The following is a 121,896-nucleotide window of genomic DNA, read 5'->3' as shown; positions in this document are numbered from 1 at the left end:
CTATTGCCCCACCCTCAAGCGTAGTATACTATTAACCTTAATGTATGCCGATATAGTATAATGCCCGTTTCCAACACCCCTATAGACCCATATAATACCCCCTCTTCATTTGATCCCCCCTTTTTACGGTCCCAAGCACTTATATTGCCCTAGCTCCTGTACTACTACCCCCTCCCCTTCATATTGTGGCCTCCTGTCCTCCATTCCCTCATATTGTAGCCCCCTATACTCCACCCTATCATATTGTAGAACCCTGACCTCCATCCTCCTCATATTGTGGCCTCTTTCCTCCATCCCCCTCATATTGTGGGCTCCTGTCCTCCACCCCCCTCATATTGTGGCCTCCTGTCCGCCATGCCCCTCTAGTGTGGCCTCCTGTCCTCCATCCCCTTCATATTGTGACCTCCTGTCCTCCATCTTCCTCATATTGTGGCCTCCTCTCCTCTACCAGCCTCATATTGTGGCCTTTGGCCTACATTTTCCTCACATTGTGGCATCATATCCTTAATTTCCCTCATATTGTGGCCTCCTTTCCTATATCCCCCTCATATAGTGGCCTCCTATCCTCAATTCCCCTAATATTGTGGCTTCTTTCCTGCGTTGCTCTCATTTAGTGTCCCCTTGTCCTCCATGCCCTTCATATTGTAGCCTTCTTTCCTCCATCCACCTCATATTGAGACCTTCTTTCCTTAATCCCCTTAATGTTGTGACCTCTTGTCCTCTATTCCTCTGATATTTTGACCCCCTGCCCACTACCCCCTTCATATGTCCTCCATTCCCATCACATTGTGGCTTTCAGTCCTCTATCTCTCATATTGTGGCCTCCTAACCTCCATTCACCTTATATTGTGGCCTCCTGACCTCCATCCCTCTCATATTGTGGTCACTTTCCAAACACAACCTGAAAACCCATCTATATAGAATTGGCTACAACACGAAATAATCCCACAAGCTCCACTAGAAGGGTTGTATATTCTTCTTTAAATGTAATGTATTTGAACCTATTGCATTGATCCCCAACCTTTTCTTGACCAATGTATGTTCGCAACTCCGTGTGCCCACCGAATATTGCCCCCTTTCCTGTAGCATGCTTCCCCTGCTTCCAATGCCCCCTTTGCTCTAGTTGCCCCACCCCTGCATCCAATTATTGAATGTACAGCAACGTGGAATAAATGGTGCTCTATAAATAAATAATTATATTGCTTTGAAATTATTTTTTGTTTTGGAGAGTTCCCCCCAACCATGGAGAGTATTTTTACTTGGTATAGATGGAAACCATGATGGACAGGTTAGAACAGCTTGTATTTTTTGCAATCATTGTCTGTACTTGGGCCTTTTCAGATAAAAAAAATCACCCAATTATACTTTTCCTTGTCACACTACAATGAGAATGTTATTGCCCTGAAACAAAATGTCTTCCCCCGGCATCACGTGGGAGCGATGTCAACTGGAGCGCTCTCTGTACTCGATGGTGCAGACCGACGCTCTATCTCGGTCCTCCACGCCGCCTCGTTGGTTGTTCTCCTTTCTGGCTGGTCCTGCGTTCTGAGAGCTGCAGCGGCTGAAGTGAGGAGGAGGAGAGGGCGGGGCTTGGGCTGCTCGCTCATCTGATTGTACGCTAGTCATTTCTTCTTTATCCACTTCACGCATCCTCCTCTCCTCAGCCTGAAAGAGCCCGGGCCGGCCATGGACACGCAGAAAGTAAGCTACATATTATTTATAGCGGCCACGCGTTTATAGGTCCCTTATAAATAGCAGCAGCCTGTTCATTCATTGCCTCAGTGGCGGGAGGTGTAAGAGCTGGAGATCGGGCTGTGCTGCTGCAGGGACAATAGATGCAATGGGCTGCATTGTGCTAGGTAGTGCATGCTGATGCATCATGGGCGTGGGTCCTCAGGTTAGAGCATCATGTCTTATCCTTGTTCCTGTATCCTCCCAGATCAGGTGCCTCTCCCTCAGGGCAGTGAGCACAGCGCCCCCTGTACAGGAGGCATCAGCTGGGCAGGTGTCTCTCCAGCATGGGTGGATGAGTTAGCGGTTATTGTTTATGCAGGGAGTGATGGTGGCAGATGTGGCCTGTGTCATTATTATGCAGTCCTGTGATTGCCAAGCTCGTACAATGGAGTCGTGCACTTGTGCTAGTTGGTTGTTGCTGCTCGATACTTATAGGTTTGGGTGTATCCCATCAAACGAGAGTGAAGACATTGTAGATACCTGCATTATATTCCTTAGATGAAACTCCATGAAACTGATCACTGGCATGGGCATGGTAGGGGTGTGGCATGGGCATGGCGTATTGATCAGAGCTAGGCAGAATTTGTAGCACATGTCTGAGAGGTCAGAGCCACGCTAGAGGTGGTTTAGAAATGTAGGCATGCAAGCGGGTCATACAGCCTGTACTATCTGGTCATGTAGGCGACCGGTACCATACACACAGGATCAGACGTGATACATGTTTAGTAATGCCTGCTTCATCAGTAACGTAATTAAGACTCCATCTGATACTACAGAATTGGCAGTACCAGCAGCTGCCCACCACACAGCAGGGCCATATTTTAGTAATATGTCACTATATACAAGTGAATACATAATAGTGCGACTCCCAAGGCCTCATGTACATGAATGTGTAATAGAGCTTTGTGCTAGCTGTTTTGCAGCTAGGCCCCATTACTTTTTTTGTGCTCATGCCGACTCCCCACACCACAAATTATAGAGCAGGTACTATTCCTGCCCGTCTTTGTGGCCCAAATAGTCATTGACATCTATTTCTATTGACATTGTCATCAATGTCAAACGGGCCGCAAACAAGGGATCACATTCCCCCGTTGCATACTTTCAATCTATTCATTGTGTTGGCCCACTCACTGAAATGAATTGCGATAGCTCCAATACATCAGGCTAATGATGTATAAATCCATATGATGACAGTTGCCATGGGTTGTTACGCAGCACAGGAGGACTTCATAAGTTTTCTTCAGTTTCTATGAGTCACATTTCTACGGTAGAATATTGTTCTATACAGAGAGAGACCTTATTTATCTATGGATTTTAATGCTGCAACATCTCCCTATGCAAAGCTCTTTGTTTTGCTGGCAATAGCCATCTACTCTGTGGATTCCCAGCTCCTTATATCATAAATGTGGACATAAAAATGGATTTATGCATCCATACAATTACTCCCTTATGCCTCTGGTTGCCCAAGAGTTTTTCATGGGTCTGTAAGAGACATTGGACTGCATTAGAATATAAATAAATAATATAAAAATAAAAACAGAAACTGAAGAATATGTCTGCCACATGGGAACATGCTGTCAGATATCCATGCCAAAATCTTCCCAAACCTGTAGCTGGTGTAATGGAGATCCATGTAAAATCTGACATCTGGTGTGAACAGGGCCTTGCTGTACTAGACCGGCACTCCATGACAGGTGTTAGATCGCTGTATTTAGAACAATATGACTACATTAGTGAACTGGAGAATGGTGAAGAAGGGTACTGGTTGTGGGTACTTGTAACTAAAGATAAGAAATGCCCTCAGTAAGGTATAGATTACATTATTACTATTGCAGTGGATGAGAACATTATGAGGTATAAACTATTTTCTATACGCCCAGAGCCAAGAGACATCACATGACAATCATCTGCAGCCCTGGCTCCATAGCAGCAGTAAGTGTCCTTAGGGTGTGTCTCTGTCCACTGAATTAGGGGATCTTCAGAGGGGGACAGCTCTGAGAGTGTCCTTTCATAGTAGCTTCATTCCAGAGGTGCAGAAGACACAACACAATTCCAACACCTTATGAGTTATTAATCATACGTACAGAGGGAAATCTATATGTTATGTTATGATCAAGAACTCAGTGTTGGAAATGCATAAACATGTACCTGTCGTGTCGTGTGTTCTACTGTGCTGATATAAAGTTACTACACATGTGCCTGTAGCAATTGTAAAAGTGGACTTCACCTTCATTCAAGATTGCAGCATCAAAGGCACAGGCTGCGTTGGTAACTCTTCCTGTCACACTTGCTCAGAATAGAGTTTCATGTTCTTGGCTATATATATCCATATATCCATGTTACTTGTGTATTTTGCTACTTTGACCCTGTAGTCCCCCCTACTATACATATACATCAGGTTGTTAGAACACTTTTCTGCTGAGGCAAAGGTCCTGAGATATAAAAAGCCACTTAATTTCATCATAAAGTAGAATATTATAAGTGACTTTAAAAAATAAAAAAGTTAACATATTTTCAGTTTTTCTGTTTTAACGTTTCGTACATGTAGTGGTAGAGCTTCAATTCTAATTCTGTTTATATAGTAAACTATTAAAAGTTATTTAGGAAATTGTAAATATTCTTATTTTATTGCTGAACTAAAGAAGAGTGGATGTAATAAGAGCACCAATTTAAAGTATTTTCCTACTCAAGTTTTCCATGGGATACTGTCAGAACTTGCTGAATTACTCTGAATGCAATCAGATTTAAGGCTTCTGTGCTTGAAAACTACACCCAGAACTGCCTTTCATGGACAGCTGCCTTTCAGGATCTTTTCTTTAGGGAAAGCTGTATTTTTTGTGCAGCTGTGGTTTGAGTGTTGGACGGCTGAGCCAGTGAGCTTCTGGGGGCGTTGTTCATTACTCCCTTTATATTCTGCCAAGTTCCATTCATCCATGCTGGTTATTGCAGTCTTTTTCTATATCTTGTGCTATTGCTATTACTTTGCTAATCTGTGAATCAGACTTCTGATACTTTTTTGACTATCTCTTGCTATATGATTCTGTGCCTTTCCACCATCTTGGATTTGACCCAGTTCTATCTGACGTTGCTTGTCTGTCAGTGTCTTGTCTTTCCTTGTGTTAACACTGGCCTATCTGATTTCCCTTTACCTATGCACTCCACCATACAACAGCTGCCAGACTTAGTTTTCCCTCTCACCATGCAAGGTCTCTCAGGGTCCGTTTGCTGGTTCCTAATATTGGGTTTGCTCATTTCTGCCGTGGGCTGGGTTTTTGCAGGGTCAATTTGCCACCACTTACCCAGTGTGACAGCTTACAATAAGTCTGGTTGTGGTAGTCCGTTTCATATACCTGTTCCTGTTATACTCGCTCTCTGTGACTTTCTACAATATTCTACCATTACTTTTGCCTGTACCTCGACCACTCTTTTGACTCACGATTTTGTACCATGCAATAGTGTAGATTTAGACCTGGTTCATTTGACTTTGCTTGTTGACTGCCTTGTGTTTATTTGTCTTATCTGCGTTGTGTACGTGTTCACAATAGTGATCATCACTCTGCAAATCTGGCAAGAGGGAAAGGACAGAGTTTGCAGAAAGAAACCCAAATAAAATGTGCTTATGCCATATATGTGTAAAGTGTGAAAAGCTAAAACTAGATTCCAGCAGGAAGAATTGGAAATATGTTCTTGAAGTGTGTAGTAAAACTATGCATATACCGTAGTACCTGATATTTTAAAGAAAATCTAACATCAAAAGCGAGCATGATAAACCAGGGACACTCACTCATAAATCCAGACACATTGGGACACATTTACTTACCCGGTCCTGTCACATTCCCCGATCCGGACTGTCCGACGAGGACGAAGTCCAGCGCAATTCACCAAGATCGTGCGCCCTGCATGTGTCGCTTCCCCGCTGGGGTCCGCTGGAGTTCACCATCTTCTTCCCAGTGTATGTGAGAGCATTGTCTTGCAACACAATTTGAATTATAAATCCCGCACTTAGTCCGAATCAGTCGGGTTGTCCGACGGCCACGCCCCCTGATTTGTGTTGCATGAAAGTCGGAGCGATTGCACCAAAATCTGAACGCGTGCGCCAAAAGCCCCAGTTAAATGCGCCGCAAATTGGAAATTGTCAGGAAACCCAACGGAAATGCGGTCCGTGGACCCTTAGTAAATGTGCCCCTATGACTCCATATTTTCCTTTCTTCTAATATAAACATTTAAAATTATGCTAATGATCATAATGGCTATGGGGGTGTTGTTAGAGCCTTTTAGTGCTGCAGATACACAGGCTGTTACATTTTAAAGAAGCACTTTTCCTCCCACTACTGCTGAGATTACAGGAAGTGCAGGTGGGAGGGTGAGACTCAGAAGTTCCGCTGCAGTGTAAAAGCTTGTGAAGTCAGAGCACAGAGGGCTTCTGTATATATATCATGCTTTGAGTTTGATGGTAGATTTCTTTTAAATGATTTGCTTGTACATAGTGTCCAATTAATAGAAAACATGAGAATATTGTGAGTCTCTGCAGAGACCGGTGTTGGTGTTATACAGGCAGAGATGTCGTAGTCTTTGTCAAGGTAAACAGATGGACGGCACGTCCGGGAATATGCGGTGCTCCGGGTACGGACCAAGCCAAGTAAATATAAATGAAGAGATCCCGGCACTCGCAGATTCTGATGCTTAAATTTTAATGTTGAGGAAAGACATACATCAATGCAGGAACGTCAGTGGAGAACGCGTTTTCGGCTCCTAATATGAGCCTTTATCAACCATAAAGGCTCATTGGTTGATAAAGGCTCATATTAGGAGCCGAAAACGCGTTCTCCACTGACGTTCCTGCATTGATGTATGTCTTTCCTCAACATTAAAATTTAAGCATCAGAATCTGCGAGTGTCGTAGTCTTTGTGTCCAAATGAATTATCGCTTTTTATCGAGCAGCTCAGGCTGAGTACACTTCACAGATGTTATTTCTATAAGTATCCTCTGTTATTGGGGCATGACTTCAGAAGGTGTAGAGGGGGTGGTCACACTGAGGGGGTCTGACGGGTTCCATCATAAAGTGTTTGTTACTTTACCTGTCAGAATTGTACAGCAGCATGTCCCACTTGTTCACAGTTTGTGTTTGGTATTTCAGCTTTCCAGTTGCAGTACCTGTCACAATCCATGAATAGGTGTTGCAGCCATATTTTCTAATCCTAGACAAACTTTCTGTACAAAATAGTCACCGTTATTTACAGTAATTATCTAGGATGAAATAAGACTGTTATTTATCATCCTTTCCTAATATTCCCTGGGCAATGTTGGCTCATTTGGCTTATGGAGGCGGGGGGAAGGGAATATACCAACTTGAGCCTTCACATGTGATCTTATGAATTCCCTGGATCCCAGTATTTCCGGACTACTCCATTATGGATAGCATTGCTCGTAATGAAAGCCACCAGTTCACTTTAAAGTATAAACCTCTCTCATTGATTTTGTCATTACTACCTAATGTGTAAGGGCTTGACCTTCCGTCTTTTATGGATGGTAGGATTGTCTCTTCTATATGTCCAACTAATGAACAGTTAATTTCTAAGAACTAAGCAATAGAGACATACCGGTATTTAGAATAAGATCTGCACATGTTAATTTTATCACATCTAATGGTTGTGCGTAGGGTATACCTATATGATCTATACCGGGAGTCCAACTGCTTCCACCCCTATTGATTAGGAGAACAAGGAACTGAAAATCTCCTGAAGTTGCCCATACTGAACAGAGGACCGGTTAAGAATGTGTTCACTTTTATGGCACATCCTTTATGGCTTTCTAGGAAGGTATGAAAAGACTATTTTATTTTCATTTTGAGACCTTCCTATGTTAAATGAGACTATTGTTTGTGGTGTCATGACGACAACCCCTGTCTAGATGATCTATATCGACATTGGCTCTGCTTCTGTAAGACTTAACAATGAACCGCTAACATTGAGCATCACCTGTTTTATACCATCCATATATACGTGGATGACCTTTTATATGGCCTAATGTATAAACAACCACCACTTCATCTGGTATTGGAAATGCTTGCCTGCAGTAGGGGGTTTGAACAAAAGTTTAGATAAAATTAGAATTACCCTTCAGATGTATCTGCTGAACTCACCAATGAATTCACTTTCTTCTCTTGTGTCTTCTTAATCTACTGAACAGATCAGTTTACCAGCTGTCACCGGAAGCATTGCAGGTTCATAGGGTCTAGGATGTCAGGGTTTCTCAAAGTGTGATTCAAGCTATAGAAACTACAATATGTAGGGCATGTAGAGTTACACAGATATTTTATCCTGTATATTGTCAGTTGTAACATATGCTAAACCTGGGAGATCGGGTAATTGCAGACATATAATACTAGGGTTGAACTGATCTCACTGCTGGGTAGCCAAGTCACTAAAACCTGCTTCTGCTACCTGCATTTTCTGTTGTAATCTGTTGAGCTTTATACCTGTCTTTTGAAGCATTTTTTGGTAAACAGGGTTTGCTGGCGCCCTATTCTACTACTGAATAGGTAGTTTGTAGTTGATCATGGGTGTGCAACACTCAGGACTTCTGCCGATTAGCTGCTATACATAGCTATAGTTCTATTCCAGGGTCCACGGAAAATCCCTTTAACGTTAAATAATAATTGAAAACAAGAGCACAGGAATTCCACTATAAGATTTTGGGCACCTGCTACCATCTCCAAATTGAGCCTTATTTTTGATAATTTAGCAACTTTATTTTAACCCCTGGTCAGCGGTGCCTGAATATCCAGGTACATGTTTTCATATCTGCTCTTCTTTAAATGCTAATATGTTTGGAACAGCTTTACATATCTTAACCATTTTTCCTTGGAGACATGGGAGACTTTATCTTAATAGAATAGTTTTATTAATAATATTTTTTATATAATTAGCAGTCAAATAACTAAAAATTTTATAAAAATCCTCTGCTGGGGGGCGGCATCCATCACTCCCTTTATATTCTGGCCTGTTCCATCAGAGTATGCTGGTTATTACAGTATCTTTCTTGTGCTATTGCTATTACTTTGATAATCTGTGTATCTGACGTCTGCTACGTTTTTTCGACCATTTTCTCGCTATTTAATTCTATGCCTCGCCACCACCTTGGGTTTGACACAGTTCTGACTGTCGTTGTTTGTCTGTCTATTATCTGTTGTTTGTTCTTCAGTGTCTTGTCTTTCCTTGTGTGAACACTGGCCTGTCTGACTTCCCGTTACCTGTCCGCTCCAACATCCAGCAGCTGCCAGACAAAGTAAGTTTTGCCTCTCACCTTGCACGGTCTCTCAGGGTTTTTTAATAGCAGGCGTGAACACCGTAACGGAAATAGTGTCCAAGCGTCAACACTTTTTCATCCATAAATATTTGAATAAAAATGATCAAATTGTCATACAAGTCCCAACATGATATAAATAAAATTAATAAAATAATTTGTATAAAATTATTTATACAAAAGATAAAAATTTTTAAATCCACTAAAACACAATAAAACCTTCATACATTTGTTATCTCTATCATCATATTGACCCAAAGAATAAAGTAGAGCTGTCATTTGGATGCACAGTGAAAGCTGTAGAAACAAAGCCCACAAGAAAATTCTGCATATATGTTTTTTTATGTGTCATTTTCATCGCACTTAAAAGTACAATTTGTTCGGCAGATAACAAGCCCTCACTCATCTCTGTAAGTGAAACATTTTTTAAAAAGTTATTGCCGGAAAACAAAAAAAAAACTTCCAGCTTCCTTGAAACAACTTGATTTCTGCATGATACTATCAGAAGAGCCTGTGGGTTAACAAGATAAGAAATTATACTAGATTTGCATAGTGGACCAGATTAGCCATTGTGATGGGAGATGTAAGGGAAGCTTGGAGTAATTCAATTACCACACTCGTCTGCCGTGAGGAGCAAATCCATTTTAATCTCACATTCATTAGTAAGAAGTACAGTATTAGTCATTTGCTGTACTTCATTTGTCTGTCTTCTGTAATATGCTAAGGGGATGTACGAAAAAGGAGGTTTTATTTGTACAGTTTACTAATACAGACTTCATTCCTCCGTGATTGTTTCTATTACCATATATACTCGAGTATAAGCCGGGTGCTGAAAAACCCTAACTCGGCTTATACTCGAGTCAAGGAAAAATCCCAAAAAGTGTACTCACCTTCTGACGCCCCTCCCCCCCCACCAGGTCCGCTTCTACCCATCGATGCTCCGGCATTGGTTCCGTGTCCCTGCGCGGTTCGTCCCAGGCATCATGAGGTCAGCCACACGCTGACATTCTAGTGTGCGTCCCGGCATCGGCACACACTATGATGTCGCACTGATGGCACACACTGATGGTAGATGATTAGTACTCACCTCCCCACCCTGTCCCCTTTTGCTGGAATCTTATTTTTTTTTAATTAGCTGGAATGGCAGCATATTTCAGAAAAAACACTTTTCAAATTAGCTGGACGTTCTCTGCAGAGCACCTCTCTGGATGCCAGGATTTCATTTATTCCCTCTCCCAGCCTAGGGTTGTCCTGTCTACAGAGCTTGCAGAGTGTCGGCAACTACATTGGCCCTCTGCAAATCTTGTGCATGTGAGTTGCTACAGCTGGTTCCGGCGGAGACTATGCCGGAAATAAAAGTGTTGATGCCCGGGTTCACCCTTCGCCCACCACTCTTCCCGTCTGCTCTGCGCCCGACACCTAAAGCGGTTTGCAAGCTGGAGAAAGGCAAAAACTGTGCGTGCGTGTGCACATTGCCTAAGGTATACACTGTATAGATTTTTACAATACAAATATACATTGTAAAATATAAAAGGTGTTCCATTAATATTTTACGCGATTAAGAAGTGAATTCTTAGCATAAAGCAGTTAGTAACATTGTATGAACATGGCTTTACAGTATACGTGTCACCTATAGGTAAGAGTTGACCTGACAGCGCTGCTTGTAGAAGCCATGTCACACTGACAGACAGACTTCTGTGCACTTTCTCGTCCTCATCTGCTTGGTTATTTATAGATGCACTGCTGAAACGTCATCTGAGCCAAGTGGTTTATTTCTGATGCACGGAAACCAGAAACTGGTGTTCACTCTGCAGGGTACTGTGCATCTACTTATCCTAGAGAGCAAGAGGATTATGGAGGAATCCGTTTACATATTGCACAGAGAGGTCAAACCCACTTACCTCCACAGTGAAGTCCTCTTCTTTTTTTATTAGTGGTGCCTAAATATTAGGAAAACACTATGGGGCACATTTACTAAGATCCTTGCGCCAGTTTTCTGGCGTACTTTGCACAATTCTTTTATGTGGAAACTGCTTGCACATGTATTTAAGAAGTGTCCGTGCCAAATATGTGTTGGACACTAGCCTTTTGCGTTTCTGCTATTCTTCACACGGGAAATTGTTTTGTGCATCATTTCTCCAGGCAAGACATTAACAGTGTTTCACATAATAAACAACATAGATAACATTACAATCACTACCTTAATTCAAAATTTTTTTGGGGGGGAAAGGGCTGAGGGTGTGACTTAGTCCTTCACTTTCGCTACCATATGGTTAAATAGTTGCATTGCCTTAAGGATGAAGGAGTTGTGGAACTTCGTGGTACGGCAACTCACCTGGTGGTAGCCATGACGCTCCATTGCTGCAGTAGTGTGTCCTGTAGTGGGTGGGTGCCGTTTATCGCAATGATATCAAATTTCCTAAGTCATCTGCTTTGCCAGACTTGCTCTAGTGGACGCCGCTTCTCTCCAATAGGGCTCTGGGCTCTTCGGTAACCTTGTTGAGATGGTTCTTTTCTCCTACTGTTTAAGCCTCCTCCCCAACAGAAAAATGCGTAAAACAATAGGCTTGTCATCATCGTTTCGTTAAATTATTTTTATTGTTAGGGTGGAGATTTGGAATGACCTCAACTTCCTCAACAAGTTCAACCTGGTCATCGCCTTGCTGCATAACAAGTCGAATGGATGTAGGTGTTGACCTGATCAATTTCTTGCCTGTTGATTCTAATTGGTAATGTGTTTTGTTCCTCTTTAGGTCAATGACCATTTCCTTTGTTTTTTTCGATACTGATCACTAGATTGTTGCTTTCACTCTACTTTACAAAGTTGCTAATGGTATTTCTGTACTGCTCGTCGTTGCCCTTGTTGATGCAACCGACAATAACCGAGTTGTCCGAAAATTCTTGCAGGTGGCAGGATATAGAGCTATATCTGAAGTCCGAAGTGTAGAGGGTTAGGAGATAGGGGGACAGTGCGGTCCTTTGTGGTGCTCCACCGTTGCTGATGACTGTATTGGAGCAGGTATTTCCTTTTTAGACGTACTGCGGTCAGTTCCTCAGGTATCCATAGGTCCAGATGGTTAGGTTGATACCATTCCCTATCCAGCCGACCTGCCTACCTTGCTCATCCCCCTCTACTAGGCACTACATTTTTTAATCCTTGGGTACTGTATGAGCAGGTTGTGGGCTCTTTTAGGCCATAGACCAAAAACCGTTTTGCACAGGTCACTTTATTCAATAAATAATTAAATAATTGTCTACACTATGTGATCCTATGTACGCATCCAACTTTTCTCCATACTTCGGTTGCGCCTGCTCTCTCTTTGTTTAGTTGGTACCATTCTCAGTGCTCTCATCTTTTCTCTCAGGCCATCTGGTTCTATTGTATTGAAGGCACTGGAAGTGCATAATTCTGACTGAGGTTCCCCTGCGCTTTAGGTGAGAGTATGTCCCAAGCAGCAGAAACCGCACCACATAGCCCGCGCCTATCCCGTCATTGTAGGTGAACTGGAGCAGGTCGAGACGCCCCTTGACCTCCCGTTTTGGGTGCTTAATCAGGACTTTTTCAAATGACTTCATTATATGTGATGTCAGAGCAATCGGCCTATAGTTTTTTGGGCTAGTTGTTTTGTGGATTTTTTTCACTGGTCTGATGCAGAAGGTTTTCCAGGCCACTGGTACCCGTGCCTGGCTTAAGCGAACATTGAATAGATCCGCCAGCACATTACACAGCTCCATGACACACATTTTGAGTAGGGGTGGACATATCTTATCCGGTCCGCTAGCTTTGTTAACTTTGAGGGCCCTCAGTATGTCTAGTACCTCCCTCGTGCTCACTGTTGGTACCATGCCTTTGGGTTTACTTGACGTCAATTCGGTGCTGCAGGCTCTTGTTCCAGTGCTTGCTTTGTAGGGGGCATTCTTGTGCACAGTTGGGCAGTGCACCACACTGTAAAGGGCTACAGAAGTGTGACGCACACCCCATCTTAAAGGTTCACCAAAAAAACTTTGTGCACAATGTCAAAGATATGCAGTGGGCGCCAGATTCATGAAGAACTGGCACCAATGCAGTTTGCACAGTTTTTAGTAAATGTTCCCCAATGTGTGTATTATGCATAGGCTCTCAGAGGTTGACACAAGTATACATGTCTGGTCTATAGTTATATAAACTAATGAGCAATCAATAGTTGATACAGGACAGAGAGTCGCTTCTACAGTTCCCTCATCTATAATGGTAATAACGCCACAATTATTGCACAATGAATTGACATCTGGCTAAAGCGAGAAGAAATTACCCTAGTCCAAGAAAAACCTTAATACTCAACCTTATACTCAAGTATATGCAGTATATAGCCCATGAACAGGCAGCCCCCGGGTTACGTAGTGAAGAACGTCTGGGCACCTCCAGGTATGTTGATTATGTCTGTGGCAGTAGGGTACAGAGCGAGTCTCGATAGCCGTGAAGGGAGTAGTTGGTACGCCTACCAATAACCACTATTAGCACCAATATACGGATTAAATTCATCCAGACAGTTCCTATGTTTGAATATTAAAGATTTAAAGGAAAGCATCTGATTCATGGTGGATTTCCACATTCTCAGTGTGGGAGTATTGATATCATCGCAAATTCTTGTTTTGAACAAATTGTTGTAGTTGCTCTTTGTAATCAATCAGCTTTTATTTTCCCACAGCAGTTTATAAAATGAAAGCTGAGTTCTGATCGGTCGCAAAAGTAACTAGAACAGTTACCGTATATACTCGAGTATAAGCCGAGACCCCTAATTTACCACCAAAAACTGGGAAAAACTATTGTCTCGAGTATAAGCCGAGGGTGGGAAATGCATTGGTCACAACCCCCCCCCCCAAGTATATAGCCAGCAAGCCCCCAGTAGTATACAGCCAGCCAGCCCCTAGTAGTATATAGCCAGCTAGCCCCTAGTAGTATACAGCCAGCCAGCCCCCAGTAGTATACAGCTATCCCCCAGTAGTATACAGCCAGCCCCTAGTAGTATACAGCCAGCCCCTAGTAGTATACAGCCAGCAAGCCCCCAGTAGTATACAGCCAGCCCTTAGTAGTATACAGCCAGCCATCCCCTAGTAGTATACAGCCAACCAGCCCCCAGTAGTATACAGCCAGCCCCTAGTAGTATACAGCCAGCCAGCCCCCAGTAGTATACAGCCAGCCCCCAGTAGTATACTCTCCCCAATTGTGTAGCGAGTAGGAACAAGAGACCTGGGGCTAGTTATTAGATGAAGGTCTCAGCTGCTCCCAGTGATCAAACATCTAATCATTACCCATTGTGAGACAACTTTTTTTTTATTTAAAAACCCCACATATTATTTACTTCCATGTCAAGTTAATCTATGCCAAACCACAGGCAGAAAATTAACACACACTGATAATGGTTGGAGATGCAGCTAAATTCACACTACCGTTCCTTCCCTCCGTTAAAAAAGTGAAGAATGGAAGTTTGTCGGAGGTTGAACGGATCAGTTAAAAATCACATAGACATCAATGTAAATTTTATGTTATCCGTTATGATCATTTTGTCATGGATCCTTAATCCATGCATTTTTTTCTGAACGGAGGGAAATTACTGCTGCCTCCATAATTTTTTTCCATCCAAAAAACGCATTGGATAATGGATTTCTGCTTAAATGGAACATAATGGATGAAAATTTATGTTGATGTCAATTAGATTTTTGAAGTGATACATTAAAAATCCGTTAAACTTACTTTTGCAGGGAAAGAACTTAAAGAAGGAACGGTAGTGTTAAATAAGCCATACTGTCACGGCCACGGGTGCCCCTGCGACCTATATCCCCTGTCGCAGGCGCACCTGTGTGTGCCTTACTCTGCCCCGGAGCCTGCTTGTCTGCCAACTTACCTCTCCCTGCTCCAAGGACGTGTGCACCGGCTCTTTAAGATTTGAAGGGCCAGTGTACCGATAATTGGCGATAATTGGCATTCCTGCCCCTTTCTGTGTTCCCTGCAGGATCTTTGTGCTCATGCCTAAGAGAAAGCTGTTCCCTGCAAGTTATTAACGTGAATTGACCTCCCGTTGTGACCTCGGATCTGTTCCTGATTACACTCCTTCGCTGCCTGCCCTGACCTCTTGCTCCGTCTCTGACCTTGAACCTCTGCCTCCTGCATTGACCTATTGCCTGTCCCCAAACACGAGATTGCCTGCCGACTTTGTACCTCGACCTCGGCTGCCACCGTGGTTGCGCCTGTGGAGCGACCTGGTGGTACAACGCCGCAGCAAGACCAACCTGCTTTGCGGCGGGCTCCGGTGAAGACCAGGTGCCACTTAGATTCCGGTCCCAAATGTCGGCTTGTGTCATCCTCCGCGGTGGTCCAGATGGTTCACTGACCCCGCGCCTTGACACATACTTTCCCAGGTGTTTGGTTAGGTTGGTTTCTGATATCACAAGAAAGCAGTGGGTACCTGTATTTATATGTCAATTTTTCATGTAATCTAGGTACACGTGCCTTGGAAGGGTTTTAAATCAAGGGAGTGTACAAGATCTAGGTGTCAGAAACTAGTTACCGTAATTTCATAGGCTTTTTTTTAATGATAATACTGAATCCTGTTATCAAACCTACTGACTTCAGACTTTCTTTTAAAGTGTAAATGAAGATCACATTTTAATGCCATCTGCTGTTATACATATCCACCAAACCAAACAATTGCCTTATGAAAACATTTGTTTAGAGGGAAGACTCCAGCTAATACATAGAACCGCCTTGCATGTGCTAGCAATATCATCATCTCTCTATTTTATTTAACTACTTATATACTGGAATAGACAATACTGCTAATGGCTTCTAATAGCTAACAAAATGCTCATTAAGTCCTTAGCTGACCTGAAGCCTCACAATAAGGATTCTTCTCCTGGCACTAGCACTATTTGTAGATTAAACTGTCCTGGGAGGGATTATTGCTTTTATGGCATAATAATAAGATTTGCCCTGTAATCTGTGATTTCACGCCATCCACAGAACCTCAGACTGTTATATTCTTTATCATGTTGACTTAGACTGCAGCTATTAGATATTGGTCTCTTCCACATTTTATACTGCATGAACATGTTGTAACTAGATGATTATGATTATTGAATTGAACATTCTATAATGTATATTTGTTTTGCTTTTAGGAAGCTTTGCAGAGAATAATCACAACACTTGCTAATAAAAATGACGAAATTCAGAATTTTATTGACACGTTAAGTCATGTACTGAAAGGTGTGCAGGTAAGTGTTAAAATTGTAATATGCTTACAAAAGCAATCACCAGTAAATATATTGTGTCTTGTGAATTGAACCCCTCCACGACCAACCTGTCTTGGGCCAAGATGTCAAAGCACTTTTGTGGCCATTATAGCCTCATCAGGGCTTCGTTTTTGTGGTGTGACTCAAAATTTTTAATGGCATAATTTTAGGGTATATAGGGTATTAATCCGTAATTAGGGAGGAATTGGTAAAAAAATAGAAAAATTATTTTTTTTTGGTGGTTTTAATTAATAGTGTTCACCATCTGGTATAAACAACTCGACAATTGTATTCTCTGGGTCAGCACATATTGGTCCACATTACTAAGTTCCTTGCACCAGTTTTCTTTCGGACTTGCACATGTATTTAAGAAGTTCCTGCGCCACATATGTGTCCCACATGACCCTTTTGTTTCGTGGCTGAACTATTCTTCAGGCAACACCAATTTCGTCATAGAAATGGGCGTTCTGGGACCGTGCGCCACATTTATCATGCAAAGTCCCATAGGAGTGTGTTGCACGGCCCATGTAAAAGGTGCACCAAAAACACTTGGTACACTCTGCCATGGCAATGCAGGGGGCACCAGATTCGTGCAGAAGACGCGTCACAAATCCTGGCTCCCTCTGTACATTACACAAGCAAACTTCACATAGTCTGTTTTTTTGTTTTGTTGTTGTTTTGTTTTTTAATTTAATTTTTATTATACACAGTCAGTATTAATGACATGCAATCTATTAGACTATAAAATGCCACCATAAAACTGTAAAAGTGTAATCGTCAGATAGCTTGTAATTGAGCAGGAGAGTAGAGTAGAGCAGATTATTATATCATTTTGTGAGAAAAGCTTTAGTTTAAAAAATGCTTAAACTTTTCCCACATTTTCTGTTTCCTCAGCACCTCCTTCTCAATAACAGAATACTTGCAGAATATTCATGTGACATGTCCTCTTTTGTAACAGGGCCCATTAAATGTTAAAGGAGTTTCCCACCACTGAAATATTGATGACTTATTCTTAGGATAAATGATCATTATTAGTTTGTGGGGGCCCAACACTTGACGCCCCAACCCATCAGCTGTTTGAAGCAGCAGTTGCTTCCATCTCACAGGCCTGTGGCGTCACATATGACACTTACATTGCGTGTTTGCAACACATTCCCAAGCTCAGAGGTTGTACAATGTATGGTACAATGTTTGGTAATGGATTAACAAGTTCTTGTCCTTACGCTGTTAGAAGAAAGCTACATCCATCTATGTAACAATTTGAAAGGCTATTTTTTGACATACCTTATATACTCGAGTATAAGCCTAGTTTTTTAGCACAAAAGAATGTGCTGAAAACCCAAACTCGGCTTATACTCGAGTAAAAAATATATAGGTTTTACCAGGTTTTTGTGGTAAAATTAGGGGCCTCGGCTTATACTTGGGTCGGCTTATACTCGAGTATATACGGTATCTATGCAGTTTTTAGGTCTTGATAGATACAGTCGGCCCCCAAGTTACATACTAGATAGGTTCTGTAGGTTTGTTCTTAAGTTGAATTTGTATGTAAGTCGGAACAGTATATTTTATAATTGTAATCCCAGCCAATTTTTTTTTTGTCTATGTGACAATTGGATTTTAAAAATGTTGGGTTATCATAAGGACCAGGATTAACATTACAGCTTAATTGCAGACACATTTTATAACTATTACAGCTGATTATTAAAGTACTGTGAATTACCAACATCCAGAGGTTAATTTGTAACTAGGGGTCGTCTGTAAGTCAGGTGTTCGTAAGTAGGGGACTGCCTGTATAGCAGTACAAGATTGCTCTTACATTCTTCTTTATAATCTCTGCCAGTCTGCACTTTCTAGGCCCTAAATTGAGTTTAAAGAAGCAAGCAATATCTATATCAGATAGCACAATAACAACCTCTAGCCAAAGATCTAAACAAAAACACACATCGAATAGATGCGCAAAAATGTTTTTAAAATATTTCAATTGAGTAATTCAATCTGCGGAAGTGTACAGTCATTGATAATAATCGTCAACGAGGAAAATGACACCACCTTTGTCTCAGGCAGTCTTAACCTACTGTGCTTCAGACAACTTGAGGGCGTTGAGCTGGACGACCAGGGGCGTTTAGGGCTAAACTGTCCCTGTAAATACCCCTCGAACTCCCGCCCTTACAAGGTGGTGTCATTTTCCTCGTTGACGATTATTATCAATGACTGTACACTTCCGCAGATTGAATTACTCGATTGAAATATTTTTAAAAAATTTTTGCGCATCTATTCGATGCGGTTTTATGTAAATATAGTAATTAAAGGTTACGTTTTATGTCCTTTCCTACCCCTACATGCTGTTTTTGCCTAAATTGAGTTTAGTCATGTTCAAGAAAAGGAACATTGCTTCTAGTGTCCAATTTGGCTACAGGGCATCAGACAATCATTTGTGTGGAATTGACTAATGGCTGACAAGCAGATATTGCACAAGCAGCCATCTGGCACAGTTAACTAAGGAGAGAGCTGTATGCCTTCTGCTACTTGTTAATGACATCTTGTTTAGTTCCCAAAGTCTTGTTCATGAAACGGAAAATACTTAATGAGATTCTGCCTATATTATTAGTCTTAAATGGGGGTTGGTGATTTCTGTCTGCATTTTTGTTTTGAAGGCCAACTCTACCAAAGTGCTGTCAGACTTGGATGAAGAGTTTGATAGCCTTTATTCTGTGCTGGATGAGATGAAAGAGAGCATGGCTAACAATATAAAGCAAGAACAGGCCCATAAAACCCAGGAGTTACAGGTGAGAGTCTGCTTAGTTACTTTTATGTTATGAATCTCCGCATTGTGATTGATTGGTTGCTTTATAGAAAGAATATAAAGCTTCCTTAAAGGGGAAGCTCCAGCTGAATACATATGTGACCTCATGTACCCAATCTTTTAAAACAAAGTTATCCTTATATGTCCAGCCAGACTACACCATTTTTACAGAAAATACAGTCAAAATGTATACTGTGTGGTATGAATTTTATTAAAGCGGCAGTCATACACTACTGTATAGCAGTCACTGCTTTCTATACATTGGGGAATACGTTCCACATATCTCTGCAAACAAAAGAGAACATATATGCAGCATATATATGTATTATATAATAAATGCATATGTATGTGTTACATTTATTGGGTATCTGCTTTTGCATGCCAGAAACATATTGATGAGTAAACTGGCTTCATATCAAAGGGATCTACAGTATTTTAGTGTTAGATACATAATATAGACTTTCTATGTATAAATATGGTATGAGATTACTTTAGATTCAAGCAAAACAGCTTGAAAATATTGTTTTCTTTCAATAAGGAGCATTGCAATTTTTAGTGTTGCTGTCTTGGTCTTTCGTCCCCTTAATATTAGTCAAAGCCACTGGACTTTCCTCTCTCCTTCTATTCTAGAATCAGCTGTCCCAATGTACGAATGCCCTGGAGAGCTCAGAGGAGCTATTAGAATTTTCTTCACGGACTATGGACATAAAGGACCCTGAGGAGTTTTCCAAGGTACAGAAATGTGACTTTGAGGAGAAACCATATAGACATTTCATTCATCTACTATTTCAATATACACTTGGCACTCGTGGCAGCATGAACCATATGTGCTTGAGCACAAATATACTGGAGGGCAGTCGTCACTATTTCTCTATGACAACGTGGTCATAAGTGTCGCTGAGCTTTGTACTACATTTAAGTGCAAAAACACACTAAATTTGAATCTTATTCCTTCTGAAGATGATTCCCTGGCAGTATAGTCACTATTAGGATTAGGTACCCAAACTAAACAACCATCATCCTCAAAATCATCTTTTGTCATGCCAGTATCTGAAAAATATTGCTGTTATTTCCAGAGATTTTAAGCAGGTCAAGGGTGCAAAAGACTGTCATATGACACATCTCCTCTTTGCTGAGAGAAAAGGGACCTATATTGTCTGCTGCATTCAAACTTACTGGCAACATTTTAGTGTCACGGCTTCCAGCAGTACGAGTATATCTTACAGATCTCCTGGTGACAGATTCCTTTAGATCTGAATAATGTACAGTGTCACCTTATACAGTGACATGATACACACCATGCTGCTTTAAAGGACATCTACCACCAGGGTGAAGGATTGTAAACCAAGCACTTACATGCTGGTGTGTGCCCCACTATAAGGATCTGCTGTTCTTTTTTCTCCTTATACCCTTGTTTTTACAAAAAAAAGGGGTTTTCGAAATTATTTAAATGAGCCTGAGGAGCAATGGAAAGGAGCTTGGAGCCCCTCAGGCTCATTTACATAATTTTCCCATAAAAAACAAGGGCTTAAGAAGCTAAAAAAAAGAGCAGCGTCTGGCAGCATGAAATTGTGCGAATTGTGCTTGGTTTACAATCTTTCACGCTGGTGGTAGATTTCCTATAAACAAAAGTCTTCTCTAACCGCCAGACATGCAACATCACAGGAAGTCCCAAAACTTCAGCAAAAAGGTCTTTTAAATAAAAGAAAGCTACAGAGAAGGATAAACAGTGTGAATCTAAAATGCAGATACTTCTTTGGCTTAGGTGTACAAATTGGTCCACATCTGTAATTCCGAGCTACCTTTTCAAAAATTTGAACTTTTGGAGCAAAATTCTGGTGCAAAGTATGCCAACGTAAAGGTGGTTTAATTGTCTCTGACATAAATCTATTGCATTTTAAGACTGTTTAGACCACACACATCAAACACATGACCTGCTGTCGCTTTCAACCAGTTACCTAATTTTATGTGGCCATTGAGGTTTCCTACATCTAAAAACCTGTTTCAGCTTTTAGATGTGCCGTCAAAACCAGCCATGGCCAAATCTTCATTAGAGATCCTGCTTCAGGCCCCTTAATGACCCCAGCACATAAAGGTGACTTACATTTAGGTTGTTTGGGTGAAAGTCATTGGGGAAGAGGAGTACAGTTTTACAGTTTGACATTTGACATCTATGGTTTAGATGAGATTAACACAAGACAATATTTGTAAATATATTCCATAGTTTCTTTAACTCCTTAGTGACGCGGCCTGAAAAGGCTCTAGTGACCAGGCATTTTTAGCAAATTTTTGTATGCGCCGGTTTAAGGGCCGTAACTGCATGCTACCTTACATTTTTTTGGCGGTATTTTTTTTTTTTTTCTTCTTAATTTTTATTTGGGGTTAAAAGTGGAAAAAGGGCTTTTCTTGTAATTTATACTATTTTTTTTAATTTTCAAATTAACTTAAAATGAACATTATTTATGAAAATTTTGTTTCGGTCATTTTGATATATAATATGTACAGTCTTTGGCAAATGGGGAGACTATGGCGATGCTTTTTGTATTATAGCCGGGGATTTTTTTTTTATTATATTATTTTAGATATTACATTAAATGTCAATGTATTTTTATGAATATTTATAAATTTTTGTGTGTGCTTTTACTTTATATGTCCCCCAAAAGGTCATAAAAGACCCCTGGGGGACATTTTCACTTTTTTTTTTTATTTTACTTTATTTTCTCTTTGTAAGAGCCCCAGTTATGGGGGAAATGACCAGCTGTGACTAGGGATTCTGATTAGAGCTGTACTGGGTCTAACTAGACCGCATCTCCCTTCTCCCTAGACCGCATCTCCCTTCTCCCTAGACTACATCTCCCTTCTCCCTAGGGAGAAGTAGAAAACTGCAGCAACATCTAAAGCAATTTTATTATTGCTAGTAGCAGTTATTTACTAAACTTTACAACTTTGGGAACTACAGCTAGTTTCATAATATAAATGGATGAATCTTTGCCCACATAACTCTATATCAATCTACTGAGCTCCCCCTGCTGCATAGCATGCTGCTTGGAAATCACTATGGTATTTTCCCGGTGATCACAAAACATTCACTATGTGACAATTATGCAATTCTGTGCTTTGTATAAGAAACTTTGGTAACACATACAAATTCAGGCAAGTTATTACTTTAGTCTCTGTGTTCTTTGAAACAATTCTGCCTGTTAAAATTCCTACAATCGGACAATGACATGCAGAATGAATAGCTTAGTGGGCAGCATTGGGAAGCAGTGGAGCGTAGGGATGACATCACTTATCAAACACAAGAGACGTGAGAAGAATTATTTACAGCGCTTGTTACATTACCCAGAGCCATTAATAATAGGTTCACATAAAAAAACATGCCTTGTCCTTATGCTCCGATACTTCAATTCACTTTTAAAATTACTGCAGATCATTATTAAAACGATAATGGGTACTTCAAATTTCAAAACTGGACTATGCGCTATGTAACATAAAGGAATTATTATTAAATCATTAAATTCTGAGTCTTTAAACATGAATGATCTAGGTGATAAATTTCCTATTGACCCGTGTCTGAGACTCGGAACCCTGTCAACTTACCTCCAGTGAGCACCACTTCTGCTTCGCAGAGTAATGAGGACACATTAACTTGTATTTATGTACATTAATATGTTACATCAATATTGTTGAACTTGTGCTTTCACCTTCTTTTCATATTTCTGTTTTTTGATAAAAAAAATCAAGCATTGATATAATATTCCCTTTGATGCCTAATAATTAACCACTTCTAACAACATTGCTGTTTCTTGCATCATTTCCACTTACTTGTGCACAGGAAGTGGTGTTTGATGGGGTATTTCATAGACTTTGCTGTCTTCCTTCACTTGCATGGATACACTAACTTTGCTTTCTCTCTCCTTCTTGCACCAAGGCTGCCAGACAGATCAAGGATAGGTACTGTACCTTTATCCTCGTTTTACCCTTTTTTAACAATATATGTGTTTGTTTATGGCAATTATAGCATATTCTCTGATGTGTTCATGATACATTAGTAAATCTTTTTTACTTTCCTGGGTTCTCCAGGAATATTGTTAAACCCCAGGGAGCTGGAGTGGAAAAAATGAACACGTATTTACCCCGCTCTGGCTCCTAGTTCCCACATCAATCCAGTTCTTCCGGGTTTCGTACCTACAATTAGATGGAGGTTCTTGGTAGGTCACAGGACTTGACTGCAGGTGTCCACCTTGGACCACGGATGTTATGCAAGGTATGGGAATTGACGTGTGAAACAGACAAATGCGGTGGGCCCTGAAATTAAACCACCTTTCCGGCTGTCCCTGCCTAAAAGCCCTTCTTAGTGCAAAACAGAGAAAAGGATAAGACAATGCAAACAGAAAAATATCAGAACCAAGAGGACAATGTAGTACAACATCAGTAGGCAAGTGGATAGTCAGAGTCGTGCAATGGTCAAAGTGCTTAAAAGCTGTTATGAGATGCTAGAGCCTTGGTCCAGAAGATTGGATCAGTTTTCTTACATCAGACAGGGCTACAATGAAAGATGGGAGATATTCTGTCCATCGGAGCTGGTTAACGGATAGTAAACCAGTGTAGAATTCACAGATAACAGATTGATATTGTGTAAATCAATCAAGGCTGTTAGGAAAGTAGTAACTAGTGTTCAGACGACAGCCAGGCATCCTAAGCCATTCTTTTCGGACAGAGAATGACAAATGCACAACGGAAATCCCAATTTAAAGGGGACTTCACTTCCTGTAATGCCTCCTGGTTTCAAAGAGGGCAGTCATTGGCTGAAACAGGTCCTGTGACCTCTTAGAAACCTCTGCCGAAAAGTGTAAATATCAGAACTACACGGGAACTGGGAGCCAGAACGCAGTAAGTATCTGTTCTTTTTTCCCACTCAGGCCCTTGGGGGTGTATTCAAATGCCTGGAAAACCCTTTAAGATAATTATATTTTCACATATAGCTTCAGACACAATGGGGCACATTTACTTACCCGGTCCAGTCGCGATCCAGCGGCGCGTTCTCTGCTCTGCATTCGGGTCCGGCCGGGATTTATGAATGTAGTTCTTCCGCCGTCCACCAGGTGGCGCTGCTGCGCTGAAAGTCATCTCATCGCGCCGGAATTCACCACCTCGGACCAAGTGAAGGTAAGCGCTCCCCAAGCGACACTTTTTCGGTTTTTAAATGCGGCGGTTTTTCCGAATACGTCGGGTTTTCGTTCGGCCACGCCCCCCGATTTCCGTCGCGCGCATGCCGGCGCCGATGCGCCACAATCCGATCGCGTGCGCCACAATCCCGGGGCAATTCAGGTACAATCGGCGCAAATCGGAAATATTCGCGTAACACGTCGGGAAAACGCGAATCGGGCCTTTAGTAAATGACCCCCAATATCTCAGAACCCACAGGGCATCTACTTTAATTCAGAATTAGTGTAATTTTTGTCTATGGGCTATGCCTTTAGTTTCCAGCCCAGGCTGCCCTGTATATCAAGGAGAAGTGTTACTTAGTTTATTAACTCTTTATGGCTTATTCTGAAGATGCACTTTCTCTGGGAGTAAAGTTGGCTACTGCAAATTGGACTCACTTGACTCTCAAGCAGCCCTTTAAGGGGGCTATTCGTAGTCCTAAATAAACGCTATTGGAAATTAATTACATTGTTGCTCCTATTGCTATCTTAGTAGATGTAGGTGCAGTTTACTACTTCCAATTGGCAATATGGTGGGTGATATGCTGCGTACACTAAGTACTAGTTGTTTAATGAGGGTATACATTCTGTAACCATTAATTGACATATAAAGATTTTAGTATTTACAAATACACTTCTTAAAATAACAATATTTTTCCTTTCTCACGTTCTGAAATCATGCAGGGTCACAATGGCTGCAGCTTTCCGTCTCTCACTGAAACCAAAGCTCAGTGACAACATGACACATTTGATGGTGGATTTCTCCCAAGAAAGGCAAATGCTTCAGTCATTAAAATTCTTACCAGGTAATTGAATGAGTAGAATTGTTTTCAGGGAGCCTGTCACTGTGTTATAAAGCAGGAGAGGCTAAGAATACTTCATATATGTTTTAGCACAACAATTCATTATAATTTGTAACATGCACAGTGAAAATCATGTTCTTTCCATACTAATAGGAGTCATGTGGGTGACATTTTTTGCTAAATGACAGCCTCCCAGTATAAACATACCTACAGAAATGGTTGTCGATCTATGGTTAGGACCATCCATTGGACTCCTTTAAGCATAGAAGAGATGTTTGATGTTGGAACAATCATCAAGAAGCGAGGAAGCCTCAGATATCTGAGCAGAAAGGTGATTTCATGGAGGAGAGAAGTGTAATGAAGGAGCAGTGTAGTGAATGTGTGAGGCAAAGAGGACTGAATATCCAGGGAAATGGACAAGGGCGATGTCATTAATTGGGGCTGGGGAACAAGAGGGATGCATTTACATGGGACTTCATGTTAAATGTCTTGGGGAACAGGAGGAATGTATTTTTTTATTTTTAACTGTATTTATTAAATTTTCATTTTTATGAAACAAAGGAAGCCCCAACATAGGGTCATCAATACAAACTTTGGGTCTAGGACCCATAAGAAAGAGGGGGAAGGAAAGAAAAAAAAAGGGGGGAGGAGGAGTTCAGTAGGTCATTGGGATTTATTTAGTTCCAGCTAGCAGCTTTAGTCCTCTCTTGCCAGTAGTAGAGTCTTCATTCAGCTTGGAGGTCCAGAACCGTAAGGTATAGGCTGGCAGATTAACGTCTTTACAAGATAGTTCTATCTTGTTCTGGGAGAAACGTTCTGGGGGTATATTATATATATCACTCACAGCACAACTGACCACACTTTGCCATTATGATGTCTGCTATGTGGCCTCTTTAAGAGGCAGTAGCACAGCAATGTCATTGTGCTTCTGTGCCATAAGTAGATTGTGCAGTAAAGGTATGTATACCCCACTGCCTGCGTTGGCTGCAGAATCACTTGCATGTCTATCTCATTGATGCATGTAGAAGTGATTATTTACTGAAACCCCGGGGGACAGATCATCATTGGAGCTGCTGGAGCTCCCAGCCATAGCCTCCCGGAATCAATTGTGGGACCCAGAGCTTGTGCTCCAAGAGCACCAATGATAATATGGCCCTTTTTTTGCATGGGACTGTATGTTACAGGGGAGAGATGGATTTTACTTTCAGGGGGCTGAATGATGATGTACATGGAGGCAATCAGTACATGGCAGGTAATACTAATATAGGTCTACTTTACAGTAGTAATAGAGTAAAGCAGTCTGTTAGATCATCACCTCAGAGATCACTAGGAACAGAGCATGAGAGGGAGGAGCCATTCCTGAGAAATGAGGGCGCATGGGAGTTTTAGTATCCTGTGTCGGCCATTTTGGAGATAACTCCGCCTACTTTAGAAAGTCCATAACATTTTTTGTCATAAGAGCAAATTATTTAATCTCAATTTTGTGATTGCTGACATTTATGTTTTGTTGTATTCATTTATTTATAACATTATGGGTTTTTGTATCAGATTCACAGAAAATACTTTAAGCTAAATTTGACACGATTTGGCTTCCTTTTTTTTATACATGCTGTCACTAGCTTTTACACCACTAAACTGCTAGCCCCCTCCGCTGCTAATACCCCCCAGAGCCCTTCAGGCTAATTTAAATAAAGATGAATGACATTCAGACGACTATTATCTTTGATATTAGTATACTGGTGTGTACCGTATTTTCCGGGCCATTAGGCGCACCGGAATATAAGGCGCATTAGTCCGATGCGCCTTATATATGTAATAATTCCATATATAAGGCGCATCGGACTATAAGGCGCGGGGTCCGGGGGCGGAGCAGAGACGGGACGCGACGCGGAGAAGAGACGCGACGCGACCCGAAGACGAGACGCGGCGACGCGGGGAAGGTGAGTGGGGAAGGTGAGGGGGAGGTGGAGGAGTGCAGCGGACCATACTTACATAGGTCCCCGCTACCGGAGACAGCAGATCTCCAGCGGGAACTGCAGACCACGCGGCAGAAGTTGTTCGTGCCGCGTGGTCTGCAGTTCCCGCTGGAGATCTGCTGTCTCCGGTAGCGGGGACCTATGTAAGTATGGTCCGCTGCCCAGCGCCATACATAGGGCGCACCGGACTATAAGGCGCACTTTGGATTTCCAAGGAAATCCAAGGCTTTTAAGTGCGCCTTATAGTCCGGAAAATACGGTACCTATTTAACTGCTGGTACTTTGTAGGGGTTAAATCATGTGGCAGATGTCCTTTAATTGCCTGGATTTCCATGTCTCACAAATCTGTTTGAGCATACAGAACCACAGATATAACCAGTTAAAGAAATTGTTGGGAATAAAGATCCAATTCACACATTTTTGGGGGCATCTGAAGAGACAATTACCCTTCAACCTCTTAGCCTGACTCATCTCAAGCTCTCTTCAGCTTTTTTTAAGCTCCCATGCATATGCCATAGGACATATGTTGGTAAATGGGTGAGAATTAATATAAAAGAGGGAATTCTAGAAGGGATATTTCATACCTTACCTGAGGGGAGCCTACCACATGGATGCAGTATTTCACACAAAGCACATTTACATGCTGGTGTGTGCCCCCAGGTTCTTCCGTTATCTTCTAATGGCTCCGTTTTTGAGAAAAATGAGCTGTTGACGTCATAATAAGCAGACGACAGAGCCAGAATAGGCTTTTGTGAAGTAGAAAGGAGACCCTGATCCTCATTCACATAATAAAAAAAAAATAAAAAAAGATTTTCTCTAAAACAAGACCATGTGCAGATAAAGGGAAAGCGGATCCTGTTTCAGTGGACATACACCAGTGTGTAAGTGTGCTTCGTGTACAATACAGAATCATTGTGGTAGATTTCCCTTAAAGGACAGTTTGACTGATGGTAGATGTTCAGCATTACGTGCCCACTATTTTTAGTGCATAAAGAAAGAGCACTTTTCCACCTAGTGCAATGATGGCGAACCTTTTGGAAACAGAGTGCCCAAACTACAACCAATACTCATTTACATGTCGCAAAGTGCCAACATGACAATTTAAGTAGTAATTTATTGATCCCTGCTGTATCACAGGTTTCAATCGTATTGGTGTCCTGAGTTCACCAATACAATAGAAAGATGATGGAGAAATTTGGATTGTAGCTTCCCTCCAGGGGACCAAGAGCAGGAGCTCCAACGATAACCCATATCTATCCACACCTTCTTTCTCCTACTGTAGTGCTGGCAGCCAAGGATATTGCTTTAAAATGGCGCTGAGCATGGCACATCCTGGGCTGTCTTGGACCACAGGAGGAAGCTTTGAGTCCTGTCTGGCAAACTCTCTGTTGGCATGAAGGCCTGGGTGCCCACAGAAAGGGCTCTGAGTGGCACCTCTGGCACCAGTGCCATAGGTTCGCCACCATTGACCTAGTGCATAAAGAAAGGGACATGTAATGCTGGACATCTACCATCAGTCAAACTTTAATGGTATAACTTGCTATTATATTCCATACCGTAAGCTACTTTTTGTTTTAAGAAGGTTTCAGTGTTTCCTTCTTATTCACTTTATTATTGTATAAAGGGACAGTTTTTTGGTTCCACTCCATGTTACTGCTTGCTGATGTCCAGCAATTGTTCTTACCTGGCTTTCGCCTCTTTATGTGACACTATATTACCAAGAAATGTGTCTTGTGTCAATCTCTTGGTGCAGAGTAAACACGTCTGAGACATGGTAACTCTTATTTTGTGTGCATCACTTTTGCTTTTCGCAGCCATTCCTTTAAACAGATACTTCTCCGCTTTTAAATAATTCATTGTGCTGTTCTCCTTGGATCAGATGATCTCATACTCCTGTTCTTCAGAGTGGAGTGTGCTAATTTTGTACACGTATGCTAAATTTGTCCTTCATTCTTTAACGTCAATCTCATGAACATGAAGTATATAGGCATTAGAAACCTTATCAAACCTCTGTTAAATTAAATACACAGTTGGAATAAGGTTTAATAATTTTAATTGGTCTTTTAGCAAATTCTCATAGTTGTTGTAAAGCGCTTGCATATTCTGCCACTATTTCAATGTGATTCGGTTTGTAAAGAGAATGTGCTACGAGAAAAGACCTATATTTTCTAAAACTTTTAAGTTTTTATGTTATACAAATTTTAAAGAATTTTTTGTAAATTATTTTTGATGATGCATTACAACATTTTTTTATCACTATGTTTTAAAAAAAACACTAAAATCCTGCCGTTTTTACTCTGGCCACTTGGTCACTTTGGCCACTAGGCTTTATAAAAAATAAACACACCTAACCGAAATGGTTTATATGAGGTATTACTGCATCATTTTTATTGGTCTTTTCTTAAAGGGATTGTCCCAAGATTCAGTGTTATCATCAGGAGATGGGTGATAAGAAAGTCTGACTCTTGGTACCCCTACTAATTGAGAGAATTTATTGCCCATTTATCCTGCCAGACACATTTTAGAACTGTACTCTGCGATTTCCACTGATATCCTTGAGGATAGGGGATAACATGGAATTCTAGGATAACCTCTTTAACTATTTAGAGGATTTTCCATAAATGTCTTATAGATATGTGTTCCACTTCTTGGACCCTAAGCTACCCTTGGTAAAAGAATCTGACACAATGCTCCCTATCCCCTGTTGACAGCAAAGTCCAGAACTACGCTGTTTCATTAACTCCCTTAGTTCCCTGTAGTTACCGTTACACAGTTCCGTTCACTTAGAAGGGTGCTACAGATACAACATAGCTCAGTGTTTGCTGTTTCTGACTTGCTGACCACTGCTAAGAGTCTGGAATGGACTTGGGATAGAGAGCGTCAGAACCCAGTCTTGTGGGTTCATTTTCAAGATGGTGGTGTAAACCCACACCTGTGAGAGAAGGCTGGAGTAAGCTGATCAGTATTGATACTTGGGGCGGTTACAAAAATGAAATGAAAAATGACTTATGTTTCTTTTTTTCAGTGCCTAAAGCACCAGAGATAGATCCTGCAGATTGTATGGTAGCTGATAATTGTGTGACAGTAGCATGGAGAATGCCTGAAGAAGACAACAAAATCGACCATTATGTTCTGGAATATAGGAAAACAAACTATGATGGACTTCCAAGGGTTAAAGATGAGAGGTGTTGGGAGATGGTTGATAATATAAAGGGAACAGAGTACACACTTTCTGGTAAGTTTTATATTATCCTACTTTAAAGTTATAGGGGTGTTTGCCCAGGAAAGAAAGTTCTTAAATTCCATTCCCCTAGTAAAGATAATTTTTAACCCCTTACTTTGCAATCTCAATTTATTGCTGTATTTGCTCTTATAAGTCTTTATGCTGGTCAGTGTAAGATTCTAGAAAGTGGACGGCTCTAGCTCAGCAGACACTTCATGATTCCTCTGTGCTATGAGATGCTGTGTGCTGATAATGTGCTTAGATTATCATGGTACTGGGTTTATCTCTGTCTGTAGTGCTCTCTTACTCCTGCCTCTCTGCAGTACAATAGAAAATATTAATGCCTGAGGAATCTGTCTGACCATAGTTAGAAGTTTATGGTCGTATCCAAATTGTAAACACCAGGCAAAGCTTAATTTGAACATGCCAATTTCCAGTGCTGTATTTACAATCTCTAGTGTTGATGTCTGCTGAGGCAGAAAAATGGCATATTGTCAATTTCCATATGGTAGGGAATAGAAACAGTGGGCACTGGATATACAACAATGTAACAGAACACATTTAAAACGTAAGTAAAGTAAACATATTAATCTTATCAGATCAGCTATAAGTGAAAGCTGGCATCTGCACTGTGAAATTGTGCTGTGGTCATGTCACTATCAACAAAGTACCTTACATTGTACAGCAACTGCGACCTGCCAATCTTATATCAGCCATCTATTCTAAGAATAGGTGATCATTTTTTAAGATCCAGTATCTCTTTAAAGGGGTTGGCCACTTTTCAATGAATCTCTTCCATTAGACATGCCTGCATATATATGTGTCTTTGACTCCTGTGAGAGCATCAGCTTTATCCCCATGCTGCACTTTGCATCTCAACACAACTTCCTGTTTCTCACTCCTTCAGTACGTCTGTAATGGTAGCCTCCAGTGTGTTTTTTTTCTCTCTCCGTCTGTCTCACTGACATACAGAGGGATGTGGGAGGGGGAGCAGCAGGACAAGTTATAATCTCCTGCTGCAGCTCCCTCCTACTTATCAGTGTTCAGACATGTAAACAAAGATCCTACAGAGTGCACAGAGAGTCTGCACACAGCAATAAAGGAAGCATAAGGGATGATGAATCATTGGTGAACATTCAGGCAGTGAATATTTTAAAGGCAGTGAAGGCACATAGGCAATTTATGTTAAAGAGTGGCCAACCCCTTTTAGTGTATTTGTGTATTAGTGATTAGTATACTTCCACTCCTCAATAATAATTACGGTATATCATTTGTGTCATACAGTCCAGCACCGACCAGTACTAATGTAATAAGTCAATGTGGAATTAGTAAATTATGTGCACTTTAGACATAGCTCTATGCCTGTCTGATTGATTATGCATTTTCTGCAGGTTACTTTGTGTTTGTTTTCTCAGGAACTATTGTATTTCATGTTGGTTGAAAAATTTTTGTAATAAGTTTTTTGTGTTTTGTTCGACAAAATATTGAAATCTGGCAAAAATTCTGAGAAATTCTCCATTTTCAAAGTTTGAAATGTTCTGCTTTGCAGGCAGATAGTCATACCACTATAGAAACTACACCACTTTAACGTATGTTAAACAACTTTTACGAAGTCTGTTAACCATGTAACCATTTTACAGGGGTTAAAACAATATGAAAATGTACTATAGAAACTCATTTTTTGGGAAAATACATTCATTTAGGCCAAAAATTACACAGTCACCATGGATTAAATTATGGAATGCTCTGCAAAGTGTGATAACCAATTTCTTCCAAGTATGCCAATACTCCATATGAGTTGGTAAACTGCTGTATGGGCACACAGCCGTGCATTGAATGAAAGCAGTGCCGTTCAGTTTTATTGAGCAAAACCAATATTGGAGAAAATAGCATTTGTGTTGGTATCAACAACTTTTTTGTATCATTCTTCTTTATTGTAATCCAAAAAGAAACAGAATTAACAGAGTATAGGACACGCAGGTCCATCAGATAATATGTAGAGTTCAAATTATATTTCTGAACATGAATAATTACATCATTATACATATACAAGAACATCAAATTTGTTGTCATTAGATCGTCTGGCAGATGTAATATAGGAGATTGCTCTTAAAGCAGGTTATCTTTTGAACGTGTCTATTTGTACCCATGCAACAGTGCTGGGTAAATAACAGATTTAAAACACATTTACTTCAAAGTTCTAACACATGGTGAAAATGTGGACTGGTCAGTGTAAAATAAATGCAAACCTATAGGTCTGTGCGTAGGAGGGTAAGGGAAAGCAGAGGGGATATAGAATAAAAGGAGAGGATGGTGAAGGAATAGGTCAGGAGCGAGTCACGAATAGGTCAAAAACTCGGAGGAGTGTTTGAACGTCAGCCATGGGGCCCATATTAATGAGTGGTCCGTGGCTTTATTATGAGATACCGCTGTGGCCTCTTCCAGACTATGCAGTAGGGAAATTTCCCCAAACCAGTCAGATATAAGAGGGGTACTTGTAGATTTCCATAATCTTGGGATAAGAGCACGTGCTGCTATTAGCATGTATCCCATCAGTGATCTCTTAGCCTTAGTCGCCGAGATAGGGAGTATTGACAGTAAGAGAACTGCCGGCTCATTTTCTAGACCTGTCAGGTCTAAGATCAGCTTGCGCACTAGCTGCCAGAAAGGTTGCAATTTCGGGCACCCCCACCAGATATGGGTCATAGTACCTGGGGCTGAAAGACAGCGCCAGCATCTATCTGGACAGGATGGGTATATCTTGTGCAATCTACTGGGGACCCAATACCATCTTGAAAGCACCTTGTAGTTGGTTTCTTGTGCCTTACTTGAAATAGAGAGTTTGTGGCACAGCTCATACGCCTTGAGCCACTCATCTGTAGTGTATGTCCTGCTGCATTCGTTCTCCCAATTCGCAATAAAGGGTGGGTTGGAAGAACCCCACTTGTCTAATAGGAGGTTATATATAATAGATATGGCATGTGGAGTCTCTGTGTTGGATGTGCATAGGGTCTCAAAAGGTGTCATGTTTCGGTGCAAGTTTGTCCTGTTTTTGATACTACGGTAGAAGTGATCTACTTGTTTGTATTCCCATTGTAATCTTGGAGTGAGATCTAACTGTGGTGATATAGCTTCTAGAGATTTAAGTGACTCAGAGTCCAGGGGATTTTGAAAGCGAAGTGTGGCTGATGTTCTTAGAGGGCGTAAGAAATCTTTGGAAATTCCAGGGGGAAATTCCGGGTTCCCTGTCACTGGGGTAAGAGGGCCGTCAGGTGTAAATAGTGTCGTCTGATCCGTGAATCTTTTCAACGTCTTCAACACTTGGGACGCTATATAAGGAAGGGCTTGTAAAGAATGGTTGTGTGTGTTAAATGCGGTTAGCCAAGGTATGGCAGTTAAGGGGACAGGTGAAAGATGTTCCTCTAAGCTCACCCAGAGTTTGTTTTTACCATGATGGAACCAGTCCAGAATTCTGGCCGCTGTAGCTGCTAAGAAGTAACCCTTGTAATCGGGCAGACCCAAGCCACCTTGTAGTTTTCTGCGTATCAGAGTCTGTCTGGCAACTCTGGGTCTAGATTGTGCCCACAAGAATCGGCTTAAGAGGCTGTTGAGTTTATTGAAGAATACTTTCGGGATGGGGAGGGGGATGGTTTGGAATAGGTAGAGTAGTTTGGGTAATATTGTCATTTTTATGCATCCTACCCTTCCAAACCATGATATCTTTTTGCTGGTCCATTTGGTAAGGTCTACTTTAGGTATCGACAACTTTTAAGAGGAAAAACTTCTGTATTTTTCTATCAGTTAAAAATCCCATTGACATCAATGTTAATTTTATGTCATCTGTTGTTTTTAGTTAGCCAGCCAGCCGTTATACTTGCGTTTTTATGATGGAAAAAACTAAAGGGGCTGCAGTGCTTGCATAACGGATAAACACATGCATAATGGGTATTATCATTTTTGCATTGGAGTCCATGGGAAATGGATAGTCAGAAGCAGTGTAAATTTTTATACATACAGCTAGACATAATACATAGATAGTTAATCTATAAATAGATAGATGTGAGATGTTCTGACAGTAGTGTGAACTTAGCCATTCCCAGAATCATTATTACTATTACTTTCAAAGATTCAGATTGCATGTTATGGGATTCATTCTCTTTATTTCACTTCCATACAGGTTTAAAGTTCGACTCCAAATTTATGAATTTCAGAGTACGAGCATGTAACAAAGCTGTAGCTGGGGAATACTCCGATCCTGTCACACTGGAAACCAAAGGTAATAAATTATGCAGTCTTAGTCATTAAATGGCGCACTATCCATTAAAGTAACTTACATCATCCTCCTCCTCCTAGCTAACTATAACTGTCATAGTCTGCTAAAGCACAACTACTGGGAAAAGCCTAATAGTAATCCCATCCTAATAGTAATCAGAGAAATAATTTACCGCCCAGTTTTATTGGTTTTTTAAAAGCAGTTTAACTCCTTCACGACTGTCATACAGCTATATATGTCCTATTTGTGCATGTCCTCTGCATATAGTACATATATGCACGTGAAGACAATGTACCACTTCAAACGGTTATATCTCCTGAATTTTGGCACCTAAAACACAATTCTGGTGTCCTTTTAAAGAGGAGAATTTCCCCTTTGATGTCATATCAGGTGAAACAGAACTGGGGATATCCACTGTTATATTTACAATCAGGAATTGAGATCTGTATTTGTAAATCCCATTTTTTTGCTACAACTTCTCCACTATCTCCACTGTTTTCTTTCATCTAGAAAATAAATCCTCCTCTTTAATAGGATTCCAATACAGGGGCTTATTTACTAAGGGTCTGCGGCCACATTGTCGTCGGTTTTTCCGGCGTTTCCTGGATTTCCGCCGCTGGGACAGGTATTTAACTGGGGATTGTGTCGCACGCTGATTCGGACTGAGCACGGGATTTAACTTTCAAATTGTGTTGCAAGATCAAGCACTTACATGCACCGGGAAGAAGAAGGTTAACTCCGGCGGACCTGAGTGGGGAAGCGACACACGCAGGATATCGAGCACACGATCTTAGTGATTTGTGGCACAGTGCATGATCGTCGGATCAATCCACTTTCGTGAACTCCGTAGGACCGGGTAAGTAAGTGTGCCCCATTGTGTTTGTAGGTGAAATGGTTCAGGAGATTTGACTATTTAAAGTGATGCTGTCTTTATGTGTATATATGTGCTATGTGCCTGTGGTATGCGCAAATAGGACCTATATAGCCATATGACATGAAGGGGTTAAAAATAATTTGGGAGAATAAAAAATAATTAATTTGGGAGGAACAACATATACTAGGATTGAGGTGTTGTATCTTTTTATTTCCTTATTAAACCCCATGCACTGTGATGTAGGAGAAGGAGAATTTTTCTAGTAGAAACTAATTTACCCCGAGGAGCTATTTCTAAACTACGGTAATAAAGTCAAGATAGAGAAGGAACTGAAGTGGCTGAAGACATGTCAACTTGTTCAAAGCCTTTCACGCCAAAGAGTCACTTCACATTAGTAGGAGCCTGCCTGCACCTTTAACTGGCTGCTGGTGAACACTATAAATGCTGAGAGCTTTTCTGCCTGACATTGTATGAACTACTGGGGATCTGTGAGAGAGGGGATTAACCCTTTTATGCCTGATGATGCATTTCAAAGGTCATTTTTAATGTGTTTTTTTTAGTCATCCTCATGTACTAATTATTTAATGAGGAAAAATATAAGATAAAAACAAGGGCAAACTTAAAGGGAACCTGTCAGTAGGAGTGTCATTTTAGCTGGTGACAGGTTCCAATAGCCTATACTTTGCTGATTTGAAAATATGCATTTATCAGTATTCTGAATCATTCTGTAGTTTATATAATTTTGATTCTCATTACTTGGCTCCCTGCCAGCAGCATGTAGTGAGTCCCTGGGAGGGGGCAACTGCAGCCTGGGAGTGCCTCTGGCCGGGTATTGTAGATCAAATTATTATAAACTATTGAAATGATTCAGAATGCTGACAAAGGCATTTTTCAAATCAGCATAGCATAGGCTATTGGAACATGTCACCAGCTAAAAATCACATTCCTGGTGACAGGTTTGCTTTAAAGGACATCTACCACCAGGATTAAGGACTGAAAACCAAGCACACTGACATATGGTGTGTGTCCGGTCTGGTAGGTTCTGGTTCTTTTAGCTTCTTATGTTCTGTTTTTTTTTACAAAGAAAAAAAAGATTTTAATTATGCAAATGAGCCTAACACTCCATAAGTGTTAATTGAGCCTGAAGCCCTTCAGGCTCATTTTCATAATGTTTTTCTTAAAAACAAGGGCATAGGAAGCTTAAAGAAGAGCAGATCCTGCCAGGGGAAACACACCAGTAGGTTAGTGTGCTTGGCTTACAATCCTACATCCTGGTGGTAGATTTCCTTTTAGCTCTATTTACATATCCTTAATTTTCATAGTGTCATGGTCTCCAGGAATTTTACAGTCAGCACTGAATTCTTGGAAATACTCATGGAAATATATTGTGACTGCCAGCTAGTAACTCATAGAAAGGTGTTTATTGGAAGTCCCTCTACATAAAACAAAGGCTATCTATATGTTCTATTTGTTTCGTTTCCTTCAGCCCTGACCTTTGGCCTTGACAACACATCATCCCATCTGAACCTAAAAGTTGAAGATTCTTATGTAGAATGGGATCCAATGGGAGGAAAGAGTCAAGAGAGTAAAGTAAAAGGAAAAGAGAACAAAGGCAGGTAAGAAGAAATTGATTTGGATGGTTCCCTATCTATATTTACTCTGCCACTTTTTCTGATGTGTCTATTTTAGTAGATGCTTGGATTCCCATTCTTCTTATCCAAGGGCGTGCCGTTAAATAAGACCTGTCACCAGATTTTGACCATCCTGACTAACAATGCCTGCTGATAAAGGGTTACAAGTCCACCCTATATCACCTAAAATTGGCTGCCAGTGAAGCACTGTACCTTAAAGGGGTTATCCAAGTTTACTAATAATTTAGGACCGGACTGGGACGGGCTGTTTAAAAATAATAAAAGTGTACTTATCTCCTCCGGCACTGCAGATGCTGAGAGATAGGGACGAATCGGAGGAGCCGGCCAGAAGCTCCCTGTGCGCCTGGCTTTTGTGCTCCTGTAAACTAACAGGGGCACGGATTGGACGGGCCGCGGCACCGGACATCAGTGGCGCCGGAGGAGGTAAGTATACGTTTATTTTTTTTAAATAGCCCGTCCCAGCCCAGTCCTAAATTATTAGTAAACTCTGATAAACCCTTTAATTACAGATGTTTTTTCTGAAATGCAAATTAGCTTTTCTGACTCATGTCTGGTATCTGTGACATGATGTGCGGGTTAATTCCTTAGTATTTTCCTAGAGCGGTTGTGGTTTTTTTTTTGTGTTCAGTGTATGCAGGGGAGATAGATGTGTATAGCTATACGAATTGTGGCAAACATTCACCTTAAAGATATGTTTGAAGCATCACCCACAAATATCTTGGTACTTGCTTGTGTCTGACAAGGTTTTATCTTTAGCATTACTATTATTATTTCAGGATCACTATTAATTCCACAGTGCTGTGCATTTAATGGTTTTAGAAGACCTGTTCAATTCAGATGCAACAAATAGCTGAATTAATGCAGATTTTAATTTTCTGTGTGAATTGTTACTATATGAGCACGCTAAACATAGATGTAGAATTTTGCTGGATGCAGACTGACACATCTCCAGTCTTATCATCAGTCTGCTCATGTACTATGCAAACCAAATAACTCATCATTGTGCTTGTTTCTGTTGTCTGACAGTGGCCATGTTACCTTGAAGAACAATCCCAGGTGAAGAGAATGTAGATACCATATGACTAGCACTATGACCTATCTCTTGGCTTGCCTGGAATTTCTAGCACAAGACTGTTTCTAACACTAGTTCCCATGCCATTCTCCATGCAAACAATCTAGCCAGCTTTTCCTTAGATCACAGAAAGCATTAGGATTTTGGTTTTTCTTCCATCATTTAAGGTCCTGTTTACACAAGGTGTGATTTTAATGCTGTGGACACATTTGCAGAATATGATCAGAGTTTAAACAATGACCTAAAATTAATTGACAAAAAGGAGAAAAAAATGTCAGGAATTGGAACACAAAGAAGCAGATTTGCGAAATCTGGCAGAATTCTTGGAAAATGTACCACTAAACATGTCTACTGTACATGTCCAGACTACACTGTTTTGTTTTGGAAAGGGGTGGGGGTTATCATGACTGAAAAGAGACAAAAATTATGAATGTGTTCATGGGTTAAGGAAGGTGTAGGTTAAAGAAGTCGTGATTCAGTTTAAGATCTGCTATCTGCCAAAATTTATGGTGAAAGAAAAAACAATCTGTAAGTAAGATGCATGTATACAGATCCACCATACTGTTCAGTTTAGGTTTCAAGACATTTACAACTTCTGGCACATCTAAATTGTTGGTAGGTGCACAAAAACATCCCAATTATCTTTGAGTTATATGACAAATCCAGAATACTGTAGATTTCTCAGTAATCCCATCATAGTTTTAGGCTTACTTGCAGCTTTTATATAAGTAAATAAGCTTTCTGACTTACTTTGCTGATTTACAAAATCCATGCGCTTTCTTTTATCTTTGGTAGGCTGCTAGATTTCTGTTGCTGGAAATATAACTTTTTTTTTTCCTGTATGCATTCATCATTTGTGGGCAAAAACTTGTTGACTTTGTACGTTACAATATTAACATGTTAGTTATATCCAATAGTAAACAGTAGAGTGTGCATATATTGCCCATAAATGATCATTACCTTTTACAGCGTGAGGCAGGGATACCCTTGGCTCTCCAAAAACTAAAAATGATTCCAAAACGCTTGTGTTAAATTTTATTTCTTAGCCCTGCTTGTGTTTTTATTTCTTTTCCATGCTTTCCTATGCTACCCTTTTCATTTGGTAAGTAAATCCTGCCTCTACTTTATGTTCTAGTCCTCTTCTGTATTTGCGGTTGAGATGTGACTCTTCAGTTTGGTCTGTTGAATGGCTTTTTATTTAGCATTTTGCCTGATGCTGTATTTTGAATGTTGCTGCTGCTTTTTGAAGAGTGTTGTCGTCTTGAAGTAATGGTCTACACCAAAATATCAGTAGTCAATTGGAGGAAACATGTAAGTTTTTTCAATTAGGTGTTGGTCACAAATTATAATAGATGGCCAATCCACAGGATCGGTGGCCCCTACACTTATCAGCTGTTCTGACCATCATAGACAGGAGAATGAAGCCATAAGTAGTTGGCCCTGTCTTCTCTGTAGTGGCTAAATACTGTAACTACATTAATGACTCATGTAAAAGTGAATGGGAACCATGGCTGTACAGCTGTGAGACACACATAGTCAACTGCTCCATGTTCTTTCTTTATCTGCTGATCGTTGCAGGTTGTCAACTCCCCACTGATCAGATATTTCCCAACCATTCCCTTTAAAAGGAGTCCAGTAACTCCCTTACAAGTGAACTCAACCGTTTAAAAGCTTTCCACACACACAAAGACCTATGTTGTTTTCTTATCTGTCAATTTAGAGAAAATTCTTTTTTTACCTTTATGCAAATTAGCTTATTGGTGCAAAAGGTATAGGGAAATGTTTCCTATTCTGCCCATAACCAAACAGTGACACACCCTAACACAGTGGTGGCTAACCTATGGCACTGGTGCCAGAGGCGGCACTCTGAGCCCTTTCTGTGGGCACCCAGGCCATCACCCCAGAATGAAGTTCACCAGACAGAACTCAAAGAATCTGCCTGCAGAACCTTCCTACATTGATCGTCCTTTTAACTGTGTTGATGTCTTTGGGAGGCTGAAGGCTTGAAAGTTGTCAATGAACAAGGAGAAATACATTGCTGATTAAAGTGCTGCGCAGGCACTTTGCAATAAATAAGTGGCTTTTGGTTGAAGTTTGGGCACTCATGCTCTAAAAGGTTCACCATCACTGCCCTAACACATCAAGAAAACGGGCGCACAAGCAGACAAGAAGCTATTTTTCATAATAACTGATTTTTCTATAAAGTGATGTGGAAACCTGGTGCAATCTGGGAATCTTATACAGTGCACACAATCCTGGTTTTATCTGTGGAGTGATCTGGAGATGTGAGACACCCTTTAAAGGAAATCTATCATCAAAATCAAGTAGGATAAACCAGGGACACTTACTCATAGATCCAGACACTGCGGCTGTGGTAATATAGTGATACTTGTTATTTATGGCCTTCTTCCTTGTAAAATCAATATTTATAATTATGCTAATGTATCCCCCCCCTGCACTTCCTGATAGAATACACAGGGAGTGGGAGGAGGGAGAGAGCATGTTCTGCTCATTGTTACAGTCTGTGAATCTGCAACACTGGTAACACCCATCAGAGCCCTGGATCATTAGCTCATTAGCATAATTATTAACGTTTATTTTAGAAGGAAGGAGGCCATGGATAACAAATACAGGCAGTCCCTGGGTTACATACAAGTTATGTTCCATAGGTTTGTTCTTAAGTTGAGTTTGTATGTAAGTCGAAACTGTATATTTTATAATTGTAGATCCAGACAAAAAAAAAAAATTGCACCAGTGACAATTGGAGTTTCACATTTTTTTTGCTGTAATTGGACCAAGGATTATCAATAAAGTTTCATTACAGACACCTTACATCTGATCATTGTAGTCCAGAACTATAGTAAAGCACTTAGAAAGCTTCACCAGAGGTCACAGTGGTCAGAGGGGTCCGTCTGTAACTAGGGGTCATCTGTAAGTCGGGTGTCCTTAAGTAGGGGACTGCCTGTATAAGAGGATTACCACAGTCACGGTGCCTGTATCTATAAGTGTCCCCGGTTTATCATGCTGGATTTTGATGGCATATTTTCTTTAAGGGAAACCTTCCACCACGGATCTACCTATTAAGGTAGATCAGGTTGTAGGTGCCTCTATTGTATGTGAGGATAGCCCTTTTAAGGGCTAATCCTCACATCCCCTGTATCTTTTTAAAACTTTTATTGGGCTAATATGCAAATTTTCAAAAGAGGCTAGTGGGGCGTGGAGTAGCAGAGCTGAGCCTACCCTGACATCTTCAGCGTGCAGCTACCAGGAGCTATGACTCTAAGTTGGGTTCTGCACATGCACAGTCGCTCCGGCTTCGGAGGCGCGACGTGCAGCAGGCAGCCTGCGTTCTGCGCATGTGCAGAACCCAGGTTTAGAGAGGAGTCCGTGCAGCTACCAGCAGCTGCACGCTGAAGGTTTCCTTTAGGATGGCAATACATAATTAATTCTTTGCTGATCAGTGCAATACAGCGCCCTTGCTTACACAAACTTCTTGCCATATAATCGTCACAAATTTTTGTACAAACATCATTTTTGCAGGGTTTTAGTGGGAAAAAAACAGAACTCTAAAGTCACGCAATTGCGGAAAAAATACACCACAGAGTTTTTGCTCAATTTTATGTTTGAGGTATCTGAGAATTTCCTGGAAAAAATTCTTGGAAAAAAAATAATTTTGCTGATGACACAATCCATTTAACCCCTTAAGGGTTGGTCAGTGTAAAATGATGACAACTGCTAATCAAGGGACATTTGGAGAGGGTGGTCACATCAGAAGGCATTTAACACTGCACATACACTGGACTATAAATCCGACTGTTGGAAACCTGCCATACTAACACATAGACAACTGTGGAAAATCCTACCTAATGATAAATCTCTCCCCAAACCCTGAATTTGAAATATCTGTAATTACCCTACTACAGAATAATGTAGATCAGCCTCACCTATGGTTATTATGAAAAATTTTATGCCAAGCAGCTTTATATGCTCAGCTGACGCCTCTGGACTATTAACATCAGTTCCTTTAATTATCTAAAACGTAAATGTCAGCTCTTTTATGTTCAACAAGTGACTAATATTAACGCTTCAGATCAAAAGTGAAACTCTTCTCACATGTTTTGTTGACTTGATTTACCTTGTGATGTTTATGGAGTAGTTATCACAGGTCCTACTGTATATAAATTAATATTTTACCAAGTTATTGTTAGGCTACATGCACATGACTGTGTTGTGCAATATCAGGCCACGGACAACAGGCATCCGTGATCCATAGATTGCCGCACATATGTCGTTGTTGTGTGACGTCCAAAAGTCAGTTTATGGTTATTTAATAGTAATGAAGACTTAGTTTATCAATATTAAAATTGTTTTGAAGAAAAAAAGAGATTGCCTAGATTTCCTTACTTATTACATTTGTCTTGGTTTTTCCTTATAGAAGTGCAACCCCATCCCCAAAGAGAACATCTGTAACTTCTAGACCTTCAATTGGAAGGGGCGGTAGAGATCGATTCACAGGAGAATCTTATACAGTGTTGGGTAAGTACTGCCACTTTTATACACAATAGATAGTGTTATCTGTCATACCCATTGAACTTCTTAAAGAGAGTCTGTGTGCTTCTAAATCACACCACAAGTAAAGATAGAATTGTGTTAAACACTTCAAAGGAAATCTACCACTGGTATATGAGGTTTTTTATCTAAAGGCACTTACTGGTGGGCTCTGTGCTGCTGATCCTCAAACATATTGTGGTTAGACACAAAAAATGTTGCTTTTGTCAAAAAATCTACTTTAGATGAAAAATCTACTTTAAATGAACCTCAGGCACTATCTCCACGTCATAGCTAACATTCGGCGTTCCGCCAAATTATTATGCGCACCTCCTCTTTTGCTGGCCTCCTGCCCCTGCCTCCGAGAGCCAGTGACGTCACCAGGCTCTCGGCACTTCTTGTGCATGTGCATTATAATCTACACTTGTGCGGCCGGTTGTAAGGAACAGCCGGCCACACAAGTGTAGTATACAATGCGCATGCACGAGAAGTGCTGAGATAAAAACAAGTTTTTTGTGCCTAATCATGACACGTTCCAGGATCAGCAGCACGGAGCCCACCAGTAAGTGCCTTTAGCTAAAAAACTGGTAGATTTCCTTTAAAACCCCTCATGTTGCTCACTGGTTTTAAGAAAAAAACCCTTATTCAGGAGCAAATGATATTCACAGTAAACCACAGTGTATATATGTGCATGCTAGTGTACACTTCCCTCCTTGCTAAACTGCTCATCACCATCCCTTTACACAATGATTAACTTTCCCCATAGAAAGAAGAAAACTGGTGTACTAGCAGGCATATGCATGCTTTTGCACCAAGAATATAATGCAGCCATTGTATTACATTACATTCAGTTTTTTTCTTTCCTGTCTTTCAAATGGCAAATAGTTTTTTTTTAATTTTATCTAGGTTTATTTATTGCAGGATAAGTTGATTTGTAAGTTCTTTAACACAGCGGTTCCCAACCGCTTCACCGCGGCCAAGAAAACTTAAAATAAAAAACTATACTTACCTCCGACACTCCTCTTCTACCTGCAGCTACCTGCCAGATTGCCAGCGGCATGCCTATGCCCCCGCACACTATGATGCGGCCGATTACGTCATGCCGAGGAGCTGCGAGGAGAAGAGGAGCATTAGAGGCTTTTTAAAACTTTTAAGTGGGCTTATTTTTATGGGGGCTGCGCTGGGGACATTGCTAAGGGGGCTGCGCTGGGGACATTTCATTAAAGAGTAGTAGCTACCCTAGGCTTATACTCATGTCAATAAGTTTCCCAGTTTGTTTTGTAGTAAAATTAGATGCCTCTGCTTATACTCGAGTATACGCGGTATTCATATTTTTTTCCCTTGCAGTGAAAAGGCCAAAGACAAGGGGACGCTTTGTATAAGAGGCTATAGAAAAAGTAGTATTATTACAGTAATGGGAGGGGGTTACATAAAATAGAGCACTATAAAGGGGGACTATAGAAAAGGGGGCATTTTAGTTCAGGGCTGCAGGAAATTACAGATTATATGGATTGGGGTTAGATATGGGGTATTTTTGTTTTTCCAGGGACCATGGTAAACTAAAACATATAAACTAAACATATGGCCTTGTAGATGAAGTGTCCTGCATCATAAGCATGCCTTTCTTGTGAAAATAAATGGCCTGAATGTAGAGAAATCTTGATTTTTATACGTATTAGCATTTTGGTGCACCATAGGCATAGCTGCAGGATCCATTGACGCTTGCGATTTTATCTTCTAGTATAATCCCATCTGTGATTTAAATGCAGAATCTGCTGCATAGAAAACCCCCTGCAGTTTAGTGGCCATGGTGTAAATTGTTGAATATAATACTTTTTTCTTAAATATAGATCAAAAAATATATAAAATATATGTTAAACATAAATTCTTGGGGGGGGGGGGGGGGCGGGAAAGTAATTTTCTGATGACACAATCCATTTAACCATTAGGGTTGGTCAGTGTAAAATGATGTCAACTTCTCATCAAGGGACATATGGAGAGGGTTGACAAACTGATTCCTCTCCATATATGAAAGCTGTACTTGGTGTAACTGGCATAATTGGTGTTGGTACCATTGCAACCTTTTTTTTTCCAGCTTCCCACTATTCCCATTATGACACATAAAAATGTGACACTAGGAAGTACAATTTGCCCTGCACATAACCAGCCCTCATATGTCTATTGAAATAGAAAAATAAATAAAGATATGGCTTGTGAAAGGAGAGGAGATAAAAAATTAAAAACAACAGCCCAGAAAAACCTAGCCCTGGATGGTTTTAAAAAAAATGTATGAAATATTTTTTTATTTCACTATTTATAACCAGATGCTCCTACATATTCGGTTTCTAAAAAGTGTATTAGTTGTCCTTTATTTACTGTTTGTCTGGTTCTTGAAACAGGTGACACAACGATTGAAAGTGGACAATATTACTGGGAGGTGAAAGCTCAGAAGGACTGCAAATCATACAGTGTGGGAGTTACGTATAAAACAATTGGAAAGTTTGACCAGCTAGGAAAGACCAACACAAGCTGGTGCTTACACGTCAACAACTGGCTACAGGCAACGTTTGCTGCAAAGCATAACAACAAAGCTAAGGCCCTGGAAGTAGCCGTACCGGATAGAATAGGTGTCTACTGCGACTTTGATGGAGGTAATCTTTTTATTGATCTTAGGGGTTTTGTAAATTATGCCGTATTAACCTGTATAGATGTATTAATACCGCTATCAGATCACAATTATTTATGTTTTTTCTTTATGTCTGTAAATATGTATTTATTATGTATATTGCATTTTTTGTTTTTCTTTACAGGTCAACTCTCCTTTTACAATGCAGACACAAAGCAGTTACTGTATAGCTTTAAAACAAAGTTTACACAACCAGTTGTCCCAGGATTTATGGTTAGTACTAAAGCTCTCGTTATGTTCTTAACAGGTACCATGGAGAGAATGATCGTAATGTAACATTTTCTTAAATGGGTAATTCGGTTGTAAAAGAGTAACCCATTTACCCCCTTGATTAGGATACTATGAGATCAAGTGAAATGGCTAGATGTGCAATGTGCATAAACTCCTTGGCTGTCTCTAGTAGTTTTATAGAAGTAAATGGAGTGGCCAGGCATGCATGTGCACACTCCTACAAATAAGTTGTTCACCTGATTATAAATTATGTGGATGTAACAATAGCTTAGACTCATTGCACTGATATCTTGCAACACTTGGATTCTGGTTTCAGTTCTGATTGGGGCTATATCTGAATGTAGTTTGCACATTTTCCTTGTATTTGCATAGACTTTTTTTCCAGAAACAGAATACCCTGTGGTATGCTATGTGGCTCCCTATATCATTTGTTGGTTAAATAAGATTAAATAGGAATAATATAACACAAACAGATGTGAATGAGAATAGGTAGTGAATCCACTAAACTGAACTCTATTCTGTTTCTTTTCTTACAGGTGTGGTGTGGTGGGATCACTTTATGTACAGGACTACAGGTTCCAAGCGCTGTCAGGACGCTTCAGAAGACCGAAAATGGAATGAGCGGTTCATCCAGCAGCTTAACCAGCGTTGCCCAATAACATAACACTTTGAGATGATAGACTGGAAAGTTTGCTCTGGTCTGTGTTGAATGCTAGTTATAACTTATTTAATTTAGTAACATCATGGTTGCTGTTCACCAAAAACAGGAGCAAACTGATCAATATTGGGTTATTTGCCTGCTGCTGCTCGGAAGCTTGCAGTGTCCTTGGTGCCTGACTATGCTGCTCAGATCCAATGTTAGCATCTGCTGCAATTGATTTAACAAGTGGCTGAGTTAATAGAGTCGAGGCAGACAGAAAATATGCCATACTTAAAGGTTGCTTGATGTGACCATGGATGCAGCCAGCACAACTCTAGGCATAAATGACTTGATTTCCACATATACCCACCTCTGTGGGTGGGATGCAGTGTTCTGTAGAGCTAATGTCATTTTATTAAGACTGTCTCCATTTTAAATAGTTGTAGATGCGCTCAGTTCATTGACATGAAAATCTTGAAAATATTCACATTGGGAAACAAATCTCATACTTTTATTAGGTTTGGTGGAAGAAATTGCTTCTTATAGGACCAAAGTGTGCAGAAAAAGGTGTAGAAAAAGCATTTTTTGTCTTTGATGAAATTCTGTCACCACATTACACTTGGATCTTAAATAGGACAATAATAGTTTTGTGACACATTTTGTTGGGGGTTATTCATTCAAGAGCACCCACTCCCCGATAATATTAACTGATGATAATCACTGAAGTTTTCCCCCCATGTATAGTGCATATTAGTCCTAATTATTGACTTTTTTTTATAATGCATTCAATTACATAAGTTGCACTTCTTAATAAATTTTGGCATTGAGATACCTCTTCTCAAAACAGGCGCCCAGCAGCTAATATGAGGTTATAAAACCAGCCAATAATTGTCAGCATGTTGAGAAAGTAACAGAATTATATATTCTAAGAAAGCAGAACCTTAAAGAGAACTTGTCACCAGCAAACCAATTTTAGTACCCCCCAGTCCCCATAGAGCATAGTACATAAACAGCCAAAGAGTTTTTTGTATACAAAAAATAGATTTTACAGAAAAAATAGCTATGTTATATAGTAACTTTCAATGCCATGTGCTCTGTGACTAGGCACTTCTCCCCTGGAATGGCTATAAAGGAACACCACCCCCCTTCCCCGGGAAACTGCTCCTCTGTGTGTCATTTTCAAATATATAAAATGCCCACACCCAGGGGCCTAATCACAGAGCACATGACAATGAAAGGGACTATATAATTTATCTTTTTTTCTGTAAAACCTATTTTTATACAAAAACTCTTTGGCAGTGTATGTACTATGCTCTATGGCAGTGGTGGCGAACCTATGGCACGGGTGCTAGAGGCGGCACTCCGAGCCCTTTCTGTGGGCACACCAGACTGGACTCAAATGATTTTCCTGCAGTTCCAAACAACTGGGAAGCAAATATGCTGCTTTCAGTGATATTTTAAAGTGACTAACATGGCTATTTAGGAAGAGGGAGAATGTGTAGACAGGGCCTAATTATCTTTGGAAGACCTTCTGCTGGCCCCATGATTTTCTGTGTACAGAGGGACACTGGAAAGAAGCTACGATGATGCAAATTTTCCATCTTTTTTTCTACTATGATGGTGTCCTCAGGAGGCCAGTATGATTAAACGTAGTTGAAGAACAGGGAGCAATAAATTACTGCTTTAATATTTGGGTGGCACCTCGCAACCCCAAATAAGGGTTTGGGGTTGCAGTTTGGGCACTCCGTCGCTAAAAGGTTTGCCATCGCTGCTCTATGGGGACTTGGGTGCTTAAAATGGGTCTAATGGTGACAGGCTCCCTTTCAATTAATATTTTGTGGTATCCACTTTCATTTATCGTTGTGGTATCCATTTTCGTTTCAGCAGAAAACCGCAGTATGGGCAAACATTTTGGAGGAAATTGAATAAAAGGATATGCTTAACCATTTGGAGGACTACTGTGGCTCCTGCGGTGACTGCCTGCTCTCCAGTACTTCTAAGGCCATTTGCCCAGGTGTCAAGTTTGCGATGAACATGACATCATCACCGGCTGCCTGTTGGGAGCTGAATTACTAGAGAACTGACCATCACTGTGGGAGAGCCAGGAGAGGGAGAGAGCGGTGCAGAGGCTCTGCCCTCTCAGAGATCGAGTGAAACACCATGTCAGCAATTCACCCAATCTCAATTACATTGGTCAGGAGGATCTAGCAGTGTTGGGTCCTCCTGACCTCCAGACCAAGAAGCAGGCACCATTTTGTAAGGTTTTCTTCTTTCTAAAAAGTGCATTTTATAGTTCAAAAAATATGGTATATCATTTTTTATAGATTTTTCTCCCAAATGCTGCTCATACAGGTATAAATACACTGATGGAATTCACTTCACTAGATTCAATACACTGAATCCTGGTTATTTGACCATAATAAAAAATAAATATTATAATTGATATTATATCCCCTCATCCATGTTTCTGGTCTAGAACACAGAAATGTCTGTGTTCTATGCTGTTAATTCTATTCATTTACAAACTGAGTGAATTTTATATTTTAATATGATGTGAAGGAGGGAGAAACTTGAAACGGTGAAACTCTGCTTTTTGGCTAAAATTTCAGCTGAGGGAGAGAATACACGGAATTCCAGATGCATGAACAGATCATGATACACAGTAACGGAAACAACTGATATATGTCTAATAACTTACAAGCTCTATGGCTGAATGCGTTTCTTCCATACAGATTTCTTGAAGAAATTCTACAGCATAACACGGTGGCATTAAAGTGAATGTAATTTAAAAAGCATTGTAGATGAAGATTTCTGTGGAATGCAAAACAAAAATAATGATCATGTCACTTTTCTGCCACGGATTTCTACATTTTGGTGTACATTTTTTTACATGAAAGACTATGGACAAATGAAAATCCACAAACAAAATGGATTTGGATTTCATACAGATTTTTGTCTGGAAATTATTTAAGATCACAGGTGATAAAATGCAAATCCACATCAGAATAGTAATACACAACCCACTATCCACATGAAATAGGCTCATCAAAACTTTGTGTATTTTTGAGGGGGTTCCCATGTGTTTTTTCCACAAGACACTCTGAAACTAATGCAGATAACCATAGGCCTGATGCTGTCAAACTCGCTCTTTGCACATGCAGGATTTACCATACTGAACCAATTACCAATACAACCTACAACATTACAGCAGTTAAGTACAGGAGTTCCCAGTTTGGTCCGGTAAATCCCACATATACATGGAGTGAGTTTATCAGAACAAACTTGTGGGCAATGATCCACGTCAAGAGAGATGTTTGTGAGGACCACAAGGGTAAATTAGCAGGAAAGAGAAGGGTTGGGCCAAGGTGAATTAGTTATCCAGCATGTATACACAGTAAATAAACCTACATTTTATCTGCAACATGGAAGACAATGGTCAACTATTATTTTTTGTGAATTAAGAACAAGGGGGGGGGTCTGTTTTTTTTACTGAATGTACACTTAAAATGATGAGGAAATAAAGGTATTTAGATGAGAGATGCTCTTTACAAGAGAAAAGCATAGGCACAAGGTACCTAACTGTATTGCTGTATCTGTAAATGGCCCTAATGACACTGAAGTAAGTTCTTCACTTAATCCTCCACAGTGCTAAGCAAAGGGCTTTGTAATAGGCTTTGCACATATGGCAAACTATAATATAAACCCCCTTTGTGCAGGAGCTTTGATAGAACACTAAGCTAGAAGGAACGTGTCCTGGTGACAGGTTCCATTTACAGACCAGAAGCCATTCAAAATATTATTTGTGTTTTACCAACTTAACATGCTTTCAGGGTTCAAATAATGCTGTCTTGCTTCATCATTATCATGTGTTGTAACAGAGTAAAATTCATTCATACCATTCACCCTGCACTTGCACCGCGTATAGAATGTGTGGATTGGGAGGATTTCCCAGTGATTACCTATGACAGGCCCAGGATTAACAATAAAGCCTTTCATAACTGTTATAGCTGTTTATTGTAGCCTAATTCTAAAGTACAGTAAATTACCAACATCCAGAGGTCTGTTTGTAACTAGGGGGTCATCTGTAAGTCGGTTGTTCTTAAGTAGCGGACTGCCTGTATAGGAATCCAAACAGTGACATACTATAAAAACTAGATGCTAAAGTAGCAAACTGTAACTTAACACTATAAGAGGTTGACCATAAATGTCTTGACTGTCAGGGCAGAAATAGGAAGACCCCCACAGCAGTCAGCAGTTCAAGGCATCATAAATAGAGAGCATGGAGCTACGAGAAGCAGCAGGCTCCCTGCTCTGTAGTGGTGTGAAATTGCAAGTACAGCCATGGCTCCCTTGTAGTTCCATGGGAAGTTTCAAGTGTATTTGTCTTTGCTGTCTCTTTAATATTCATGATGACTCAAACTGCTGATGTTGTAGATCAGATATTGATGGTCTACCATAAGGAGAGTTTATGAATCGAAGGGCAAACCCCTTTAAGGTGTGAATTCTGTATTTCCCCAAACACAACGATGTAAACTAAAAATTTTGTTCAGGTTTTCTATTATTGTTATTTCAGGCCCCGTAGTACTTGCATTTTATTCACTGGGTGCTCTATTCTATGCAGCACAAATGAAAGAGCAAACATTAAGTTGACATTTATATGTTACACCATTTATTTCAAGTGTATGTAATATATTAAATGTCAGTGTAAAGTCTGCTATATCTGTATACACCAGGATCAGTGTGAATGCACCCCTTACAATGGCTGTATGGAATCCCAACTGTACTGTATATAAAATGTGTCCACTGTGTATGTTCGTATGTTCTATGACATCCTGTATATACAAGTATGCTAACTGTAATATGATTTCAGAAGTCCTTTCCAATTTAATCTGGTAATCCCAAAAAAGACACTTGTTGTAAATACACACATAATACAGATATTAATGTTACTTTGTCCTGCGTATTATCTCTTGTGTAGATCCCATTTTATTTTTATGGTTTTACCTTCTATTCTTTGTTTATTAGAATCTGAAATAATACACCAAACAAGAGATAGATGGTATCTACATTGTCTAATAAGGGATTGCGGATTATTTACACAGTATTTCATGTGCAACCAATGCCTTTACAATAAATGAAGTGAAAAGGTCACAGGGCACAAGTGTGTTGCAAATTGTATATTATTTCTGTGTAATTTACCAGATCATTGTATCCCCCCCCCCCCGGATTCATTCTATTACATAAAACTCACACATTTAGATATACAACAAATAAACAACCTTGTTGTATATATTTTTTCTTCTATTATAGTTTGGTTCACAGTAGCATTACAATACTGGACTGGCTGTCATAGTGATCATTTGCCACTTTGAATGGTCTCCTGGGTCTTCACTTCTGTCTGGAAACACTCCAATCACAGAATACTACTACTCCAGACATGTACACTCATGATTACCTACCTCTACTACATACAGTTGTGCATCTGTACGTAACTGGTTTATAGATAAACATTTCTGCTGTAACTAAATAGACTTATGGCATGGCAGATTATCAGGAAAACTTCAGGAAAAATATCAGGTCAAAATATTGTTGCATATAAACATTAGGGAATTCTAATGTTAATCCTAAATATTTTACCCATTTTAGAAAACTACAAAGTCACTTATCTCTTGAGAGAAAGCAACAAGCTGAATTTAGTAACGACTGTCAGAATCAGTGGTAGTGGATCCTCTGGATCGACGACGACGTAAGCCGACACCCGGGACCGGAGTCTAAGTGGTACCCAGTTTTCACTAGAGCCTGCCGCAAAGCGGACCGGCCTTGGTGTTGAACTTGAAATTGGTGTGAACTCAGATTTGCTCTTCAACCTGTTAAGGACTGCCCATAGTACATGTACATCATCAAGCAGTTAAAGCGAATCTGTCAGCAGGAATGTCATTTTTAGCCTGTGACAAGTTCCAATAGCTTGATGCAATGCTGATGTTAAAAAATTACTTTGCCAGCATTCTGAATCATGTCAATACGTTATATAAGTTTAATTACATTACCTGAGTAGCATGTGGTGTGTCCAAGGGGAGGGGCAGCTCCTGTCTTTGTCTCCTCATGCATTCTTCCTCTTCTCCACACCATCCCCCTCCCGTATCTGCTCAATGCACATGACAGGAAGTGGGGAGGGAGCTGTAGGAGTCTGGAGGAGAGGAACCAACACAGGCACACACAGGTTGCAGCTGCCCCCTCCCCTGGGACTTGCCAGACACTGCTGGCAGGGAACCAGGTAATGTGAATTAAACTTATATAAACTACTAAATGATTCAGAATGCTGACAAAGGCATTTTTAAAATCAGCGTAGCATAGGCTAGCTAAAAATTACATTCCTTGTTCCAAGTTTCCTTTAAGGCTGTACAAAGGTTCACGGGCTGAGCCCTCTTCATACAGGGCAGATATCTGCTGTACTATACAGTAGACGCATGCAGCAATCTGCGCTGATTGGTGCAGGCAACAAGCATGACAGTTAACATCAACAAGGGTTGATTATTGGTTGCCAAGACATCAAGGATTCTCTGGAAGGCTCCTATGGCTGTTACTTAACACCCTTTGTCATAGCCTCTCAGAGGCAGGCTGTAATATAAGAGCTGTATTATCACAATATACTGTGACACAGTTGTGATGCAGTAGATTACATGAGCGATCAGACCAGAGGTAAAAGTTCAATTCACACTTTTTTTCTAGAATGCATATAAAAATAAAGCAAATCATAAACATGTCAGGTATCAGCACATCCTAAAAGTCCTAATCTGTTAAACCATATAAATGGTTACTCATGGAACCCCTGAAACAGAAAATACCAATCAAATGTCTGAGATGCCACTTTTTCACTATTTTACAACACTCAAAATTTAAAAGCTGTACAGTCCCCAAAATGGAAGGCAGTCCACTCGTCCTGAAGAAAATTACACCGTACACAGCTCTGTACATCAAAGTATGAAGCCTCAGAATACAGCTAAATAAAAAGAAAAATGTATACAAAAGATTGAGAGAAAAGCTATTTAAATCTAATAAAACCTATACAAATTTGGAACCTCTGTGATTGTACCGACCCAATGAATACATGGGATGTGTCATTTGGGGCGCTCAGTGTCCACAATAAAATGGTGCAAATGCATGTTTTCTCCATTTTCATGGCATTTGGAATTTTTTCCCGATTCCCAGTTAGTGGCATGGAATATTAAATACCATCACTAGAAAGGACAATTTTTTATGCATAAAACAAGCCCTCATGCAGCTCTGTACAAAAAAAAGTTGTGGATTTTAAAATGATGTATTTTTAAAGAAAAAAATGAAAATGACCTGTTGTGTTAATGTGATTCTGTATATCCTGATGGGCAGTGTGGGGAATTCAGTCAGTGAATAACTTTACTGGCGTAGCAGCCCTGAAATAATCTCAATGCCTTCTGAACCGCCATGCTCCAGCTTTAAAGGGAACCTGTCAGCAGAAAGTGGAGCTGGCACACTTATTGCAGCTAAGCAAACTTTTACCTGCCGTAGAAATATACGGCCACCTACCAGCTACATCAGCAGGTCAAAGCCTGTAGATTTATAAGGCATCAGTTGCCTGCACATGATAAATCTCCCCCATAGTATACTGTATGGTGAGTAGTACTTCCAGTTAGCGTCACTGGGTGTCGCTGTTGCACTGTAACTAATTCCCAGACGGGATTATCTATTTGCATTGAATGCTATTTGGTGCATTCATTACTGTAGATACTTAATTCTCTCTGGGGTTGGTCACTGTTAGCCAACAGCGTGAGCTACAAATGTACTACTAGTAGTAACACTATATGCACAAGGACAACTACCTTGGACAGTATGAACAGAGATAGATTCTACAATGAAGTATCTAAGCCTATCTACAGTCAACTCACAGCATCACCCGTCTCTCTGCTCACATACTGCAGAGGCTGACTCCTCCCACACATGTGACTGATCACATGACCGTGACATCAGCAAAGGTCCTTTGCTTTTTGGGATTCTCTTAAAGTGACAGTGACGTTGATGTTTATCCTTACGTCTCTCTGCTTTACGGCAGCGGCTTCATAGATTTCATTGCGACAGACACTGACTGGACGGTTGCAGGTAATATGCCAAGGAGGATGAGGTTGTGATTATGTTCTCATATGTAGTCATCAATATGTCACCAAGAACATCAGCTTCAGCACATTATAAATTGTATGGGTTCCCTGTAATAGAATACACCTGCAAAGGAGAGAATGTATTATTTGACCGCACATGCAGTAATTACCATTAGGCTTTGTTCCCACATTCAGTTTTTTAGAGAAAAGAGGAGGAGCGGCTTGTTTCAGAGATATCTTGTTACCCATAATCCACACCTGCATATGGATAAACCTGAACATGGGGGCACCTTCGGGGCGCGTTCACACGATGTGTTGCAACACGTTTTTTAATGTGTTTTTGACGCATCCCAAAGGCTTCAGCCTTGATCACTTGCAGAGTAGCAAACGTAGTGGAAACGCAATGTAACCTCAGCATGTGATCAAGGCTGAAGCCTTTGGAATGTGTCAAAAACACATAAAAAAACGTGACGCAACGCATCGTGTGAACGTGCCCTGACACACAACAGATGTGCTGCAGTGATTCCTGCATTGAAATCTGCAGCAGATCTATTAGGAATTTACCCGCAGAAAGCATGGGTTCATCCACATGGAAAGGTCACTTGGGCGACTTGTACATTGCACTGCCCATGGTGGCTCTGGTCATAATGACAGAAGCCACAATAATATCCACTACAGGGCAAGTTGTGCATTGGGAACGATAGACACAATAGATGGCTGGGCCTAATCCACTTACAAAATAACTCAACTAGTTTTTCTGTTCTTTCACCCTTCAATCTTTTGCAGGACAAAATGTTTATCATTTATATTGTTGTTGTTTGGGCCTTCTTACAAGTTTCCCATAGGCTTTAAAAGGGTCCTCATGTTAGCATAATTTGTGACTTTTGAGACCCCGTTGAGCACAAGTATTTTTTCACAGGAATGATTGAGATCATTGTTCTGGAGGTCCCATGGAAGTGAATGGAGCTCTGAATAGACTGCTGTATCATTCCTACATCCAAGTTGTGGATTCCTGTTTAGATAGGTTGAACCCCATGTTGTGGATCAAGTTTGCAGATTGAGAAATAGTTGAAAAAAGGGAACTTTTCAGGCTTTTTGACACACAACCCTCAGTGGCTAATATTTATTCAAGGACAGTGCATAGGTTAAGACAAGTCCAGTACACTGCACTAGCTTGCAGTCACATCCTTTCTCTTTGACTTATCAGTGGGAACCTGCATGCTACATGTACTGTAAAGTACATTTGTAAGTAAATGCATGATGATGATCATAATTATAGAACAGAAACTACCACTGTCCCAAACGGTTGGGAGAACGTCCCAGCTTCTCCCGCTGTGTCCCACACTTCTCCTCTGCATGCGGGTCCCGACAAGAATCTTTCATCGGGATCAGGAGGCGGAACAGAGAGGAGATGTGAGTGACACAGCTACTCCCTCACACCTTCTGGAGGTGGAACACGACTGCTGCCAGCTCCTCCCTCATAGATGGCTTAAAGGGAACCTGTCACCAGGAGACCCATTTTAGCACTCCCCCAGTCCCCACAGAGCATAGTACATGCTCTGCCAAAGTGTTTTTGTATAAAAAAATTGGTTTTACAGAAAAAAAGATATGTTATATTGTACCTTTCATTAGCATCTGCTGTGTGACTAGGCAGTTGCCAAAAGGGGGGGTCTGGAAAGGAGCAGTTCCCCCCCACCCTTGGGGAACAGCTTCTCCATGTGACCTTTTCAAATATATGAAAACACCCATCATTTGGCTTAGCAACGCCCCCTGCTCCTCTACAGCCAATCCCGAGTGTGGGGAGTTATTCATATATTTGAAAAAGTCACATGTTTCCCAAGGGTGGGGGGGGGGGGCTGCTCCTTTCCAGACCCTCCCATTTGGCAACTGCCTAGTCACACAGCAGATGCTAATGAAAGGTACAATATAACATATCTTTTTTTCTGTAAAAGCAATTTTTTATACAAAAACACTTTGACAGTGTATGTACTATGCTCTGTGAGGACTGGGGGAGTGCTAAAAATGGGTCTCCTGGTGACAGGTTCCCTTTAAGCCCTGCCTCTGCTCCCCAAGCCTGTTTCCGGAGGGGGGAGGACACATTATAAAGAGCTGCTGTTGGTGGCAGCACATTATAAAGGGGAGATGTCTACATTATGAAGGGAACTTGCCAGGGGCGCTACAATATGAGGAAGCCACAGTGTGAGCGGGAGATGGGCGGGAATGAACTGTGTGGGGGTGGCATAAGGGTGGGGGAAAAGGTGTGACTTAGCGAGGGAATTTTCAATAAGTGTGCCACAGCCTTTGTCCCTGTTTTGGAAGGTATGCATTTCTAGTCTCTCACACTGCCTTGGTGTGATTTTGGCCCACTCTTCTTCCAGTCTCTTCCACAGTTCTGTGACTGTTGTGAGTTTCTGGCGTAGAAGCACTGAAATAATTGCAATTTCTTGCGCACTGTGTTCCTGCGCACATTCTAAATATATGCAAACATTCACTGCAGAACGTTCTTAGATCTCTACTCAAAACTACAGCAGGTTGGACCCGGTGTAAACATTATGAGGTCTAAGCCTCATTATGTATCCGCCGGGTCAAGCGGGGATTTATCATACGTCGGTGCACAGAGCACTGACATGATAAATCTCCCCTGTAATGTTTTCCATCAGATCCAAATATATAAAACCTGCTTTTATAACTAAATTGATCTGTGGACCACTTCTCCCCTGTTCACACAAAATTCAGTAAAAAAAATGAAAAATGACAGAGGCTTTCCAATTTTGTTGCCTGCTTGTGTCATAAGTAGTCTGTTTGGGAGGTACTTGCCATTTTAGGGGTTTAGGTGAGTTTTTTTTGGTTATTTTTGAAAAACAGTTTAATAAAAAGTGCTTAATAAAAGAAAATTGCTATGCAGGTAGAACGTTCCTTTTCGATGTCATGATCACGCTAACAATAGTCGTACTATAACTAATCTACAGTTTGGACGCATGCTCCATGCTACCTGAGGATGATGAGCACAGTTGATATGAATTACCATCACACATCAGTGAGTCCAGGATGATGCAACGAGTCAACAAAAATGTGGTGTTGGCTGTGCTGACAGCTGCAAGCACCTTGTTTCTATTGTTTCAGCTGTACTACTACCGGTACTACATATCTGGAAAGGTGGGAACCCTTTTTCTTTTCTATGCTGCCAGTGAATTGTTATACCAGTCAGCTAGTATTTTCACTTTTATATTATGTTATTTTTCTGTTTAGAATGGCGCTGCTTTCTCCAGGTTGAAAGGAAGTTTGTCTGTACAAGATGGTACACGCTGGGTAAGTAGACACTAAACAGGAAGTTTTTCAAGTTTAGCACAGATAGTTCCCGAAAACTGAATAAATGGGCTACTTCACCAATCCTTTTTTTTATTATTATTATTTTGTCAGTCACTGCCAGAGAGGATGACGCTTTGGTTAGTCTCCTATGGAAAATACTCAGGGACAAATTAGCAGACCCTCTATTCTTTGTATTCTTATTGGACAAAGTTTTATTATGACAAGTGGGAGTCTGACTAAAGGGACCCATACCAAGCATGAGAATGCCCCGCTGATCCATTCAATGTGATGAGGAGTGTTGAATAGCTCTCCACCATTTCTGGAACGCTTAGGTGCAGGACAAACACTATAACTGGTTATTTCTAGTGCTCCTATACAGATAAGACGTTTTAGTAATATGTTATATATAGAGTACTCTGTAATGTATTATTTTATTTGTATATGTCCCCTATGATTTGTAAAGCGTTGCGCAATATGATGCCGCTATATAAATAAAAATGATTATTATTATTATTGAGACTTGCTGATGAGATGCTGTCGTAGTAGTGTGCATGTTCCACACCTTTTAAATTATACTTCAACAAGAATATACTATACCTGAATACTTGTTTTGCATGGTCTGTCACAGGACTAAAGCCATCATTAGTCCATTTAACCCCTTACGTCACATGTCAGCTGTGGGTATATGGAGAGGGCTCACGGGCTAAGCCCTCTCCATACAAGGTGGGTGTTTGCTGCATATTTCAGCAAACACCCACCCGGTGCTAGTTAACCCTTTGATTGCCACCAGCAAATCTGCCGGCTGTGGTATAAAGCTGGCTGCGCATGGGCTCCACCATATTGGTTTAGATCAACGTTCCCCGTGACATCATCTGTCTCCATGACTGTCTCTGGTCTTTGTAAGACCCAAGTCTGTACGCTTTCTGGCCATTTGTTATTATGTGCCAGTGGCACATTGTAATGAATAGTCAGTAAACTTCCCATATACTGCCAAACGGTAACATACAAAAAAATGTAATAAAACGTGATCAAAATATCGCACAGTCCTCAAAATGGTAGCAATGAAAACATCATCTCATCTTGCAAAAAATTACATGTCACACAGCAAATACCCAAGTATGAAAAAGTTACCGTCGGAACATGGTGAAATTAAGGGTTTTTTTGTAGAGAAGGTTTGATTTTTTTTAAATGTCTTAAAACACATTAAAAGTTATCCCCGTGATCATACTGACCCATAGAATAAAGTAGACATGTCATTTGGGGCACAGAGTGAAATCCGTAAAAACCAAGCCCACAAGAAAATGACACAATTGCATTTTTTCCACCAATTTCGCTGCATTTGGAATTTTTTTTCCCTCTTTCCAGTACATAGCATGGAATATTAAATACGAACACCGTGAAGTGCAATTGTTACGCAGAAAACAAGCCCCCATGCAGCTCTTTAAATGGAAAAATAAAAAAGTTATAGATTTTTGAATGTGGAGCGTAAAAAAATTACTAATGAACTAATCTGTGGGCTTCACCTTTGTTTTAATTTATATATATATATATATATTTTATATATGTATATATAAAAGTGAGGTAAATCTCTTCAAAGTTGCATACTTTCAGCTGAACAATACGGGATATTGTTAAAACTAAGTATGACATGGTATTAATCTCTACCACTTTTATATTCAGAATCAGAATATGTTGGTAGAAAGTGGCAGAATAAAGATGCCTAGCAGTGCTAAGTGATAAAATGATCCTATTTACAGTAAGTCCCTTACTTAAGAACACTTGACTTACAGACGACCCCCAGTTACAAACGGCCCTTTGGATGTTGGTAATTTACTGTACTTTAGCCTTAGGCTAAAATAAACAGTTATAACAGTTATCAAAGGTGTCTGGAATGTTTATTTTTAACAATAAAGTTTACCCTGGTTCTTATGACAACCCAACATTTTTAAAATTCAATTGTCACAGAGACCAAAAAAACTATTTGGCTGGGATTACAATTATAAAATATACAGTTCCAATTTACATACATATTCAACTTAAGAACAAACCTACATAACCTAACTTGTACGTAACCCGGGGACTGCCTGTATCAAAGTACACACTGTTACAATGTCTCTCAGGTCAGGCTTGGATCCACTTCTGTGTTACTGTCCACAGCAGAATTCCCAGTATTCTAATACTGGTATTCTATTCCCAGTATTCTAATGCGTATTTTGGAAATGCATTGATTCATAGAATATCAGTTAAGTTGTTAGAAATGTACATTACAACAATGGCTGATGGTTGCAGCTAAGAATGAAGCCCTGGATGCCAATGAAACTTACCATTATAAACAAGCACTACTTAGTATCATAGTAAGTATAAGGGCTTTCCATATAAACACCATATCTCATCCTAGCACTGTCCCCACTAATAAGAAAGTATACTGTTAGATGCTTACGAAGTTGAAATGTGCTAATTTTTCGCTTTCCTTCCAAACAGCGAGTGGTAAAGACCTTTTTAAACCTGGTTTCCAACCACAAGGTGCCAGTTTTTCTAGTAGATCCTCACATGTTGGGACTTCTAAGCAAAGACATTGAACAGCTGAGGAGCTCACCAGACAGTTTGCTACCTGGATGTCAATATTTCTGCAAGGCGAGAGACGTCACTACTTTTGGACTACTAGACAAGATATGGGAACACAAAGTGAGGATACTCTTTGTATAGATGAAGTATTGCTACATTGTGAAAACTGCATGTATCTCTGGTTCTGTAGCTCACAGAACTACATATTTTAAAAGATGAGATTATTATCTTAAATATGATACCACCTCATAGTTCTAGGTTCTATAGAGCACAATGGGCATAGGAATTGATGCACTCATTTCGTCCTCAAGATGACAATATGACTCTTCTCATTCTCACATGACTTTGGGGGAGATTTTTTATAGGTCAAGGGGCAAGATTTAACATAAAAGATCCTATTTTAAGATCCTTTTCTACCCTACCTAAGGGTGCTAGTAGTTTAAAGAGGACCTGTCAGCTTGAAAAACAGCACTCGGAGCTGCTAACTTCTTACCAGAGAAGTTTGTTGTGCTGTACTGTGCATCTCCAATAAAAGGTTAAAGCATGCTCTATCTTTTGCCATATGTGTGGCCCAGCTGCTTGGCTTCCTGTGGATCACTCACCCCTGCACCTCTCCAGTGGGCTGTATTCGACTCCCAGGTCCCGGTCCGGATAGCATACATGTGTGTGTGAAAAGGGGCCTTAGATATATTAACTTTCCCAAAGCAAAGTGGAGTTACCCCCTCCAATGAGTTTCCTGCCAGGAGAATTGTATTCTTAAATTGAAGTCTGCATTCTCTTTGTGTAGAATTTAATTTCCTACAATTGCTATACTAATAGAACTCTCAAAGTTGCATATAAGGTATGATGCCAAACATAATATTTCTATACCAGAAGTCTGTATAAATGTAATTCCTGCATGTTACTGACAACCTATCACCACTACTCCTTTAAAATGTATTATAGGGCAGTATTTTTCGAGCTGCAGAAAAATTGGGATTTCAGTGGCAGAAATACGAAGGAAGAGATCCACGACTGGAAGGGATGGATGATCTTTCAGGAACAGAAATACCTCTTCATTATTTATTCAAGATGGCTGCTCACACAATACACTTAGTAGTCTTTTATGAAAGGAGTGGTAACTACCTGTGGCATGGACCTTTACGATTAAAGAGAAATATGGATAGAAAGTTTGCACCCTTCAGAAAGCTTCAGTTTGGCCGATATGCTGGGGCTTATAGTAGGTAAGGCTGTACCTTATTTTTTTTTAGAGGCCATCATAGAACTTCCTGCTAAAGAAACATTACTCTTAAGATATTTTGGTGTTTATAAATACAAAGGCGATGTTAGAAATAACACTAATTATCTTACGATATTGCCACCTTCTATGGGGGTCTGGATTAGAAAATAATGTCATTGTTATTGGATTCGAACCAAAAAAAAAATCCACTTCATACAGTGAAATCCTTCTTAGTGATTTTATTTAAAAATAATTGTGTACAGGTAAAAGACACTTTTCTGACTCGGATGAAGTCATTCCACTCAATCCAAGTCCGAAACATTTTATTATTTTTTTTATTCGGTTCCAATACCAACTACATTGATCTGTTCTCTGGATACACACTGAGCCCTCAACCAAAGCCCAGAAGGATCCACAAAGCAGCAGATGACTAATATACAAAGCTACATCCATCTCCTGTATGGGCACAACCTGCAAATGTGAGCACCTACTTCATAAATTCATAATAATTTAACAATGCTACACTATATTTGTGCTTCTGTCCCCTTTCTCTCCTGCAAGTCGACCTTTTATGAGATGGGACATATTGGGTAACAATTGAACAGTCAGGTCTATAAGGAGTTGTACCAAAATGGACAATTGTCTCCTCTCCTGTGCCATTCCACCAATTTATCCATCCAATACAACTTATGCAATTTTTTTTTTCTTTTACAGTTCTGATCTGGTTCATATGACTGTAGATGGATTAAAGTTGAAGATACCAAGAGATCCCTTACAGTTTTTATCTGCGGTTTCACATTCAAGGTTTTTAGAATGTCGCTACAAAGAAGCTCGATCTTTTTTTAAGGTTGTTTTACTTATCCATTTCTGTCCTCCAGTCTTCAATATATATTATTACATACACCCTTTAATGACTAGACCTTAAAAGGCTATCACAACCAGGTATTTTGATTGAATTTTCGTGCATATTGGTGTAAGGGCCCTAATTCTTTTTTTTGCTCTGCTACCTTAAACATTTTAGCAGCATTTGTTTTGTGACACATAAAGCTAGTGAAAAATTAAGAAATGTTAAAGGACTTTTTAATGTTACAAAAAGTGGGGAAAATAGATTTTTTTTATGATGTAAAGTATATATATTTTGGCAATTTTCAAATGAGGGGTCTGACGGTGGTATATCGGAACTCCTTTTCTTATGATCTGTGGGAGACCCCCACCGATCAGAAAGTTAGGCTCTATCCTGTAGATAGGGCCTAACTTGTTTTGTGTTAAACCGGTTTAACACCACTTAAACATTATTACATCCACTACTTAGAAAATATGATGTCACAGCTTATTACACCTATCTGCACAGTATGTCTAGAAAAATCTTTATACTCTTTATACTATATCTCAGTGAGTTGGCTCTAGACTATTGCTGCCTATGGCCCTTAGGCTGCTGGAAAGAATATTGCTGCATGCTCCATAATAGAGTCAGGCCCCATAATCATGAACAAAAATATATGATCATAAAATAAAAACAGATTATAAAAAAATAATTCATTTTTAAAATGAAAACTGCTGAGATAGTCCCTTTACTGGTGGTTTTGTTAAAATACTATATTTCTCTCTAGCTCTATCCTGAAGACACATCATTGGAAGGAATTGAATTTAGAAAAAAAGCCAAAGCGCTTTTACACCTGGCAGCCTCAACTTTACACTCCTTAGGTGTCAGTTTCTGGATCAGCAGCGGCACATGTTTAGGTAATACAATACCACTACCTAAAGTATTATACAAAAGTGTTAGAATCATCATATCCCGCTACTTCATCTTCTCTGTTTAATAGGTTGGTATCGACAGTGCAGCATCATTCCTTACAGTAAGGATGTGGATTTAGGAATTTTTATACAGAACTACAAACCTGATCTGGTTCCAGCATTTCAGAAGGCCGGACTCCCTTTGAAGCACAAATTCGGCAAAGTTAGTCTGTTTTTTTTTGGAATGCCTACATATTTTTCAAATTTTTACTTTGTTTTATAGATTACAATTTCTGTATTGTTTGTTTAGAAAACTGATGCAGCAGTAACAAAGCTAAGTCAAAGAAAACCTAAATAGTCAAATAGTTATAAGTTTATTTAAAAGAATAAAACTTGGCAAGAAACTAGTCATCTGACAATAACCTAATTGCTATCCAAAATAATTTGAGAAAAAAAAGAATATTACTCACATTTCACCATGCATTATATTCTGTCTGACACTACTCTGCAAATGGACATCTTAACTGGGTAGCAGTAAAAATCTAAAAAAAAACTTGTGTTGAAAGATTCTAATAAAAATGGGAAGTTTTACAGGACTATGGTTATCTCTATTTTTATAAAGGGCCTATTTAAAGGACATCTACCACCAGGATGAAAGACTGTATGCAAATGACCCTGAGAAGCCTGGAGCCCCTCAGGCTCATTTTGTATACAGTCCTTCATCCTGGCGCTTAAGTTTTGAATCAGCATCAACAGTAGAGCTTCAGTTCAACCAGGGAAGAGTTATTATATTATTATCCAGCAGGTGGCAGTGTTATTTCACAGTTGTGCTGCCTGTGTAAGTACAAAGCAGGTCCCTGATAGCAAACGTAGTTTGATTGAGAAGGGTTATTTAATATGCTTTATCCATGGATAGTGTAAATAATGTATTCCCAAAATACATATAAGAGAGAGAGGCAAACGCCATGGCACAAGGCTAACACATAGAATAATTTAATTAATGAAAGGACAGACCAAGACGGGTAGGAATCGGAGCAACATCTAACATATAAAATAGGTTCACACGATAAAACTATATTCCATAATAATAATTATTTAGTTATTCTGGAAAAAAAAACACCAAATTCATTAATATAAAAGATACAAATAAATACAATAACATTCATGAATTCAATGTGAACACATGGACTGCATTCATAAGTTGCATGTACATTGCGTTTAGTAACCCATTGCAATCGCAAGTGGGTGAGGCTCGGCCCAATTGCAATCGTGCGCCCTCGATTTCCTGCATCTGTCGCTTCCCCGGTCAGGTCCGCCGGAGTTCACCATCTTCTTCCCGGTGTATCTAAGTGGATTGGTTGCGACACAACTTGAATATTAAATCCCGCGCTGAGTCTGAATCGGCCCGCCACCCCGATTTCTGTCGCATGAAACCAACGCCGCTATTCCAAAATCCGATCGCATGCAACACAATCTTCTTCTCAATAGCTGTCACAGCGGTGCAAATCCCAAAAATTTCTAAAAGCCAATGAAAGTGCGATCCTTGGACCCTTAGTAAATAAGCCCCATTGTGTACATGCAAAACATGGAGTGCTCATTACTGTTTATAAACGCAATGCAAATGCAACGTATGAATGAAGCCATAAAGTACAGGATGTCCCCGTGTTACATACATAATAGGGTCCATAGGTTTGTCCTTAAGTTAAATTTGTATGCAAGTCGAAACTGTATATTTTATAATTGTAGATCCAGACAAAAATTTTTTTTGCCCCAGTGACAATCGGCGTTTCAAAATTTTTTGCTGTAATGGGACCAAGGATTATCAATAAAGCTTCATTACAGACACCTTACAGCTGATCATTGCAGTCTGGGACTATAGTAAAGCATCCAGAGAGCTTCACCAGAGGTCATAGTGGGCAGAGGGGTCCGTCTGTAACTATGGGTCATCTGTAAGTTGGATGTCCTTAAGTAGGGGACTGCTTGTATTTCAAGTTTGTCTAGCCGTGATTTGCACTTCCGATTAGTTGATGTAGTTTATGCTAGAAAACTTCAGACGAATTTGCCACATTTGCTTGATTTTCTTTTTTTGTCATGCCCCTTTTTTCGTATTTAAAGTGTATTTGTTGGCGCAAATTACAATAGAATGCTGTCCAAAACTGCTTGATGAATCTGCCCCAAAATGTAAATCTATCTTGGCGCAGATTTTGACAAATTGCATTATAAAATGTAAGTGGATTATGTTACATGTGGTAAATACTCATATGTGCTAAAGCATAAATAAATTTTAACTTGGTAAAACATTGAAAAAATAGAATTTCTGGGTTAATTGCAAATATATCTGTCTATTTCCAAATAAAAAATTCATCAGGGTTCAACTAGATGTCATGTGACATCAGTAGGATGTAGTTGCATTAGACAAAATGGTAACATTTTCAGGCAGAACATTAAAGAGATTGTCCGGAATTGCAAGCCCCAGGTGATTTAGAAACAAGTTTTACTTCCCTCTCTCCTGTCTAGATGGGAAAGCTGAAATACATTCATACATTCAGATTCGTACAATGACTATCCCATTCTGCTGTGATTGACATTACAGGTGGTCCAGTACTTAAGAACACCCGACTTAGAGACGACCCCTAGTTACAGAACTCTGGATTTTGGTAATTTACTGTACTTTAGCCCTAGGCTACAATAAACAGCTGTAACAGTTACCAATGGTGTCAGCAATGAAGCTTTATTATGACAATCCAACATTTTTAAAACCCAATTTTCACAGAGACCAAAAAAATTTGTCTGGGGCTACAATTATAAAATATACATTTCATACACTTGCATACAAATTCAACTTAAGAACAAATCTCCAGAACCTATCTTGTACGTAACCTGGGGACTGCCTGTACTGTGTTCCAGGACATCACTAGACCTGTGGTTCTTGGATTGGAGAGCGGTCTGAGCTCTTCCCTTCCCTATCATGTATAGTTAATTTGCATATTGTTTGATTTTTCTTTTTTAGCATGAGACCACCGCACTGAAACTTGATCTGGAAGGTTTTAATATGCTGTGCAAAGAACTGTTATTGTTTTATGTTAGATGTTATTTCAGAAAAATCCATCCTAAACTTCCTGATGCATTAGGGGACTTTTTTAGAGTTATGGGTTTCGGTATTTAAATAACAAACACTGGTGTCAGACAGTCCAGAAATGATCTGATTTGCTCTCATTTTCAGGTTGAAGATAGCCTGGAACTCTCTTTTCTTGGAAAAGATGATGTGAAACTTGACATTTTTTTCTTCTATGAAGAAGACGACTATATGTGGAACGGGGGCACACAAGCCAAAAGTGGCAAAAAATTTAAGTATGAATTTTTATGTTTGTGACTTTCTGTCTTATATTCTGTAAATTTAGTTAAAGCCAAATCACCCTGGTTAAAGTAGAAGCTGTTTGTATATTTGAAAACGCTTATTGACTTTTATGTGATTGGAAAAGTAAATCAATAATCTGCAGTAAGTTTATAATGGTAATTTTGCTGGTAAAATCTATGGATAAGATTTTGCATGTGAAATAGCTAGTAATGATTAAAGGAGTTGGCCTCTCTGTTACTTAAGTTGCCTATGCGCCATTACTACATTAATAATAATCCCTAAATGGTCATCAAATGATTTACATTTGTGCTGTCCGCAGTGTCTCCGTGATTCTTTGTTTACATGTCTGAGCACTGATGAAAAGGAGGGGCCTGCATTAGGAGAGATATGACTCATCCTGCTCCCTCCCTTCGTCCTGTGTCTGTCAATAAGTTGGACTGTGAGAGATACACACAGTGGGTGACACCATGAGGACAAGCTGAAACAGTGAGAGATTCTCTGTAGAAAATGCTCCACATATATACAACTCAATCGGCTCATGTGCCATATAAAACATATGAAGCATTGGTATTCTAATGTTGCAAGTACTAGTTGCGGTCTTGAAACAAAAAGCTTGCACTTGATGCCCAGTCAATGTATTTCCCTCATCTCCGCCCTCTGGCATATAACTTTGTACATAGGGGGAAGGAAGCACTTCCTGCTCACTGAACAAGTGCTGAGGGAGCAGGGGGGAGGGTGAGACAGTGTAACAGGCTGTAAAGCCAGATCACAGAGGGGCTAAGGTAACCCCACAGGCTTATTAGCATAATTATAAAAGTGGGCTTTAGAAGGAAGGAAGCCATGGATAAAAAATATAAGAAGATTATCACAGTCAGAATGTCTGGATCTATGAGTAAGTCCCCTGTTTTATCATGCTTGATTTTGATGGTAGATTTCCTTTAATACTCAGTTAGCTCCTGTTCACACTGCCTTTTGTATCTTTAACTTTATTATTTGTTTGTTTTGTCTTGTCACTGTGTTTTGCACTTTAGCAAATGTGAACAGGGCCTTACTGTGATGTATGCAACATCATTGTTTTTGGTTGTGATTAGGGCTACATCTTAAGAATTGCTGTAACTCAATACAGGATCAATACTTTTATGACATTATTGTGAGAAATTGTAAATACTATGTTTTATTCTAATTCTTCAATTTTTAGATACCTGTTCCCAAAATTTACACTTTGCTGGACAGAATTTTTGGAGCTTAAAGTGCAAGTACCATGTGAAACTATAGATTATTTAGAAGCAAATTATGGCAAGAACTGGAATGTCCCTGTTAAAGTCTGGGACTGGAAAAACTCCCCCTCCAATGTTCAGCCTAATGGACTATGGCCTGTCGATGAATGGGATGAAGTCATTCAATTGTATTAATCAAAGATTGTTAGATTGTGTTTACCCTAAATGTTATTTTATCTGAAATTGAACTATTTTCATTGCTGGTGTAGGATGGAGGAAGAGGAATGATGAAGATTACGTTTTGAGGCTCTTCTTTCAACCATAGTACGCACTGCCACCTACCTGCGTAGAATTTTGCTAGCACAAAGTACTGACAATACTTTTATTACCGTACTGTAATATAGAAATGATGCTTATAATATTAAAACCACCTTATAATGATTGGTTTCCCACAAACGCCAAAGCAGATATGTTTTGCATCCTTGTGCAGTTCCAGACATATAAAGAATTCTGTATTATCAGACAGACACAGAAATAAATAATGAGTCATTATCAGAACACAAGTTCTTCAATACAAGCAGGGAAATAAAGATTACAATTAATTCTAAGACACAATACTCACATTTTTTTTTAAATCAAAGAGGCTTCTTCATTCTGCTTTGATCTTGCAATATCAGACTATTTTATAATAGACTCAGAAGTCAGAGGGAATGGATTCTAAAGTCTTATGCAGCCGTATATGTTTGTATGGAGTTAGGAAAGTGATTTTAATAAAAAGAAAGTTGGAGAAAGTATTCCGATCACATTAGAAAAATGTGTGGTCTTTTTGCAATAAACATCTAGAGGATATTCAGAATAACAAACACAGTGAAATTCCTTTACTCTGGCATCTGGAAAGTATGATAATGTAGAACTGTAGCTTGATGGAAATTTTTTTAAGATTGCTTTAATGTAGTTAGAGTAAAATTAAGCAGCCAAAATCTACCACCATTTTGTGTAGGCAGTTCCTCTGCAGACCTATTTTTTCCCACACATCCATGATGTAGTGTTGTCCTGAAGTCCCTTATTCCTACGAGCCTGCAAATACGCAGGCAACTATCACGTTAGATGGATGTCTTGATAGATTGCCCATTATATAGGTCTTTTTCTAATTCCTCAGAGTTGTTGGGATTAGGTTGGGTTTACTTCACATCGGGAATCCCCCCAACATTTCCTTACAACATATGGCACAGAAGTATAGTGGGGTAAGGTGACCGGTGACTACTCCTCCCCCTGAATGCATGGGGAGGAGTGAACAACAGCAGCAGATAGTGTTTGGCTGCTGCTAATGTACGGTATGTTTCCCTAGTGATGTCACTTTCCTTATATAGACAGTTACATCACCAGCGTCCTTTCTCCTGCTGACGTATCTGCTCAGAGAGGCTGGGGATGTTGAACCCGCTCCCCATAGGGTTCTGTTGCCTCCCCAGAGCTTATTAGGTTGTTTAGCAGGTGGCAACAGGAGGGCAAGACGTAGCTGAGGATACAAGCGCACACACTTTAACGTTGAATAACCCAGACAGGACTTTTGATCTAATTAAAGGACATCTACCACCAGGATGAAAGACTGTATGCAAATGAGCCTGATGGGTTCCAGGCTCCTTTAGCACCTATGCAGCCTGGTGCCCCTCAAGCTCATTTGCATACAGTCTTTCATCCTGGTGGTAGATGTCCTTTAAAATCAGCTCACACAGTTAAATTTTGTTGAATCCAAGTTCTGCTTGTGATCCAGAGTTTGGGTTAAATTACAGAGGTTACTTGGTGAACTCTTCAACCTTGCCTTTCTCAGGAGTGACACACTGCCCCAACTACTGATGTTATGAATTAGGTAACCTCTGCATTTATTATCCGATCCCCAGAGCCTCCTTTCAACTAAACCGTGTTTCCTAATAAACATAAATTTGCTCTAATATTGTAATCCCTTACAGATATTATTATAAATGCAAAATAAAGTTTCATTCAAACAGCTACTTTATGGTGTCTTTTTTGGAAATGTATTTAAAATCCTTTCTAGTATTTACACTGGTTTATGACATGTTTTAACCATTAGGATTTTTTTGTCATTATTAAATCTGATCTTGTTTGATGGGTTGTATGTACTTGGTCATGAACATATACTGTAGCATGTATAGATTGAACCAGAATACTTCCATCTGTCAGAATAGCAGCAATTGCAGTGTTGTCTCCATTCTCTTTATTGAAATGTGAACTCGTGTACCCTGTAATCACAGGACAATACACTGACCTTTCTGGCATAAGTCACACCAATAAATCCTTGATTGTCTGGACTCTACAGAAAGGGACATGGCAGGTGTGGCTTTTACTAGTGTCCATTAAATGCGTAGCAACTGGGCTTCTGGATATTGCTTTAACCTTTGGCCTGATTAAATGCTAAAAAAAAAGAATTAAAGCACAGACATAATCACCAGAATGGCTAATCCTGTGTCTACCATAGGGAAAAGTTATATATTTGTGTGTGACCAGAGTTATTGCATATATATTACAAAATCTGTTTTAGAAGTCCATGGCTCATCACATCATTTTAAATTTATCTGTTTTGCCAACAGATATTTTATGTCCCTCTCCTGTTCTTGAAATTGTGTAAAAAGCTGGGACATGGTCACCAATGTCCTTGTCTTCTGCGCATGAGCAAGACTACAGCTAGCTAAAAGGGGTTGTCCAGTCTTCCATGGTGTTCCAAAACTACTGACTTTAGGATTATGATACAAGTAATATTAACAATGCATAAGTAAAGATCTTTTTAATAATTTAGCCTTTATTTTTTGATTCAGACTTTTATAGAAAAGAACTATATGCATTTGAATCGTCATTACAATGTTAATAGTCAAATAACAATGGGGCTTATTTACCAAGGGTCGCGCTACTCACTTTTGGCAGACTTTGCACCGTTTTCGGGTTAGGGAGCCTTCCTAATGATAAACAACCCCCATTGAAGCCATGAAGAGAAATCTGTATGTGCTTATAAGCCAACACGGCTTCAGTGAAAAATCACTGATGTGAAATAAACCCAATGTGACTCCGTCCTTGTGCTAGTCAATTCCAATAAATAACAAACAGAGCTTGTGTAAAACCCAAACAGAAAATACAGTACCAAGTCAGCAAAACAAAGGAAATACTCGGCTACAAGGTTCAAAGGTACTCATTTGCACTGGAACATATTTTATCTTATTACACGACATCAAAGCTGAGTCTTTCCTCATTGTTGGTCCCACACTAAATAGCTTTCAAGTGTAGAATTCCTAAGGAGGATGAGTAAATGTATGGCAGGGGTTCCTATAGGTAGAGGACTCCTGCTCATACACACAAGGGGGGATTTATCCTGTCTTGTATGCCAGTTTTCTGTTGTAAGAAAAAGTTGGAAAGGCAAATACTGCCAACATGGACGTAGTGTATGTTTGTACAATATATAGATAGATAGTATATGTTAGCAGTGTGGACCCCTCACACAAAATGGGGAAAGGAGGTCATGGATAACAAATATAAGATTACCACAGTCCATGGTTTATCATAATTAATGGTAGATTTCCTTTAAAGGAATCTGGTCGCAGATTAATGGTGCTCTATTCACAGGCTGAGCGGTAATACAAATTGGGTCCTTATTATAACTATGTGTAGCAGTGAGATGTTGCTCTGTTTTACAGCTGGGCACATGGAGTTTGTGGGGCATGTAAGGATGAACGTAGCTGAGTGTAGTGATCTTCCATATTTAGGGGATTTGTTGTAGGCCTGCAAACCCATGACCACTCCTTGTCACATAGCCAGCACCTCCATGTCCCCTACTTTCTCACAGCCATGTTTTTCTCTTTTTAACAGCGTGCAGCTCCATGTTCTCTAGGTTCAACCTCATGTCCCTCTCTGTTACCAACCTGAACCTTCATGCCCCCATCTTTCTATATCCTGCACCATGTCCCCTTTTTCTTTCTTACAGCCTACAGTTCCATGTTCCCATTTTTCTGTAAAATTACATTTACTGATTGTCATTCCTACAACACATATATAAACAAATAAAATCATAAACGTGTTAGGAATCGCTGCATCCCAAAATGCCCAATCTGTCAAAATAAATAAAAATGATTCCTGTCATGAACGCAAGAGAAAATAATGACACTTTCTCCCCTTTTTTGTCTCCCATAAAATTTTTTATAAAAAGTGATCAAAAGAGTGTGAAGTTGTCAAAATGATATCAATAAAAGCATGTCCCACAACAAATAAACATGCTCAGTTCTGTACAGGTGTCTGGCTCTGACAATGCAAGCCTTTTTTATGCAACAATTTTGATTTTTTTTTTCATCAAACTGTATAAATTTCGTGTATCAGAGATCCTACTAACCCTAAGAATAAAGGGGATGTGTTAATTGTATCCCAAAACAAATAATCTGATTTGCAGATAAATTTAAATAAAATGAGGGAAAGAGATGACAGCCCACAATACAAGGACAGAGATGAGAGATCAAGGGGGACCACAATGTAATGCAATGCTTCAAAATGCAATTCAAGTGCGTTCACACATTGGGGCAGATTTATCAATCTGTAATGTGCACCAAAAAACTGCCTGTACCACATTTATCAAGGGTTTTAGACAGTGTTTAGGCACTTCTTTTTTGTCCCAGTTTTTTGTTTGCCAAATAACAATAGTTGCAAAGTATGACTAGACAGTCTTTTAATACAGTAGATAAAAACTTGAGACCCCCAAAGCCCACCAATGCTGAAAACCCCAATGAGCCTTCTTATAACACTAATAATACTGGAGACTCCCTAGTTAGGCCAAAGACTGTCCCCCCTCCCCCCCCCCCCCCCCCAGTGTCCACCAATAATAATGGTGCTCTTATAGCCCCCTTATAATACTGGAGATGAGCTACCCAAATGATACTGTAGACCCCCCAGGGGCTCCTTTAATAATACTGGAAACCCCCCTCCTGCTATGAGGCCTTGATAGTTACGCTGTTCAAGGAAGGTAGAGATCCTCAGCTCTTGGATTCGTACAGGCAGATATCTTTGTTGACATCGGATGTGAAAGTACTAGCGAAGGTGTTGTCTAATAGACTGACTCAGGTGATAGGAACAGTAGTGCATGCGGATCAATCAGGCTCTATGCTGTCCAAATCAACAGCACAGAACTTGAGACGTCTTATGTTAAACTTACAGATTGACCCTGATCATTTTACAAGGAGAGCTATACTATCACTAGATGCTGCCAAAGAATTTGATAGTGTTGAATGGGAATATCTTTGGGCGGTCTTCAAGAGGATGTGGTTTGGCCCCATGTTTATTAGATGGATACAGCTGTTATATCGGGTGCCAGTGGCGTGTGTTAGGGTCAATGGAGCGATTTCAGATAATTTTTATCTCGAGAGGGGTACTAGACAGGGGTGCCCGCTATCGTCGCTCTTATTTGCATTGGCGATTGAACCTTTAGTCTGCATGGTCCGTCAAAGTGAAGAGTTGTCGGGATTTCGGTATGGGACAAGGGAAGATCGTATAGCATTGTATGCGGACGACATCTTACTATTTTTTACAGAGACAGACTGCACATTGCCAGTGGTGTTGGATATGATTGTACGGTTCGGTAGGTAGTTGGGACTGACAATTAACTGGACTAAGTCTGTTCTTATGAAGATTGACCAGATGTTTCTGCCGGTCCTCTCAGTAGGAGATCTACCTATAGTGGCAGAATTTCGGTACCTAGGAATCCAGATCACCAGGAAAGTGGAGGACTACATAGAATTGAACTTACAGCCATTATTAGGTTTTTAAGGATAAGGTTTTAGTTTGGAACAAGTTGTCCATCTCGGCTCTTGGCACGACCAATCTAATCAAAATGTTACTAGTGCCGCAGTTGCTCAATATCTTACATAATGCCCCAGTGTGGATTCCTAAATACTGGTTCTGCAGTTTCCATAACTTGTTCCGGGATTTGGTATGGAAGAAGGGGGTTCCGTGTATTTAGAAACTGCAGCTACCCAAAAAACAGGGTGGTCTGGTGCTGCCAAATGCATGGGTGTATTACTTAGCAGCCCAATGTCAACATATGAGCGGTTGGGATAAGGAGGAAAGGGTGGTAGATTGCCCGAAAGCTTTGGCGGTGACAAAATTGCTCTACCAGGTCAGGAAAAGTATAGCTAGGCACTGGTTGGATGCGGAACCCGCAGGGCTGGGGGAGGTGACACCTATGACTAATAGAACCATATGGATGGAGATGAAAGTTAATCAGAAACGGGGGAGTATTAAAAAATTTGAAAAACAGTGGTCTGACTGGGTGGAGTTTTCAGGGTTGGCAACTGAACAATTGCGAAGAGGTTGGTCTATACTGACTCTGGGGAGGGGGCTAAGGCTGTGTACTCAAGGATGTATGGGATATGTGATGCTGTGGTGGATCCAGGGAACGGTGACAGATCAAGGGTTATAGGGGTGGGGGGTTCCGGGGATTTGGGGAATGTTATATGCGTTTCTACTAGTATACATTTGTAATAATATGTACTGACTGCTGTTTTTTTGTAATAGGTCTATTTGTGCTCCCAGTAAAAGAAATAAAGGTTTCTGATTAAAAAAAAAAATACTGGACACCCCCAGAGCCCCTTAATAATACTAGAGACCCCCAAAGCTTTGTAATAATCCTGGAGCCCCACAGAGTCCCCCTTATAATACTGATGACCCAATCCAGAGCCCCCTAATAATGCTTCTCCCACAGAGCATAACTAATAATGCTAGAGATTTCCCAGAGCCCCTTTGTAATACTGAAGACCCCATAACCTCCCCTAATAACACTAGAGATCCCATAATAATACTGTAGCTATACTTTTAATGCTGGAGACAACCCAGAATCCCCTAATAATATTGGTGCCACCACAGCCCCATAATAATACTGGCGACCCCCATGAGCCCTGCTGATAATACTGTATATCCTGAGAAGTCCCCTAATAATACTGGAAACCCCACATAGCCCCCTAATAATACTAGAAACCCCCCAAAGTCCTCTAATAATGCTGAATCACCCACAGTCCCATTTATAATACTGGAGACCCACCCCCAGAACCATCCTAATAATGCTGGTCCCCCAGAGCCCAACTAATAATGCTAGAAACTCTACAGAGCCCCACTAATAATTCTGGAGACCCCTAATAATGCTGGAGACACATGGAGCCCCTTAATAATACTTGATACCCTCCAATAAAACTGGTGAACCTCCAGAGCTCCCTTAGCTCCTTAATTACACTAAAGATCCCTCGGATGCCCCCTAATAATACTGAAGACTCCAAGAATCCATCTAATAATACTGGAGACCCCCACAGAACCCCCTTTGAGATTTCCCATGAATTCCCTTGATAATCCTGAAAACCCCCAGAGCCATCCTAATTATACTAAAGACCCCCCTCCCCCCAAAGTCACCTAAAAATTCTGGAGCCCCATAATAATACTGGAGACCCCCAGAGTCCCTCTTATACTACTGGAGACCCACCCCCAGAGCCCCCAAAAAATGCTGATTCCCCAGAGCCCAACTATTAATCCTAAAGGCTCCTCTGAGCCCCCTTACAATACTGAAAACTCCCATGCCCCCCCCCCCAAATAATACTGGATACCCCATTTACCCCCCCCCCCCTTAATATTGCTGGAGACATTCCTAATAAGAATTTTCTGAGCCCTATAATAATATTAGAGCCCTATTGTCCCCTAATAATACTAATAAGACCCCCATGAGCCCTCTAATAATGCTGTAGACCCCACCCCCCAGAGGCTGCCAAATAATACTTGAGCCCCCTCCAGAGCCCCCTTTTAATAACCCCCTATGAGACCCCCATGAGCCCCATTAATAATATTGGAGCCCACCATGAACCCCCCTAATAAATCTGGAAATTCCCCCAGAGTCCCCCTCCGAGCCCCACATTGTGCACCTCCAGCAGGTGACCATTTGTGGGATATTATTGCATTCTTGCGGAACTGGGTAACAAACTAGTCTCTTCTAAAAATAGAAATTTGGGGGCAAAAGCAAAGTTTTTTGGAAAAAAATGTCACTCATATTAGCCATTGCTAATATGAAACATCTGTGGTGTTAAAGTGATCATTATACTCATTGCTAAACTGTGAGTGGCTTAATCTCCAAAATATGGTAATTTATGGGGGGCTCCACTATCCTGGTTCCTCATGAATTCTTTAAAAGTGTAATGGCACCTGAAAACAAGTGGGTACATGTATCAAACTTTTGGCTTGACTTTTTCTTAAATTTTTGAGACTTTTCATGGTGCATGTGCTCATTTGCAACTTTTTTGCCTGAATCACCTGAATCCAGATGTGAAAATTGCAACTTTTTAAAAATGTTGCAAAAAAGTCAAACATTTTGGCGCAAATCTAAGGCTGTTCCTGCACAGGTGTTTTAAAAAGTCACATTTTGGGGGATATTTATCAGGACCTCTGCGCACCGCCAGTGGCGCAGAGGCCCTGAAATAATCGCAAATGCTAGCTTATTGCTAGCTTTTGCGATTATTTTCCCCAATCCGCCACCTTCACGCCAGTGGGGCGTGAAGGGGCGTGAAGGGGGGGTGCGGCCGGCCGAGCACTTGCTGCTGCCGGCTACTTTTCATACGTGAAAAGTCGCCGGTTGCGTTTTTTTCTACGCCAGGCCCTGCCTGCCTGGCAGAAGCCTCTTCATGTATCAGGCTGCGAATTTGCAGCGGCGGGGTGATCATACGCTGGCGCACGAGCGCCAGCATATGATAAATATCCCCCATTGACTAAAGACCCAACATCGTATGTATCAATAAGAAAAAGCTGCTAAGATACATCTGACAAGCAGGAACGCCAAAAAAGAAAAAACTGATGGACAAAGCCAGACTGATACGTGTGTCATTAAAATCTGCCCTCCAAAAGCTCAGTCCTGAGTCCATTTCACGAGCATTACCTGGGCGTGAAAAACGCTTTAAAATTGCATTGAAAATGCATTGAAAACGCGCGTGAAAGACACTGAGACACTGAACAAACTCTGACTGAAAACTGATTGAACTCTGATGCAAAATGTCAGTTTTTCACTGACCAAACCCTGATCGCACCCTGATCAGACTCTGACGAGATCTGCAACGCAAGTGTGGAAGGGGCCGAATTTGAAGTAAATGTGTCGTGAAAAGCACTTAATGTTAAGTCATAACCACATGTAGTGACACAAGGCAGATTTGAAAAATTCTGGCTGTGTCCTAAATGTTTAAATGAGCTGTGTGATTAAGGGGTTAAATTCTATTGCACTCATCCTCTAAGGCAGCGGTGGCGAACCTATAGCACGCGTGCCAGAGAGGGCACGCAGAGCCCTCACTGCTGGCACGCTCCCCATCCTCCCAACCACTGCCAGGTGCGGACAACCACTGTCCACACCTGATTGTCATGGCTGTTAGCAGTATCGGAGCAGAGCAGGGTGCTGACACTGCCTGCTCTGTCACTCTGATCACAGTAAAGCGTCCCAGCGCTGGCAGCGTAATGATGTAATGTGTGCGCTGCAGTGATCAGGGAGTCTGAGGTGAGTTTATTTTTTTTCTTTTTAATTCAGGGCATTTACAGTGCATAATATATCAGCAGGAAGGCTGATTTCCTGCCCGCTCCCGCCCCTCCCCTAAAACTCCGCCCGCAACCCGGTCGAAACTCACGGCACAAACTGTTAGAATACGGAGCTGAGGAGTTGTGATTTTTGTTTTGCTTAATGAGCCGTTGTTTTCATTGCTACCATTTTGAGGACTGCGTAACCTTTTGTTAACTTTTTATTACTCTTTTATGTGATGTAAAATGGTGTAAAAGTGGCATTTCAGTATGTATAGGACTGCTGTAATCCGAGCTCAGACAGTCCTGTGTAAATTGATTCTAAACTAAACCATCAGTTTTCTGGTTAAATTGCCGTACTGGCACTTTGCGATAAGTAATTAGGTTTTGGGTTGCAGTTTGGGCACTCTAAAAGGTTCGCCATCACTGCTCTAAGGCATCAGAACAATGGTCTTGTAATGGTATTGTGAGTACAGCATTCATTTTATATCAACAATAAACAGTTGTTTTTCGATTTACTGCATCATTTTAACATGGCCAAATACAGTTATGATTTTAAATATATTAGGGGCTCATAACTAATTAGTTATTGTAAACGCATATACACTCAAAAACGCATTTCTATAAGTCAGTGATGGCAAACCTTTTAGAGACCGAGTGCCCAAACTACTTCCAAGTCCCACTTATTTATCACAAAGTGCCAACACAGAAATTTAATTTGTGATTTATACTCCCTGCTCTGTCACAGCTTTCATTCATATCAGCACCCTGAGGACACCAATAAAGCAGAAAATAGAAGAAATTTGTATGATCATTGTAGCTTCCCTCCAGGGTCCCATAAACAGGAAGAATTGTCAGGGCCGGAGCAGAAGCTATATACTGTAATGATAATCCAGATCTATCCACACCTTCCCACTCCTCCAGTAGTCCTAGGTAGTCCTCTCACTTTAAAATAGCTCTGTCCACAGCAAGTCCTGGGCTGGGACTGTAGGAAGATACCTGGAGTCCTCTCTGGTGATGGCCTGGGTGCCCACAGAAAGGGCTCTGAGTGCCATCTTTGGCACCCGTGCCATAGGTTCGCCACTACAGCTTTAGGTCATACATGTCACACCAATACATTTACTTGGTGTACAGGATAGTTGTAAGTGCAGAGGAACCAGCAGCTTTTTAGTTTTGTCAAGTAGGAGGAGACCAACATTTTAAAGAAACATTAAGCTGCAGCAGGAAATCACAACTTTAACTCCTTGTATCAGTCTATGGATAACTATAGAAACAATAAAAGCTTTCTCAACTGTAATGCAGTTGCACAGGGCCCATATGGAATGGGGTCCCCAAGTAATTGCCCAATTTGCCCATCCCCTAATTCATTCCAGTCCTGCTAGTGGTCCTTGATAGAGCTAAGAAATGGGTTGATGGCCATATTTGTTAATGGCGTTTTTTTCTTTTTAATTCAGGGCATTTACAGTGCATAATATATCAGCAGGAAGGCTGATTTCCTGCCCGCTCCCGCCCCTCCCCTAAAACTCCGCCCGCAACCCGGTCGAAACTCACGGCACAAACTGTTAGAATACGGAGCTGAGGAGTTGTGATTTTTGTTTTGCTTAATGAGCCGTTGTTTTCATTGCTACCATTTTGAGGACTGCGTAACCTTTTGTTAACTTTTTATTACTCTTTTATGTGATGTAAAATGGTGTAAAAGTGGCATTTCAGTATGTATAGGACTGCTGTAATCCGAGCTCAGACAGTCCTGTGTAAATTGATTCTAAACTAAACCATCAGTTTTCTGGTTAAATTGCCGTACTGGCACTTTGCGATAAGTAATTAGGTTTTGGGTTGCAGTTTGGGCACTCTAAAAGGTTCGCCATCACTGCTCTAAGGCATCAGAACAATGGTCTTGTAATGGTATTGTGAGTACAGCATTCATTTTATATCAACAATAAACAGTTGTTTTTCGATTTACTGCATCATTTTAACATGGCCAAATACAGTTATGATTTTAAATATATTAGGGGCTCATAACTAATTAGTTATTGTAAACGCATATACACTCAAAAACGCATTTCTATAAGTCAGTGATGGCAAACCTTTTAGAGACCGAGTGCCCAAACTACTTCCAAGTCCCACTTATTTATCACAAAGTGCCAACACAGAAATTTAATTTGTGATTTATACTCCCTGCTCTGTCAAAGCTTTCATTCATATCAGCACCTGAGGACACCAATAAAGCAGAAAATAGAAGAAATTTGTATGATCATTGTAGCTTCCCTCCAGGGTCCCATAAACAGGAAGAATTGTCAGGGCCGGAGCAGAAGCTATATACTGTAATGATAATCCAGATCTATCCACACCTTCCCACTCCTCCAGTAGTCCTAGGTAGTCCTCTCACTTTAAAATAGCTCTGTCCACAGCAAGTCCTGGGCTGGGACTGTAGGAAGATACCTGGAGTCCTCTCTGGTGATGGCCTGGGTGCCCACAGAAAGGGCTCTGAGTGCCATCTTTGGCACCCGTGCCATAGGTTCGCCACTACAGCTTTAGGTCATACATGTCACACCAATACATTTACTTGGTGTACAGGATAGTTGTAAGTGCAGAGGAACCAGCAGCTTTTTAGTTTTGTCAAGTAGGAGGAGACCAACATTTTAAAGAAACATTAAGCTGCAGCAGGAAATCACAACTTTAACTCCTTGTATCAGTCTATGGATAACTATAGAAACAATAAAAGCTTTCTCAACTGTAATGCAGTTGCACAGGGCCCATATGGAATGGGGTCCCCAAGTAATTGCCCAATTTGCCCATCCCCTAATTCATTCCAGTCCTGCTAGTGGTCCTTGATAGAGCTAAGAAATGGGTTGATGGCCATATTTGTTAATGGCGTACCTGTAATCTGGTGTTTACACAACTCCTCAGTTGATGGCTGTCTGTATCTTAACTACAAGTCCACAGTATCTGGAAGGACATGAATTTGGGATCCTATACACTGTGTGCAGAATTATTAGGCAAATGAATATTTTGATCATACCATCCTTTTTAAATATGTTGCCCTGCTCCAAGCTGTATAGGCTTGAAAGCCAACTACCAATTAAGTAAAGCATGTGATGTGCATCTCTGTAATAAGAAGGGTTGTGATCTAATGACATCAACACCCTATATAAGGTGTGCTTAGTTATTAGACAACTTCCTTTCCTTTGGCAAAATGTGTCAGAAGAGAGATTTGACTCTGAAAAGTCAAAAATTGGGACATGTCTTTAAGAGGGATGCAGCAGTCTTGAAATTACCAAAATTTGGAAGCGTGATCACCGAACAATAAAACATTTCATGCCAAATGGCCAACATGGTCGCAAGAAGAGAAAAAAATGGCAAGATACCATTAACCACGAGTTTTGACACATTTCAGAACTGCAATGTTACTGGAGTATCAAAAAGCACAAGGTGTTCGATACATAGGGACATGGCCAAGGTAAGAAAGGCTGAAAATGACTACCTTAGAATAAGAAACATAAGGTAAAACGTCAAGACTGGGCCAAGAAATATCTTAAGACTGATTTTCCTAAGGTTTTATGGACTGATGAAATGAGAGTGACTCTTGATGGGCCAGATGGATAGGCCCAGTAGGATCAGTAAAGGGCAGAGTGCTCCACTCCAACTCAGACACCAGCAAGGTAAAGGTGGTACTGGTATGGGCTGGTATCAAAGTTGAGCTTGTAGGACCTTTTCAGCTTGAGGATGGAGTGAAACACAACTCTCAGACCTATTGTCAGTTTCTGGAAGACTCTTTCTTCAGCAGTGGTACAGGAAGAAGTTAGTATTGAAAAAAAAAAAAACATGACTTTCATGCAGGACAAGGCTCCACCACATGCATCCAAATACTGCACAGTGTGGCTGGCCAGCAAAAGTCTAATAAAAAGAATATAATGACATGGCCCCCTTGTTCACCTCATCTGAACCCCATAGAGAACCTGTGGTCCCTCATAAAATGTGAGATCTAGGGGGAGGGAAAACAGCACCTCTCCGAGCAATGTCTGGGTGGCTATTGTGGCAGATCAAGCCTCTGACAGAATCTATGGATGGAAGGCTTTTGAGTGTAATGGTGAAGAAATATTGGTCATTGATTTGGTTTTGGTTTTGAATGTCAGACATGTTTATTTCTATATTTTCTGTTGTTTTACCAGTTTACCTTGTGAAAACAAACAAGTGAGATGGGTATATATTTGGTTTTTATTAAGTTACCTAATAATTCTGCACAGAAATAGTTACCTGCACAAAAAGATATCTTCTTAAAAAAACACTCCAACTTTCAAAAATATTAAGTTTTGCCGGCTTTTGGTGCAGCTACGCTGGCTTCCATGCAACAGCAATGGAGGGGGCGTGTCGTCGTAGGATCCGACTGATTCGGACTGAGTGTGGGATTCAACTTTAAACATGCACTTACATACACCGGGAAGAAGAAGGTGAACTCCGGTGGACCTGAGTGGGGAAGCGACACGTCCACGATATCAGGCGCATGATCTTAATGAATCGCAACAGAGTGCATTATCATTGGATAATGCACTTTCTGTGAACTCCTGGGGCAAGTAAGTAAATGTGCCCCATAATATTGCATAGAGAAAGGGAATTGAACACAATGCTGTTGAAGTGGAACATTGGTTGACAAATATTTTATAATACATTAGGGATAACAGTATGAAAAATTTGTGCATGCAAACTGGAACCATGTTTACAATTCTATAAGCAATAAGGAAACAACATGTTCCCCCTCCTATACTTTACTCTCATATGTTTTCAGAGTATATTGTTTTATTGCTGCCAATGACATTTACTCCTATACTTTACTCTCATATGTTATCAGACTATATTGTTTATTGCTGCCAATGACTTTTACTCCTATACTTTACTCTCATATTTTATCAGACTATATTGTTTTATTGCTGCCACTGTAAAGTACATTTACTGTACCAGTAAAAAAAAACATAAGGCAGATGTACTTTTCCTTAGAAACATTACATTTAAATGTACAAGTGTGTCTATATGTGCCCAGTACAATCCCAGTATGGGTTCAGCTCTGACAGAATACTGAGCTCCAACAGTGAAAGCACATATTGTGGGCCTTTAGCCCCTTAAATGTTGCTGCAAAACCGTACATTCAGCTTCTTGGCACTGTGCTTGTGGGGCGCTGGTGGCTACCACTGAAACATTTTTGAGGTGTTGCATAAGTACTTAAAGAAGATATGTCACCAGAATTTTACCCTTCACACCAGTAATTAGAGATGGGCGAATTTGTTGAAATTTTAAAAAAAAATTTGATTTGACCCGAATCGAATCATGACGAATCACGTTAAAAAACAGGTATTTCCTGGCTGAAGAGAGCCTGTAGGGTGTTGTAGAACGTTGTGCCATGCTCAAATATGCATAGGGAGTGTGGTTTGGTCTTCAAACAATGCTGTGTTTTAGTATGACAGGCACATGACAGCCGCGGCACTTAGAATTGCTTCACTCTTCACTTCCATGTGCACTTACAGAGGGCAACTTCACCAAGTAAGCGAAGCGGGAACGCAGCCTGACAAAGTAACATCTGTGCCAGCTCGAAAGGACCTAGCTGAGGGCCAAGATCCTACTATAACATCAAAGAGTGCACTCTTTTTACACTGACATCAGATGATTCCAAAGATTAATACAGAACCTGTTCTGTTAAACGTTGATACATGTAGAAACCCCCCAAAGAGTGGAGAGGGTGTCGACAGTAATCTTGCACTGACGTCACTGATCATTTTGCCCTTCATTTCGTCCACCAGTGTCCGCCTTCAATCGGTCAATAATCCATCATCAGTATTGCTAAAGCCAAAAACAAACAGGAGTTGATCCAAAACAGAGATGAGCAGTAAATGGGATATTTGCATGTCCTCTGTGTTCTGTATCCACTCCTGCTTTTGGCTATCAATCCTGGAGCTTTTCATTCCTTCTGACAGATGAAATAAACTGAAAAACCAAACATAGTGGCAACGTCCTAGAGTGGTAGAGGGTGAAAACAGCATTATGGAAATCAAAGGGTGTTCCAGGGAGACAGGGGTCAGTTGGCAGCAGCATGAGTAGGCTGCAGAGTGGCACAATGACAACTTATGGAGGTGACAGCAACATGGTAGGCCACAGTGTGGCACAATGAAGAAGTTTGAAATGAATTTGAAGTTTACATTTTTAATTTAAATTTGAATTTGAAGATTAGAGATGCCACATGCATCATTCATTAGAATTTCCCTGAAAATTGGTGGTTACCTCCACAGAGTGTCAGCAGGAGCTCCCAGGAAGCCTAGCTGGGCTCATGGAAGTGGTCCCGGCAACACTTGGAGGTAAGTCCCGGTAAGGGACATGGCCCTGAAAGTGGCCCAGTGGCTTTTGGATCCTGGATTTTGTCCAGGACCAGAAAAACCACCCTCCCCTAGCCACCCTCGTGGAAGTGGTTCCCGGCCGCGAGGTCCCTGGAGCTTCCGGGGCTGGGAAAGTGGGAAAGAAGCAGGAAGGGGGCTTATTCGCTATACCGCTGCCGAAAAGGGCTCCACGAGCTCCACGAACCTGCATGTTTTTGGCAAAGTATCGGTCAAATCGATGGACTTACACAGTGAATTTAATGGGGTATCGAGAACCCAGGGGTGGAGACCATGGGGTGAGAACCGAGACCGGCGGATGGGTTGACATGGTTGACATGCTCCGTGCCGTGGAGGAAGACAGTGATAGAGTGTGTGTACGCGTCAGTCAATCACCCCCATCCATTCAGGCAGGCAGTGCAAGTAGAGAGCAAGGCTCAGGCATTCATGCAGTGATCCACCTGTTGACATCCCCAATATGGTTCCTGTTGGTTGCCCATAGCAACAGTACTCTAAGTACTCAAAACATCAAACAAAATCCTTGCCTGTCCGGCTCCAACTATACACTTGGCGGCCCTCACTAGCCACTGGAGGGCTTCTCCCTGCCAGCATGGAAAATACTTTCAGCAACCCTGTGTCACTCACGTTTGGCTCTCACACAGTCCAGCCTCTGTGTCTCCAGGTAGAAAGAGCCGCTTCTGACTGCTCCACACCCTTTTTTAAGGGATTGCACACCTGGTGCATTGTTAGACCTGTTGTATTGTGGAAGCTTTGGTCTGGAGTGGTGATCACACTTCTGTCTCCACTCCAGCAATTAGAGTCCTGTACCAGGTCTTCCAAGAGACCAACACATGAAAACAGCTTCCAGTGTGACCCAATCCACATTCTGGTCGCAGTAATACACATAAATGCTGTTTTTCTCTCCAATTCAATAGTGACCTTGTCACAATATATGTATATATATATATATATATATATATATATATATATATACACTAGATGTAGCTCCTGGCATTGCCTGGGATAGTAATTAACTGCTCTTAGCTATAGCAAAGTAGAATAAATATTTTATTTGTGTCCATCTCTCTCTCTGACTGTCTTTGAATGTTTCTGTCTCTGAGTGTCTCTGTCTTGACCCCCAGATGAAGGCTTGACGGCTGAAACGTACGTCGGGGTCGGTGTGTGGTCCCATTCATGGGTAAGGGTCTATATGTGCACGGGCATCGTTTACTGGATTACTCCTCTCCTTTCTTCCCATGTGTATACAGCATTTAAATGAATGTTCTCTCACTTGAAAGTCACATGTTAGAAGATTCTGATTTGTACCCACGCCGTTTCTAGCCAGGGATATTGTCCCCTGAACATATGTCCAAATGTAAAAATGGTTTGTTTTAAGATGTATTTATAATAAAATTGATTTTTAACCTTGATATGACTAAAACGAGGTGGAATTTTTGCTTTTTTGGTTCAATTGTTATTTACACATTCCACATTTGTGATATATTTTTCGGACTTCAAGCTGTTTTGGCAAAGGATTTATTTGTTTGGTGTTGTGTTTCTGAGTGTCTCTGTCTGTGTCTATCTGTCTCCGACTGTCTGACCATCTCTGATTGTCTCTCTCTGTCTGTCTCTGACTGTGTATTTTTTTGACTGTTTCTGACTGTTTTTGTCTTTGACTGTCTCTGTTTCTGTCTCTGACTCCAGGTTTCTGACATTGTCTGTCTCCAACTGTCTCTGACCTTCTTCATCTGTCTCTGTCTGTCTCTGACTGTCTTTGGCTGTCTCCGACTTTCTCTGACTGTGAATATCTTTGCGCATTTCTGTACATGTCTCTGACTGTCACTTTGTCAATGGGGGGAATTTTTCAGAAGTGTCTGAGAGCAGAACTGTTCTCAAGTTTCATTTTCAATGGGGGATTTTTCAGAAGTGTCTGAGAGCAGAACTGTTCTCAAGTTTTATTTTCCCAAAGCGGTTTATAAAATTACAGCTGTTCTCTGATCCTTTTCCATGGGCAACTGATCCGTGTTAACCGTTTATTCTGTGACACCATGGGCAACTGAAACAGTTTTACCTCAGTCAATTCTGATAAATCTCCCTCTATCTCTGTATCCCTATCCACATTAGCTCACACATTGATCTATAGCAACCAATCAAAGCTCAGAGCTCATACTAATGACCTGTGGCACAACAGCAATCAAACGCGGCTCAGCTTCTAACTGCCACAGCAACAGCAGCTGACAATGGTTCCTGTGTATGGTGGGTAATAAGTGGATTTTGGAAAGCGTGGGGTTAAAATTTCAGCTCTAAACCTAGTCTATGACTTTCCCTGAGTAACAGAGAGCAGCTGTGCAAAATCGGAACGGTACAGATTCCTTTAGCGGGCATACACACACACATACACTTAGCTTTATAAATTAGATTTATCTGATTTGGAATAGAGATACATTCAGAGTGGCAAACAGGTTATAGTGTGCAACACAAAACAATAGCAGTTTAGATATTTGACTGTGAATGGAACCAAGGAGAATCTTAACAGAATAATCATACTCTTAATATGAATTAGTATAATCATACTAATCAACTCTTATTTATATATTATTTTCAGGTTTGTATTGACTACACTGTAACACATTTTTGAATTAGGACTTTATTTAACTGTTCCTTGTGGGTCTATTCTATCTAAAGAATATTTTAGAATGACAAAATCTATGTGGTGGCCATAACAAGCTTCCCACTTAATAGAATGAGAAAAATGGATGCTTGTGTACTAAAAATGAATATTGACTTTCCACATTTTCCTAATCGTGTTTTTGAAGTTAAAGATTGGGAGCGCAGTGATTATTCCTCAAACATGTGTGCCGAAATCAGCAGAGCATTATTCATGAGGAAATTCAGTAAGAGCAGAAGGGTGCAAGGATGAAATTGAGTGATAGTGCTAAGCCCTTTGACTGTATTTTATTTAACACAGGTTCTTTACAAGTAATCTTCCAGCAAAGGGAGGTAGTCTTATCAGAAGCATGCAGCCAGCTTCAAATCCTTATCTCCGCTGAACAGTTTGCTGTAGTGATTTTTTTTCCAGGGAAAAGCTGAATCAAAAGCTACATGTAAATAAATGTTGCATCCTCATCCTTTCCTTCTGCTCTCCTCAAACAAAGAGTGCACTGAAGTTTGCAAGCAGGGAGAATCGCTTCCAAACCATACTTAATATATGTATGACAAGTCTGCAGATTGGTTTTATGCAAAAATGGATACAATATATTCACAGTGCCGCGTATACATGAAGAATGGAAGGCTGAGACAGTTATTGAAGAGCCATTACAACCATTTGTAAATCTGAAAGGACAAACATTTGCTTTGGCTTCATCATATTCCCTGGAAAATGGGTTTCCTGGGCCACTGGCAACACACTTTGCTAAACTGTCGCTGGTGAGATTTATAGTGTGAAAGTAGCTGCTGTTTGTGAAGGCTATTTTTCTCTTAAAAGTAGCAGTAAGGGGTCAGCTAAACAGTTTATGTTAGGGAAAGAAGTAAAATACATCTTTATGTACATCTTCAATTGTAGAAATTAATGTACATAAGCTGCTGGTGACTTTTGTAGCACAAAGTGATACATTTCTGTTTCCATTTCTCTTACAGATTTGGAGAGCTATCTTGGTTATAATTCCCATATAAAAATAAAATTAACATATAGTCCCAGTGCATCTGTAGCATTACTTTACTGTTCATGTAAACCAAATGAGCCTTTAGTGTTGTGCACATTTATAAATCCGTAACTTCTTAGTGACGCAGCATGAAAAAGCTCTAGTGACCGGGCATTTTAGCGAATTTTCGTTTGCTTCGGTTTAAGGGCCATAACTTTTTTTTTTGCATTCTACCTTAAATCTTTTTGCTGTGTTTTTTTTTTTGGGACACATAGAGCTAGTTAAAAAGCTAATATAAGTTTAAACATTTTTTTTTTTTTTATTTCAGGTAAAAAGTGGAAAAAAGGTTGGTTTTTTTTTTTGCAATTTATAGTATTTTTTTTTTCATTTTAAATTAACTCAAAGTAAACATTATTAACCCCTTATTTTTCAGCTCAATGACCAGACTCGATTTTTCAAATCTGACATGTCTCACGATAATTGGTTATAACTTCGAAACGCTTTAACATATCCCGGTGATTTTGAGAATGTTTTCTCGTGATACATTGTACTTCATGTTAGTTATAAAATTTAAGTGATACGTTTTGCGATTCGTTCTGAAAAAAAGTGAAAATTTGGCAAAAGTTTGTAAAAATTCTTTTTTAATTTTCCAAGTTTGAAATGTTCTGCTTTCCAGACAGGAAGTGAAACTACCCAAAACGCTTGATAAATTACATTTACAGAATATCTGCTTTATGTTGGGATGATATTTTATGCGTCCTCTCATTTTTCTAGAATGTTATGAGGCGCAGAACTTTAGGTGCGATTTTTCTCATTTTCATGAAAATTGCCAAAACTCACATTTTGAGGGAAAACTCAGCTTCCAAGTGACTTTGTAAGGCCTAAATAATAGTAAAACCCCATAAATTACCCCACTATAGAAACTTCACCCCTCAACGTATGTAAAACAACTTCTATTAAGTCCATTAACCCTTTAAGTGTTTCACATGGGTTAAAACAATATGGACCTGCGATTTAGAAACTATGGAATTTTTTTGGAAAATACATTCATTTAGGCCAAACTGACAGTTTCAGAATAAATTAAATGATGAAACGCACTGCAACGTTTGATGCCCAATTTCTTCCGAGTGTACTGATATCCCATATGTGGTGGTAAACTTCTGTACAGGCGCACGGCCAAGTATAGAATGAATGGAGGCGCCATTCACAGCAGATTTGTATTGTCACATTGTACTACCTATACATTTTTATTTTTTTTGGTAAAACAAACATATAATAGCTTATTTTTTTTACGGGATGAGATACAATGTATAGATAATTCATTTAGGGGGTCTATAGCTTATTCATGAGATTTTATTAACTATTTCAAGGGGGACACAAACAAAATCATCAATTTTAATTTTGGATTTTTAGCTTTTTTTTTTCCCGCTCACCGTAATGTAAAAATAATATTTTATCTTTATTCTCTGGTTCACTACGATTGCGGTGATACTTTATTTATATAGTTTTTCTTATCTTTGCTCAATTTTCCTGAGCAAAACCAATATTGGAGAATATTGTATTGTTTTTACTATTGACAACTTTTTAGGGCCATAACTTCTGTATTTTTCTGTTGTCAGACCTGGTTGAGGGCTTATTTTTTGCAAAAAGAGTTGTTCTTTTCAGTCGTATCATATTTGGGAACGTAGCTTTTTTTTAATCACTTTTTAGAACATTTTTTGTGATGGTGTTTGATGAAAAATTGTATATTACGGGAAGTTTTTCATAGTTTTTTTTTTCATCGTTCAATATTGATTTAGATTTATTGTAAAGATTAATACGGATGAGGTGATACCAAATATGTACATTTTTGTGTAACTGGGGAGATTATGGGACTTTTTTTTATTTATTTAATTAATATTATAAAATGATTTAATCTTTTTTTTTTTACTTTCACATATTTTCCACCTTTTGGCTTGAACAAGCGATCATCCGATCACTTATTCAAGCCTCTACACTGCAATACACTTGTATTGCAGTGTATAGTGTAAGTAACTGAGCATGCCGCATGCTCAGTTACTTACAGCCGGGTCCTGCCAGGAAGGCAGAACCCGGCGAGAAGAGGAGCCGACAGCCTCGGGTCACTCGTCGGGACCCGGGCCAGCGGCAGGAGGGATCGGATCCCCCGGTAAGCACACCAGGGGGGGTCCGATCCACGGGGGACACACTTGCACGCCGCGGTCATGCTTGACCGCGGCGTGTAAAGGGTTAAACACCCGGGATCTGAGTTTTTCCGATCCCGGGTGTTAGTGCCGGGTCTGGGCTGTGATATCACAGCCCGACACCGGCACTATACTGACCCAATGCCCCGAAATCTTCTTCTGACGCGCCGCTGTAGAAAAGCGTCGCGTCAGAAGAAGTACCCTTAATGTTCGATGTAGATTCCCGATAGGGCGGTCATTAAGGGGTTAATGAAGTCCCTATTTTGTTTTCGTTGTTTTGATATATAATATGTATAGTCTCGGGCAAACGGAGTGACTATGGCGATGCTTTTTGTAGTGTAGTGGGGAATTTTTTTATTATATGCGGAAATGTCATTGTCATTTTATGAATATTTATGAATATTTTTTGTGTGTGTGTTTTTACTTTATATGTCCACCGTGAGGTCATTTTCATTTTCCCTTTTTTTTTAAATTTTACTTAATTTTTTTCTTATAAAAGTTTTCCCCAGTAACTGAGGCATCTATGGAGTCGACAGCAACACCGGCTCATGCTCATTCAGTGCAGTACTGTGAGAAGCAGAGAAGGGAGAAGCAGTAACGGACGCATCTCTCTTTTACCTAGTGTCTCCGGGTGTCTCTGACCGGCTCCTGTTCCCGCAGCTAGCACAGGAGCAGCAGAAAGCTGCAGCGACGTCTACTCACATAGCCCTAGTTTTTGCTGCTTTGGGCACTTGCCAGACTCTAGGTGGTAGAGCTCTCAGGACTGCTTTGGCCAATTACTGGAATCAGTAGACACGTATGAGCAGTGAGGTTATCATTTTTCCATGTGTGACTGCTGACTACTATTTCACTGAAGTGATAATGGGTGACCCACCACAGTAAACAGGAGGACACCCTGCTGAAACAAAGTGATGGAGATACCACAGTGCTAGAAATGCATTGTTTTTAGAAATTTTACCTAACCAGTTCACCAAAAGCTTTTTTGGTAAGCCGTGAAAAACTCAAATTAAGAATTCAGATGCAGGAAGAATTCATTCAAAATGTCAACGTCTTTCACGTGGATTTAGCTGTGAATTTCAACCTTTCAATTCACACTGTAAATCCATCTTGTAGTAGACATGCCAAAAGTTGTTCAATATGCACCATAAAAAACATCTCTTAACATAGTTAAAGTTTGAGAAAAATATAGCATTTAACACCCTAGAATTTCCAAGTATGGAAATATATCCTCTAATGTGTTCCTAATAAGATATTCACCTGTTTCATATTTAGAGTTTAGTCATCTCACTTAGCAGGGCAATACACTCAAGGTCCATCATCCTTAAATTGTTCTAAAACATGTAAATTTAAAACTATAATGTATTTATGATACATATATACATAATGATATCTATACTTGATTTGCTCTTAAACCCAAAAATAGAGAAGAATTAAATTTCCAGTAAATATGTATATATACATATTTCATATACAAGGCTTCACTATTTTTGGATAACAAATGGAGTAAAAACTCACACAAGTTAGCCTTTTTCAGAAAGCAATGACCTTAAGTAATACAGCTAACTGGCCCAGCTTTTATTTTGAGGCCTGCTTGAGACTAATCCAGACAGATCAATTACTCGCTATGTACACATGAAGCATGATGTCTCAGGGCTCCTCCCATGGATCCGCACTGTGGAGATCCCAGAAGAGTTTCAGGCATTGGTCCTGCAGGTGCAGTTTCTCCACAGGGCTGTGAGAGCCATGAATAGTAAAGGTTTGCAGCTCAAGCACACTGAGCCTGTTTAGCGACCACTAAATAATCCCCATTTAATCAGATTATGTAAATTCCTACTTCAGTGCCCTCAGCTCCTCTCCCCCACAACCTCCCTTTTATTGAATGCAGGAAAAGCATTACAAATCTTGCTAAGAGGCTGTGAGTAAAAAAAAAAAAATTACACTTAAACACTATAACTTTATTTTCTAGCAAAGCAGATTAGGTTGAATAAAAATAGTTTTATTTTAGTAAGAAAGGTGAGAACAGAACTTAATCTATAGGTGAGTGTTATGTGAAGCTATGCAGTTTAATATCCCTATGCCAAGAAAGAACTTCCCATTGCACATAGCATGAACCTCAAACATGTATAAGGGGGCATATAAATTCTCGGATCCTTACAGACCCTTTAGACAGCAGGTGTAGTTAATATATGACAAACACATGTAAAGCTGCTAGCTTGGAAATCTATTGTTACAACCCATAAAAACATACAGATTTTGTGTGCATTTGCTCAGCTGTATACAAAGCAACATTGTTAAACAAAATGTAAAAGTAATGCCTTCACAGCCATAGATCTATATTCAATAATGAATCAGATGTCATGGCAAAATAGCATTAATGGAGCAGCATAAACAAAAATAGGTTTTTACCAAAGCTTAGTAGATTTGATTCGTAATTAATCATAAGATCCATTCCAAGCCACAAAGTTAGTTTTAAAAAACTTTAGGAAATGTTTATTTTACATCTTTAGAAGTTACAATGTAACTTTGGAAACGGCCACAATGTACATCTGCAAATAAACACACATGTAAAAATAAAGACAGTTTGCCCCCCCCCCCTTATATTATATCCCTAGTCCTCCAGTATATTCATCTTCAAAACCCGGTGTTACAAAAACAACTGTTAGGCCAGTATCTAACTATATTAGTAGAGGAAAAAGAGTTCCAGTATAGTAGGTTTCGATAAAAAGTGTTAAAGGTAAAAGTTAAAGGCAAACATCTGCACATGTTGGCACGTTTCGAACTGTTTTAGGTCCTTAATCAATACATATTATTATAAAGGTCTCAGAAAATTATGAAACGTACCATATAGACTCTCCACCAGGGGAAGCGCAGACGATTAACACGACTCCTTATAATGATTAGATAAGTTATAATACTAATGCAGATATAGAATGCATTTCAGACTGAATGTCATTATTCATATCAACGAGGACTAAATCATGTAGTTCAAAATGTGTCAACTTTATAGCCATATAGATGTGATTAAACTATTTTCACACTAGTTGTGATTAGTTAAGAGATTTGGTTCTAACAGTTTTCCATGAAACTAATTTTTCCTGGGTCTGGACCATTTTTTTTTCCTGTTTTTGTGCATGGATTTGTGAGAAACAAGGAAGTGGTGAGCTGAAACCATATCTTTTAATATATTTCTGTATACAGAGGACATCACACGTAGTTCTCACAAAGTGTTTACTCTGAGATGCTACACATTCCATCCTGCACAGAAGCAAAGGGCATTCTAACAACATAGCAATGTAGAAACAAGCATATTTACAGTAACTCATTCAATTTCTGGGTTGTTGCTATGCTGCTGTAAGGGAATGGCTTAAAGGACATCTATCACCAGGATGAAGGATTGTAAATCAAGTACACCGACATACTGGTGTGTGCTCCCTCTGGCAGGATCTGCTCTTTTTTTAGCATCTTATGCCCTGGCTCTAAAAATTGTGAAACAATTTTCACAACTATGGAGCCCTACAGACTCATTTGCATAATTTTGAAAAGCCTTTTTTGTATAAAAGCTAGAAGAAGTGCAGATCCTGTTAGAGGAGGCACAACTAGGGACAGATAGGGACAGCTAGCCTTAAGACTTTCCCTTCCTGCAGTAGGAAAAAACAAACACATACCAATAGTTATGCAAATCCAGGACAAGAGGACAATGCAATACAGAATCAAGAGACTTATCATAAGTATCTGAGAGCAAAACTGCTCTAGTTACCATGGGCAGATAGAACAGTTTTACCTCAGATACTTCTGGTAAATACCCCCCTTATCTGTCTGAAATGGACAGACCTCAGCAGGCTTTTAGATACACTGCTCACCAGATGAGAAAGAACCAGAAAAAGGTAGAAATAAACAGTTTTTCTTTATAGATGTGTTAGAAAGTTTATTATTTTCACCTACATAATTGATTGGTGCAATGAAAACATTTACTTCATAGGTTTAGTTTTGCTTTTAAGTTTTGGCTCCTTCTACATTCCAGGGACAATTAATGTGACCATTGAGGATGAGAAGATAAGATCAGTTTATAGCCACATCAGTCTTCTCTTTTGCAGACCTCCTAATGTGTATTAAATGTTATGTAGTGAATAGTGGAAGTAACAGAGCCCCCTGTTTTACTTTAAAATATTATCAAATAAAAATGCATTCGTACCTATTATAATGTCATAGCTGCAAACTTAAATCTACCAACAAAATCAAGCATGATGCCTTCACTGCCAGAGATCTATATTCAATATTGAATCAGATGTCATGACAAAATATATGATGCTGTTAGATGACCACTCACATCTTGGCTGTTGTATATAGTCACTTTGGGTCACATTTACTTAGGTGCTTGCATCTGTTTTCTTTCAGACTTTGCACGTTCTTTAAGGTGCAAACTGCTTGCACAGATATTTAAGAAATGTCCGTGCCACATTTGTGTCGTAGCTGAACTATGATTCATGCAACACTAATTTCTCCACTGAAGAGGGTGTTCCGGTGCTCAGTCGGATCGTGCGACAGATTTATCATCAACAGAAATGTGTTGCACATCCTATGTTAAAGGTGCACCAAAAAGATTGCGGTACACTCTGTCGGAGCTGTGCACAGAGCACCAGTTTCATGCAGAACGTGCGCTAGAAAACCTGAATCTGGCGCACCCTGCATTATACACAGGCAAATTGCATTTACTGCATTTTTAACCAGTCTTAGTAAATGTGCCCCTGTGGCTTTATGTTATGACTTTGGGCTTTCCACTACTTTAAATAGTATTGATGGAGCAGCATTAACAATTTCAAAATAGATTTGATTCTTAATTAAACTTATGATCCATTCCAAGCCACAAAGTTAGTTTTAAAAAAAACTTTAGGAAATGTTTATTCTACATTTTTAGAAGTTACAAATGTTTGATATTGCACACTTCACGGTCTTTGAAAATGGCCACAAGTGTGCAAATAAACACACATGTAAAAATCCCCCCTACTTTATATTATATCCCTAGTCTTCCAATATATTCATCTTCAAAACCCGTTGTTACAAAAGCTACTGTTAGGTCAGCATCTAACTATCTAACTATATTAACAGAGGAAAAAGAGTTCCAGTATAGTAGGTTTTGATAAAAAGTGTTAAAGGTAAAAGTTAAAGGCAAACATCTGCACATGTTGACACGTTTCAAACTGTTCTAGGTCCTTAATCAGAACATATTATTATAAAAGTCTCAGAAGATTATGAAACGTACCATATAGACTCTCCACCAGGGAAAGAGCAGACGATTAACACAACTCCTTATAATGATTAGATAAGTTATAATACTAATGCAGATATAGAATGCATTTCAGACTGAATGTCCTTATTCATATCAATGAGGACTAAATCATGTAGTTCAAAATGTGTCATCTTTATTTTTTAAAAGCGATTAGTTAAGAGATTTGGATTTTAACAGTTTTCCATGAATCTCGTTTTTCCTGGGTCTGGACCAGTTTTTTCCTGTTTCTTTGCACGGATTTGTGAGAAACAAGGAAGTGGTGAGCTGAAACCATTTCTTTTTAATATATTTCTGTATAGAGAGGACATCACACCTAGTTCTCACGAAGTGTTTACTCTGAGATGCTACACATTCCATCCTGTACAGAAGCAAAGGGCAACATAGCAACGTAGAAACAAGCATATTTACAGTAACTGATTCAATTTCTGGGTTGTTGCTATAGAAGAGCCTAAGACATTTATAATGCTGCTGTAAGGGAATGGCCATCTATCACCAGGATGAAGGATTGTAAACCAAGCACACTGACATGCTGGTGTGTTCACCCTCTGGCAGGATCTGCTCTTTTATAGCATCTTATGCCCTGGATCTAAAAATTGTAAAATAAGCATGAGGGGCTCCAGGCTCCATTAACAACTAATTTGCATAAGCCTTTTTTGTAAAAACCAAGGCATAAGAGCTAGAAAAAGTGCAGATCCTGCTAAAGGAGGCACAACTAGGGACAGATAGGGAAAGCTAGCCCTAAGACTTTCCCTTCCAGCACCAGGACAAAACAAACACACAACAATAGTCATACAAATCCAGTTCATAACCAAGAGAAGAATGCAATACAGAATTAAGAGACAAGCGGCTGGTAAGAAGACATGCAACAGGTCAAATAATTCACCATACAAATGCCGTGGTTGCGCTGACCGTGGCATTTAATGGGTTAAACACCCGCAATCGGATCCCCCTCCGACCGTGGGTGTTACCCAGGGATGTCAGCAGTAGATCCGAATGCTGGTTTGGCTCCGATGCAGAGCTGAACCGGCATCGGCTTAGCGCCGTACGAGTACGACGCTGAGATTTCTGGGATATTTTACTACATGACTGTCCTGTGGATAGATTATCTCACCTGCCTCGTGGATCTCTGCAGCTCCTGAGTTGTCTCGTGTGTTCCTTCATTTTCACTGTGATGTTTGTTCTCTAAGGCCTTGACATACAGATATATTATACAGTGCTATAACTATAATCCACTGGGCACTGTGGCAAATTCCAAAGGGGTCCCCACCTACCAAATTTAACCTGTGCCTCATAATTTGAGTACACCATCTGCCATCTTGGAACTTGTTAGTGTCTTGCTATCTTTTAAATTTAGCACCCATTAAATTGATCACTCTTTGAATTTAGTACCCTCATAGCCCACTTCCTTTCCCCAACTAAGGTTTATGCTCCCTTTTAAGTTATGCCTCTATTTAAATCAAGTACCCCCCTTTAGAGTGCTGTCTATTTCCTTATTGCTTCCATCTTAGTTTGTTTAAAGTCTCCTTTCTTCATAAGTTCCCCCTTTTACAGTTAGTGCCCTCATTTTACCCCTCCTCTTCTACCCTAAGTTCCTTATTCATCATATTCACTAAATCCCTCCATCAGCTCCCCATCCCCCCTCCCTGCACACACCATCAGATCCTCATCCCCTCAGTCTCCCCCACACTCAGTCAGCTCCATATCCCCTCAGTCTTCCACACACTCCAGGAACTCCCCATTGCCTCAAACTCTTGCCCCACACTCTATCACCCCCCACACACCATCAGCTCTTCATCCCCTAAGCCCTCCACACCATCAGTTCCAAATCACCTTAGCCCCCCACACACACACACCATCAGCATTCCATCCCCTAACCCCCACACACCATCATCTACCATCCCCTCACCCCCCACACACCATCAGTTCCAAATCACCAGAAGCCCCGCCATGCACCATCAGCTTCCCATCCCCTCAGCTCGCTCCACACTATCAGCTCCTCATCCCATCATCCCCCCCACACGCCATCAGTTCCAAATCACCTCAGCCTCCCACAAACCATCAGCTCCCTATCCCACACTATCAGTTTCAAATAACCTCAGTCACTCCACACACAATATCAGCCATATATCCCCTCCCCACAAACACCATCAGCTCACTATCTCCTCAGATAGTGGGAATTGGACTAACTGGAATTCAGGGGTACCAGAGTACATTGGGCTGAACACAAATGGAAGCCAAACATCATTTTCTTTACACTTCATAAATACTTGATACTTTGCTTTGTTTGTGGCTGTAATGTTTGAAAAAGTTCAAGGTTTATAAATAGGTTATAAAAATGCCACCCACACAAAATGGAAATCTTTGCTATGTCATATGTAAAACATAAAAGTATGTAAAGAATTATCCCATGAATTTCACTATGTTTTTAGTTCTCCAAGGCAATGACCCCATCTCACAAGTTGAGTACACCCTCTGCCATCCCTCTGCCATCTCACTGTCTTTTAAATTTAGCACCCATTCATTTGCTCCCTCTTTGGATTTAGTACCTTCATACCGCTATTAGTTTAACTGTCTATTTCCTTGCCCCGACTAAGGTTTAGGCTCCCTTTTAAGTTATGTCTCCATTTAAGTTAAGTTCCCCCTTTTAGAGTGATGTCCATTACCTGTTGCCTCCATCTTAGTTTGTTTTATGTCTCCTTTCTTCAAAAGTGGCACCTTTTATAGTCCGTGCCCTAATTTTTACCCTCCTCTTCTACTTTCAGTTCCCTATTCACCATATTCAGTAAATCCCTCCATCAGCTCCCAACCCCTCAGTTCTAGCCTCCACACTCCTTCAGTTCCCATCCCGATTAGTAACCCCTCCCTTCACACACTATCAGCTCCCCATCCCCTTAGTCTACCTCACAGTCCATCAGCTCCCCATCCTCTTAGTCTCCCCAACACTCAATCAGCTCCCCATCCCCTCAGTTTCCTCTACACTCCATCAGCTCCATATCCTAACAGTCTTCCCTCACTTCATCAGCTTCCCATGACCTCAGCCCCTAACCCCAAACAATCTCAGTTCTTCATCAGCTCCATATCACCTCCCCCACATACCATCAGCTCTCCATCCCTTCAGCCTCCCCACACCCTATCAGTTCCAAATCACCTCAGGCCCCAATACACCATCCGCCCCCATCCCCTCATCCCCCCAACACACACAATCATCTCCCCATCCCCTCAGCCCCCATATGCACATGATCAGCTCCCTATCCCCTCAGCCCCCACATACTATCAGTTCCAAATCCCCTCAGTCCCTCCACACACACTATCAGCCCCATATATAGACTGGAATTTAGGGGTATCAGAGTACAGTGGGCTGAACACAAATGCATGTCATACTTCATAAATACTTTGTTTTGCTTTATCACATAATATGTCAATAAAATACATTTAAGTTTGTGGATGTAACGTTTGAAAATGAGGAAAAGTTCAAGGTGTATAAATAGTTTATAAAAATGCCACCCACACAAGACAGAAATCTTTGCTATATGATATGTAGAGTATGGAAGTATGTTTTATGGGGTGTTGTTTAAAGCAGTTACAGTGCTCCACTGAATACAGTTTGAAGTTCACACGCCACTGATGTCACATCCATTTATCCCTAGGACAGTTTGCTGCACTGTCTCATTCAAGGGAATGGGGCTAAGCTGCAATATTATTACAGCCACTATACAATCCATAGTGTTGTGCTTGTTAGACTGTGAAACAGCAACAGTACTCTTCTTTTGGCTGCAATCTCTCCGTACAGCTCATCAGGGGGCTGAGAATGGTCTCTTCCCCAACATACAGATATTGATCCTCCACTAAAAAATTCAGAAATACCTCTTTAAACCTCTGGATATTCCCACGAAGGCAAGTTTCTTAAATGTACTCAAGATAACAAAATAACACATTCTCTTATTCGCTGTTATTAACAAAAATCCAGCATTTCACAGACATAATTCCAAACCTGTCTCTTTCAGTCCTGTTGTACACAATTTTAGTTGCCCCTGGTTGTCGACCCTGTATCTTCTCAGTCTGCCATTAGGGTCGGGAGCCATTTTGCTTTTTTGTCTGATGCCATGGAGCGCTCTCTCTGCTCCCTGCACTCTAGCCCCTCCCCTTGCATTCCAGGACTAAGCTCTCACTGATTAACACTCACTGACTTCCTGCCAGCATGTACAAAGCATGATGAGATCTACAAGTTACAGGCAGATAAACAGGCGGATGAGTTCTTTATCCAGGGAGTGGGAGGAAGGCACATCTGCAAGAGCTGGAGAGTGTCATTGTGTGTAATGCATCGCACTCATCATCTCCCATCTCTGATCTGTCCAATCTCTCTCTTTCTATGTCAGATACTAGTGCAATGTTCAGAAGCTAAGTAAAAATGTATATAAACCTGTACCCTGATAATCTAACCACACTGTCATCTTACAAAACTAGATGGATCAGGGGCGCACTTGCTATGAGGCGAGTTGAGAACTTCGCCCCAGGCAGCGCGCCTCCTGCTGGACGAGCGGGCGGCATCGTGCTGCAGCTGATATAGCCACCAGGCTGCACACTGCCGCTGAACCTGCAACCCGGCTGGCGCGGCTACTCAGCCGCGGGCACCTGCAGACACAGACACCCAGCCACCGGCGTGGCCACCAGGCAGACTCTGCAACCCAGCCAGCCGATGACACAGACACCCGAGTGGCCGCCTGCGCAGCCACCTGGCTGCCCACCCGCCGGCCCTGCCGCCCGCTAACTCAGCCACACGCCCACAGCCACCTGCTGTGTGTGTATATATGTTGCATGTGTGTTTGTGTATGCTGTATGAGTATATATGGTGTGTATTCTGTATGTATATGCAGTATATGTGTGTATTTGTAAAGTGCTGCCGAATTTGATAGTGCTGAATTCACACGACCGTATAGGGTATGTATGTATGGAAGTACTACATGGTGGTACGCTGTGTCTATCTTATACTACATAGCGGTATACTGTTTCTATCTTATACTACATGGCGGTATGCTGTATCTATTTTATACTACATGGCGGTATGCTGTATCTATCTTATACTACATGGCGATACACTGTATCTATCTTATAATACTTGGCGGTACAGTGTATGCATTTTATACTACATGGCAGTATGCTGTGTGCATTTTACACTACATGGTGGTATGCTGTATGCATTTTATACTACATGGCGGTACACTGTATGCATTTTATACTACATTGCACTACACTGTATGCATTTTATACTACATGGTGGTACGCTGTATGCATTTTATACTACATGGCGGCACGCTGTATGCATTTTATACTATATGGTGTCAAGCTTTATGCATTTTATACTACATGCCGATATGCTGTATGCATTTTATACTACATGGCGGTAAGCTGTAAGCATTTTATACTACCATATTTTTCGGACTATAAGGTGCACCGGATTATAAGGCACACCATCAATAAATGCCTTCTAAAGTGTCTAGGTTCACATATAAAGCGCACCGGATTATAAGGCGCACCTAATTATAAAGATGAATGACCAGCAGGTGGCAGACCTGTGCACAGTTCAAGGCAGCTGTTGTCTATAAGTAATAATAATAATAATATAATAATCTTTATTTATATAGCGCCATCAAATTACGTAGCGCTTTACAAATCATAATATATTCATATATAAGGTGCACTGGGCTATAAGGTGCACATCAAAGGATTTTTTGTGCACCTTATAGTCCGAAAAATACGGTACATAGTGGTACGCTGTATGCATTTTATACTACATGGTGGTACGCTGTATGCATTTTATACTACATGGTTGCTTTATTTTCACACCAAACCGATATGATGGATCTGATCCTGACACATCTGGCCCCTAATATATTACATATATGAGGGGGGGGGGCGCCTCTCTTTAGCTCGCCTTGGGCAGCAGAAAGGCTTGGTTCACCCCCGAGATGGATCATAATGGGGCTCATTTACTAAGGGTCCATGGACCGCACTATCGTTGGATATTCATGCGACAACGTTCATGTGAATCCCAACTGATTTGGACTAAGAGTGGGAGGTTAACATTTAAATTGTGTCGCAAGATCAGCACTTACATGCACCGGGAAGAAGAAGGTGAACTCCGGCGGACCTGATCAGGGAAGCGACAGATGCAGGATATCGGGCTCACGCTGGTAGTGAATCGTGGCAGCTGTGCATTTTTGTCGGGGAAAGCACCTCTGGGATTGCGCAGGGATGGGTAAGTGAATGTGCCCCAATGTGTCTGCTTAGAGAGTACCCGTCCACACCCTGGAATTTTACACTGACCATCACTGAGTGATAGGAGCTAAAACAGCAATAAAATTATAAAGTAAATGGTCAAAAATGATCTTTATTGTATTAACATCACTTGGTGGATTGAAATTTGATCAGCTCTAATATGACAGAAAACATGACAGGACATGTTAGAGTATGTTAACACATGTAATTCAAGGTGTTTCAAAGCTTTTCACACAAAAAAAAAAAAAAAAATTCTGCATGTGCGCATTTTCACATGGGTGTTACTGGGTATGGTGGGGCAGGGCACAGGTTCGACTGCTGAATTCACTATATCCTGCTTCAACGCCAAAGTCTAACTACATCTCCCCATACTGTTTTTTTGTGTTTTAATTTTCGTTAATAATAAAATTTATTTATATAGCGCCATCAAATTATGTAGCGCCTTACAAATCATAGGGGACATATACAAATATATTAAAATATTACATTGTACAGTCATATGGAACAATAGGAGTGGGGGGGCCCAGCATTCTATGAGGAGGAAAGGAGTGCCACAATAGGCAAAGAGCTTGGATAATGGTACAGTGATAAGGATACAGTATAAAATAATTTAATAATTAAAAATGCTGAGGCTTGAACAAGTCACCAGCCGCCATCTTATATAAAAGGTCCAAGGGGAAAGTGACTGCAGAGAAGCCTGGAGCTTGGGATATATCTGATGTTTGCTGGATAACAGGCGGAAGGAGGACATAGGATGGATTAGTAAAGAGAGAGTTGACATTTTATGCAGTTAGCCAGTGTGATAGGCTTGTCTAAAAACATGGGTATTAAGAAACTTTGGATGGGTGGGTATTAGTTTGAGAGTCCGGGGAAGGGTTTTCCAGAGAATTCCTGCAACTCGGGAGAAGTCCTGGAGACGTGCATGAGAAGTTGGAATTAAGGTAGAGATTAGTCTAATATCACTGGCAGATCGTAAAGAGCACAGGTTGGGTGATAGATTGAGATAAGAGAAGAGAGGTAGGGAGGTGCAGCATTATTCAGAGCTTTGTGGATTAGGGTTATTATTTTAAACTGAATTCAGAAGGAGACGGGCAACTAGTGCAGTGATTGACACAAACTGGAGAGCGTTTGCTCTGAAAGAGGAGCCTGGCTGCTGCATTAAGAATAGATTGGAGGGGAGAGAGTTTAGTGAGTGGAAGATTGATTAGTAGGGAGTTACAGTAGTCTAGGCGGGAGTGAGAAAAAAAACATCATTTTAGAGGTTTCAATTGTCAGAAATGGGCGGATTCTTGAGATGTTTCTTAGATGCATGCGGCAAGAGTGAGCAAGATATCTATATGAATATATGGTATTTACAGTATCATCAAAGGGGGAAATCCATGGCACCTTTTGAAGTCAATAGATTTATGTAATGGATGGAATTGATGAGTCTTTCAAAGAGAGAATGTTTGTCACTCTGTTTTTGTTAATCATTAGCGGGGTTCCCCTTTATTAGCTTAGTCAATCTTGGCTAACATAACTGGTAATGGGCTCATGACTTTATATAAACTCTAGATTAGCTTGTTAGTTCCAGCAGCCCCACAGTACCCATCACATAGGGTGATTACTCCACTAGCCAACCCTGAGCATATGATCTGAGCATATGATCTTACTCTATTCGGTATAGAATCACGAATAAGATAACAAATTATGTCATTATACAGTGATCAGTATATGTGCTTCACACTACACTACAGCCTTGGTTAAGTGTTGATGTTATTTGCAAGAGGTTTATCTGTTGCAAGTTGGATATTTTATTACAAAATGTGGCAAATAACTTTGAACCTTTGCACTATGCTGTGACATACGTGGGTTTGTTAGAAAATCATTGTTTCATATTATTATGAATACTGTTATCAGCCCTACATGATCTATAGCAGTACCTGTAACACACTGTGAAGTGATAAAACCCACCAAAATGTATAGCTAAAACATACTTATGAATATATATGAGGATTAGAGATGAGCGAGTATACTCGTCCGAGTATACTGCTCGGTCGAGTATTAGCATACTCGGACCGGCTCGTTACTCGGACGAGTATCTCGCCGGCTCGAGATCGAGCAGTAAATTAATAAAATAAATTGAATAAAAGTATTTTTATTGTAAAAAAAAAATATTACACATGTTTGCAGATGTTTTACTTGTTAGAACACATTGAAATAACACTATTCTTCACTTTGCAGGTGTTCGCGCGTGTCTCCCGCTAAGTTAGGAGATGTGCACGAACATCTGGAATGTGAAGAATAGTGTTATTTCAATGTGTTCTGCACTTAAATGGCCCTGTATTCACTGTTTTTAATGTTTTAATTCTATTCTTCACTTTGCAGCTGTGCGCGCGTATCTCCGAACCTATCGGGAGACACGCGCGCACACCTGCAATGTGAAGAATAGAATTAAAACATTAAAAACAGTGAAAACACGAACATTTAAGGGCAGAACACATTGATATAACACTATTCTTCACTTTGCAGATGTGCGGGCGTATCTCCGAACCTATCGGGAGACACGCGCGCACACCTGCAATGTGAAGAATAGAATTAAAACATTAAAAACAGTGAATACAGGACCATTTAAGTGCAGAACACATTGAAATAACACTATTCTTCACATTCCAGATGTTCGTGCACATCTCCTAACTTAGCGGGAGACATGCGCGAACACCTGCAAAGTGAAGAATAGTGTTATTTCAATGTGTTCTAACAAGTAAAACATCTGCAAACATCTGGAATTTTTTTTTTGCACTGTTCTTTTACTGTTCAGTTTTATTAAAAAAATGCTCGGGTCTCCCATTGACTTCAATGGGGCTCGTTATTCGAGACGAGCACTCGAGCATCTGGAAAAGTTCGTCTCGAATAACGAGCACCCGAGCATTTTAGTGCTCGCTCATCTCTAATGAGGATGTCTTAATACAAATACAATATACTATATTCTTAAAAGCTGTACTTTCTGTTTAGTTTTAGTACAGGTTACCCATATTTTTAGCACATTAATAAATTATCTATTAACCTACTTAGAAATTAGGCTTTTTAATTAAGTATTGGCATACAAAGGCACACAATATAGTGTACCTGTGCAGATTATGACAAATATAAAGGAGGGGCTAGTGTGAGCCAGTGATCTCCCAGGAGGAGAGAAAATATGCGAGCATCTCTGGGACCAGCAGTGACACGCGTCGGACAAAGGGGAAGGCTTCTTATAAATGAGGCTGAGGGCTCCACATTCAGTGCTTGACACTATTCAGACATTGACAGGACTGCCGAGATACAACTGCTTATTCTGTATGAGAAGATTCATGATGTTCAACTGGATGCTCTAAACATAAGAAGAAAGCTTGTCATTTTAAGAATTTAAGATTATCCTGGTGAGTGTCATTTATTGTGTACATAGACATTATATTTCTTTATTTTACATTTTATGTCTCTTCTTTTTGGTTCTGTTTTTATTCACATACATAAAATCTTGTCCTACTTACAGTAGTTTCGAAGAATTCAGATCTATTGTACATTTAGATGTAATTCTTTTGTATTCACAAATAATTAACATCATCCTATCTATTCTTCTACATATTATGTATCTAATGTTAATAAAGTGCGCTTTAAAAGTGGTAACTTTAGCCTTTAAATTTAATGTATACAATAATTTTATGTGACACCTTATTTTTCGATATTTTTAAAAAACCTATTAATTTCTGTCAGTGTAACAGTGTAGGGTTGTTATAGGCTTTTTGGAAAACATGAAAATGCCTTAGGCATAATCAGATTTAATAAGTGAGAAATAAAGTTTGCTTTAAGACTTTACATTTTTCTGATGCCATTTGTGGAATTGATACTGAATACAGTATAAAAATACACTATACTTTTGGCAGTTTTTTTATTTTCAGTAAATTTTCTGGTATTGTTATTTTTGTTATGTTTTCCAGCAAAACAATTATTTGTACTAAATCAGATATATAATTTTTAATGTTTAATACTATACTTTTCTTTTTATCAATACCTATAGCTTTTATTTACTTTTTAATTTCCCCTAGACATTCCTCTGGGAAAATGACCCGCAAAATCTTTACTAACACAAGAGAACGATGGAGGCAGCAGAATGTCAATAGTGCTTTTGCTGAGCTGAGGAAACTCATACCCACCCACCCACCGGACAAGAAATTAAGTAAAAATGAAACTTTGCGACTGGCTATGAGATATATCAATTTCCTTATTAATATACTTGGAGACCAGGCTATAACAAAAGCTGGAGCAGCATCACAAACAACTATTTTAGGCATCTTTGAACCTGAGCCGCAACTGTCAAGTATACAAGAATGGACTATGATGGACCACTGCAGTGACTCTTCTCCTGGAACAAGCAGTGATACACAGGACTGCTGGTCCTTAGACCACTCTCCATAGGACTAATTCTTTTGGTTAGTGGATTGCCTGTGAATAATGTTTGTATTTCTATTTGTCTATTTGTCTTTCTTATGTATTATGACACTATTTAATTATTATTTTAACAAAAACAGAAGTTAAAAGAGCATAAGAAATGTGGTTACTTCTGCAGTAATTTATTGCAGTCATGACTGATGTAGAATAATTGAGTTAGAATATTCAGTTGCAAACGCATTACACATTATGGAAAATGCATACACTGAGAATACAATGTTGTCCATCAAAAGATTTTACTGTATAGATGTTTCACCCGAAATGGAAAAAAAAATATATTATCAATCCTCAATATGAAATTGCATGTCATCCACATTACACTAGTTGCCAAGCAATTTCATATTGAGGATTGAAAATATATTTTAAAACACATATAATTAATTGGATAATTTCATTATCATAATTTGTTGAATGTGGGTACAAAACAGCCACAGGGAAAGGGGATTTAATCTTGTGACTATTCAATAAGCAATGTAATTAGTATAAAAACTTAAGAGAACATGTGCTCATAAGAGTTGTTATGTAATTGTTAATATGTATTATTTTGCTTTGTATTTAATTTATTCATAGGTAACTGATTTTAATGGTGCTTATAGTGACAGATGTATATAGCCCCTGATTTCTTTTTTGCAGAAAATATGAAGTAAAAAAATAATTGCAAAGTATTATTTTATTGAATATATATTGACTAACTAAAATAAGAAGCAGAGCATTCAAAAGCATTGGTTATGCACATTACAATTGTAATGTTGAATTTATTGAAATTGTGCACTGGTATGGCACAGAATTTTACACTTATTGTAGGACATGACCGTTTTCAGTTTGGCACCCTTTCAGAAAAACAACATTTAGTACAGTAGATTGGATTAAAAGAAAGCATTGGAGAGTCAATATTTTTACAAAAGTAAATATAAGATACAGTGTTGGGATGAAACTGAATTTTACCTAAAAACAATCAGTCGAAATACAAACTGAACAATGTGAGTTTTCACATTTGCTGTTGACATTTGAATTTCTGTTTATTCTTTCAATAATCATTTTGCTTATTGTTTTGCTTACAGTTTTTATTTTCAAGTAAAAGTGCTATGTTTTTGAGTAGCTACATTTGCCAAAGATTTTTTTCAAGTGTTAACATTTGTGAAATTAATAATTTGTATTTGTTAACATATCCAATAAATTATTGAATTCATTTTTTAAATTTGCATTTCGAACATTTCCTTGTAAATGTTGGGGACAGGGAAATAAAATCTAGAGGGAATTCCAACATTGATAGGACTGGTGGTACAAAGAAAATCACTGAGTGCATGTTTTATAGCAAAAAATTGCAACATATTGACAAAATATACTCCCCTCTCTCCCCAATCCAGAGCCATCTACATACTGGCCTGAGCTCTCTCCATACATGGCGGTTTTTGCTGCATTATACCAAAGCCTCCCCTGCAGTGGCATAACTATGAGAGACAGGGCACCCTAGCAGGCTACTGCATGGGCCCCCCTTCCCAAAATATACATATTAGTATACTCACACATGCGAGTTACAATCACATAAACACACTCATGTGCATATACACATACATACAGTGCCATGTGCAACATACTCACATACAGTGTATGACACCATATACACATCACAGATACTGCTTATATACATCACAGTATATGTTATATATATATTATGCTGGACATGTGTAGTACAATATAGATATAATGGTGCACATCCTCCATTCTTTATTGTGTCAGGTCGGATAATGGGGCCCCCTGACACTGTGGTCCCCATGGCGGCTGCTATGCCTGCTACCGCTCTAATGTCAAGGGGTGCCAATCAGATGCTATATCAGCTGGGACCCTTTCCCAGGATTCCATGGCATTAATGGAAAGATCTGTTATCTTAGATTTGGTCTAAGATAGGGTCTAATACAGATCCACCAAGTTGTCAATTTACTTCTATACAGTTTTACGGCAGTATATTGTATAAATGATTCAAAAACAAACAAAACATACCTAAAACTCCTTCCCTTTCCCTGGAATCAAAATGAAAATAAACAATGCATTTGGATTTTTTTCTTACTTACCGGTACATGGCATGCAATATTAAATAATGACACTAGGATGTACAATTTGTTACTCTAAAACAAGCTAAAAAGTTATAGATGTTTGAATGTGGGGTTTAAGCATAGTAAAAATATTATTTTGGTATCTGCATTGTAATGACCCAATGAATAAAAGATAGGAATTATTTGAACCACAAAGTGAATGTTGTAAATATGAAAACTGTCAGAAAATAGCACAAGTGTGTTTTTTGTCAATTGAACTGCATTTGGAGTTTTTTTTCCAGCTTCCCAGTACTGTACATTGCTTGGGATATTAAATAATGACAGTAGGCAGTAAAATTTGTCCCAGAGATAGCAAGCCTTCAAACAACTTGGTAAGCGGAAAAATAAACTTTGGAAGGTGGGGAGTGAAAAAGGAAAAGCAAAAAGGGCTTAAGGGGTTAAGGTAAGTAAACTTTAGTTTAGGTCTTACATTTTGATGAAGAACCAAAAAAGATTCTGACTCCTGGCAACTTTATTTCCTCTTGACACCTTCTCATTCATCGGTCTTCAGTCTCGGGGCTCATTCCCACAGTCTTGTCCATTGACGATTTGCAAAAAACAAATCCGCTTTCAATCCAGTTTGCTTTAGTATTGAATCCACATCTGTTTTCTACCACGTCCATATGGCATCTGCTGATCCATGTTGTGTTAACACATTGTAAATGCTTTTCAACTACGTTAACACTGTGTAAACATTTTGTATTGCACCCGCTTCGGTTTTTAACCACATTCATATAGCATTTGTTGATCCATTTTATCCCAATCACAAAAAAATGGATGGTCAGCAAAAATTAGATGACAAAACATCTGGTGGCCTGGCATTCTCTGGGGAAAAAACTAACCATAATCATATTTCATTTGTATGTTGTCCTTTTTTAAAAAATTTTCAAATGCGATGTGGATCTCATGAAAAAAACGGACATGAAAATGGGCAAATAGACAATAAATGGTTAGTATGCTCTTTGTGGAAATGAGGGATGGCCTACTGATGAAAAAAAGATGTGTGAATTAGCCCTAGAAGGATAAAGAGTTAAAACTACTGTGCACATAGCAGACACAAATCTGACCACACATTTTAATGACACTAAATGAAGATGATTTTTCTGATAAGGTTTTTAAATGTGATTTTTTGGGGGGAGTCAGGTGAAATATTTCTTGTGTATGATATCAACCAAAATAATCACAACCACAGTCTTTTCATATGATTACATTGTTTGCAACACTATAGGCTTCCTGATTTCAATAGGTGAAAGAACCGACACAGCTTTCATTAGTCATTAATGCAGGAAATGTAGTACTTTGTAAATAGTATTGTAAAAAGCATCAAGATGGAAAGTGATGGAGAAAATTCAGATGTACCGAGTTACCAGCCATGATCAAATACAAGCAGGGTTTAGTTCATAAGACCAGGAGATCAGTTTTGGTCAGATGTAGGCAAAGTTAGTTTTCAAGTTACCTGTAGATATTTGTGGTCAGATATATTGTCAGAACAGGAAGAGAAAGAAATAGTGAGCCCTAGCCCTAAACCCATCTAACTCTCTGTCTACTTGCTCATCGCCTCAAATGAAGGCGCTCAGCTGTGCTACAAGAGTCAGCAAACTAGGGTCGGTACCAGAATTGTGCATCAATAATAGAATCACAAGACAACAGACATCCAGGTCCATGCCAAAGTGTAGGCAAATCTCATGATTAAAACCCCTACTTGCTGCTCAGCCTCATATTGCGAGTACGAGACATAACACACATGCAGAGTTTTGTTACACTGGAGCTCAGGGAAGGTATACTACTAAGGCCCCTTCCACACTTGCGTTGCAGATCACGTCAGAGTTTGATCAGGGTTTGGTCAGTGAAAAACGCACGTTTTGCATCAGAGTGCAATCAGTTTTCAGTCAGAGTTTGTTCAGTGTCTCAGCTTTTCACGCTCGTTTTCAATGCAATTTCAATGCAATTTCAATGCGTTTTTCACATGCAGAAAATGCGCGTAAAATGGACTCAGGACTGAGCTCTATCTTTTCTATGGCAACTGATGTGTGAAAAACGCATTGCACTTGCAAGTGTCTCAGAGTGCAATGCGTTTTTGATGCATCTCCATAGACTTGTATGGTGCGTTTTTCACGCGCGTGACTTGCAAAAGTAGAGGATGCTGAGATTTAAACGCGAGTTAAAAAAACGCGCGTGTGTGCGTTAAAAAAATGTAGGTCTTAAAAGACCCATTGGTTACAATGGATCAGAGTGCAATGCAAGTTCTGCGCGTCAAAAGCACGCGCAGAAAATGTGCGTGAAAAATGCAAGTGTGAAAGGGGCCTAACAAGCCAAAATAGTAAGCAGTAATAAGGTAGAAATAAAGATCAGTGGTTACTCTGATTGGCTAGAACAATAAAGATTGAAAATCCTTGAGATTGAGGCTATGTTCACACATTGCATTTGTTAACACATTGAAAACACAATTGAATTGTGTTTGCACCATGTTAACAGCATGTTTACACCAGGTTAACATTGGGTTTGAGCAAATGTAATGGTAACGCATTTGTTAATTTGATGTAAATATGTTGTTTACACAATGTAAATACAACATAAAAATAACATGGCTAGGTATGACTGAGGGGTTCACAGTTCAAGTCCTGTCCATTTTATAAGTTCAGATCCAGACCAAGCTGTTACCTATTTAACACCTTTCAAATCTTGTTAAATTGTGTCTCAGTAACCCCCAAGGAATCAGGATAACATTTATATTACTATTTTTTTTGTATAATAGATAATATTTATTCTCAAAACAACCTAGGTAAAAATGTGCATAGCACAGTCAAAGAAACAACTACCCACTGCTTTTTCTTTGAGCTGGTCAGGACTTTTGTGCAAAAATACAAAAATTGTCTTAGCATAAAATTGGGGAATTTCATAAGAAATATTATGTGATGGAATTAAAGCTCTCTAGAATTTCGGTATATGTTAAATTCAGCAGGACAGGCAGCTATATAAGGATACAGCAAATTTACAGCTTCAACATGTTAGAAAATTTCTAATGAAGCCTATTTAAAAATTGGTAAATTTTGCATCGAGAATGAAAGAAACCAATAAATTGTTTTAGTGCCAATTATTCATAAATTCAGAACTTGTTGAACAGGTAAATTCCTTGTTATAAAAGAACTTTGGCCCAGATCCATGAAAATGACTGCGCCATTTTTCAGTTGGACTTTACATCTTTGAAGCTTACACTTATGTTTATTAAGTGCCTGCTCCAGTTTTGTGTCTTGGCTTCACTGTGCCTTTTTGTACATTATAAAGCTATAGTTTATTGTTTTTTTGTAATGAACATTTTGACCCCTAGATAAAAATTAGCATACAACAGTGAAAGAGACTGTCAACTCCTTTCTCACTGAGCTGGTCAGAAATTTAGTGTAAGAATACATAAAATGATAGCATAATTTAAAAAGATTATTTTAGAAGGGAGGAGGCCATGAATAAGAAGATTAGGCAAGTGCACAACAGCTAAGGCCTCTTGCACACTAGCGTTGCGTTTCACGTCAGGGTGCAATGCGTGAAAAACTGACGTTTTTGCTGAGTTTTTGTTTCATTTTTGTTCGCGTTTTTTTGCGTTTTCGGTGCGTTTTTCACGCGCGTTTTTTTAAGTCAATGGGACTTTTTCAAAGGGACCAAGGTTCGGGAATAAAATGTTTTATTTAATTGAAAAATAATGTCTTCTGATAAGTTGCAAACATCTGCGATCTATTCTTCACTGTTCCGCGCGCGTATATTATCTCCCGACAAGTTAGCAGATGTGAAGAACATTGAAGAATAGAATAAAACCAGTGAACACAGTGAAAACAGTGACCACAGGATCATTTAAGAGAAAAACACAGTGCAGAACACAGTGCAGAATAGATTACAGATGTTCGGCACATCTGCTTACTTGTCGGGAGATACGCGCGGAGCGGTGCGAACAAAATAGCATGTGAAGAACAATATATATGTGTGAAGAAGACATTGCAGATGTATGGAAACATCTGCAATGTGTTCTTTACACACATATATATTGTTCTTCACATGCTATTTTGTTCGCACCGCTCCGCGCGTATCTCCCGACAAGTAAGCAGATGTGCCGAACATCTGTAATCTATTCTGCACTGTGTTCTGCACTGTGTTTTTCTCTTAAATGATCCTGTGGTCACTGTTTTCACTGTGTTCACTGGTTTTATTCTATTCTTCACTGTTCTTCATTGTGTTTTTTTAATTAAATGATCGTTCGCGAGCAGGGGAAATACTGTTATACTGGTCACCTAGCAACCCTTACGTTTAAAACGCATTGCACTCGCATTGCACTTGCAATGATTGCGAGTGCAATGCGTTCTTGATGCATCTCCATAGACTTGAATGGGGCGTGAAAATTGCGCGTGACTCGCAAAAATAGAGCATGCTGCGATTTTGACGCGCGTGCAAACGAACGCAAGCACGCGCGTTGAAAACCACGCAAATGGAGAAAGACCCATTGAATACAATGGGACAGAGTGCAATGCGAGTTCTGAGCGTCAAATGCACGCGCAGAACTCGCGCGTGAAAAACGCCAGTGGAGAAGGGGCCTAATAGCACTTTGAATAAGAACTTGTTTAACCCCTTAAGGACACAGCCATTTTGTAGCTTAAGGCTCAGCCCGATTTTTTGGATTCTGACTTGCGTCTCTTTATACGGTTATAACTTTTGAACACTGTTACTTATCAAAGCGATTCTGAGATTGTTTTTTCCCCACATGTTGTACTTCATTTTAGTGGTAAATTTTGGCTGATAAGTTTTGCATTTATTTACAAAAAAAAAGAAAATATGATAAATTTTTGGAAAAATTTGCCATTTTCGAAATTCAAAATCATTGCGTTTTCAGGCAGATCGATTTACCACCTAAATAAGTTGCTGAATAACATTTCCCATTTGTCTACTTTACATTTTCATAATTTCTGAAATGTCTGGATAATTTATTTTGATGTCACGTGGCTTGCAAATAGAATATCGCTTTTCCGGATTTTCAGAATTGACTATTTTGGGGATAAATACAGTTTGGAATGAAATTTTACATATTTAGCATCAAAACCCCCTATATAACCAACCCATTTTCAAATCTGCACCCCTCAAGCTATCAGAAACAGCTTTTACGAAGATTGTTAACCCCTTGAGATCTTCATAGTAATTGAATCAAAATGGAGGTGAAATTTAGAATGGTCATATTGTTCCCTTATACGTTCATTTAGCCCTAAAATTTACACATTTCCAAAAGATAAAAAGAGAAAACCCACCATACAATTTGTTCTGCAATTTCTCCTGAGTACAAAGACCCCCCACATGTGGCTGTGACTTGTGTTATGGGGGCACAGCGAGGTGCAGAAGGGAAGGAGGGCGCTGCAGCTGCCAGGATTTTAGTTTCCTCATTGGCCCCTTTTGAAGGCTATAAAATTTTCGCTTTTTCGTTATTGGGGCCATGTGATGCCATTTTTTTTGCGGGATGAGATGCTTTTTCCAATGTTACCATTTTGGGGTTTGTATCACCTATTGTTGAAAATTTAGGAACGTTTTTTGAGGACAGGAGTAGAAAAGCATCAATTCTGTACTGGATTTTTTACTTCTTTTTTTTTTGGTGTTCACCGTATAGACTAATAATCATGTTATCTTTATTCTATGGGTCGATACGATTACGGGGATACCAAACATGAATATATTTTCTTACGTTTTACTAAATTTGTCAAACAAAACCCTAATGTGGGGAAAAATCTATCATTTATGTATTGCCGTCTTCCAAGTGGCATAACGTTGTTACTTTTTTGGCTACGGAGCTGGTTGATGGCTTGTTTTTTGCGGGACATGTTGTACATTGCACCAGTATCATGTCGCAGTACATATGGTTTTTTGATCACATTTTATAGCATTTTTTGTGGGATTGAAAAGGTAAAAATCATAATTTTTGGAGGGTTTATAACAGTTTTTTTTTTACGGCGTTTATCGTGCGGGTTCAATAATGATTTACTTTTATTCTACGGGTTGTTACGGACGCGGTGATACTATATATGTGGGGTTTGTGTTATGATTTAGACTTTTTTTTGAGTTATATGTCTCTTTATATGTTTTGGGGGTTTGGGGCATTTTTAGTGATTTATGACTTTATTTTTTTATTGAATAACTTTTTTTTTTACTTTTTCACTTTTATACCATGGGACATGAAGAAGCAATCATCTGATTGCTTCTTCATGATAATATTCTGCAATACTCATGTATTGCAGAGTATTATCAGTGTCAGCCTATACACTTGCATAGGCTGGCACTGTGCCAGTAAGATGACGTCACAGACGCCATCTTACTGGCAATTCTTGCAGGTAACTCTGGGGTCCAGATCGGACCCCAGAGTTACTATAGCAACGATCGGCGCACCCCGAAAACGGTTCGGGGGGGCCGATCGTGGGGGAAAGATCCCCCAGATACATGTTAGATGCCGCGGTCGCGCTGACCGCGGCATTTAACGGGTTAAGCACCCGCGATCGGAGACAACTCCGATCGCGGGTGTTACACTGGGGTGCCGGCTATTAGTTACAGCCGGCACCCCGTCTTTCCCGATGCCGGTTCGGCTCAGATCTTGAGCTGAACCGGCATCAGCTCAGCGTCCGATATATCGGACGCTGAGCGCTAAGTCACTGCGCTCAGCGTCCGATATATCGGACGCTGAGCGTTAAGAGGTTAACAGATTAATACCTTCATGGAAAAAAAAACCTTATCTACATCATAGAGCTATAGTTCAGTACTGAAGTTTTCAGATAACAAACTTGCCATTTATTTTTGTAACAACAATAGTCACTGACAATGACCTATACCAGTGATGGCTAACCTATGGCACTGGTGCCAGAGGTGGCACTCAGAGCCCTTTCTGTGGGCACTCAGGCCATCACCAGAGAGGACTCCAGACATCTTCCTGAAGTCCCAGACAGCCCAGGACTTGCTGTGCACAGAGCTATTTTAAAGTGACAGCTCTACCTGGGACTATTTTCTGCTTTATTGGTGCCCTCAGGTGCTGCTATCAATGAAAACTGTGACAGAGAAGGGATTATAAATCACAAATAAAATTTCTGTGTTGGCACTTTGCGATAAATAAGCGGGTCTTTGTTGTAGTTTGGGCTCTCAGCCTCCAAAAGGTTCGCCATCACTGACCTATACTATGGTGGTAGATTCTTGTTGGGGAAACATTGAATTTTTGGAGTGATTCTCAAAAAAGTAAATACATGTACCCACAGTACATATTACTTGCTAAAACAAGCAACAGACTATATGTGCAATAGAATTACAGATTCAGCTCTGTATATTTCATCATGGCTGCATTTTGTTGTTTTACTATTTCATCATCTTATTTTATAAGGAAAATTACAAATCCAGGAGAGGTCATGGATCAGTTTAAATATTATGTTCTTCAAAGAGAGGTGTTAAAATGGGGAATAGTGTATTACACAACAGTTCTAACAATGTCATAAATGGTCATTTACACAAAACATACACCAGACAGATTACTGGTAAAATATCAGGTAACTGTACAAAGTTGAAACACCAAAATATGGACTTGCAGAAAATATTCATTACAATTGACTTTTGCTATTTGGTGGTTGAATGATGAAAGTTATAGGGAAGAATGGACAGCTTAACTACTGATCTAAGAGGTTAAAGGTCAGCTGCATGTCTTATTTAGCAGGTGCTAGGTACCCCCTTTGGATACTTTATGATTAGTTGTTCAGATTATTACATAATTAACATTCAATATGGCAAAGCTTTAATTTTCCAGTGTTGTTAATAAACCCAGGGAAGCAATGTAGTATACAGTAGGATCTTGAATGGCGCATCTACAATATATTTGGAAATTGTGTATGTTAAAAAGGAAAATTATGTATTCTTTTATTACAAAACGTACCTAACCATGGCAAGCATGTGAAAAGAAAATACAGTAGATGAAAACTTTAACATATTTTCCAGAAGAGATGTAGAACTGATACAGATATACAGAATGTGCACCATGTGCTAGAAAAAACATAATGGGGCAGATTGACTTACCCGGTCCTGTCGCGATCACCTGGTGCGTTGTCCGACGAGGATTCGAGTCTGCTGCGATTCACGCCTGAGTTCCTGCATCCGTTGCTTCTGTGCCGAGGTCCGTCGGAGTTCACTTTCTTCTTCCCGGTGGTTGTAAGTGTGTGTCTTGCAACACAATTCTAATTGTTAAATTCTGTGGTTTGTCTGAATCTGTCTGGTTCTCCAACGCCCCCCCCACCCCGATTTCTGACGCGTGCAAGCCGGCACCGATGCGCCAAAATCCGATCGCGTGTGGCAAAATACCAGGGCAATGCGGTGCAAAATGAAAATCTTCGTAAACCCGACGAAAATGCATCCGATGGACCCTTAGTAAATGAACCCTGTTAATTGCATTTTCCGGGTTGGTAACAATACACCACTGAAAAACAATAAAGTATTTTCTCAAGATTTTTTACATGTTTTGACATGTCGTGGGTGGTAACTTTTGTTTTATTTATCTAACCTTTTATTTTTGTGGAAAGGAGTCACTTTTATAATATATAATAATTTCTAGAATTTTTAAATATTTCTTGCATGTATTGAAGTCTTATTGTATTTATGAATTGAAGAGTTGAAAACTGGACAAAATTATGAACTGCACATGACCCTGTACACACTGTACATTCTTTTTGTATGTTTGTGATGATAGTTTTGTGCGTTAGTGGTAGCAGTACTGTGAAAAATTCATTTATATTCCAGGTTTGTAGCTGGATTTGGAGCACTCTGGTGCACAGGTGTGTGAGATATCTTCACTGAACAGCTTCTCTCCTCTGCTCTAACAGTCTTCTACTTAGATATTACAACACACATGCAGAGGGATGATTACATAACTCTCCAGGACTGCTGCCTCATACTATCTTCAGCTTTACATGGCAAAAACTGATGATGGATTCAATTTAAGAGCTCTATCTATTGATATAGATGATATGTAAATAAAGATACATTTTTCACGCTATATAGCATTTTATTTTATTTATACCCTGTAAATATTCAGCTAAGATATGTGTTATGAATATTTGTTATTAGTGAATAACTGATTTATCTACTGGGGATACAGTTTACTTTTATATTGTCCATGCGTTGCCACGGTATGGAAATATTGCGTATGGGATAATGTGATTTGATTTGCATATTGCCATGCAGAATCTATTATGATAGTTGTATTAATTTAGTCTACTTATGAATTTTATGTATCTTTTGTACCATCATGTCTTAGGTGATTTGGTGGCCATTTGCTTTTTAAATTTTCTCATAATGTGGTTTTGGTACTTATGTCGATAGTGTTATTATGTATTATTTGTTTATGTTTGATTATGTTTTTCCTTCTCATACCATGAGAAGACAGGTTTTGAAGGATTGATGTAACCATACATACTCATTTAAAAAAATAAAAAAAAACAAATTTGATGAATGGTTTGTGATAATACAGCAGATATAAATTCAGAATAATAACACAAATATTGCCCAATTCTATTTTCATATAATTTATTGTAATATCCCCCTTTTCCAGATATGTGAGTTAAGGTGTGCACATTAAATGGCGAATAAAGGATAATATTATCCCCTTCTCAGTTTAACCCATAATTCCATGTAAACAAGTCATTAATATATCACTATTGGTCGTGTTTCCTACAACAAATTTTAGGGCCACATAAGAAACCACTGGGATTGAAAGCATGATTTGCTGAGAATGAATTTGTGCTTTTATCAGTGGACTGCAGATTCTCTGACTCTTATCAGCAAAGTGCAGATTACTTGCCTGATCTGCTCTCCAAGCTGAGTACAAATCAAAAGATGTGAGGCTTTTATTTAGCACATTGTGAATAAACCGCTCAATCTCCAGCCAGATAAATCAATTAATGGGATGCAGAGCTGTTTTCATTTTCCTTACATTTTCTTTATGTTTATGCAGCCACCCTTTACATTTCTCTGTAGATTGAGGTTGTAATAGCATCTATGAGTCTCTAGAAGAGGACTTTACGATTTTGCAGGTGCAGTCTTACAATACAATGTAGCAGGCCAATCCATCTAGTTTCTCCTCCCTTCCTTCCTTGCATTAGTATATTTCCCCTTGTGTGGGACACTTTGTTTCCACCAACCTTTTCTTTCCCATGTACAACACTGTGGCTAATCTGATTATGTAAATTTTACTTCATAAATCTAGGCACGGGGCAAAGAGAAGCAAAGAGAAGAGTGTGGCTCAAGGGGCTGTAGGGAGGGAAGAAGAAGGGGGGCAAAACAATAAGTTCAAGTTGGTTACGAAAACATCTTCAGTGTTCGGAAACACAGCACTTACACAGGGGTCTGAACAGCTCTTGACTATCTGAAGTGTTAAAAACAGTAAAAGGAATACTTCATTATAGGATTTACGTAGTGTCTGTTGTCACTTCAGTTCCGTACAACACTTTTTAAAGGTATATATTATTAGAAATAGTAAATAACTATACCACTAAATAAATCACTGAAAGACTGAAAACAGAGAGGCTGGAGGTGGAGGATAGCCCTTTTAATAACTTTTTTCCCTTAATATGCTAATTTTCTAAAGAGGCTGGTAGGGCGTGGAGTAGCTGGAGCTGAGGTACAGTGAGTTACATGGCGCGGCTACTCCTCCTCCCCCAGTAACCTCTTTGATCCTCCTACCAGATATCTTTGGCGTGCAGCTATGAGGAGCTGCTTGCCCTCGTCTGCGAAGCCAGAGTTCACATATAAGCGAACGCCGGCTTTGTGGACGAGGGTGCCCAGCTCTTGTAGCTGCATGCTGAAGATATTCGGGTAGGAGGATCAAAGAGGCTACTGTGGCGTGGAGTAGCCACACCATGTAGCCTCTACCCCTATTACTCCACGCCCAAGTAGCCCCTTTATAAAATTAGCATATTAGGGGATTAAAAGTTTTAAAAAGATACAGGGGATGGGAGGATTAGCCTTTAAAAGGGCTATCCTCACGTCCAATAGAGGCACCTACCACCCAATCTACCTTAACAGGTAGATTCGTGGTGGTAGGTTTTCTATTACAGGGTGAGCAACTTTTCCAACAGCTGGTAAACAGAAAATGGAAGATAGGCTCTCATTCAGTCATTTTATTGGGAGCTAAGCTGCAGTGACTCTACAACTACTCTCAGAAAACCTGGTCAATGAAAAATTATGGACTGGAGATATAAGAAACAATGGTCTGGGTATGAAAAGCAGGAAAGAAATGAGAGGTATAAGGGGGGGAAATACAACAACATAAAATAAATACGTTAACTGTCTCTTCCATTCAATCCTGGAAGGTTCACCCTTTATATATACTACAGTTCATTACCTTTGGTTGGCCAACTTAAAGTAAAAAAATGACCATTAAAATGTATACTTCTATGAAAAAGCCTTTATTCTTAAATGGTAAAATTAGGAACATTTAGTGGTGCATCTATTTTGAAGGACACTTGGCAGATGAACTGGAACAGGGTTGCACCATCTACATTTTATAAAGATAATCAATGCAAACTTGTTTTATTGATACCACACCCCTTCTCAACTACATAGAATTTTTACGTACAGCCCACTTTCCTACATATTCCTTGGACATTCAAATACCACATCTTCAATACACTACATTACGGAATAGGTAAATACCTCCTACCTTAAATAAGAGAACTACTCTAAAATATAATATTACAACAAAAATTTAAAGGAGTTACACTGTTCTTTTCATAAAAATGTATAACATACATCTGACTTTATTTCATATGTTAAAAAACTTTAACAGACACAACTGATGCAATTAAGAAGAAACCAGCATATGTAGTCTAGTCAGGCTAAATCCCACCCATAATATACCAGTTATATCCACAGTTGAAACATTTTATAACAATAATCTGGAGCTCATATAGATCCTATTTATTGTTATGCGACCGCCCCCAGATTCCCCAAAGCGCGTTTTGCCCATACTTCCTCATTAGTCTGTATTTATATGAGATCCAGACTATTGTTATAATAATGTTTCAACTGTACATATACCTGGTATATTATGGTTGGGATTTAGGGTGACTGGACTGCAAATACTGGTTTCTTCTGAATTGCATCCATTTGAATTAATTTGAATAAATGTTTTAATATATGAAATAAAGTCAGATGTAGGTTATACATTTTTATTAAAAGAACATTGTAACTCCTTTATTTTTTTGATAGTAATTTTCTTTGGATATGTATATTGATTCAACCATTTTAGAGCCATGTACTATATAATCTCATTCTATTCCCTGAGATACCATGTTCTATTCAATAAATGTATTTTCCAGCCCACTCTCAAAATTAACCATCAATATGTGTCTGCAAATTATAACAGCTGCTAGATGCTTAATTGACCGTAATTGGAAATCAAACTCTCCACCGAGATTTCTCTAGAGTACAGGAGGTAAGTATTTAATACGTACCACCTTTAATTTCATGGAAATTGTTTTTTCTTTTGAAGTCTTCTTGAGTTTTTCTGCATGTTTTTATGCCCATTTCCTGCATTTTTGTAACAGCAAGACAGCTATGAGTAACACACTCTGTGGGGCCCCATGTCAAACGTTAACATATTGTCTTTGCATGTATCATTTTCAAACTCAGTCAACGGTGCACCTGTAATAGCAGAGGCATTACATCTCATAAAATTTGTTAACTTGTTGCCGCCAATTTTTATTCGCAGCAGAGGGGAATAATAAAAAACTGATGTTGCCACTACCTACATATAAGCAAAAGCTGTCTTCTCAGTCCATCTTACAAACCCTAAATTATGTTAGCAGTTGTGTCCCTTTTAGCCTTTCATGGCTGGTCCCCACTGCAGCCAATCACAGGCCACAGTGCTGATCATACCATGTCACTGCAGGAAAGTGCCTTTTGTTTCAGGGCAATGCACCATGAGATGATCTACAGTGGTCACCAACCCTAAATGGGATGTGATCACTGACATAAAGCAAGGTTTGTCAATAGATGTACTGTGATGAACCAGCACTTGGAACAGGGAGCTTTTTCCATCCTCACACTGACAATTAGAAAAAAATCTTTTTAAACCGCATGTCTACTTTGTGAGTGCCGAAATAGGCATTGACAGTGTACCGGTCCCAATGGCAGGAATTTTTCATGGTGTTTCAAAGCACTATGGGTGTGAAAGCACTTTCATGTGGACGCTTAGATTTTTAATATTAGCTTAGAACACATGCTAAATGTTCATCTCAAACATGATATGTGGAATCAGTATTTGGGATTTCGGCCCACAAACCACCACCAGAATGTTATTCATGAAATATGAATAACCGAGGTCTGCCAAGTGCCCTGGGGCTGGCCGATGTTCCTGGCACTCAGTCCACTTCCTGGTCTGACTGTAAACTGTCTGTGCATGCTTGAGCATGCCAGACAGTTTACACTGCTCTACAATGAATAAGTATAGTAGAACAGTGTATTGCACTTGAACAAACGATCAGAGCATCGCTGGTTCAAGTAACAGTTGAAAAAAATAAGTTTAAAACATTAAAATAAATAATAAATAACGTCGCATTTGTAACAATCTGCATTGTAAAACAGAATCATTACTGTACCCGCATGGTAAATGTTGGGGGAAAAAAAACCCCAAAAGTTCAGAAAATAGATCATTTTTAATTAATAAAAATGCTCTAAAAAATTATTTAAAAAAGCTACAAACCTTAAAATAAGACCACTAAAAAAACAACTCTTCTTTCAAAAAATAAGCCCTTAACCAGATTCGTTAGCTGAAAAATAAAAAAAAAAGTTATGCATCTGAAAGGACGGTGATGCTAAAATGAACAAGTATTTTTCCATATTCCAAAAACCCCACATATTTGATATCGCTGCATCTCTAACAATCTATAATAAGACAGAATCATTATTGGACCCGCACAGTGAACCCCGTAAAAAGAACTCCAAAAAATGTTCTGAAAAAAGATAATTTTTATTTAATGCCTTTAGTAAATGCTCTATAAAAGGTTTTAAAAAATGTTACGCGCTCAAAAATAAGCTCCCCCAGCTCTCACTTACCTCTCCTGGCTCTGGTCTGCACTCTTGCTCCCAGCGTGTAGGCCGCATGCTGTTTCCATGCAGTCGCG

The 121,896-nt window shown here is 39.8% G+C and overlaps 3 protein-coding genes across 8 annotated transcripts; all 3 read left to right on the top strand.

Annotated features, from left to right (window-relative positions):
* Positions 1–1,515: 1,515 nt before the first annotated feature.
* On the top strand, positions 1,516–51,587 carry FSD1L (fibronectin type III and SPRY domain containing 1 like). 5 transcript variants are annotated; one of them, XM_072153677.1, is made up of 15 exons: positions 1,516–1,701; positions 8,939–9,022; positions 16,196–16,291; positions 18,964–19,095; positions 19,743–19,844; positions 23,044–23,066; positions 25,004–25,125; positions 30,124–30,333; positions 34,499–34,597; positions 36,955–37,084; positions 38,147–38,176; positions 42,631–42,728; positions 45,140–45,391; positions 45,551–45,639; positions 46,194–51,587. In XM_072153677.1, exons 1-15 carry the CDS (start codon positions 1,687–1,689, stop codon positions 46,314–46,316), a joined length of 1,605 nt encoding a protein of 534 aa, XP_072009778.1. In that variant the 5' UTR covers positions 1,516–1,686; the 3' UTR covers positions 46,317–51,587. The 5 variants fall into 5 exon arrangements, with proteins under 5 accessions (XP_072009778.1, XP_072009770.1, XP_072009787.1 ...); XM_072153669.1 differs by having other exon boundaries at positions 42,628–42,728; XM_072153686.1 differs by lacking the exon at positions 38,147–38,176 and having other exon boundaries at positions 42,628–42,728.
* An 884-nt stretch (positions 51,588–52,471) lies between these two features.
* Positions 52,472–68,170, top strand: FKTN (fukutin). Of its 2 annotated transcripts, none has more exons than XM_072153726.1 (10): positions 52,472–52,571; positions 57,396–57,582; positions 57,676–57,735; positions 60,217–60,420; positions 61,246–61,523; positions 62,234–62,366; positions 63,130–63,259; positions 63,343–63,476; positions 66,477–66,604; positions 67,810–68,170. In XM_072153726.1, the coding sequence occupies exons 2-10, from the start codon at positions 57,475–57,477 to the stop codon at positions 68,021–68,023; spliced, it is 1,389 nt and encodes a 462-aa protein (XP_072009827.1). In that variant the 5' UTR covers positions 52,472–52,571; positions 57,396–57,474; the 3' UTR covers positions 68,024–68,170. The 2 variants fall into 2 exon arrangements, with proteins under 2 accessions (XP_072009827.1, XP_072009818.1); XM_072153717.1 differs by lacking the exon at positions 52,472–52,571 and adding an exon at positions 54,281–54,430.
* A 37,078-nt stretch (positions 68,171–105,248) lies between these two features.
* On the top strand, positions 105,249–105,602 carry TAL2 (TAL bHLH transcription factor 2). Its single transcript, XM_072138951.1, has one exon. The coding sequence runs from the start codon at positions 105,249–105,251 to the stop codon at positions 105,600–105,602; it is 354 nt and encodes a 117-aa protein (XP_071995052.1).
* The last annotated feature ends 16,294 nt before the right edge of the window (positions 105,603–121,896 follow it).

Source organism: Engystomops pustulosus, chromosome 1, assembly GCF_040894005.1.
Source record: "Engystomops pustulosus chromosome 1, aEngPut4.maternal, whole genome shotgun sequence".
Classification (NCBI taxonomy): Eukaryota; Metazoa; Chordata; class Amphibia; order Anura; family Leptodactylidae; genus Engystomops; species Engystomops pustulosus.
The sequence above is the reverse complement of the archived record's forward strand: the minus strand, read 5'-3'. Positions and strand labels throughout refer to the sequence as shown.

Excerpts from the sequence above, each read along its gene's own strand:
- FSD1L (XM_072153669.1), top strand. Across the intron at positions 9,023-16,195 it reads TCCAGCAGCTGCCAGACAAA|GAAGCTTTGCAGAGAATAAT; the intron begins GTAAGTTTTGCC and ends TTTTGCTTTTAG. Across the intron at positions 19,096-19,742 it reads ATAAAACCCAGGAGTTACAG|AATCAGCTGTCCCAATGTAC; the intron begins GTGAGAGTCTGC and ends CTTCTATTCTAG.
- FKTN (XM_072153726.1), top strand. The coding sequence starts at position 57,475 with ATGATGCAACGAGTCAACAAAAATGTGGTGTTGGCTGTGCTGACAGCT. Across the intron at positions 60,421-61,245 it reads ACAAGATATGGGAACACAAA|GGCAGTATTTTTCGAGCTGC; the intron begins GTGAGGATACTC and ends AATGTATTATAG. Across the intron at positions 63,477-66,476 it reads TGAAGCACAAATTCGGCAAA|GTTGAAGATAGCCTGGAACT; the intron begins GTTAGTCTGTTT and ends TCTCATTTTCAG.
- TAL2 (XM_072138951.1), top strand. The coding sequence starts at position 105,249 with ATGACCCGCAAAATCTTTACTAACACAAGAGAACGATGGAGGCAGCAG.